Source organism: Phyllobates terribilis, unplaced genomic scaffold (assembly GCF_046119375.1).
Source record: "Phyllobates terribilis strain yellow unplaced genomic scaffold, ASM4611937v1 Scaffold_1__5_contigs__length_1240528914, whole genome shotgun sequence".
NCBI lineage: Eukaryota > Metazoa > Chordata > Amphibia > Anura > Dendrobatidae > Phyllobates > Phyllobates terribilis.
This window is the reverse complement of record NW_027362761.1, coordinates 113,432,840-113,556,219: the sequence shown is the minus strand read 5'-3', so window position 1 is coordinate 113,556,219 and position 123,380 is coordinate 113,432,840. Positions and strand designations below refer to the sequence as shown.

The window sequence follows — 123,380 nt, the reverse complement described above, 5'->3', positions numbered from 1 at the left end:
CTCTGTGTATTGTGTGTAGCTCTGTGTGTGTCTTGTGAGGTTATGTACATATTGTGTGAGGTGTTTTGTGTGAAGCTGTGTGCGTACTGTATATTGTGTGAGGCTTTATGTTTTGTGTGAGGTTGTGTGTATATTGTGTGAGGCTGTGTTGTGTTTATGCCTTAACCCTTACATGTCAAACCCTGGCTCGTGGGCCAAATCTAGCCTGCAGGGTAGTTATATTTAGCCCGTGACACCAGAACAGCCACCCCTATGGGGCCATTATACTGTATAGAGAACTATGTGGGGCCATTATACTGTATGGAGGACTATGTGGTGCCATTATTCTGTATGGAGGACTATGTGGAGCCCATTATACTGTATAGAGAACTATGTGGGGCCATTATACTGTATGGAGGACTATGTGGGGCCATTATACTGTATGGAGGACTATGTGGGGCCATTATACTGTATGGAGGACTATGTGGGGCCCATTATTCTGTATGGAGGACTATGTGGGGCCATTATACTGTATGGAGGGCTATGTGGGGCCATTATACTGTATGGAGGACTATGTGGGGTCATTATACTGTATGGAGGACTATGTGGGGCCCATTATTCTGTATGGAGGACTATGTGGGGCCATTATACTGTATGGAGGGCTATGTGGGGCCATTATACTGTATGGAGGACTATGTGGGGCCATTATACTGTATGGAGGACTATGTGGGGCCCATTATTCTGTATGGAGGACTATGTGGGGCCATTATACTGTATGGAGGACTATGTGGGGCCATTATACTGTATGGAGGACTATGTGGGGCCATTATACTGTATGGAGGACTATGTGGGGCCATTATTCTGTATGGAAGACTATGTGGGGCCATTATACTGTATGGAGGGCTATGTGGGGCCATTATACTGTATGGAGGACTATGTGGGGCCCATTATTCTGTATGGAGGACTATGTGCTCCCATTATTCTGTATGGAGGACTATGTCAAGCCCATTATACTGTATGGAGGACTATGTGGTCCCATTATTCTGTATGGAGGACTATGTCAAGCCCATTATACTGTATGGAGGACTATGTGGGGCCCATTATACTGTATGGAGGACTATGTGGGGCCCATTATTCTGTATGGAGGACTATGTGGTCCCATTCTGTATGGAGGACTATGTCAAGCCCATTATACTGTATGGAGGACTATGTGGGGCCCAATATACTGTATGGAGGACTATGTGGGGCCATTATACTATATGGGGGACTATGTGGTGCCATTATACTGTATGGAGGACTATGTGCGGCCCACTATACTGTATGGAGGACTATGTGGGCCCATTATTCTGTATGGAGGACTATGTGGGCCCATTATTCTGTATGGAGGACTATGTGGGCCCATTATACTGTATGGAGGACTATGTGGGGCCATTATACTGTATGGAGGACTATGTGGGGCCCATTATACTGTATGGAGGACTATGTGGGGCCCATTATACTGTATGGAGGACTATGTGGGGCCCATTATACTGTATGGAGGACTATGTGGGGCCCATTATACTGTATGGAGGACTATGTGGGGCCCATTATACTGTATGGAGGACTATGTGGGGCCCATTATACTGTATGGAGGACTATGTGGTGCCATTATACTGTATGGAGGACTATGTGGGGCCATTATACTGTATGGAGGACTATGTGGGCCCATTATACTGTATGGAGGACTATGTGGTGCCATTATACTGTATGGAGGACTATGTGGTGCCATTATTCTGTATGGAGGACTATGTGGGCCCATTATACTGTATGGAGGACTATGTGGGGCCATTATACTGTATGGAGGACTATGTGGGGCCCATTATACTGTATGGAGGACTATGTGGGGCCCATTATACTGTATGGAGGACTATGTGGGGCCCATTATACTGTATGGAGGACTATGTGGGGCCCATTATACTGTATGGAGGACTATGTGGGGCCCATTATACTGTATGGAGGACTATGTGGGGCCCATTATACTGTATGGAGGACTATGTGGGGCCCATTATACTGTATGGAGGACTATGTGGGGCCATTATACTGTATGGAGGACTATGTGGGGCCATTATACTGTATGGAGGACTATGTGGGCCCATTATACTGTATGGAGGACTATGTGGGGCCATTATTCTGTATGGAAGACTATGTGGGGCCATTATACTGTATGGAGGGCTATGTGGTGCCATTATACTGTATGGAGGACTATGTGGGGCCATTATACTGTATGGAGGACTATGTGGGGCCATTATACTGTATGGAGGACTATGTGGGGCCATTATTCTGTATGGAAGACTATGTGGGGCCATTATACTGTATGGAGGACTATGTGGTGCCATTATACTGTATGGAGGACTATGTGGGGCCCATTATACTGCATGGAGAAGTATGTGGGGCCATTATTCTGTATGGAGGACTATGTGAAGCCCATTATACTGTATGGAGGACTATGTGGGGCCCATTATTCTGTATGGAGAATTATGTGAGGCCCATTATACTGTATAGAGGACTATGTGGTGCCTATTATACTGTATGGAGGACTTTGTGGGGCCATTATTCTATATGAAGGGCTATGTGGGGCCATTATACTGTATGGAGGACTATGTGGGGCCCATTATTCTGTATGGAGGACTATGTCAAGTCCATTATACTGTATGGAGTGTAACATACCTGGCGGCGTCCTTGCATAGTGGTCCATCTCCCACTGTGCAAGAGCGCGCACTTGATTTCCAGTCCAGACTGCCACTCTGGCTTCTTTCCATACTATCTGCTTTGCTCTGCTCTGGCTGTTTAGGGCGACGCCCGCCGAACTTCCTGATTCTTGTAGCTGCTGCAGACACACCCCTAATGCGTCCTCAGCCTATTGCTTTCTGTCACCTGGTATTTAAACCAGCTCCTCCTTGGAATCCATGCCTGAGCATCTTGTTCTGTCAGTTGGCTGCTTGTCACTGATGTGCCAGGTCCTGTCTATGTTTCCTGCCTTGCGGTATCAGTTCCCGTGTCTGAACTGTGTCCTGTCTGTGCACTCTAGCCAGCTGTCTTTCTGCCTTTCCTGGAGGCTGTATTTCCAGGCCCGTGTGAACACGCTCTTAGCCTGTTCGTCCCACCCTCTGTGGGCCGCCTTCCCAGACTCGCTCCTGTTTCTCGCTACAGTAACAGTTCCTGTCTGAATTGTCTCCTAACCTGCTTCCTGTTCTCCTCTATGCCCGTACCTTCCCTTTCTCCTGCATTGTCTGAACCAGCACTTGGCTTTACCTTGGCTAGTACCTGTATTTGTTGTAGTAACAGTTCCTGTCTGAACTGTCTCCTAACCTGTCTCCTGTTTTTCTCTATGTCCGTACCTTCCCTTTTTCTGCAGAGTCTGAACCTGCTCCTAACTCCTACTCGTTGTCGCTGTACTTCCGTTTGTGAGTTTAGAGTCCACTCGCTACTTCATTACAAGTATCTTGTGTGTATCTGGTTCTGCCTTTCTCTTCCAGTCTGTTCCGTGTGAACAGAGCCCTGTCCCCTCTGCTCTGCCTTGCTCGCCGCTCCGGTGGTTCTTGCCTGCTCTGCCTTGCTCGCCGCTCCGGCGGTTTCTGCCCGCTCTGCCTTGTTCGCCGCTCCAGCGGTTCTTGCCCGCTCTGCCTTGCTCGCTGCTCCGGCGGTTCTTGCCTGCTCTGCTTTGCTCGCTGCTCCGGCGGTTCTTGCCTGCTCTGCTTTGCTCACTGCTCCGGCAGTCTCGCTCTGCTCTGACCCTTTGTTCACTGCTCCGGCAGTCTCGCTCTGCTCTGACCCTTTGCTCACTGCTCCGGCAGTCTCGCTCTGCTCTGACCCTTTGCTCGCTGCTTCGGCAGTCTCGCTCTGCTCTGACCCTTTGCTCGCTGCTCCGGCAGTCTTGTCCTGCTCTACTCTCGCTCACCGCTACTGGCGGTCTCGTCTTGCTCTGCTCTTGCTCGCCGCTTCGGGCGGTCTCACTCTGCTGTGTTTGTCCACCGCATCTGCGGTTCTGTTCCTGAGTCCCAGTCTGTACTGGGTCCTATCCACTCTGTGTTCCAACCTGTCGTACCAGCCAGTACCTCCCTGCCTGCATACCAGTCGTGCTCGCCAGCATCCACCCATCCGCATTCCAGCCGTGTCTGCCCATACCCACCAGTCTGTGTGCCAGCCGAACCTGCCTGTTCCTGTATTCCCCGGTGTGGGCCAACAGCCGTGTCCGGGGTCTGACCTGGAGTAGCACCTGGTCCCTCTGCTCGGTTCCTCCCTGGTGCACTGGTGTCGTATGCCATCGTGCGACCTTGGTCGGATCGGGCAGATACTTAGTTATGCCCCTCCAGGCATTCTCCGATTCATGGTCCAGTGGGATCAATAAACACGCACACGCCAGTCAGTCCGGGCGTGTGCATTACAGCGAGGACTATGTGGGGCCCATTATTCTGTATGGAGAACTATGTGAGGCCCATTATACTGTGTAGAGGACTATGTGGTGCCCATTATACTGTGTAGAGGACTATGTGGTGCCCATTATACTGTATGGAGGACTATGTGGTGCCAATATTCTGTATGGAGGACTATGTAGGGCCCATTATTCTGTATGGAGGACTTTGTGGGGCCCATTATTCTGTATGGAGGACTATGTGGGGCCATTATACTGTATGGAGGACTATGTTGGGCCAATATACTGTATGGAGGACTATGTGGGGCCATTATTCTGTATGGAGGACTATGTGGGGCCATTATTCTGTATGGAGGACTATGTGGGGCCATTATACTGTATGGAGGACTATGTGGGGCCATTATACTGTATGGAGGACTATGTGGAGCCATTATACTGTATGGAGGACTATGTGGGGCCCATTATACTGTCTGGAGGACTATGTGGGGCCCATTATTCTGTCTGGAGGACTATGTGGGGCCCATTATTCTGTCTGGAGGACTATGTGGGGCCCATTATTCTGTCTGGAGGACTATGTGGGGCCCATTATTCTGTCTGGAGGACTATGTGGGGCCCATTATTCTGTCTGGAGGACTATGTGGGGCCCATTATTCTGTTTGGAGGACTATGTGGGGCCCATTATTCTGTCTGGAGGACTATGTGGGGCCCATTATTCTGTCTGGAGGACTATGTGGGGCCCATTATTCTGTCTGGAGGACTATGTGGGGCCCATTATTCTGTCTGAAGGACTATGTGGGGCCCATTATTCTGTCTGGAGGACTATGTGGGGCCCATTATTCTGTCTGGAGGACTATGTGGGGCCCATTATTCTGTCTGGAGGAGGCTGTGTATATATTGTGTGAGGCTGTGCTTGTATTGTGTGAGGCTTTATGTGTTATGTCATGCTGTGCATATGTAAAAGGCCCCGACTACTAACGGCGGGGGTAAAATTCCATTTTGATTCAGTGATGCCACTGACAGGACAGATCAGCTTCAAAAGAAAAACAGTGGTAAAACAATAACAAGATTTATTGTAACAAAACTCGCCCCTGTTTGTATGGGGAAGAAAAGTGAATAAAATAAACAGTAAAATTTTTAACCCAACAACTCGTACAAAAGAATTGTGTTTTATTTTTCTTACCAGGAGAACAGCCACATATCCCTGGTCCCAGTAAGGGGATGTCTTCCCTTGGGCCAATAATGCCACTCCTCTCCCCTAAATGTGTCCAGACTTAAACAGGGCTAGTTCCTAAGGGGAAGCTGTAATATGTGTCTTTTCTCCTGGTTCACAATCTTAATACTATTCCCAATCAATAAACTTTCTGGGATCCCAATATGACCAAACTCAGCTGTACAGCTTGGCGTATTGCAACCCAAGTTCACTTAACAAAAATAACATATAAAATAAACAACCATATTCAATTCCCATTTACAAGAACACAGATGATAGCAAATTCATTTGATTAGCATGCTTGTGGGAAATTCAATCCAGACAGGTGGGTGCCTTGGGAGCTTCACCACGGACTGTGGCCTTTCTGAACTTCGCACCGTGCTATCAACAGTCGTTGACAAGATGAACACAGTTCATGCCTCACTGACACTGTCCCAAAGATAGTAGTCATTTACATTGGTCTCAACACCTAGCTGACCCTAGCTAACTCGTTGGACCGGTCAGGGAGAATTTAAAATTCGAAGAACATGAGGTACCTCATCCTTTGTTTAAAACATAGGGTGCTTTACCCTCCGCGGGCTCCGTGTCACACTTCACAAGATGGCCGGCTCTTTTCAATGTTATCCTACTGTTGAACTTTCCCACGCTCTTCACCGAACAGAAATAGAGGATTATTGTCCCAGACATCACCAATCACAGGAGCACGAAACCGCTGCACTCCAAGGGGGAACCAGGTTCGGCTACTCCGGACCTTCTTTTTTTTCTCATCCACCAGGAGCTCCCAGATCACGCACGTCACGTCCCAGCTCCGTCTCCCTGGCAACCTTACCCCTCTCCACCAAGCAAACTTTATCCATCCTCAGCTTGAGTGGCAGAGCAATGATGCAATGAAAGTATTTTGATAACTCAAGCAGAAAAATTGCATTTTCACTACACAGTTTGTCTATTATTTGCATCGCAGCATTCATAAAATTATTCAAGTATTGTTTTGTTAACATGTAATAAAATTGAGATCAACAGTAATGTGTCACTGACATCTAATGGTCAGATTTCATCGTTACAGGTGTGGCCTCCACTCACAGTCATCACCAACACGCATATCTCTATACACCCTTTTTCACTCCACCCCACTTATAATTAGTCGTCCCGACCATCATTATTTGCACAAATTACAGTCAACACATACTGATTAGGATTATACCTCTTGGGGGGAATACCAGCAGTGTCCCTCTTTGATCTCCGCAGATCGACGTCTGAGGAACAAGCGGGTATGTCAGGTGACACCACTACCTCCCGAGGGATTTCCGGACTTTCGGGGATTCTTAATCGGGTTCTCATTTCTATCTCAGGCTCATCAAAACAATCACACCAGATGTCGCCTGGTTGTTTCAGTAATACCCCTGGGTTGGGCGGCCTTGGCATCTTACCCTGCGGTTCGGGAGCAACTGACACACATCGTTTCAACCAATTCCTATGCACCATGCGAAAAGGACCATCACTTCCCTCAGGGATAATCGTATACACACTGCCTTCCGAGGAGACTTTATTCAAAATATGCGGAGTACCAGAACTCGGTCCTCTTGCTGAAATGTCTCCTCGGACACCATCCCCCGGTTGTGATGGGGATGACTTTGTAATCGGTCCTTTGCCAGCTTATGTACCGCCTCCAGTTTACACTTATGGTCCCGCATCCACTCATGCGGAGTTCGATACTCAAACTCTTCCAGCGCTGAAAGGTTCAGTTCTGCGACTTCCCTTCCAGGTCTACCAAACATCATCATGTATGGAGAGAACCCAGTTGCACCGTGCACATGATTATTGTACGCCCACATTAACTCTGGTATCAATTCAGGCCAACAACTCTTTTGGTCGTGTTCTAGGGTTCTCAACATCTGCAACAGAGTTCTATTGAACCTTTCGCAAGCTCCATTTCGAAAGGGGTAGTCCGGGACTGCCGCACACCATACAACTGGAGTAACTCCGTTATAAGTTTACCTTGGAAACAGGCTCCCTGATTAGAGTGTACTCTCTTCGGGCAACCATACACTCCGCAGTTTGATCCTTAGTGGGTACCACCACAGCATATTTTGTGAAATAGTCTGTCATTACTAGACAAGACGTATGTCCACTCTTTGAGCGACCCACAGACAAATAGTCTAATGGGGCGGACATTACAATGGTTTGTACTGGAGCCCTCTCCTCACAGGATTTGTTGACTTCACAGGGATGACACTGGTTGCACACACGGCGAACCACCTCCTCTAAACCAGGAGTATAAACAAACCTATGTAGCCACTTGTAAATTTTGTCCAGCCCAAAATGAGCACCCTGTACATGGGCCTCCCGAGCCACCTCAGGGTCCAGGGACCCTGGAATCATCACTTGCCAGTGATCCCCTAATTCAGCATTAGCATAGATCCAGCAATACAGAACTCCGTCGGCTACAGAAAGCCGATCCCATTGTCGCAGTAATTTCTGCCCCTTGGGCTTTAATTTGTTTCGCTCATCACCCTTAGGCCAAGAGTGATCATTCAGCCACTGCTTGATCAAGGCCAATTCTAAATCTGCATCTTGCACCTGGACCCAATCCTGTCGGGTCCTACTTAGTAAAGTGCCCATCAGAGCATCCACCCCACTTGAGCGGGCTACATCTATGAATACCGGCAACCGTCTAATATCTGGTATTTCTGTATCTTCCAAATCCTCATCCATTGCCATCTCCGGGGTTTTATGGGGTACCCTTGACAATGCATCAGCATTTGCGTTCTCCCTCCCAGAGCGAAACCGGATTTGGTAATTGAATTTCGACATTCTGGCCACCCACCTCTGTTCTAACGCTCCTAGTTTAGCATTACCTAGGTGGGCAAGTGGATTATTGTCAGTCATGACCAGAACTTCTGTGCCAGCAAGGTAACCAGAAAATTTTTCTGTCATGGCCCACACTAATGCCAGCATCTCCAATTTGAAAGAGATATAATTTTCGTAATTTCTTTCTGCGTCTCTTAGAGACCGACTCGCATATGCAATAACTCGCTTGCGTCCATCTTGCTCTTGGGCTAGCACCTCCCCCAATCTGTGTAGGCTGCCATCGGTATAAAACCTGAAAGGACAATCGAAACGCGCATATGCCAACAGGGGTACCCGAGTAAGGGTGTTCCGGATCTGATCAAACGCCTCTTGTCTCTCAGCCCATCGAACAGGCCTAGTTTTAGGGCCCTGACTAGTACCCCTCAATAACTCATTCAAAAGTTCAGCCAGCTTGGCGAAATTCTTCATGAACCGGCAATAATAACCTGCCAATCCCAAGAATTCCCCTTACCTCCATAACAGTCCCGGGGATAGGCCACTTTTAAATGGCTTCAATTTTACTCTCAGCTGGTCTCACTCCCTCAGCTGACACAATATGACCAAGATATTCAATCTGTCTGCGGAACAGACGACACTTCTTGGGCTTAATTTTTAGCCCTGCATCCAGCAACTTTTGGAGAACATGCCGAAGCTTCAGAAGATAATCTTCGAAAGTGTCTCCAAATATAATCACATCGTCAAGTTAAATCAGTACTGACTCAAAATTATATTCACCCAGACAACACTCCATTAGTCGCTGGAAAGTACCAGGGGCATTAGTCAAGCCAAAAGGCATCCGATTGAACTCATATAGGCCCATAGGCAAGATGAATGCCGTCTTTTCCCATCTTTGGCGGCTACTGGGACCTGCCGGTATCCACTGGCAAGATCCAGGGTAGAGAAGTATGTAGCCTTTCCTAACGCCGACAAAGACTCCTCAATGCGAGGCAGAGGATAAGAATCTCTTACTGTGTGTGCATTCAACTTTCTATAATCTACACAGAATCGGAGAGTACCGTCTTTTTTTCGGACCAGTACCACCGGAGCTGCCCAAGGGCTCTGACCCGGACGAACAACCCCATTTTCCAACATTTGAGATAACATGTTTTTCACCTCTTGATACATTGTTGGAGGAATTTGACAGTACCTTTCCCGAACCGGCGGGGTGTCTCCAGTATTGATCTCATGCTCAATCCAGTTAGTACACCCAAAATCCTCATCTCCCCGAGAGAACGCTGATTGGAATTCCCACAAGGTCGCCTCCAGCTGTGTTATCTGCATGGGGACTCCAGGATTTTCCTACCGTTCCTTTCGGGAGTAGGTTTCTCCTTTGCCGCAAGCTGGCGTGCCACCATCCAGGTCATATGCCCGCTTGTATCCAGAGTGAACAAATTTCGGAGAACAATTTTGTCATTACAAATATACACCTCGGCCAACTTTGTCCCAGCCAACATGGTTATCTCATGTTCCCGAAGATTCAGACATTTCACAGGCACATTCCCATCTTTCACTATGGTCACTGTGCGAGCAACAAGCGACCCACTCAGGTTCTCTGCCCTACATACAGGCTCTAGGACAACCTCTATGCCATTTAAGTTCCTGTCTGTTCCCACAGGCATCATCAGTACCTTTTCCTGGCTCGCCGCTGTCTTAGCGTTCGCATCAGGAGGCACATACACTACCTCCACAGCTCTCCCCTTGGCAGCACAGGTACGCACCATCTGCCGTAACACCCGTTGGGTTTTTCTGTGAGGCGTAGCCCTCCTCCAATAACCAGGCCCTTCCCGTTCAAACAACCGGGAATCAAGTTCTCTCAGAACATTCATTCCTAAGACCACCGGAAGGTCCGGTCTGGCCTGGGCTTTCACCAGCACCACCCTCTTGGTGCCCAGTTCCTGCCCACACACTTTCACACTCATCCAGGCAACCCCTTTCACCGGGATCCCCTCATTTTTTGCTGCCAAAAGGTTAATCCGATGCCCAGACTCTGGTTTAACCAGTTGCCCAAAGTGTTCTTCGAAGTACCCCACTGACATAGTGGTCACTTCTGATCTCGTGTCTACCAGGAGTATTACTGCCTTCCCCTCTAGACTTATTTCTAACAGCGGGCTGTCCGCAATAAAGTCGGTTGGGCATTTAGTGAACGGGGGATTTCGCCCTTGCCTCACTGTATGCCCAACTACAGCGAGGGCTTCCCTTTTAACGAATCCGCCGGTGTTTCTTGGGCCCCGCCTTGGACAATTCCATCTCAAATGTCCAGGCTCCTGGCAGTTCCAGCAGCGCCTCATGCCCTTGCTCCGATACTCTAGGCCTCTGACACGGGCCCCTTCATTCCTCACCCGAGGGGGTCTCTCCTACCCCCGTCTCTCCCAAGGCAAACATTCCGAAGGAGGTGAAGGTGCCGACATGCTCGGATAGAACCTAGGGCTGTCAATGGGGTTTTCCCAAGCTGTCATTCGAGTCAGCTTTTCTTCCAACCGCTCAATTGACTTCTGCATTCTGAACATCTCTTCCTGCATCATGTTCTGGGGATCCTGTCCTCTTTCTACCACTTGAACACAGTTATGAGAAGTATCCCCTCTCATTTCCATATTGCGAGCCATTGCCTCTTTCTGTATTTCCTCATAAGTTATATCAGGTTTCTTCCACACTAGTGCGGACACTTCACCCTGCAGGATGTCATTCTGTAATCCCTCCATAAAATGATCTTGCAAAGCATGATCTCCGTCTACAATAGTCTCTACTACCAAGGAAGATTTCTTTCGGACGTCTCGATACAACTCCTCTAGTGCAATAGCATATTGCACCAAACTTTCCCCAGCCCTCTGAACGCGAGTGAACAGCTTAACCCTTAAGTGTCCAGCGGTGGCTAAATGGTCAAAAGAGCCTTCCAGGACCTCTATGATGTCATCCACCGTCTTACGTTTTTGCTCTGGCTTCAATAATACCGCTTTCCTAGCATCCCCCTCCAGAGCATTAAGTGCCACCTCTACCTGTACATCAGCAGCGATTCTGTACAGGGCAATAGCGCTTTTCAACCTCCCTATCCAATATGGCAGCTGCATATTGTAACCATCGAACTTCATAAGATGGTTCAACAAAGCGCCAGGGGGAGCCATAAGGGCCAACACACCATTGTCCCCTTCCATGGCGAACACTGTATCCTGCCGACTACGCCAAAAATGTAAAAAACTCCGAATAATAACAGCGGGGGTAAGATTCCGTTTTGATACAGTGATGCCACTAACAGGACAGATGAGCTTTAAAAGAAAAACAGTGGTAAAACAATAACAAGATTTATTGTAACAAAACTCGCCCCTGTTTGTATGGGGAAGAAAAGTGAATAAAATAAACAGTAAAATTTTTAACCCAACAACTCGTACAAAAGAATTGTGTTTTATTTTTCTTACCAGGAGAACAGCCACATATCCCTGGTCCCAGTAAGGGAATGTCTTCCCTTGGGCCAATAATGCCACCCCTCTCCCCTAAATGTGTCCAGACTTAAACAGGGCTAGTTCCTAAGGGGAAGCCGTAATATGCTCACAGGAGCACGAGACCGCTGCACTCCAAGGGGGAACCAGGTTCGCCTACTCCGGACCTTCCTTTTTTTCTCATCCACCAGGAGCTCCCAGACCAAGCACGTCACGTCCCAGCTCCGTCTCCCTGGAAACCCAACCCCTCTCCACCAAACCAACTCTATCCATCCTCAGCTTCAGTGGCAGAGCAATGATGCAATGAAAGTATTTTATAACTCAAGGAGCAAAATTGCATTTCCACTGCACAGTTTGTCTATTATTTGCATCGCAGCATTCATAAAATTATTCAAGTATTATTTTGTTAACACTAGTGTTGAGCGAGCACTAAAATGCTCGGGTGCTCGAAGATCGGGCCGAGCTCACCGTGATACTCGGGTGCTCGACCCAAGCAACGAGCCCAATGTTAGTCTATGGGAGACCCGAGCATTTTTGCGGCGGCACCCCCGGCGGTCTGTAGAAAGCCTAAAAAGTGCCCAAAATGATAGTGACAGTTCTAAAAAGACATGGGGACAGCATGGGCATCGCCCCAGGAAGCATTTCTGACCCCCAGGTCACTGCTGTCAACAACGTGGTCAGAGGTATTAAGCCACTTTTACGGGCTGTAATGCAGCAGCTTGTGGCATTACTGTAATGGTCCAGGGTGTGTTTTGGCTGACCATGTACCTTCCCCCAGGTGACTGGTCACATGACTGTGACATCGCACAGGTCCTGTGCACACAGAAGGTCTGATCACATGACTGTGACATCAGCACAGGTCCTGTGTGTGCACTAGAGGATATATAAACCCTGGTAGATTTTAAACTGGTGTGTAAGGCGTGAGGCCTGTTCCCGTGTATGGGACACCGTTAGCCTGGAGAGGCTTAGTGAGGCCTAGAGAGGCCTGGTGAAGCCTGAAAGGCAGAGGCTGGATCTGTATGTGTAAGGGATACCAGTAGCCTTGGAGGGCCAGAGGCTTGGAAGGCAAGAGTCCTGGAAGGCAGAGGCTGGATGTTAGGTGAGACAACACACCAGTTGCCTTTGATGGAACGAGGGCTGGAGACCCCCATCTGGGAAGCCGTAAAGCCACAGTGGTGGTAGAACAAAACTGACTGAAGCAGCTAAAACCCGGCAAAGGTAAAACACTGCATTATATGGACGTTGCTATAAGTGACTTTGCTGGAGGCTGTAACTGGAGCCAAGTGGGCCTGTCTGCCACTTGAAAGGCTCCTGGACATTATATGGGTATGTCGGCGAGCCACTGAGTTGGACTCAGTAATAAGCAGTAGTGAAGTATAATAAACTGCTGCATTGTGAAATACTGGAAAACGTGGCTGGTGTGCTTTAATTGACCCAGTGCAGCGAGTGTCCCCCAACATGATGACTAGCGCTGCCTTACAGGGCTCACAATAAAACGTTCAAAAACTAAACTGAAACGGTTTTCCTGTGAAATATGTTGAGGAACTTCCTTTCCAGGGTAAAGACTTGTGTATAAGGTCAAATAAATAACCAAAAACAAAAATAGTCCTCCACACCTTGGGCTATGTTCACAAGTAGCATTTTTTATTCGTTTTGCACTTTTGTATTGCTTTCAACCGTGACAAATGCATTCACCGGGAAATGTCATTTTAACATTTTACAATCTTATCTGGCAATGTGCTGTGTGACACATGCATACAGTGCTGAAAAGACATGGGAACAGCATGGGGAAGACCCCTGGAAGCATCTCTGACACCCAGGTCACTGCCTGAAAGTGTGCCCATCAGAAGTGATCCTTGCCGCATCAGAAGATGCAGACTTGCAACTATCCCCGTGCAAGTCCTTGTCCTAGGGCAGTGTTCAATTATACCTCCCCCATTCCTTGCAATGCAAGCGTAAGTATGCAGCCTGCCACCCACCCACCCCCAGGCTGCAATACCATACTGCTAGCGTGCACTTAAAATGGGGCCTTTTAGTTTGGAGGAGGCCGAAGCTGGCCACTACCTCATGGCTGCTTTGGCAGCGAGGTTTCCATACTCAATCCCCAGCCGCCCGGCGGCCGAGTGTCCACGCTCGGTCCCCAGCCGCCAGGGGGCAGCCGGGTGTCCATACACGGTCCCCAGCCGCCACATGGTCGGGTGTCCACACACGGTCCCCAGCCGCCTGGGGGCGGCCGGGTGTCCATAAACGGTCCCCAGCGGCCACTATTTCTCCTTGGAAGTTCCCCCACACTTTTCTTAGCCTGGCCTGCTTTAGGGCAGCATTGGACGAGCCCACCAGAGAACCAGACTCCTCCGGTGGGCCCCGGCTTCTCCATCAGGGGAGTTGAGAGTGCCAAGGTGAGGAGCATGATGATGATGATAGAAGTTAGCGTCTGCTTTGTTTTCTTGGAATGCAAGCGTAAGTGTGCAACCTGCCACCCACCCACCCCCAGGCTGCAATTCCATACTGCTAGCTTGCACTTGAAATGGGGCCTTTTAGTTTGGAGGAGGCCGAAGCTGGCCACTACCTCATGGCTGCTTTGGCAGCGAGGTATCCATACTCAGTCCCCAGCCGCCCGGCGGCCGGGTGTCCACGCTCGGTCCTCATCCGCCCGGCGGCCGAGTGTCCACGCTCGGTACCCAGCTGCCAGGGGGCAGCCGGGTGTCCATACTCGGTCCCCGGCCTCGTTCCCCCACACTTTTCTTAGCCTGGCCTGCTTTAGGGCAGCATTGGACGAGCCCACCAGAGAACCAGACTCCTCCGGTGGGCCCTGGCTTCTCCATCAGGGGAGTTGAGAGTGCCAAGGTGAGGAGCATGATGATGATGATAGAAGTTAGCGTCTGCTTTGTTTTCTTGGAATGCAAGCGCATGTATGTAGTAGCGGCTAGGCCTGAGGTGGTCAGCGTTTTGGCGCATATCCTACCTCCTCCGAGGATTGCTGGATGTTTTCCTGCTACTATCCCAGTTCTATGACTCCCGTTAAAACAAAGCTTCAGGTGATGAATGATGGATGAGGTGGTGGCAAAGGAGAAACAGCAGGAGGAACAGGGACCATTCACATCAATATCAGGCCAGTCAACCACACATGTCTTGTAGGATATGTTTCTGTACCAAAAGGAGCGGTTCGGCTACACAGTTATAGGGCATGCAGTGAGTGCAATGCCTACCAAAAATTTCGAGGCACTCCAATGCCACTTGGAAGTGACATAGAGGTCAGAGGGCTTTAACTAAACCGTTTTATCCATTTATAGCAACTGGGTCTCCTGTACACTGTTGGCCTAAGCAGTGAATGGAAGGCTTTCCAAAAATTATGAGGAACTGCAAAGCCCCTTGAAACAGACGTGGATTACAGCATACTAAAAACCTTCTACCCATTATTGGGGAGTGGGTCTCCCTTAGTGTTCGCCTATGCATTGAAAAGCAAAAGCTGACTAAAATTAGGAGGAAATGCAAAGCCCGTTGGAAGAATGGTGGAGGTCGCAGTGGAATAAAAATACAATATCAATGCCCCTTGGAAAAGTGGTGGAGGTCGCAGTAGCTTAACAAGCCGGTTTTAATGCCCCTTGGAAGAATGGTGGAGGTCGCAGTGGAATAAAAAGACAATATCAATGCCCCTTGAAAAAGTGGTGGAGGTCGCAGTAGCTTAACAAGACGGTTTTAATGCCCCTTGGAAGAGACGTGGAGGTCGCACTAGCTTAACAAGACGGTTTTAATGCCCCTTGGAAGAGACATGGAGGTCGCAGTAGCTTAACAAGATGGTTTTAATGCCCCTTGGAAGAGACGTGGAGGTCGCATTGGAATAAAAAGACAATATCAGTGCCCCTGGGAAAAGTGGTAGAGGTCGCAGTAGCTTAACAAGACGGTTTTAATGCCCCTGGGAAAAGTGGTGGAGGTCGCAGTAGCTTAACAAGATGGTTTTAATGCCCCTTGGAAGAATGGTGGAGGTCGCAATGGAATGAAAAGTCAATATCAATGCCCCTTGAAAAAGTGGTGGAGGTCGCAGTAGCTTAACAAGACGGTTTTAATGTCCCTTGGAACAATGGTGGAGGTCGCAGTGGAATAAAAAGACAATATCAATGCCCCTGGGAAAAGTGGTGGAGGTCGCAGTAGCTTAACAAGACGGTTTTAATGCCCCTTGGAAGAATGGTGGAGGTCGCAGTAGCTTAACAAGACTGTTTTAATGCCCCTGGGAAAAGTGGTGGAGGTCGCAGTAGCTTAACAAGACGGTTTTAATGCCCCTTGGAAGAATGGTGGAGGTCGCAGTGGAATGAAAAGTCAATATCAATGCCCCTTGAAAAAGTGGTGGAGGTCGCAGTAGCTTAACAAGACGGTTTTAATGTCCCTTGGAAGAATGGTGGAGGTTGCAGTAGAATAAAAAGACAATATCAATGCCCATTGAAAAAGTGGTGGAGGTCGCAGTAGCTTAACAAGACGGTTTTAATGCCCCTTGGAAGAGACGTGGAGGTCGCAGTAGCTTAACAAGATGATTTTAATGCCCCTGGGAAAAGTGGTGGAGGTCGCAGTAGCTTAACAAGACAGTTTTAATGCCCCTTGGAAGAATGGTGGAGGTCACAGTAGAATAAAAAGACAATATCAATGCCCCTTGAAAAGGTGGTGGAGGTTGCAGTAGCTTAACAAGACGGTTTTAATGCCCCTTGGAAGAATGGTGGAGGTCGCAGTGGAATAAAAAGACAATATCAATGCCCCTGAGAAAAGTGGTGGAGGTCGTAGTAGCTTAACAAGACGGTTTTAATGCCCCTTGGAAGAATGATGGAGATCGCAGTAGCTTAACAAGACGGTTTTAATGCCCCTTGGAAGAGACGTGGAGGTCGCAGTAGCTTAACAAGACGGTTTTAATGCCCCTTGGAAGAGACGTGGAGGTCGCAGTAGCTTAACAAGATGGTTTTAATGCCCCTTGGAAGAGAAGTGGAGGTCGCAGTGGACTAAAAAGACGGTTTTAATGCCCCTTGGAAGAGACGTGGACGTCGCAGTGGAATAAAAAGACAATATCAATGCCCCTTGGAAAAGTGGTGGAGGTTGCAGTAGCTTAACAAGATGGTTTTAATGCCCCTTGGAAGAGACGTGGAGGTCGCAGTGGAATAAAAAGATGGTTTTAATGCCCCTTGGAAGAGACGTGGAGATCGCAGTGGAATAAAAAGACAATATCAATGCCCCTGGGAAAAGTGGTGGAGGTCACAGTAGCTTAACAAGACGGTTTTAATGCCCCTTACAAGAGCCATGCAGTACAGCATATTAAAAACATTATTCCCATTATGCCAAAAATTAGGACGGAGGAACTTGCAATGCTGGCAACACGGACCACAGTCACCCTGGTGGTATAGTGGTGGTGGAGGCTGAGGATCAGGAGAAGAGCAAAATACAGCCAGAATGAGGAAGCGTATACCCATGTGTGGGTGTGAAGCGGTGCATGGGAATACACCTCCCGAAATAACACAGTGGATTTGACTTATGTTACTCTGCTGTCATTTGGTGGTAATGAGAAGTCTGGCCCAATCCAGCCCTTGTTCATTTTGATAAGGGTCAGCATTGTCAGTTGACAGGCGAAAACACGCTAGCAGCAGAGCAGGCCAGGACCTCCAAGGCGTACTGAGCGAGTTCATTCCAAGTGTCCAGCTTGGATACCCAATAATTAAAAGGCACAGAGGAATCACGGAGGACGCTGGTATGGTCGGCAAGGTACTCCTTTCCACTTCTTGTGAGAGTACCCCACGCCTCAGGGCCTGTAAGCTGGGCGGGTCTCAGAAAACTGTCCCAGAATGTTGACAGTGTTCCCCTGCCTCTTCTGGATTGGAGTTGCATCTCTCTCGCCTGTACGCCTTGGTTGGTCAACGAACTGTGACCTTCTGCTAGCGTGTTCAGATGGGAATTTTTTTAACAGTTCTGCAGCAAGGGCCTTCTGGTACTGCCCCATTTTTGTAGACCTCTCCACCTCAGGAATAAGAGAGTGAAAGTTCTCCTTGTAGCGGGGGTCTAAAAGTGTCACCAACCAGTAATGACTGTCACCCAACATTTTGACAACGCGAGGGTCACGGTTAAGGGAGCGTAACATAAAGTCAGCCATGCGTGCCAGACTGGTAACGGGCAAGACTTCCGTGTCCTCACCAAGATGACGACTGACCATGCTCTCCTCCTCCTCCTCCCCCCTGTCCTCAGGCCACCCACGCTGAACTGACTGTATGACAGTTGTACAGATACTACCATCTACAGCACATGATACCAGCTCCTGTTCTTCCTCCTCCTCCTCCTCTCCCTCATTGTCCCCCAATGCACGTTGGATTGAGATGAGGCTGGGCTGTGTGTAATCGCCCATTACGGGTTCTTGATCCATCTCATCATACTCTGGCTGCAGTGCCTCCTCTTTAATTCTCTGCAGAGAGCGTTGCAAAATACAGACAAGTGGGATGCTGACACTAATGATGGCGTCATCGCCACTCACCATCTTGGTGCACTCCTCAAGGTTTGTCAGGATGTTACATATGTCAGACATCCAGGTTCACTCCTGAGGTCTTATGTGTGGAGTCTGACCTGAATATCAACAGCCTTGTTGCAGCTGGTACTCCACAACTGCTCTCTTCTGCTCACAAATCCTTTGCAACATGTGGAGGGTAGAGTTCCAACGCGTGGGGACATCACACATCAGTCGGTGTGCCGGAAGCTGCAAACGCTGCTGCAACACAGCAAGGGCGGCGGAAGCTGTAGCCGACTTGCGAAAAGGAGCTGACAGGCAGCGTACTTTGACGAGCAGATCTGACAACTCGGGGTACGATTTAAGAAACCACTGAACCACGAGGTTAAGCACATGAGCCAGGCATGGTACGTGTGTGATCTCGCCTCGCCTCAGAGCCGCCACCAGGTTACGGCCATTGTCACACACGACCATGCCTGGATGTAGGTTCAGCGGTCTCAGCCACAGATCTGCCTGCTCTTTCACAGCTGTCCACAACTCAAAAGCAGTGTGAGGTTTATCACCTAAGCTTATGAGTTTCAGCACAGCCTGTTGCTGCTTGGCTGAGGCAGTACTGCAGTGCTTCCAGCTTGTAACTGATATGGTGATATTTGAAATGGAGGCTGAACATGAGGAGGAGGGTGATGCGCAGGAGCTGTACACTGTGGGGGCCACTCTGACTGACATAGGGCCCGCAATTCTTGGTGTGGGGAGGATGTGTTCCGCCACAAGGTCCGACTGGGTCCCGGATTCCACTATGTTTACCCAGTGTGCCATCAGGGAGATGTACCGTCCCTGGCCACAAGCACTTGTCCACGTGTCCATTGTCAGGTAGACTCTCCCAGTAACTGCGTTGTTGAGGGCACGGCAGATGTTTTGGGACACGTGCTTGTGTAGTGCGGGGATGGCACACCGGGCAAAATAGTGTCGACTGGGGACCGAGTACCGAGGGACGGCCACCACCATAATGTTGCGGAAGGATTCCGTCTCCACCAGCCTAAAAGGCAGCATTTCCAATGCAAGCAGTCGTGAAATGTGCGAATTTAGGACTGTGGCCTGTGGGGCGTTGGCTGCAAATTTGCGCTTTCGTTCAAAGCTCTGGGATATGGACAATTGAACGCTGCGGTGGGACGTGGACGTTGATGCTGTTTCTTGAGAAACTGCCATAACAAGTGAAGACTGAGAGGAGGGGGCATCTTTGCATGCAGTATAGACAGGGGATTGCCTTTCACGCACAACAGGGGGTTCTCTTACACGCACAACAGCGGAAGAAGCAGTGGTGACACCTGCTGACACTGGTCGTGGACCCTGGGGTTCGCCCCACAAAGTCGGGTGCTTTGCTGCCATGTGCCTGATCATGCTGGTGGTGGTCAGGCTGGTAGTTTTGTCACCCCTGCTGATGCTGGCATGGCAGGTGGTACAAATGGCCTTTTTGGGGTTATCAGCAGAGTCTGGCAACATTGGCAACATCCCTCGTGTTAGTGTTACGGGGAACTGTTGCCCGCCTTCTGTGTGCGGCCACCACACTGCTTCTTCCTGCCTGTTGGGGTACTCTGCCTCTCTCCCCGTGTGCTGCTGGCCTCGCTCTGCGTGTCCTCCTGCCACGTTGGGTCAGTTACTAGATCATCCACCACCTCCTCCTCTTCCACTTGCGCACCATGATCCTCCTCCTCACTTCGTGGCAATTGTGTCTCGTCATCGTCCACCTCTTGTGACAAATTGCCAGCATTGTCTTCCTGTGGCCATGACTGTTCAAATATTTGGACATCGCTACATGGGATCTCCTCTTCCACCACTTCAAGTGGAGCAGGCGAGGGGCACAAATATGGAAATGGACCAGTGACCAGCTCTTCAGAGTGTCCAACTGTGGGATCAGTTGCTGTCTGATGACACTCGGCATGGTGGGAGGAAGGAGCATCAGGGTGAGGAGGAGTATGCGGTCGAAACTCACGGCTACTAAAACTTGACCGTGTGGAATACAGACCGGAGGTGGTGGTGCCCAGGTAACTGAAAGTATTATCTGCTATCCAATTAATAACCTGTTCACACTGATCAGTTTGCAATACTGGTGTTGTAGTGTGCTTCCCTAGTAATTCGGTCAAGAAGTGGGAGCGAGAAAATGTGGCTGTTGGTTGTGGCTCATTTTCACCTTGGCCACGGCCCCATCCTCTACACGCACCATCACCAGAACGTCCAGTTCCACGTCCCTTGCCACACTCCTTGCCCATTGTAAATGAAGTAAAATCGCTTACACTTGCACTGTCAATGGAAAAAGGGTAATAAAAAGGAGATTAGAACCATGGAAACCACAGTTCTAGTTATCTGGCCTACACCAGAATCTTTTAAACAGATATATTAGTGTCTGACCAGTCAGGGAGACACTATTACAGGTTTTTTTTATGGCAAAAAATGCCAAAACCAGGATAATACAGAGATTTGACCATTGGAACTGCAAAACCACAGTTCTATTTTTCTGGCCGACAACAGACTCTTTTAAACAGATATATTGGTGTCTGAACAGTCACAGACACACTCAATTTTTTTTGGGGGGGGAGGGAAATACCAAAAGGTTAATAAGACGCGTATTTGTACAGTCTGACTGCGGGGGAAAAAAAAAAAAAAGGATTTTTCCTGGCCCCTGAGACCAGGGGATAAGTCTAGCAATTTGACCAACAGGAGCACATAGGACTGTAATGCAGCGTTTGCTGGTATAACCACTGCGTCTCTTATACAGCCTGCCTGCCTGATATCTAGGATGGATATTAGTCCTCAGAAGGACTGTTTGTTTGATTTGGCAGGCTTTAGAGACCCTACACTAACTATTTCGGAGTATAAATCTCTCCCTAGCTCAGCAGCACTGACCCTACACTGTCTGATCCGGAGCGACTGTGTCCAAGATGGCGGCGCCCGGTTTTAAATACTCGAGGTGACGCTGTGCGGCCAGCCAATCACTGTAATGCCCACAAACAACATGGCTGCGGCATTACAGTGACTGGCTGGCAATCCCTGCATGTTCATTGGCTCTGTAAAGAGCGCCAAACGTGCAGGGCGGATACCCGAGCTCCCGCCCGAGTAACCCGGAAATGCTCGGTGCTCGCCGAACATCCCGAGTAGTGAGATGCTCGGGCGAGTAACGAGCAGTGTCGAGCATGCTCGCTCAACACTAGTTAACATTTAATAAAATTTAGATCAACAGTGAGTGTCACTGACATCTAGTGGTCAGATGCCATCGTTACAGGTGTGGCCTCCACTCACAGTCATCACCAACACACATACCTCTCTATACACCCTCTTACACGTATATTGTGTAAGTCTGTGCATGTATTATGTAAGGCTTTATGTGTTATATGAGGCTCTGTGTATTGTGTGTAGCTCTGTGTGTGTCTTGTGAGGTTATGTACATATTGTGTGAGGTGTTTTGTGTAAAGCTGTGTGCGTACTGTATATTGTGTGAGGCTTTATGTTTTGTGTGAGGTTGTGTGTATATTGTGTGAGGCTGTGTTGTGTTTATGCCTTAACCCTTACATGTCAAACTCTGGCCCGTGGGTTAAATCTGGCTCGCAGTGTGGTTTTATTTGGCCCTTGACACCAGAATCACCACCCCTATGTAGGGACATAATTTTGTATGGAGGACTATGTGGGGCCGTTATTTTGTATGGAGAACTATATGGGGCCATTATTTAGTATGGAGGACTATGCGGTGCCCATAATACTGTAAGGAGGACTATGTGGGCCCCTTATTCTGTATGGAGGACTATGTGGGGTCCATTATACTGTATGGAGGACTCTGTGGGGCCATTATTCTGTATGGAGGACTATGGGGTGCCCATAATACTGTATGGAGGACTATGTGGGGCCCATTATTCTGTATGGAGGACTATGTGGGGCCATTATTCTGTATGGAGGACTATGCGGTGCCCATAATACTGTATGGAGGACTATATGGGGCCATTATTCTGTATGGAGGACTATGTGGAGCACATTATACTGTATGGAGGACTATGTGGTGCCCATTATTCTGTATGGAGGACTATGTGGGGCCCATTATTCTGTATGGAAGACTATGTGGGGCCCATTATTCTGTCTTGAGGACTATATGGGACCCATTATTCAGTATGGAGGACCATGTAGGGCTCATTATGCTGTTTGGTGGACTATTTGGGGTCATTATACTGTATGGAGTACTATGTGGGGCCCATTTATCTGTCTGAAGGGCTATGTGGGGCCAATTATACTGTGTAATAGTTGGCCCACAACTTTGTCCAAGTTTTTAATTTTGGCCCGCTGTGTGTTTCAGTTTGACATACCTGCCTTAACCCCTTCGCTCTGCAATTTTTCCATTATTACGCTTTTGTTTTTTTTCCTCCTCTTCCAAGACCCATAACTTTCATTTTTTCCATCCAAATAGACATATGAAGGCTAGTTTTTTACAGAATGAGTTGTAGTTTTTAACATACAATATACTGAAAAACTATAGAAATATTCAAAGTGCTATAAAATGGTGAAACATATGCAATTCCACTATTTTTGGATTTTGATTTTACTGCATTTATTTTGACCTTATAAAATGATTCTCCAGGTCGGTTACATTTTAGCGATGCCAAATTTGTATAGTTTTGTTTTGGCTTTTTTTTATTATGAAGGGAACTTGCTGCCTCTTCTCAGCACCAACGCAGGTGATTGATGGGTCTCTCCATTTGACAGGTCTCTCTGGCTTGTACAATCACCTGCAGAAGCTCTTTTCTCCAGCTATGGTTCACAGCCAGATCCTAAAAGTATATTTTCTCTGAAATGCTGCAGCCATTTTTATGGTGTTTTCAAAAAGTTAAATGACTTTGAGCCACTGATGTCTCATATTCAACCCAGATAGGGATGCCCCACATCAAATTCAACTGAGGCCAAGCTATTGTAAAGTGATTCTGAGTTTACAAAGTGAGCAGATGGCATAAATTTACTAATTTGAAAAAGCAAAAAATGTGTACAAAGCGTTAAATACAGTAACTTTGGATGACTAATCTCACACTGCTAACATACAGATATGGGGTTCTTTAAATTAAAGCGCACCTGCCAGCAGGATTGTGCTCAGTAAACTACATACACTGTCAGGTGGGTAACATTACACTGATTAAAATGATACCTTGGTTGATGAAATCCGTCCTGTTGTTTTTGTGTAATCTTTACTTTCAATTTGGAGATAATGATATGCTCGTGCTCTGGCACGGTCTGTGGGGGGCACTCTATCTGGTTCTTTGCTTACATATTCATCTGTATGCTCTTATGACCGCTCACTGTGCCTTCACTGACCTGTCTCCTATTTTACATAATGCATCTAGTAGTGCGGGGCTAGGTAAAATAGGAGGCAGGGCAGTGAAGGCATAGTGAGCTGTCATAAGAGCATACAGATGAATACGTAAGCAGAGAACCAGATAGAGCCCCCCCCCCCCCGGGCAGGATTCCCCAGAGCACGGGCATATCATTGTCTCCAAACTGAAAGTAAAGATTAAACAAGAACCACGGGACAGATTTCATCAACCAAGGTATCATTTTAATCAGTGTAATGTCGTCCACCCGACAGTGAATGTTGTTTACTGAGCAAAATCCTGCTGACAGGTGCGCTTTAAGTTCAACTGAATACAGGCTGGGCCAGAGGAGTTTCTAGAGTCAAAGTGGATAAATTGCCACTTTCTACAGATTTGAAGAATTAACAGATGCTTTCAAACAGTTAAATTAATTTAGTTTCATAGTTTTTAAGGTTGAAATTAGATGTACAGTACAGACCAAAAGTTTGGGCACACCTTCTCATTTAAAGTTTATTCTGTATTTTCATGACTATGAAAATTGTACATTCACACTGAAGACATCAAAACTGTGAATTAACACATGTGGAATTATATACTTAACAAAAAAGTGTGAAACAACTGAAAATATGTCTTATATTCTAGGTTCTTCAAAGTAGCCACCTTTTGCTTTGATGACTGCTTTGCACACTCTTGGCATTCTCTTGATGAGCTTCAAGAGGTAGTCACCGGAAATGGTCTTCCAACAATCTTGAAGGAGTTCTCAGAGATGCTTAGCACTTGTTGGCCCTTTTGCCTTCACTCTGCGGTCCAGCTCATCCGAAAACCATCTCGATTGGGTTCAGGTCTGGTGACTGTGGAGGCCAGGTCATCTGGCGTAGCACCTCATCACTCTCCTTCTTGGTCAAATAGCCCTTACACAGCCTGGAGGTGTGTTTGGGGTCATTGTCCTGTTGAAAAATAAATGATGGTCCAACTAAACGCAAACTGGATGGAATAGCATGCCGCTGCAAGATGCTGTGGTAGCCATGCTGGTTCAGTATGCCTTCAATTTTGAATAAATCCCCAACAGTGTCACCAGCAAAGCACCCCCACACCATCACACCTCCTCCTCCATGCTTCACGGTGGGAACCAGGCATGTAGAGTCTATCCGTTCACCTTTTCTGCGTCGCACAAAGACACGGTGGTTGGAACCAAAGATCTCAAATTTGGACTCATCAGACCAAAGCACAGATTTCCACTGGTCTAATGTCCATTCCGTGTGTTCTTTAGCCCAAACAAGTCTCTTCTGCTTGTTGTCTGTCCTTAGCAGTGGTTTCCTAGCAGCTATTTTACCATGAAGGCCTGCTGCACAAAGTCTCCTCTTAACAGTTGTTGAAGAGATGTGTCTGCTACTAGAACTCTGTGTGGCATTGACCTGGTCTCTAATCTGAGCTGCTGTTAACCTGCGATTTCTGAGGCTGGTGACTCGGATAAACTTATCCTCAGAAGCAGAGGTGACTCTTGGTCTTCCTTTCCTGGGGCGGTCCTCATGTAAGCCAGTTTCTTTGTAGCGCTTGATGGTTTTTGCAACTACACTTGAGGACACTTTCAAACTTTTCCCAATTTTTCGCACTGACTGACCTTCATTTCTTAAAGTAATGATGGCCACTTGTTTTTCTTTACTTAGAATTTGTATTATGGCAAGAAAAAAAGCAGCTAACAGTCTATTCAGTAGGACTATCAGCTGTGTATCCACCAGACTTCTGCACAACACAACTGATGGTCCCAACCCCATTTATAAGTCAAGAAATCCCACTTATTAAACCTGACAGGGAACACCTGTGAAGAGAAAACCATTTCTGGTGACTACCTCTTGAAGCTCATCAAGAGAATGCCAAGAGTGTGCAAAGCAGTCATCAAAGCAAAAGGTGGCTACTTTGAAGAACCTAGAATATAAGACATATTTTCAGTTGTTTCACACTTTTTGGTTAAGTATATAATTCCACATGTGTTAATTCATAGTTTTGATGCCTTCAGTGTGAATGTACAATTTTCATAGTCATGAAAATACAGAAAAATCTTTAAATGAGGTGTGTCCAAACTTTTGGTCTGTACTGCAAGTCCATCTGATTCAACCTACTGGATACATAGGAAAAAAATGTATTCAATTGGAATATTAAATAACTTCTTCAATATGATTGCCATCATTTTCGATACAAAGTTTGATGCACTTTGCAAAATTCACGTGAACTCGATTTAATAAATCCACATTGCTAATAATTTTAGCACATTCACTCTTTATGTGTTCAATCAAGTGTGTTACATCTGTGATTTTCATGGAGTACACATTCTCCTTTAGCAGACCCCAGAAAAAACTTAGCTAGCTCATCTAATTTTGTCTTTCTTCTTTAACATTACCTGTTGTATTTACTCCTGATGAATCGCATAGAGAGGAGAAACGCATTGAGTTTCTAACAGGTTGTGTGGTTCTAATATATCTCATGACTAGAGATGTGTGATTTTGACACCCTAGTAAAGTTGACTAACTTTTGTCAGTTTTGATAAGTTGTTTAACGAAGCCTTGTTTTTGTAATTGATATCTACAGGGTGGGCCATTTATATGGATACACATAAATTAAATGGGAATGGTTGGTGATATCAACTTCCTGTTTGTGGCACATTAATATATGGGAGGGGAAAAACTTTTCCAGATGGGTGGTGACCATGGCGGCCATTTTGAAGTCAGCCATTTTGGATCTAACTTTATTTTTTTCAATTGGAAGAGGGTCGTGTGACACATCAAACTTATTGAGAATTTCTTAAGAAAAACAATGGTGTGCTTGGTTTTAACGTAACTTCATTATTTCATGAGTTTTTTACAAGTTTATGACCACTTATAAAATGTGTTCAAAGTGCTGCCCATTGTGCAGGATTGTCAATGCAACCCTCTTCTTCCACTCTTGACACACTGATAGCAACACCGCAGAAGAAATGCTAGCACAGGCTTCCAGATTCCGTTGTTTCAGATGCTGCATATCTCGTATCTTGATGGTATGGTGTGGTATATGGGTACAAAGATAGTGGGGCCATTCTTCATCAATGGAAACCTCAATGCCACTAGATATCTGAAATTGCTACATGATGATGTGTTGCCCTCTTTATGCACTGAAGATGGCACGTTCCCTGAGTTTTTCCAACAAGATGGTGCACCACCACATTATGGGTGTCAGTTCTGAGCATTCCTACATAAACAGTTTCCTGGAAAGTGGATTGGTCATCGTGGGCCAGTTGAATGGCCACCAAGTTTTCCCGATATGACCCCCTTAGACTTTTATCTTTGGCGTCATCTGAAGGCAATTGTCTATGCTGTGAAGATATGAGATGTGCAGAATCTGAAACAACGAATACAAATCTATCTTGTCCGCTAAAGGTTTTCAAAAGGAACCTTTTATGGTTCAAGCTGTTAAGGAGTGGGTGCAAGCCAAATCTCTGAAGGCCTTGCAACATTTCCTTGGGTTTGCCAACTACTATCATAAATTTATTTAAAAAATTTGCCAAACCACTAACTGATTTGACCAAGGGGCAGATATAGCTACGTGGACGTCTGGGGCCATCCGTGCCTTCATAAGAGTTAAAAGAGCGTTTCTCATCTGACCGTGTATTGGTTCAGCCTTATTTAGAGCGTCCTTTTATAGTGCAGGTCGATGCTTCAGAGTTTGGTGTTGGAGCGGTGCTTTGCAAAGTACCCAGTTTCTCACTGACTTTCGTCCATGCACCTCATTTCACAAAAAAAATTATCTGCTGAGAATTATGACATCGGTAATTGTGAATCATTGTCAATCAAGCGGGAAGGTGCCAAACAAAGTCTGGTTATTACTGAACGCAAAACTTTTATTTATCTTGAATCTGCCAAAAAAAACCTGAATTTAAGACAAACTAAATGGGCTCTCTTTTTTTCCAGGTTTAATTTTGTGGTATCATTTATACCTGCTACTAAATTTGTTAAACCTGATGCTCTTTCCCAAAGCTTTTGTCCATCTCAAGCCGAGGACTCTGAACAGGTTTCCCTAGATCTTATTGAGGAGATCCGTAGATTTCAAGCACTAGCTTCATACAATAGATCCACCCAAAAATTGTTTGCCCCCCACCCAGTTTAGACTTCAAATTCTTTAAGAGTCCCATGATTCAGTGCTCGCAGGTCACCCTATAAATAACAAGACAATCCAACTGGTAGCCAGGAATTTTGGGTGTCCAACCTTGTTCGAGATTTTAACGAATGTCATTGCTTGTGAAATCTGTGCCTGAGTTAAAGCACACCGAACTTGTCCTGCTGTCCAAGTTTATGAACACATTTTATAAGTGGTCATAAACTTGTAAAAAACTTATGAAATAATGAAGTTACATTAAAACCAAGCACACCTTTGTTTTTCTTAAGAAATTCTCAATAAGTTTGATGTGTCACATGACCCTCTTCCCATTGAAAAAAATAAAGTTGGATCCAAAATGGCCACCATGGTCACCACCCATCTGGAAAAGTTTTTCCCCTCCCATATACTAATGTGCCACAAACAGGAAGTTGATATCTCCAACCATTCCGATTTAATTTAGTTGTATCCATATAAATGGCCCACCCTGTAGCTAGGATGAGTCCTAAAGGCCCTTGGACTCATCTCTGGATGGACTTCATTATTGACCTGCCATCTTCTGAGGGAGAGACTGTTATCTGGGTAGTGGTTGATAAGAAACCCAAGCAGAGAGATAAAATGACACTGTTTACTAAACCTAACTCTCAAACCTTAAGTAAATTATTCATTTTGTGTGTTTACATAGTATTCCAGAGAATATAGTTTCTGATGTGTGGACTCCGTTTTTGTTAAAAAATGTCCTTTAGAATTTTGAAAGAAACAATTTTGAATTGTCTTTCTCATCTGCTTACCACCCAGAGACCAATGGTCAACTAAACATGCCAACCAGACACTCAAACAATTTCATTTGGTGTTGTTATGTCTCTGACCATCAGTGTGAATGGATAAAATATCTGCCGCTTGCCAAATTCAGCATAAACAATCAGTATCAATAAGTTCTTAGCACAATCCTGCTGACAGGTTCGCTTTAAGTAAACTACAGGCATTGTCAGATTGGCGCTGTTACACTGATTAAAATGATACCTTGGTTCATGAAATCCATCCTGTGGTTGTTGTTTAATCTTTATTTGCAGTTTGGAGATAATTCGATTCTCGTGTATTGGGGCGGGCCTGTGGCTGGGTCTTTCTTTGGTGCTCATCAGTGCTGCTTAAATTACAGGTCACTGAACCTTCAGTGACCTGCCTCCTATTTTAAATACTGCTCTTGCGCAGTTCATATTGTTGTCTTTGAAAGAAAATTTTTACCTCTGGCAAAATGGCACCCGCGCATGCGCAGTAGCAAATATCCCTTGCCAATAGATGCCACTGCGCATGCGCCACGGCCATTTTGTTGGCGCAAAATCAAATGGCTCAAGCAAAATGGCCACGGCGCGTGCGCAGTAGCATCTATCGGCAAGCGATAGTAGCTACGGCACGGGCACCATTTTGCTACAGTTAAAAAATGTTTTTTCAAAGACAACAATATGAACTGCACAAGATCAGTATTTAAAATAGGAGGCAGGTCACTGAAGTTTCAGTGACCTGTCATTTAAGCCTCAATGATGAATATGAGAACAGAGAACCAATGAAAGCCCAGTCCACGGCCCAACCCAAAGTAACAACATATCATTATCTCCAAACTGCAATCAAAGATTAAACTACAACCACAGGACGCATTTTTTCAACCCAAGTATCATTTTAATCAGTGTAACGGCGCCAACCTGATACTGCCTGTAGTTTACTTAAAGCAAACCTGTCAGCAGGATTGTGCTAAGACCTCCATTTTTCTGTAACCTTGAGTATCTCCCTCACTTTGGTTCATTTTCAGGCCTCCGAATTGGACACCCCTTAGGCCAGTATGTTCATAGACAAATTAAAGATCATCTGGTCTGAGATCAGTGAAAACTTGAGAAGGGTACATGACAGTCATCTTTGACTAATAAGAAACTTAGATTGACCAACCTTTAGGGTTGGGGAAAAGGTGTGGTAATCCACAAAAAATATTAAACTTAAGGTCCCCTCCACTAAGCTATGATCCAAATTTATTGGTCCATTGGAAATAATGGAGGTTATCAATTCTGTGGCCTTCCATATAAAGCTTCCCCTTTCTTCTGGATACTCAATGTGTTCCATAAATCCCTGCTTAAAGTACACTGCTAGAATGTTCATCCTGTTAGAAATCCTCCTCCTCCTGCTGTTTTGGTTAAAGGCAACCTGGAACATGAAGTTAAAAAAATTCTTTCAATTGGTTGATTAGAATGGTTATGGGTAAGAGGAGGGATCTTAGGTCCATCTTGGACATCAATACAAACACTTCAGTCAAACGGTTTCATCAGTCTTTCCCTGAAAAACCTGGCCCTAAGGGTCTGGAGGCCCCTCCTAAAAGGTGGGGTATTGTTACATCCGTGTCTGAACATACTGCTGCAACCTCTGCCCTGGTCCCTAGGCAGTGCCACACGAATACCATGGTCACTGCTGGACAACATCAGCATGAGGCAGTTTAGCTTTTAGATTGCTGAGACTAGTTGTCCCTTCCTGTCCACCTGTTTTGCTGCAGTGAACAGGTAGGTAATTAGCTCTCTGCTGGGAGCCATGGGTTGAGCTCCCTTTTATATAAATCCTAGCAGACAGTCTCTGACAGTCTCTATCGGACAGTTATTTAGCATATTTTTCGGATTATAAGACACACCTAGGTTTTAAAGGAGGAAAATAGAAAAAAAAATTTGAAGCAAAAAATGTGGTCATGATGAACTGTTATGGGTGGGAAGGGAGTCTGCTTCTGACACTGTTTATAGGGGGTAATGTCCCCCAATTCTGAACTAATATCCTCCATCCTGGTATACATGGCCCCCTCTACCCCCCCATCCCAATCCTGGTATTCATGACACCCTCACGCAGCACGCCTAAAAATAATAAAGGATTCTACTCACCTCCCCTCTGCTCCAGCACTGCGTCCTGTTCTGCTGTCAGCAGCTGACGACAGAATGCGAGCATTGCATGATGTCTCAGACATGCGCCCTCACACACTCAGGTCAGCTCCCGAAGATTTACAGTGAATATTCATGCTTTTTAACCCCTTTAGAGACCATGCCGTATGAGTACGCACATCTGCGTACCCCCCGTTCAGTGAGGGCTGCTGCGCTGAGCCCTCACTGAACGGAGCACATGTCAGCTGATTCTTACAGCTGACATGTGCCCGCAACAGCCGCGGGTGGAATCGCGATCCACCCGCGGCTGTTAACATGTTAAATGCCGCTGTCAATCTCCGACAGCGGCATTTAACGCGCGCTTCCGGGTTGCGCGTCATAAGCCCCGCCCATCGGCGACCCCGTCACGTGATCGCGGGTCACCGATGGGTGGGCATGACAACCCAGGGTCTGCAGCAGACGCCTGTGGTTGTCATGATCTGGTCGCTACGAGCGCCACCTAGTGGTCGGCGCTCATAGCACAGGACCATTTCTGCTGCATGCAGGGGATCTGCTGCGGGCACAGTGTAAGCTGCAGCAGGTGGCTTCTGCGTCTGTGACCCACTGCCAACCCCCCACTTAACCATCAACAAATGAATATCCGGACTATAAGACGCACCCCCACACTTTCCTCCAAAATATGCGGTAGTTATTTTCAGCCAGACCTATAGAGTCTCTAATACTTTGCTCCTATGTGGTAGTTTGTATATCCTGTTGTCTGACCTCGGCTAGTATTTTGACTGCTCTCTTGCTCTACACATCTCACTATGATAACACCCCTTTCGGATCTGTGTCCAGCCCATAGATTACATAGCCCAGAAATTAAGAAGTGTATTCTCTGGAATAAATAGCACCTATAAAATGTGTTACATATCGAAGAAGTGTCTGATGATGTAATGGAATTTCATCAAAGTCAAAACTGCTTTTTGTAATCTTCCTGCAGTACACTTTGGTCCTATAAGAAATTATTTCTTCAACCAAACTGCTATTAAATCCATTCATGTGGGTATTCTTCAGAACAGTTTCTGAATGAGAAGATTAGGTACAGGACTAGAACATAGCACTTGATGTCTGTAATCTGTGCATATGTACAAGTTAAAATAATGACAATCTTTAAAATAATATTTGTTCTACAGAACACGGCATCCCGCCCAAAAAGTACAGAGGTGGGTATATGTGGAGATCAAAAATCAAGTCATTTAATATTCCTAAAGTGAGTTACACAGGCTGCATCCAAGCAACCTACTAGTATGGCATGACTTGTATTTGCACGTCCATGAAACTGGAGAAAAATGGACATGTCTCTTGGTTTTGCACGGGCCCACTGTACTTGAAAAAACACAGACATGTGAACAGCCACAGACTATAACAGGTAAGTGTTGTATCTGTGAAATAAACAGATAGAACATGTAGGTGTGAATGAGGCTTTAGACAGGAGAACGCATTAGAATTCCAATAAGCACTGTATTATTTTCCCAGTAGTATAGTAGAGCTGCAGGAAAACTGAATGCTTGAGGCCACATCCAACCCGCAAGTCATCCTGTGATTAGCTTCTTAAAAAAAAAAATTAACCTTTATAGTAAAGTGGACAGCACCACTCATACTATCAATGAAAAAAATCTCTGACATAACAGCGAAGAATTGATGGTGACACAGTCTTGTGGATTCTTACACTGGATCTCAAAGGCATTGACTGCTTATACCATTGTTACAAGGAGTATGACTGAACTCTATTCAATGTAATGCGTGATAAAGGCTGATGAAATTTTTCTTTAACCAGGTTTGGATTGTGTTTGGATCTACTATTTGCTTTGCTTTTAAGGGTGAGTTGGACCCCTGCACCACCACTATATTCACAAAACAGCAGTGCTTATGTGCTATTTCACCTCTATCCTCAGAACATTGATTTTGGCAGGATTTCAGACATAGAAGGAAAAAATTATGCAAATGTCATTTATTTGCAGTGTGTACCTAAATTGGTATGTTACAGTATAAATATTGGATGGAATACATTGAGCTGGTGAAATAATACAGTTTTCCAATACACTTTTGCCCTATGACCTTTTCACTTCTTTCTGAGTTTAGTGTTAAAGGGAATCTGGCAGTAGGATCAACCCTCCTAAGCCGTCTATATGGGTATGTAGGTTATAGGATGCTGAATAAAAAGATACCCTCAGATCTGCAATATGATGTCTTATTTCAGAGAAATCCACAATCTTCTTAATATGTTAATAAGCTGGTTCAGATCTGACTGAAAATTTGCCTCCAAGGCTTATATTAAATGGAAGGGGGCGTTACCAATGTGAGACATGTAAAGCCTGTCATAATCGCACATAACTCTGCAGTGAGATCAAAACTAACAAAGTGCAGCAGAACTGAGCCTTGCCTCATTACAAACACATTTCATTTACACATTTGCAGCTGCACTTATCCTTTCATAGTGCTTTAGCTTAAATCTCACAAGCAGTCAGTGTGGGGGGAGGGCAGTAGAGCAGACCTGACAGCACTGTGAGAGGACAACTGCAAATGTGTTTGTAATGAGACAAAATTAAACTCTCCTGTACTGCGTTGGATTATAATCAGGCACAAATCTGCAGCAGAGCTGGCAGCACTTTGAGAGTACAACTGCTGATGCAAATGTGTTTGTAATGAGACAAAGTCGAGTTCTAATGTACTGTATAAGTTCTGATTTCACTGCAGAGATGTGTGTGATTATGAGCGCTAAGTGTCAGTCATTACATGTCTCACAGTGGCAACGACCCCTTTCATTTAAAATAAGCTCTGGTAGCAGATTCTCCGGGAGATCTGTGTCCAGCCCATAGCTCGTAACAGCTCACTTACATAATAAGACATAATAAGAGAAACGTGAATTTCTCTGGAATAATTAATCACAGATATTAAGATGTCATTTTATTCAAATTTCTATTAGATGGATGTCCACATAGACAACTTAGGAGGGTTGATCCTAATAACAGATTCCCTTTAAAAGGTAATTTTGGTTTTACTTGAAAACATATGAATAAGATAAATGTCACTAATTTGTGATTCTCCGATTGGCATCGTGAATACTCTCACATTTTGAACATAATACTTGCTTATTCTATAAAAAAGGATGGGTAGCAACCATAAAATACAAACACGAGGGAAAAACAAAATAGGATGTCAAATGGATATAAATAAACAAGACAGACAATGAGATTAAAAACAAGAAATAAGTACATTGAGGTCTGTATTTTTTGAATATTTACAGTACATGTCTTTTCTTCTTGGGATTACCACATTACATTAGGAAGAATTTTCAAATTAAGTACATTTTGTATACAGGTCATAGGAGATGCATACATATACAGTGAACACATTCTATATACAGTAACTGAAGCCTAGATTCTGGAGATTCTAGGTTTTATGTGACCATTGTTTCACCCTGTTACAGTACATGACAATGTACTGTAACTTAAAGCAACTTAAAATGCATCTAAATGTTGGTGAAACTCAAATAATTCACGTCTGTGTCCCATTAAGAAAGCCTTGTGGTCAGCAAAAGGACAGGTTCTCTGTATCTTAGGTCATCTGGACATTGTTCTATAAAAGCTGAACTACTGCACAACTACAAAGTGAGCAGTCTGCAGTGGAGTCCGTCCATGACCCCTTTCAGCCTGCACAGTTGCTGGGGGTTTATAACTTGGAAGTGTCAAGCTACAGTACAGACCAAAAGTTTGGACACACCTTCTCATTTAAAGATTTTTCTGTATTTTCATGACTATGAAAATTGTACATTCACACTGAAGGCATCAAAACTATGAATTAACACATGTGGAATTATATACTTAACAAAAAAGTGTGAAACAACTGAAAATATGTCTTATATTCTAGGTTCTTCAAAGGAGCCACCTTTTGCTTTGATGACTGCTTTGCACACTCTTGATGAGCTTCAAGAGGTAGTCACCGGAAATGGTCTTCCAATAATCTTGAAGGAGTTCCCAGAGATGCTTAGCACTTGTTGGCCCTTTTACCTTCACTCTGCGGTCCAGCTCACCCCAAACCATCTCGATTGGGTTCAGGTCTGGTGACTGTGGAGGCCAGGTCATCTGGCGTAGCACCCCATCACTCTCCTTCTTGGTCAAATAGCCCTTACACAGCCTGGAGGTGTGTTTGGGGTCATTGTCCTGTTGAAAAATGATGGTCCAACTAAACGCAAACCAGATGAAATAGCATGCCGCTGCAAAATGCTGTTGTAGCCATGCTGGTTCAGTATGACTTCAATTTTGAATAAATCCCCAACAGTGTCACCAGCAAAGCACCCCCACACCATCACACCTCCTCATCCATGCTTCACGGTGGGAACCAGGCATGTAGAGTCCATCCGTTCACCTTTTCTGCGTCGCACAAAGACACGGTGGTTGGAACCAAAGATCTCAAATTTGGACTCATCAGACCCAAGCACAGATTTCCACTGGTCTAATGTCCATTCCGTGTGTTCTTTAGCCCAAACAAGTCTCTTCTGCTTGTTGACTGTCCTTAGCAGTGGTTTCCTAGCAGCTATTTTACCATGAAGGCCTGCTGCACAAAGTCTCCTCTTAACAGTTGTTGAAGAGATGTGTCTGCTGCTAGAACTCTGTGTGGCATTGACCTGGTCTCTAATCTGAGCTGCTGTTAACCTGCGATTTCTGAGGCTGGTGACTCGGATAAACTTATCCTCAGAAGAAGAGGTGACTCTTGGTCTTCCTTTCCTGGGGCGGTCCTCATGTGAGCCAGTGTCTTTGTAGCGCTTGATGGTTTTTGCGACTGCACTTGGGGACACTTTCAAACTTTTCCCAATTTTTCGCACTGACTGACCTTCATTTCTTAAAGTAATGATGGCCACTCGTTTTTCTTTACTTAGAATTTGTATTATGGCAAGAAAAAAGCAGCTAACAGTCTATTCAGTAGGACTATCAGCTGTGTATCCACCAGACTTCTGCACAACACAACTGATGGTCCCAACCCCATTTATAAGGCAAGAAATCCCACTTATTAAACCTGACAGGGCACACCTGTGAAGTGAAAACCATTTCCGGTGACTACATCTTGAAGCTCATCAAGAGAATGCCAAGAGTGTGCAAAGCAGTCATCAAAGCAAAAGGTGGCTACTTTGAAGAACCTAGAATATAAGACATATTTTCAGTTGTTTCACACTTTTTTGTTAAGTATATAATTCCACATGTGTTAATTCATAGTTTTGATGCCTTCAGTGTGAATGTACAATTTTCATAGTCATGAAAACACAGAAAAATCTTTAAATGAGAAGGTGTGTCCAAACTTTTGGTCTGTACTGTATTACAAAGCCCTCTGCTTAGCATTGCTAGAGGTTGTTTATTGGATACAATTGCACTTAAATCTTTATGTATTATTAGGTGCCTCTTACAGTTGTAGTAATAAATCAATATAACTTTGTTCTTATGCTTACTTTAGGAGATGCATATAAAAATGCATTGTTCTGTATTTTGGACCAAACATTCCAAGTACACCTTCCATGAAAAAGCCACTGTGCTGTAGACATTTCCTTATTCCGAACTCACATATAAAAAGTTGCTAATTATTGTCTCTAGCGCCATGCCTAGACACCAGGTCTACACACTTACATCCCTAAATGCTTGAGTCAGTGCAGAGGCTGCTGTAATCACAGGACTTTACTAGCCATAAACGTCTCTCTACAAACACACAACACAAATACAGTCGTAATTCCTTGTTTGTATGTGTAAAATATTTAAGGTATTTTAGATACATCATCTGGAAACTATTATTTCCTCCCTAACTGACATCAGGAAGCAAAGGGCTGCAGTAATTCAAGTCTCCACCAACTCCGCCTCATATTCCAATTAATATCGTGTGCAGCCTAGAATTTAACGAGAAAACCACACAAATAACTGGATTTTTTAAAATGAAACTATGAAGTTGAATTTATACACAGAGGAATCACAGTAGGTATGCTTGAAGAATAATTTAATAGTTTTCATTATGGGAGAGTTATTTTCTTCATACACATTGCATTATGTTACTCCTACATTTCGTCTGCATATCTTAGCTAAAGTGGATGCCAACAAATATTCATCAGGGAAGAGTATATAATTAATAGCCTCACATGCCCTGCTGAATAACTGGGCAGGGAACTGGTTAAAACCCTGCCTGATCAAGTCTAGAAGATGCACCAGACACTTTAGGAAATCTCAGTGTAATCACAAAGGGTTTCCAACCGACTGGAAATACTTGGGAGATTTTGTAAAAAAAAAAAAAAAAAATACTATCAGTAAAAACAATTTGATGTATCCATGATTTTTTGTCTTTATTTTGAAGCTTGAGAAAAATTTATTATAATACGATTACAGTAATTTCTGCAGTGGTGTTGCACTATGGTCATACTTTTTATCATGTATGATCTGTATGCTTTATTACACTTTTCCAATGTGTCCATAAGAGATGTTTGCTACTGAGATATTTAGATACGTCGTCCAGAAAAAAAAAAAAAAAAAAAAAAAAAAAGGTTGGCAACCCGGATTGAATCTATTGATGGATTCTAACAAAAAAAACACAAATTAAAAAGTGTATTCTCTGGAATTAAAAGCACCTATAAAATGTGTTACATATCGAAGAAGCGTCTGATGATGTAATGGAATTTCATCAAAGTCAAAACTGCTTTTTGTAATCTTCCTGCAGTACACTTTGGTCCTATAAGAAATGATTTCTTCAACCAAACTGCTATTAAATCCATTCATGTGGGTATTCTTCAGAACAGTTTCTGAATGAGAAGATTACGTACAGGACTAGAACATAGAACAGAAACACTTCATGTCGGTAATCTGAGCTTCTGTACAACAAATTAAAATAATGACAATCTTTAAAATAATATTTGTTCTGCAGAACACGGCATCCCGCCCAAAAAGTACAGAGGTGGGTATATGTGGAGATCAAAAATCAAGTCATTTAATATGCCTAAAGTGAGTTACCCAGGCTGCATCCAAGGTAGTGACAAGCAACCTACTAGTATGGCATGATTTTTGTCGGCCTAGTCGCTATCAACTCAGTCACTTGTTAAATCATTCGCAGCAGATACTAACAACGGATCTGAGCAGCATAGTCAGGCACCAAGGACACTGCAAGCTTCAGAGCAGCAGCGGGCAAATTACCCCATAATGATCAGTTTGCTTCTGCTTTTGGTGAACAGCAACCATGATGTTACTAAATTAAATAAGAGATAACTAGCAATCCACTCAGATCAGAGCAAACTTTCCATTATATCATCTCAAAGGGTTATGTTATTGGGCAAGGCTGGTCAAGCTGTTGGATGAACCGCTCATTCCATTTTCAGTCTTCTGAAGGGTCTTGACAGCGCTTGGAACCTGTAGTCCTGTGCATAATGTGATCCCTCCACACCACACCTATAAGCAAGAATTTACAAAACGCATTAGGATTGGCATGTCGTTTTCCTATTCTCATTGCATATATACAATACAACTGTACACAGATTACCATCAATCACATCAGCTCGTCAGTGGAGCTCACAATGTCATTTTTCAATCTCACATACAGTAAATACATTAAGACTTGAGATGAGCAGATCTGATGAGATTTGAATATGCCAAATCGTGTTTATTTATTAGGAAATTTGATTTCCATCAAAGTGCAATATCCATCATTATGCTTTGGGGGTCTTTCCAAAGCATAATAAACGTAAGATGCAAAAAATAAATAAGATGTATGACAAATAAGATGTAAAAAAACACAACTCACCTGGTCTCTATCCCCCATACAGTGCTCAGCACGCTGAAACCCTGGGCTAGGGCCTTCCGTCTACGAACAGGCCCGGGACGTCCCTGCACATACACAGGGACCTGCTGGGCCTAGTTTCGTCTGGAAGTCCTGGCCTAGAGTACACGTCGCAAGAACGAGGCGTATGTTGTGAAGTCACAATTTTGCAACCTTTAGATGCGCATATGCAGAAATATCTCAATCCTGGCTGGAAGTCCTGGCCTAGAGGCGTCAGGATTAAGTGTGCTGCCACAGTGATAACAAGAGGTGTTGAGGACCGGATGGGAGACATTAAGCAGTGGAGGTGGCCAGAGAGCTGACCTTTTGCCGGCTCTCTACATGTCAGCAAAAATGGTGACTAACTGTCCGCCATTTTACTGAGCTATCACAAAGCAAATGACAAAAAATTATCCATATTCTGAAAAATACGGATTTTTGTGGAAAATTTGAGTGGAATTGAATTTTACTCCAATAAATTTGCCCATCTCTACCTAGAACCATATATTACAGTACAGAAGGCCATGTAATCTTTCAGAAGCCAAAGTACCCAAAGGAAACCTACAGCTCTGGCAAAAATTAAGTGACCACTGCAAAATTTTCATTTTCTCTGATTTTTCTCTTTATAGGTATATTTTTGAGTAAAATGTACATTGTTGTTTTATACTATAAACTGACATGTCTCCGAAATTCAAAGCTAAAAATGTTGTATTTATTTGCAGCAAATGAGAAATCGTCAAAATAATAAAAGAGAAACCGTGCTTTCAGACCTCAAATAATGCAAAGAAAACAAGTTCTTATTCATTTAGAAACAACAATACTCATGTTTTAACTCAGGAAGAGTTCAGAAATCAATATTTGGTGGAACACCATGATTTTTAATCACAGCTATCATGCGTCTTGGCATGCTTTCCACCAGTCTTTCACACTGCTTTTAGGTGACCTTATGCCACTCCTGGCACAAACATTTAAGCATAAGATGTAATTTTAATAGTTACATAGTTTATAAGGCCGAAAAAAGACAAGCGTCCATCCAGTTCAGCCTATTTCTTGTGCACTGCAGCTATTCCGCTATTCCTATACCATGCGGTATAGGCCAATTTACATCATTGAGGAAACATTCACTTCCCGACACCAATCTGGCAGTCAGATTAAATCCCTGGATTAATTAACTAAGCATTAATTAATTAACAAAGATTAATTAACTAAGTAGTTCTTCTTTGTTTGATGGCTTGTGACTATCCATCTTCCTCTTGATTACATTCTATAGGTTTTCAATGGGGTTCAGGGTCTGGAGATTGGGCTGGCCATGACAGGGTCTTGATGTGGTGCTCCTTCATCCACACATTGACCTAGTTGTGTGGCACGGGGCATTGTCCCGCTGGAAAAACCAGTCCGCAGAGTTGGGGAACATTGCCTGAGCAGAAGGAAGCAAGTGTTTTTCAACGATAACCTTGTATGCGGCTTGATTCACACATCCTTCGAAAAGATTAACCTGCCTAATTCCAGCCTTGCTGAAGCATCCCCAGATCATCACCGATCCTCCACCAAATTTCACAGTGGGTGCAAGACACTGTGGCTTGTATACCTCTCCAGGTCTCCATCTAACCATTAGACGACCAGGTGTTGGGCAAAGCTGAAGATTAGACTCATGAGAAGATTACCTTACTCCAGTCCTCTATGGTCCAATCCTTATGGTCTCTGGCAAACTTCAGCCTGGCTCTCCTTTGCTTCTCATTGATGAAAGGCTTTTTTCTAGCTTTACATGACTTGAGGCCTCCCTCTAGGAGCCTGTTACGAACGGTTCTTGCCGTGCTCTTCACCCCAGCTGCCATTTGCCATTCCTTTAGTAGGTCACTTGATGTTATCCTGCGGATGCTGAGTGAAATTCGAATAAGATGATGGTCATCCCAGTCAGTGGAGCGTCGCTTTAGCCCTCTGTCGGTCTGTAGCTTTGTTGTCCCCAATGTCTGCTGCTTGAGCTTGTTGTAATGGACTGCCGTCTTCAAAATTTTAAGGATGGAGGCAACATGACACTCACTGTATCCCTCTGCTAGTAAAGCCAGAATTGAGCCCTTCTTTTCATCACTCAAGACTTTTCTTTTCAACTGCTCTGGCATGATTAAAAGTTACTTTTTCATTCAAATTACGTTTGGGCTATTCCTAGCACTTGTTTTGCCATCCAGCTTGTCCTATTGCAAGAGGATTGTGAAGACCACAGCAGTGTTTTTTATACTTTCCCTCGTTACATAAGATTTGGTTCAGTTGATCACCTAATCAGAAGCACATTAAGTAGAAGGAGTTGGACTTTGGTTGGAATTCAACTGACACTGGAATGGAATGGCTGTCAGACATGTAGAGATGGTGATTTTTAGAAAACTGTGCTGTGGTCTCCTAATTTTTGCTGTATGTACACTGAAGAACATACAATCTACATGCAGAGGTTGGCCCAGTTCAAATAGAAAACAGAAGCCCAGGACTTCAAGGTAATAGTGCAATAAACCCCCATGCTATAAAAATTCATACATCTGCAAATACCCCAGAATGACAGCAAGGGTAAAAACAGATAATTCTATTGAGAAATTACAGCTTATTCCAGGATATAAAACTAATTACAGTTCTTCTCTTTGGAACACAAGGTTTGTCATGATATTTGCTGGGAACATAATGGCAGTTTTTATACTAACCATAAATGCAGGGACAACCGGTTGCGTAAACTTTGTTTTAAAGCTATACAATAATTGCTTTGTGTCGGTGTTGTAAAATGAAAGTTGACCTGCAAAAAAACAGAGAAAGAAAATGTATTGTTGATTTTTTCAAGAGTTTTGGAAAATCTGAGATAGTCATATATAATTTTTATTCACAATAGAGTTTGTAAAATGAATGTCTCATCTTGATCACCCTTTTCAAAATTCTATACTAGAGCATATGGATGATCTAGATCAGAGGTCCCCAACCGCCGGTCCGCGGACCAGGACCGGGCCGTTGGGGTTTTTCAGCCGGTCCGCGGGGAGAGGGGGCCCCTCCAGCCTCCAGCAGGGCCGCCATCAGGGCATGACTGCCCTGACTCCAGTATGGGGCCCGGCCGGTAGGAGCCCCCTCGGAGCCCCCCTCTTGTGCGTCTCTCTCCTCATGGGGCCCCCGGCCGCATGCTAAGCGCCGGGTCCGGGACATCTTAGCGCTGCACTGCTGCGGCAGCACCTTCATGATTCCCCTGACTTCCGGTCATGTGACGGCGCCGTCACATGGCCGGAAGTCAGGAGAACCTGGTGTCAGCGATTTGGACGAGCGCCAGGATTCTGCAGGGATCGCATGGGGGTAAGTATAACAAGTTTTATTTTTTTTTAAATACAATTAACTAGGAGTGGGGGGAATGGGAGATGCACATGGGGGGAGGGGAGAGATGAGAGATGCACATGGGGGAGGGGAGAGATGAGAGATCCACATGGGGGGGGAGGGGAGAGATGAGAGATGCACATGGGGGAGGGGAGAGATGCACATGGGGGAGGGGAGAGATGAGAGATGCACGGGGGGGATGAGAGATGCACGAGGGGTGGATGAGAGATGCACGAGGGGTGGATGAGAGATGCACGGAGGGGGATGAGAGATGCACGGAGGGGGATGAGAGATGCACGGGGGTGAGCTGCACATGGGGGGGTGAGAGATGCACATGGGGGGGTTATGTTTACATAACTTTGTTGCCTTATGAAGGGCGGGGGGGGCCCCCAAAAATTTCTTGCACAGGGGCCCACTACAGTCTGTGTCCGCCCCTGGGATGAAGTAAATGCAGCTGAACAGCAGCTGTCAGGACAGCTGCCCTGTCCTGCTGCAGGGCGTGATGGGGCCTCAGTGATGCGGCTCCTGGCACAGCACATTATGTGGGGCTCCTGGCATAGCTCCTGGCGGGGACCTGGTCTACACTATATGATAAGTATGCACTAAACTCCAAATCCCTCCATTACCCCGCCCCCATATGACCAAAGCCCCGCCCACCCCACCCCCTCCTTGCTGGGCCATGGAAAAATGATCTTGCTTCAAGCCGGTCCCTGGTGCAAAAAAGGTTGGGGACCACTGATCTAGATCACACAAGTCAAGTCAAACTGTGACCCGTGGGACAAATCTGGCCCGCGGGGTGATTATGTTTGGCTCGCGACACCAGAACCACCACCCCTATGTGGTAGAAGGCAATGTGGGGCCCATTATACTGTATGGAAAGCTATGTGGAATCATTATACTGTATGGAGGACTATATGGAGCCATTATACTGTATGGAGGACTATGTGGGGGCTATTATACTGTATACTGGTTGGCTTAGGACTTTGTCCAAGTTTTTCATTTTGGCCCGCTGTGTGTTTTGATATCCCTGGCCTAGCTGATCTTGCACTTTCATGTTGCTCATTCATATGAATAGATAATACTACAACCCCTGGCAAAAATTATGGAATCGCCGGGCTCGGAGGATGTTCATTCAGTTGTTTAATGTTGTTGAAAAAAATCAGATCACAGACATGGCACAAAACTAAAGTCAATTCAAATGGCAACTTTATGGCTTTAAGAAACACTAAAAGAAATAAAAAAAAAATGTGGTACTCAGTGAGGGTAATTTTTTTCAGACCAAGCAGAGGGAAAAAATTATGGAATCACTCAATTCTGAGGAAAAAATTATGGATTCACCCGGTAAATTTTCATTTCCAAAACTAACACCTGCATCAAATTAGATCTGCTCGTTAGTCTGCATCTAAAAAGGAGTGATCACACCTTGGAGAGCTTTTGCATCAAGTGGACTGACATGAAACATGGCTCCAACACGAGAGATGTCAATTGAAACAAAGGAGAGGATTATCAAACTCTTAAAAGAAGGTAAATCATCACTCAATGTTGCAAAAGATGTTGCTTGTTCACAGTCAGCTGTGTCTAAAATCTGGACCAAATACAAACAACATGGGAAGGCTGTTAAAGGCAAACATACTGGTAGACCAAGGAAGACATCAAAGCGTTGTATACTTGTCCAGTAGTGGTCACTGCAGGGTAAATGTATAGTCAGACACTTCCACTTCTAAACCTCTCTCTTTTTGAGATTCCAATAGACTGAATTCTCAAACATAAATCAAAAAGTAATTTATTTCTCAAATTCGGTTCAGACATGCAAATGAATGAGGGTCATTTTACTGTATTTTAAAGGGTTTGTGTTATCTTCTCTCTATCTCCAGCCTTTCTGGTTGCAGGGCGCAACGTGCTCCTGAAGATTGACAGCTTGGAACAGTGGCGAATCCATCAATCCGGCTAGGTACAGAGCAATATGAGCAGACATAAAACTTTTAAGGGTTGCGCACTCCTTACCTAGGTAACCAGACATTTTACGATTGCAGGGTTATTAACCTTGGCAATGAGCTATAAAACTATAAAAAATCTCAGTTTTCAAGAAAGGATTTTTAATAAGAGGTAAATTGTAAAGCTGCTTATTTTTACAAGCACGTTGCAATTTTACCCAATTAAAGGGCATAGCTTTGGAATTTTGTGGAAAAACAAAAAGTGGGCCTAAGCACTAACAGGCAGGTAGTCGCTTCGCCGGCACAGACCGCTCCCGCCAGAGATTCAGCTGCCTCTGCTGATGACACGTCAACAGAGCGGCAGCTTCTTTTCCTCCGTCGATGGGGCGTGACTTTGGACGTCATTCTGAATGACAGTCGGCTGTCCCAGTTAGGCAGCGGGAATCCAGACTGTCAATCAGAATGACATTGGAAGTTCCTCCTTGTGAACATAGCGGAGCGGAAAAGCTGTCACTCTGTCAAAGTGACATCAGCAAAGGCAGCTATATCGCTGGCAGGAGCAGTCTGCGACCGCTCTGTGGCATCGAAAAACGGTGCTAGGCACAACAAGCATATAAGTAGCAACTACCTGTCAGTTAGTGCTTAGGCATATTTTGTTTTTCACAAAGTCCCGGATACCCCCTTTAAGAACTTGAGAAACAATTTCAAAGTTTAGCACAATACGATATACATGTACATCAGTGCTAGAGTCGACATGTGGAGGGGCTCAGGAGCCAAGCTCCCTCCAGACGTGGTAGGTGCCACCTATGTCACACAGCCAAAATCTGTCTCTAACAGCAGCAAGTGGAGACAAGCTTCGATCACTGCCGTATCTATTTAGATGCAGCTTTAAATCTCTGACAGTGGCATTTAAATGGAGCATCACTTCCATCAGCTCCTGACATTGTTATTCCTTACTATGGCACCTGCTGAAGGCACCCGTCACTCACTGACATCACTTTTCTCCCCCATTAAAAGTGAAATGTCAGAATTGTTTTTCAGTCATCACATCTCATTGAAAAATGCAATAAAACTAGACATTGCATGTACCCCAAAGTGGTATCAATAAAAACATCATGAAAAAAACAAGCAGTCACACAACTCCATCGCCAAAAAAAAAAAAAATGTTCTTAGGCTCAGAAAATAGCCACACATACCAAAATAAAAATAACGTGGGCAAATTTGGTACCGTGGTAATAGTACCGACCTGGAGAATGTTTGCAGGTAATTTTTACAATAAAATGAACACCATAAAAACAAAAGCCAAAAAACTGTGGTGGAATTGCACTTTTTTTTACCATTTCATCCCATTTGGATTTTTTTCCCCCCATTTTTCAGTACATTGCAAGGTAAAAATGGATGTTATTTAAAACTACAATTCGTCCAACAACAAAAAAGCAGGCCATCATAAGACTATATTGACAACAAAATAAAGAGAGTTATGGCTCATGGAAAAAAAAGGGAGGTGGGGGAGAAATGCAAGTGCAAAACAATACATTGGCTGCAGAGACCAGGGGTTAATAATGCTAACGTTTTTGTCTATTTAAAGCATCCAGATCTGCCTTTATTAATCTATTCTTCCTAATATTTCATTGTTCATGCCTATTTAATAATATAAAAAGGGAAAACAATAACGTACCTCCATCAAAGTCGCAGTATACACCTATTCTATCCGGTACTGCTACTTCCAGTCCTTTGGCTTTGTTGTTATGCTTTGCAGCAAATGTCGCCTGTAACCAGTTGTTCACATGTAAGCACCAGCTTGTATTGGTCTTTCCTAGCTGGTCAAACTTGCCAATTGTCTTATAGGAGACACCCACACTGTATGATTTGCAGTCCTTCTGAGCTTTAACTTCCCAGTAATATTGCCCACTTTCAATTGCTGTGTCACCTGTTTGAAGAACCATCCAATAGTCATTAAAAGACAATTCTGCTGAATCATCATTAATCATTTTGGTGGCCAGATTTATACAATACTTAAGAAAAATATATGAGCATTTTATATCTCAAAAAAGGTCTTTATAGGGAATTCCTTTCATAGCTATTTGTGCAGAAATGATCTATTATTATTATTATTTATTTATATAGCACCATTGATTCCATAGTATTATACATAAGAAGGGGTTACATACCAAATACAGATATCATTTACATTAAATGAACTAACAATGATAGACTGGTACAGAGGGGAGGGGACCCTGCCCTTGAGGACTTACATTCTACTGGATTATGAGGAAGGAGACAGTAGGTTGGGGAGCTGCAGAAACTCTGGTGGTGGTGAGGCGGCAGCGTGGTCATTGCAGGTTGTAAGCTTTCTTGAAGTGATGGGTTTTCAGATTCCATCTGAAGGCTCCGAATGTGGCGGATAATCGGACGTGTTGAGACACAATTCCAGAGGATGGGTGATATTCGGGAGAAGTCTTGGAGGCAATTGGGTGAGGAACGACTAAGTGTGGAGGAGAGGAGGGGGTCTTGGGAGGACCGGAGATTACGTAAGGGAATATATCCAGAGATTAGTTCAGAGATGTATGGAGGAGAAAGGTTATGGATGGCTTTGTAGGTCAGTGTTAGTAGTTTGAACTGGATACGTTGGGCAATTGGGAGCCAGTGAAGGGTATTGCAAAGGGGGAGTAGCAGAGGAGTAGCGAGGAGATAGATGAACTAGTACAGGGGAAAGCGTGGTGTCATTTATTGTGATCGATCGATCAGATGGGAAAGATAGTCGCGAGATGAAGGAAAGATGAGGAGTTCCGATTTGTCCACATTGAGTTTGAGGAAGTGAGAGGAGAAGAAGGAGGATATGGCCGATAGACACGCTGGGATTCTGGACAGCAGAGAGAGGACGTCTGGGCCAGAGAGGTAGATCTGAGTGTCATCAGCGTACAAGTGGTACTGGAAGCCATGGGACTTCATGAACTGTCCCAAGCCAAGAGTATAGATGGAGAAGGGTAGGGGCAGGATGAGGAGGTAGTGTGGGAGTGGGAGACGCTAAATGTGTGGTTGGAAAGGTATGAGGAGATCCAGGATAGAGAAAGGTCTTTGACACGACAGAAAGAGAGAACCTGTAGTAGGAGGCAGTGGTCAACTGTGTCGAAGGCAGAGGACAGGTCTAGAAGGAGGAGTATAGAGAATCGTCTGGTGGCTTTGGCTGTAAGTAAGTCATTAGTAATTTTGGTCAGGGAAGTTTCAGTGGAATGGTAGGGACTAGTGCTGAGCGAGTATGTTCTGTTCAGAGTATGCTCGGGCCGAGCTCCGAGTATTTACAGCTGCTCGGTGTTATGTTTGAATCACTCCCGTGTGCATCATTTGCAACTGTTTGACAACTTTATTACATGTGAGGAATGTGTAAGAAATAGACATTCCTCACATGTAATAAAACTGTCAAACAGTTGCAAATCATGCACACGGGAGTAATTCAAACAGATCACCGAGCAGCTGTAAATACTCGGAGCTCGGCCCGAGCATACTCGGCGAAAGGGTTAATAGAACATACTCGCTCAACACTAGTAGGGACGGAAGCCAGATTGTTGGTTGTCGAAGAGAGAGTTAGATGAGAGGTGAGAGGAAAGTTCAGAGTGAACATGTTGCTCAAGGAGTTTGGAGGCAAATGGGAGCAGCGATATGGGGCGATAGCTGGACAAAGCAGTTGGGTCGAGGGATGGCTTTTTGAGGATGGGCGTGATTGTGGCATGTTTGAAAGCAGAGGGGAAGGTACCAGAAGTTAGTAATAGGTTGAAGAGATGAGTTACAGATGGGATGAGTGTGAGGGTGAGGTTGGGGAGGAGGTGGGATGAGTGTGGGGGTGAGGTTGGGGAGAAGGTGGGATGGGGTCGAGTGCACAACTGGTGAGGTGTGATTTGGAGAGGAGGTGAGTAAGCTCTCCTTCAGTGATGTTGGAGAGAAAGGTTATGGGGGAAGGGCAATTGTCTGGAAAACAAAGGGGTTGTGGTGGTCGAACAATAAAGACTTGCCTTGGCAAAGTCCTCAGCAGCGATGTTGGAGGTCAGATGGGGCAGTGGAGGGCGGAGGAGGGAGTTAAAAGTGTTAAATAGTTGTTTGGGGTTGTATGATAAGGAAAATATGAGGGTTGTGAAGTAGGCCTGTTTAACAGAGATGAGGGCTGATTTGAATGTGAGTGTTGCTTGTTTGAATGCAGTGACATAATCTTGCAAATGTATTTTCTTCCAACGCCGCTCCGCAACCCTGGACGCTTGCCAAAGCTTTTTAGTGAGGTTATTGTGCCAGGGTTGTCTATTGATTCGTCACAATCTGCCATGCATAAGAGGGGCGACAGAGTCAATGGCTGATGCGAGAGTGGCATTGTAGAATGCAGTGGCGCTGTCTATGTCGTGGAGTGAAGACATGGATGTCAGTGGTAGAATAGAGTCAGAGTGTGTGAGTGTCTGGGTGTGCTAGCGTGGATGTGCTAGTTGTTGGACATGGGTGACAGGTGAGGAGGACAGGAATGAGAAAGTGAGTAGATGGTGGTCAGATAGGGGGAGGGGGGAGATTGAGAGGTTAGATAGGGAGCAGAATCGGGTGAAGATAAGGTCCAATGTATGTCACCGTCTGTGTGGGTGGCTGTGGAGGACCACTGAATAAGTCCAAAAGATGCAGTTAAGCGACAGGAGTTTGGATGCTGCTGACTGGCAGGTGTCAGTGGGGATGTTGAAATCGCCCATGATGATGGTGGAAATGTCAGGAGAGAGAAAGTGAAGAAGACAGGTGGAGAATTGGTCAATAAAGGGAGTGACCAGGCCTGTAGGTCGGTATATGACGACCACTTGAAGGTTGGAGGGAGAGTAGATGCCGACAGAGTGGACTTCAAAAGAAGGGAGGATGACAGAGTGTAGAGGTAGGATTGGGTTAAAGGTGCGGTTGGTAGAAAGGAGAATCCATAGGATATATCAAGTGTCTGACCCTCAAGTTCAGCTTTGTAAATTTTTGCTTAACTGATGGAGGACGCTGTCCTCCACATGAAGCAGAGAAGGAGGACAGCGATCGCAAGAAAAGAGGAGGCGCCTGACCTAGACCAGCGAGAAGTGCGCCTGCACAGGAGCGCGATGCGGATCACTGTGTGGATGACATGGGAAGCGTCATCCTCACAAAGCAGAGGAGGACTGAAAGGTGGTGGCTGTAGGGTAAAGTTTTGTAAATTATTGCTTATTTGTAATAGATCAATGTATAGGTTTTGGATGTGCAGTCCATGTCTTTCTCTACAGCTATGATACATAAACGTCTGATAGACTGGGTCCAAGAGGTGAGATCCAATCTAGTTCCAGTCGGACCCCTGTGCCAGCTAGTGAGGTGGTCATGCATGTATAGCTCTACAAATTCACTAGGCTTACTTGGTTGTTTTTAAAGCACATAAAATGTGAACAGAATGTAGGCACAGCCATTTCTCCTTTTATATCAGCGACCTCACCATGGCCTATTCTCAGAAACTGTTTCACCTCTACCTTTCAATCACACTTGGTCAGTGGTTCCCCAGTGGTTTTACCATGAGTAAAAATAATGAAATTGTTCCTCCTGTCCAAGGGTCACTTCCATTCCTACTTCAAAGAAACAGTGTTGAAGTGGGTAAAGCTGAAGTTAAATGGAAAAGGTCAGAAAAAAAAACAAAAAAACTTTACCTATAACCATAGTGTAATCTGCAAATAAATACAGTTTTAAATGTATGGCAGCCTTCTTGGAGAACAAAGTTATATTGTCCCTACAGCCACTGGCATCCAGTCATTGGGGAGCCCCCGGGCCAGTGAACAGTGGTCTAATCACACCCCTTGATCCTTGACTGACCACCTGCTCTACCGTATGTGTGCGCAGAGCAAAATGTCAGGGGAGTGATACAGCCCTGACTGTTCCCAGGTTGCAGTATTTGTACAGAGAGCTGGGAGCGAGGTGACTAAGCAGACTAGCCAAGGGAGGGAGTGCTGACTTTTCTTGCCTGGTCTCCTTCCATCTGTATATGGAGAAACTTGTCAGTTAAGCAGATTCCAGGAGGAGAAAATAAAATAGGTCCTGGCTCCCATGGCTTGTCCACTTTGTCACCTATTCTCCGCCTGCCTTTCATTCATGCTGTCTGTGGTTCAAGCAGTATGAATAACCTGGCAAGTTCCCTTTAAGGAGCACTGGCTGGTAAACACTGCTTTAGGTATTAGTGGTAGACCTTGAAACTCCACTGCAAAGATGAAGTGATACGAAGTCTAATAAACCAAAAAGATCATTTTACACATAACATTCTCCCTCATTCAAATCCATAAACCGCAGTAAACAAAATGAAGATCATATCAATGAGGACATTATGGAAATAGACTACATATTTCCTGCATGTAAAGGGTAGCACTTACCCAACACTGTATACGATTCTCCTGTGAATCGATCCCTGCTGCCCCTCCCCATCGAAGGCCTAGAAGTGACAGATGTCCTCTTCGGTGATGGAGTTGCACTTCTATAAAAAAAATTAAAAAAAAGAAAAAAATCAGGACAAATGAGATTTGCGAGGAAATAAATGTATATACTTTTCCGTCACCTGGACATAGCACTATCAACTAGTCTACAACTGAAGATCTGATCCTAAACAAATCGCCGGTTTTGTGGCATGGAATCTTTGCCATACACACATATATATATATACACAAACACACATATATATTTCTCGGACTCAGTGCAAGTAAAGGCATGGCCTCCCTTTCTTTGAGCTGGGATTACGTTTATATAGCTGGGTGTCCATAGTCGGGCCTGGTCCTGCTCAGCCCTTATTCCCATTGAGGTCATTTTTGACACAGGGTAAGGGTTTTAATACTAGAGGTTAGGACCGTCCCGACTGGGTGCACCTTAGCGCTGGTGGGATGGGGCTTTTACGCTTTTTTTTTTTACATCAAAAACAGAGTTTACCAAGTACCCCGTTATTTATATGCACTATTGCTTTTTACTTACAGCAGGGTATATGCTAATTTAAAGAGAAAAAAAAAACTATTTTAGGAAGAGTATCTGCCGCCCTAAGGCTAAGTAAAAAAAAACAAAAACACAAACCCTCATGCAGAGTACATAGCTGTGATTGCTTGTTCTAAGTGACTTGTGGCTACGTGTACATGGACAATCCTGTGCCTTACATCCAAACATGGTTGCTTTGTTACTTTCAATACATATTCAAATATTGGCTTATGTCTGCCCAGAAATTAAACAATTTGGGTGATTTGTGCAATACTACAGTGCTATTTCATGTTACCTTTGACAACATGAAGAACAAAATTTTACAAGCAAAAACCAAAGCTATTATTGCAATATCATTTGGATAGGATTGTCATTTTACTTGTTATAATTCTAAAGATAAACAATTTAAAATATACAATTAAAAATGCGGTTAACTTCTATTATATGTTCGATTTATGTTCGCAAAACTCACATACAAAATGTTTAATAAATAGATATAAAACAAGGTTTTATTCATTCCAATATAAATAGCATAAAAGCAATTATAATTCCAAGCTACACGCGATAACAGTGGAATGATTCCATCTAATGGTCACATATCTGTAGAGTCCAAGATGGTTACTTTGTACCTACACTCCTGAGTGTATATAAATGCTATAAAAGAGAAAGCCAGAGTAAGTGGACTTCAAGTGTGCTGCTGATTCAGAAACAAATCATAGAATAAAGTAAAAGGTGGTTTATTTGTCAACGCATTTCAGAGTCAAATCCGACTCCTTCCTCAGGACAACCACATGTGAAAGGGATACCTTACATTGCAGACAATAATTAGTCTTAATTAGTGTTGAGCATTCAGATACTGAAATATCGGGTATCGACCGATATTCGCGGTATCGGAGTTCCGATACTTTTAGAATATCGAATACCAGAATCGGAAGTTCCCATAATGCCTGCGCTGTGCAGTGTCTCTGAAGGATGACAATGACAAGCTGGATGGCAGCGCTCAGCTTACTGTACTTGTCATTTAGTGTTAAAGGATTTATTAAAAAAATAAGTGTTTTCATGCACCGTCTCTTTAAAAAAGCCGGCCGGCAATTCAGCAGCGGTACCCGACAATTTAGAAAAGAAAGAATAGAGCATCACACATAGATTAGATAGATAGAAACATGCCAGTCACATATATAAGAAGTACAGTGATAGTGTTGATTACTGTACTTGTCATTTAGTGTTAAAATAAAGGATTTATTAAAAAAAAAAAAATTGGCGTGGGGTTCCTCGTAATTTTAGTGTCTAGCGGAGGTTAAGCAGACGGCTGGGGCAGATGTTTGAAACCTGGGAAGGGGGTAATACCCACGGAGCTTCCCAATCTACTAATATCAGCCCCCAGCTGAATATCTAGTCTTTACTAGCTACTAAAATGGGGGACCCCAAAAAAAATGACGTGGGGCTCCCCCTATTTTAATAGCTAGCAAAGGCTAGGCAGACAGCTGGGGGCTGATATTAATAGCCCAGGAAGGGTGCCATGAATATTGGCCCCCTCCCAGGCTAGAAACACCAGCAGTCAGTAGCCCCAGAAATGGCGCATCCATACGATGCGCCAATTCTGGCACTTAGCCTCGCTCTTCTCACTGCCCTGTAGCGGTGACAGTGGGGTAATAGGGCTGGGGTTGATGTCAGCTTATAATGCCAGCTGACATCAAGCCCAGGTTAGTAATGGAGAGGCGTCTATAAGACACCCCCATTACTAACCCCATAGTCAAAGTTAAAAAAACACAACACCCAGAATAAAGTCCTTTAATTGAAATAAACATACAATTCTTTAATGTTCTAAATTAAACCATACTAACCATCACGCCCATTCCAGCTGAAGCCAACGATCTCCTGCAATAAAAATAAAATAATAAAGCAACATCATCCTTACCTTTCCATGGTTCCCACGACAGCTTCAGCTCTGCTACATTTACACGACAGGCTGGATCGCAGGCGAAAGCTGCCATCCAGCTTGCCATGCCGCAGACACTGAGAAGCACAGGCATGCTTGCGCTCCTCAGTGTCTTGCTGTGACGGCATAAAGATGAGCCGAGGTCATGTACAATGAACTCGACTCACCTCATGCACGTCACTGACAGCGTGGGAGAATTCTCCTGCCCTCAGCGCTTGAGCAGGAGAATTCTCCCACGCTGGGATGGCATTGAGATGACAGGCTGGATGGCAGCTGAGCGCTGCCATCCAGCATGCCATCCTTCATAGACACTGCAGATACTGGTAAGTATGGTTTAATTTAGAACAATAAAGAATTGTGTGCTTATTAAAGGACTTTATTCTGGGTGTTTGTGTTTTTTTTTTAACTTTGACTATGGGGTTAGTAATGGGGGTGTCTTATAGACGCCTCTCCATTACTAACCTGGGCTTGATGTCAGCTGGCATTATAAGCTGACATCAACCCCAGCCCTATTACCCCACTGCCACCGCTACAGGGCAGTGGGAAGAGCGAGGCTAAGGGCCAGAATTGGCGCATCGTATGGATGCGCCATTTCTGGGGCGGCTGACGGCTGGTGTTTCTAGCCTGGGAGGGGGCCAATAATAGCTAGTAAAGGCTAGGTATTCAGCTGGGGGCTGATATTAGTAGCCTGGGAAGCTCCGTGGGTATTACCCCCTTCCCAGGCTTCAAACATCTGCCCCAGCCGTCTGCTTAACCTCCGCTAGAGACTAAAATTAAGGGGAACCCCACGCCAATTTTTTTTTTTAATAAATCCTTTATTTTAACACTAAATGACAAGTACAGTAATCAACACTATCACTGTACTTCTTATATATGTGACTGACATGTTTCTATGTATCTAATCTATGTGTGATGCTCTATTCTTTCTGTTATAAATTGTTGGGTACCGATGCTGAATTGCCGGCCGGCTTTTTTAAATAGAAGGTGCATGAAAACACTATTATTTTTTTTAATAAATCCTTTAACACTAAATGACAAGTACAGTAAGCAACACTGTCACTGTACTTCTTATATATGTGACTGACATGTTTCTATCTATCTAATCTATGTGTGATGCTTTATTCTTTCTGTTGTAAATTGTCGGGTACCGGTGTATGCCGCTGCTGAATTGCCGGCTTTTCACGTAATACATTCTACATTATTCTTAGTTGTTTTCCTTCATGTAGAATTAACCTACAAGGAAAGAAAGGGTTTATTTTCATTCCGATATTTGTGTCCCATTGACTTGCATTGGTTTCCGGTATCGGAATCGGCGATATCCGATATTTTTTGGGTATCGGTCCGATCTGATATTTCCCGATATCAAAAGGTATCGCTCAACACTAGTCTTAATTAATTTATCCTGTGCTGAATGCTGATCACCTGCGTTGCGTTGGGATTAAGACATGAACTTCTGACAGAGCCATTCCGAATAATGGGCCAGATGTTGTCACTTTGAACTACATAGTAAACTACGCTTATGTGAATGTCTAAAAAAAGAAAAGAAACACCACCACAGGACTGAAGGAGACCAAAGTGTTTTCAACTGCCTCATTATACAAAATGGCTCCATCGAGTTTCTGTCCAAATTCTATTTTCTGGGATTTCCATGGAAACCTCAACAAAAGTGCTGAAAATAGGGCAAAAGATAAGTGTGAACTAAGCCTTACTTGTAGTTGTGATATATTGTATTTTGGCCATGCTAAGGGAAATCTGACTTCTGAATTATAGTGTACTGTAAAATAGCTATTCCCTAAAACATTTTGTACACTTTTGGATTTTAATAAGTATTAAAGGGATTGTTCAGGTTTAATCACAAAAGTCTGCAGTCACTCTTTGTGATTGCAGTGTTGGGGAGTCCTCACATCGTGAACTGTGAGGATTCTCCAGTACCAGCAGCGAGACCAAGCAGTCAAGTGACCACAAAGTATAAGATGTGCATGCTTCAGACCACATTCCGACTAGACATGCACGGCCTTGCCCAATACAAGTGAATTGAGTGAGGCTGCACACGTCTAGTTGGAATGTGGCTGGAAGTATGGATATTGCATAATTGCGGTCTCATGACTGCTTGGTCTCATCAATGGCACTGGAGAATCCTCACAGTGAAAGATGTGAGGATTCACAAGTCTGCAGTCCTCTATTCCTTTAGTGCCCAGACTCAGACATCTATTTTAGATCTATAATGTTCATTCATATATGGCCTACTATAAATTGTATTCAAAATAATGTTAAATCCCATGGACAAAACATGTAAGAAGAAATCCAAAAAAACACAATATTTCTGAAGTAGCTGTTTTGATCTCAAGTATAGCTATTAGTCATTTGTTGAACATAGAAGAACCAGCATTTGTAAGGTTTAGATTATTAAATCTGTGTTCATAGCTGGGTGGGGTCAGTCAAACATATAAAGCAGCTAATGGCGCACACATTGTATTTCATAATAACCATAGGTGAGGCTCAGCTACATTATCATTTAATGGGAACCTGTCACTTAATTCATGCTGCCCACACAACGGGAAGCATAAATCAGAACCTGGCTATATGATTTTTTTTCTGAATCTCTCCCGTGTTTTAGAGAAAAAGAGTGTGAAGAACCATCCGGGGACCATAGCCAGAGAAGAGACTAGTCTACGCTTCCCGCAGCTGGTGTCACCCCGCACTCCTCCAGGGGATTGACAAGTCTGTAGATATGGAAAAGACCTCTCAGTCACCTGAAGCAGTGCTGGGAGAAGCCAGAGAGTGGCAGATTTGGACTAGTCTTTTCTTGGGCTATGGTCCCCAACTGGTTTTTCACACTGCATTCCTCAGAAACATCAGAGCGTTCCAGAGGAAAATATGCCTGGCAGCAATTGTGAAAATGAACAAATCTACATAATTTTACAATTTTACCACTAATATGCTATCATAGAATTTTAACAGTGTATTACTTTTAGTTGGCGACATTCTTGGAAAAAAGCAACATTCAAAGAAAACTGCAAAATAATAAAATAAAAAAAACATTCAACAATTCAACAGGCACATTCAAAATGCAAAGAAAAATTGGTAACAAAGACTAGAACACAAAGTTTTGGCAGGATTTACTTACCAAATTAAAGGGTAGCATACGAAAGCATGAAAAAGAAATAAAGATACAAGCCAGGCTAAGAACCAAAACATAACACAAACCGGAGTACTTTTGGGGTTTATGGATAGCCCTCTTCAGGGGAGTCCTGCCTCCCTGGACTTAAAGGTGAAGGCAGAGACTCCAGAGCATTTCCCTAGTACAGGAAATTATCATTTATAGGCAACAAAGTTACATTGTTTCTGTTATTGCTTATGGCTGGTGATGATGAATACATATTAATTATAATTTACAAAGCCAACTAAGTATTTGCCCATAAATGATGAATGCATACAGAAAAAAAAAAAGTTACATTTCCAGCAACAAAAATCCAGCAGCCTGCCCGAGATAAAAGAAAGTGCATATATTTTTCCAATTAGCAAAGTAATGTGCAAGGCTTATGTACTTATTTAAAAAAAAAGCTGCAAGTAAGCTCGTAAACAAGACCAGGCTTAAGGACTGTAGATATCTGCAGATTTTGGATTTGTCAAATGGGATATTCTAGTCCTATGAAACGTAGCATTCATGCACGTACCATCATTTTAGGCATCCCCAAAAGATTAAAGCACTAAAACACTAATTCTGATATGGCGCCATCCTCTCCTATGCCAATTAGGCTTGAATGGGAATTGCCACCTCCCTACTTGGTCTGGACGCCGCTGCCTCACTTCATTGAGATCATTTATGTTCGCTTTCAGGAAGACCCTTAATAGGGGTATGTCAGACTCATTCTTTCTTAAGCACACGAGTGCTGCTAGGAGGAGTTGAATGCAGCAACTAGCCGCACATTCACTCTGCCAGTCCACTTAAAGTGAATGCACTGAGAAAGGTAGCTGAGCGCAGTATCACAACTTCGCCATCTTGGTATTTTCAACGACGGAGACTTAGAATAGAGTGGCAGGGTGCATGCATGACTAGCCACTCCAATCAACTCATCCAGGTCGCCGCCTTGCTGCCAGGTGAGAATGGTGGACATAGGTCACAGCAATTGGACCCACACCCATCCAATAATTGCCAGTTTTCTAGTGGATAGGAGACCATTTTAAACTTTTAAATTACATAGCCTTTTAGCTCCTCATAATGTTCACACTCTCTTTTTGTTGTTATAGAGTATAAATATAAATGGGAATCTGTCATCAGATTCATGCTGCTCGAACTACGGACAGCATGCAGCAGAGCCTGGCTGCGCGACTGCTGCCAGATACAGTGGGTACGGAAAGTATTCAGATCCCCTTACATTTTTCACTTTTTGTTTTAGAATTTAACAAATGGCTGCAATGAAACACTTCATTTTTTTTCCTCATTAAAGTACACTCTGCACCTCATCTTTACTGAAAAAAACAGAAATGTAGAAATTTTTGCAAATTTATTAAAAAAGAAAAACTGAAATATCACATGGTTATAAGTATTCAGACTCTTTGCTCAGACTCATATTTAAGTCACATGCTGTCCATTTCCTTGTGATCCTCCTTGAGATGGTTCTACTTCTTCATTGGAGTCCAGCTGTGTTTAATTAAACTGATAGGACTTGATTTGGAAAGGCACACACCTGTCTATATAAGACCTCACAGCTCACAGTGCATGTCAGACCAAATGAGAATCATGAGCTCAAAAGGAACTGCCCAAGGAGCTCAGATACAAAATTGTGGCAAGGCACAGATCTGGCCAAGGTTACAAAAGAATTTCTGCAGTACTCAAGGTTCCTAAGAGCACAGTGGCCTCCATAATCCTTAAATGGAAGAAGTTTGGGACCACCAGAAGTCTTCCTAGACCTGGCCGTCCAGCCAAACTGAGCAATCGTGGGAGAAGGGCCTTGGTGAGAAAGGTAAAGGAGAACCCCAAGATCACTGTGGCTGAGCTCCAGAGATGCAGTAGGGAGATGGGAGGAAGTTCCACAAAGTCAACTATCACTGCAGCCCTCCACCAGTCGGGCCTTTATGGCAGAGTGGCCCGACGGAAGCCTCTCCTCAGTGCAAGACATATGAAAGCCCGCATATAGTTTGCTCAAAAACACATGAAGGACTCCCAGACTATGAGAAATACGATTCTCTGGTCTGATGAGACAAAGATAGAACTTTTTGGTGATAATTCTAAGTGGTATGTGTGGAGAAAACCAGGCACTGCTCATCACCTGCCCAATAAAATCCCAACAGTGAAACATGGTGGTGGCAGCATCATGTTATGGGGGTATTTTTCAGCTGCAGGGACAGGACGACTGATTGCAATTGAAGGAAACATGAATGAGGCCAAGTACAGAGATATCCTGGATGAAAACCTGTTCCAGAGTGCTCTGGACCTCAGACTTTGCCGAAGATTCATCTTCCAACAAGACAGTGACCCTAAACACATAGCTAAAAATAACAAAGGAGTGGCTTCAGAACAACTCTGTGACCATTCTTGACTGGTCCAGCCAGAGCCCTGACCTAAACCCAATTGAGCATCTCTGGAGAGACCTGAAAATGGCTGTCCACCAATGTTCACCATCCAGCCTGACGGAACTGGAGAGGATCTGCAAGGAAGAATGGCAGAGGATCCCCAAATCCAGGTGTGAAAAACTTGTTGCATCATTCCCAAGAAGACTCATGGTTGTACTTGCTCAAAGGGTGCTTCTACTCAATACTGAGCAAAAGGGTCTGAATACCTAAGACCATGTGATATTTCAGTTTTCCTTTAATAAATTTGGAAAAAATTCTACATTTCTGTTTTTTTTCAGTCAAGATGGGGTGCAGAGTGTACATTAATGAGAAAAAAATGAACTTTGTTTCATTGCAGCCATTTGGTAAATTCTAAAAACAGTGAAAAATTTAAAGGGGTCTGAATACTTTCTGTACCCACTGTATGTTACACTCAGAAAATGCTGTAGTGTTTCAGAAAAACAGTTTGAAAAGCTGGGGACCACAGCCAGCTTCTCCCTGCCCCGCCCCAGCACTCCGATTGCTGATACTGCAGCGCATCTGTGCAGAGTGAGCGGTTAAATGCCGGAGGATGTGACTGTAACCGCTCCAAGCACGCCTCCATGACTGAAAGCCGACAGCTATCGGGAGAAAATAAGATCATTCTCTTCCAGTAGCCACACTTTCAGTAAGGTGACCGGGCAGCATTGTAAAGCTATTTATCTGCAGATTAAAGGGGTTGTCCACTACTTGGACAACCCCTTCTTGATGTAAATGTTTGGCCCCGATAAAATAAAAAAAGCTTATACTCCCCTCCTGTGCTGGCGGAGTTCCAGCAGTGTCCGCACTCGCGGTCCCGAGGCTGCCGGTTGTTATGACATGTGACCCCAGCGCCCAATCAGCACCGGCATCACTGTCTCTGCCTTTGGACAAATTGAACAAGAAGAGGAAGTCTGGGTTGTGGCTGCTCTTTGACTTCCCCTTCATGTTCAATTCGACAGGAGGCGGGGACAGGGAAGCCAGCAGGGATTGGGTTCCGAGGTCACAACACCGCACAACAGCCCCGGGACCGTGAGTTCCGCGACAACGCTGGAACGGCACCGGTACAGGAGGGGAGTATAAGCTTTTTTATTTTATTGGGGCCAAGCGCGGGGTATGAAAATTAGTTGTCCAAGTAGTGGACAACTTCTTTAAGTAGGTAACTTGCATTTTCTAAGGTGACTTAATTTGGCACATTTTACTCCAGCACCCCCTGGATCAAAACTGGTATACAAAAAGCTAGTCTTGACAAATCAGCTTCAAATTGTTTATAGTCAGAGGCTTATTACATGCTGCAAACCTGTCCGCAGCGCTAAACCTAAGCCTTGTGAACTTAACCTTACATTCCACTTTCGTTGGAAATTAAAAAAAATATATATTTCACTGAGTAAATCAAAGACAAATGCTTTCTGTGATCTAAGGAAGGCTGGCTAGACTGTTTGCATGGAGAATTAAAAGGAGACTAGTGTTAGAAACAGTTTAATGCTAGAAATTTCCAGGCAAGCCAGAAGATAGGTCCTAGTGCTATTCAGATCTACATTTTCTTCACCTGGGACTGTTCTTCAAGGTAACATGGCCACTGTCAGACAACAGAAACAAGCACAATGGTGAGTCATTTGGTTTTCAGAGTACATGAGCAGAATGATGAAAGAAATGGAGATGTGTCAGTCTGCATCCCAGAAAAATTGTATATTTATTGGTCTTAAGTTACTAATGTAGTAATAATTTACATTGAGAATCCATAGGTAAACAATTTCAACATTTCCTTTGATATGAAAGTAGGGTAGGAGTAAAAATGCATCATATAATCCTGACAATACCAAATACCTTTAAGATTTCTGAATGCAACATCAAAGTTGTAATTTTAATGTGAAGATCTGCCACTGAACATCATATAGAGGAGATGATAATGGGCAGCACCGTGGCTCAGTGGTTAGCACTGTTGCTTTGCAGTGCTGGGGTCCTGGGTTCAAATCCCACTAAGGACAACATCTACAAGGAGTTTGCATGTTTTCCCCATGTTTGCCTGGGTTTCCCCCGGGTTCTCGGGTTTCCGCCAACACTCCAAAGACATACTGATAGGAAATTTAGATTGTGAGCACCAATGGGGACAGTGATGATGTAATATGTAAAACGCTGTGGAATATGATAGCGCTGTATAAGCAATGCAAAATAATAAATAATAACATAGATTATGGTTTAAAATAAATACTCACATACCAGTGCCTAACCGCTGCTTGGGTGCCATGACAGTCTCCAAGTTTCCTCCTCTGGCAGGCATGTGGCCACTGCAGCCAGTTACAGGTCACATCAGTGATAAGTTATTCACCACTCAGTAATTGTCTGCAGCAGTCATATGCCTGACCCCACCAAGAGAGGAAGTCTTGCTGGGAACCTGGGAAGAACTATGAAGCAGTGGTGGGGAATCGGTAGGAGAGTATACAGTAGGTTTTATTTGTAGACCATGCTGGATGATCAGTGGACAATCATAACATTTTTGTTGTCTACAGTCACCAGTAGAGAGCGCTCATTGAACTGAATTATAAAACAGTTTTCAATTTGCACCCCCTAATGGAGGCCGTAGGCAGCCAGAATTTTAGCAATGAATTCATTGCCAAAGCTTAGAATTTAGAAAGCTTTGTAAAAAATATTGAACTCCAACTATTAAAATATATATGAGGAATTGAAGCATAGGGACAAAACTGCCCATCAACTAGAGGATGATGGGGGAGCCAGCCACTGATTTTACCAAAACTGCTTCAAGATATTCAATCTGGAGTACAATTGAATGAAAAGATATTGGTCATGCTTTGGCCTCTCCATCAGCATATCCTCAAGAAAGATTTTACTGTAGATTTTTTTTAAACTGGCAATCAATTTCTGAAATGTTATGCTTGTTAATGACATGTAGTATTGCAAGTAATATTAAGTAAACTGACTTATGTCCTTATACAGAAAGAATGTATGTGGTGAACCATCTAAATCCATTTCTGCTTACCTGCCTTTGTTCTCTTTTCCCTTTACTTTACTTTCTTGACTTTTTCCTCCCATTGGATCCCATTCTACATAGGAGTCTTCAACTTTCAGGTTAAGGTGGGATGATGTGTTGTCCAGACCAAACGTCAGTGCTAAAAGTAGAAGAAACACACTGAATGAATGAATAGAATTTTTAGATAGGATTATTTGGGACACCTCAGAAAAAAACACCTTAAAAAACGATTATGTCCCATTTACATTAATGGTATAACTTAAAGGGATTATCCAGGAATGTAGTAAAATGGCCTCGGTCACATAATTCAAACACATTGGTCACGTGTCAGGATGGGCTGCAGTCTGAATAAACAGAGCTCCCAAGAACACATACCTCTGCGAGCCCCGGAGGAGGATAAGTGTGTGACAGAAGAAGAAATATATTTTCTCCTCAGCTGACTGAGCATGGAAGAATGAGGCTGGATAAAAAAAAATCCATTGTGCTCAGTCAACTGAAAAAATGTATTTCTTCTTGTGTCACACACTTCTCGGCTACAGAGGTATGTGTGCTGTTCATACAGCCCCTGACACACAGGTCTCAGGAGCAGTGTTTATTCAGACTACAGCCTGTTCTGCGTTTGAATTATGTGACAGGGGACATTTTATTACATTCCTGGAGAACCCCTTTCAGTCTAGGTTTCCATTAGACTCTGGTAAAAAAAAAAAAAAAAAAAAGCCCAGCACATCTATAGAATAAAATTAATACATTGATGCATGTATTCTGAGGACGATATACAAATATGTATTCAAGCACTAAACACCAGCACTCCATAATTGATGAATATATAAACTCTACTAAAGCTATATGTTAAAAAAATTGTGATGCACTTAGTTAACCGTTTTGATCAAAACTGCATAAGCTCATGTACCAGCAACAAAGTGACCTCATCTCAGATAGGACCCTAAATTCTATAAGCGCCATGTGCCTAGATCTCAATGAACTAGGGAAGAACATGAGCCAGCTGTATTTTGTGCTAATTAAAAACAGTTTGGCAAAGATGAAAGGATAATAGGGTGCACTAGAACTGCAAAATATACCAAAACCCCTAATGGAAAGCACATAACGCTTTTTAACAGCCTCTGTCTAGCAACTGTTTAATTTCATCACATAAAGCCAGGGTATGAAAAGAGAATACATACATATTAGAAAAGCAACGTTTCCTAAAAGTGACATTTTTCATTTGCATTAAGACCCAAAACACCATCTGTAAGAAAAGGGTTAAACAACTGTGCTCATCACTGATACCCAGAAGATGGGAGAAAAATGGGCAAACAGAAAAGCAACTCAGGTCTGGTCTCTAAGGCTTTAGAGCGCTCACCAAGAGTCAGCTCAAGTTGCAGCCTGGCTCCTACTAATGTGAAGTGACTCTTTGGCGTGAAAGCCTGAAAACAAGTTGACATGTTTCAGCCACTTTAGTTCTCTATCTTGACCTTATTACCATAGTTTAGAAATTCTTCAGGGTAAATTAGTTTCTACTAGAAAAAATATCTTTAATCCAAGATCACAGAAGGCCTTGTTCAATTCATCCTACTAATGTTACCAGTACTGGAGCGTCACAAGGGAAATAAAGAACTCCTCAAACAGAAACCTTCTATTATAAAGACATTTCTAAATTATCCATGAGACACGAAAAAACAAGGTTATCATGAAGCCAAGTGGGGATCTTCTGGATTAGATCTTGAAAGGGGCAATCGGGTCAAAATGATCTTTGAGATGTTATTGATGTACATGGGTAGAACACCTTAGTAAAGTATGAATGGGTCACAGCTTAGAGATTTCATGAATGTTGTTGAAAAGCCAACATCATAGGACTCTTTTCTGGGGTGAGGAGTTTCTACAGTTCTATACTCCCAGTACAGTTTCATCTGTCTGGGAAGGACCACTAGTCCGGTTCATGGTGGTTCTGCTGGTCAAAACACAAGAGTATAGTAGAAAACAGGCCTCCTTAAACCACATAGACACTCACACAAGTCATATAGTAGTAGAGGGAGAAAGGTCAGGAAAGGAAAGTAGAGCGGCTTCTTCTATGGGCACTAAAGTGAATGCACTTATTGGTTGTCACCTATAGAAACTAAACATCTGATAAACCGGCAATGGCTAAAAACAATACGATGGGATAGATTTCACAGATTTTAGGATAGGGAAAGTAATAGGGAGGAGTAGCTCTTTAGCACATAGCTGTGGCGAGTGAGGAGGAAGACAGAAGCCAGCTTAATGGATAGTTAGCCATTTACCAATTCAGGCAGCATCATTTATTACCTTTGGTTTCCAGTGTGACTGGATCGGAGTACTCCCCTGCTACAGCTTTGTTACAAGCACGTATTCTGAAATTCATAAATTTGGAGTCAAACTTCAAACCTGCAGGTGAAAACAATAAGAATGAATCCCATAAAATGCGATCTGTAGTTTAATTTCTGAAAGAAATTTTAATATTGATGTTAGGAAATGGGTAAAGTAACGAAGAATAAATAACATTATAGGTTTCCCAACTAGGATTAAAAAATCTGGAAGGAACACATTATAAAAAGTCACTATGCTTCAAGCGACCCTTTAGCCTGGCAGCAAATAAATAACTGTACATTTCTCATGTGGAGTTACTTCCTTGTGCCCTCTGTTCGGCTCCTCCTCTAAAGTCAGAATTATTCTCCTCATGCATCTAAAATGGGCACAGGGGAGTACAGCAAGTCTAAACCATGCCTCCGAACCGGTCCTGTGACTTGAGCTTGGGAAAGCAGAGCATGGTAGAGACTTACTACCCCTCGCTCCCCATATCACTGCAGCAGTCATCTTGGATACAGGAAGAATGGAGTACCGATTTGGGAGAAGATGGCAGCAAAGGGCAAGCGGAGGAACCTGGTAAGGTGACTGTACATGAAAAATGGAAAGACATTTTTCAGTACCAGGACGGAGAGTTACTTTGAGCAGTAAATTTTAAAAAAAAAGTGCAAGAACTTTTGTAAACTTTAAAGGGAACCTGTCACCAGATGTGTCATATATCAACTAAAAACTAGCACCTTATGCAGCGGTGCTGCATTCCATAAATGGTTATATAACCACCTGACTACCCCTGTATACCCTCCAAAAATCTTTTGAAGTTTTCCTGCGCTGCATGTTAATCCTGCTAGTCGGGTTCAATAGGCGCCCATTCTGTGCTCTCTATCCCTACTCCCGACTGCTGCTCGCCGTCCTCCTGCTTTGATTGATATGTATGATGCCTCCTGCGTCATCCACATAGCCAAGCGGAATCTCGCGCCTGCACAGAGAAATCGCAGCTCATGCCTGCGCCCATGCTTAGCCCCAGGGCAGAATGGTGACTCAGTGGTAAGCACTACAGCTTTGCAGAGCTGGGCTTCTGTGTTCAAATCCCACCAAGAAAACATCTGCAAGGAGTTTGTATGTTCTCTCCATGTTTGTGTGGGTTTCCTCTGGGTTCTCTGCTTTCCTCCCCCACTCCAAAGACATACTGATAGGGAAGTTAGATTGTGAGCTCCAATGGGGACAGTGATCATGTCTGTAAAACACAGTGGAATTAATGGTGCTATATAAGTGAGTAAAATAAATAATGTATCTTATGCGGCAGAGGGATGGACTTTTTTCCCCCTCTGACATCATGGTCGGGGTGCGGCTGCTTCCACCCAATCCGTAGGCTATGTACTAAAGTGGAGTAATCATAAAAAAAAAAAAACTTACCAGAAAGTGTGTACTCCATTCCCTTTATATTATCAATCATCTCCCAGCACCTCTCATCTTTAACCCTTGGAAGTCCATCATAGTTTGTCTTTCTGTATTCCAGAACATAATGATCAATCTTGTTATCTTCTTCGGACATTCTCCATACTACTGTCACACAGTTATCAGCGACCATACAATCTGCTGGATCTATTTCTGGAGCTTTGGGCACTGTAAAAGAAAAAGAAAGAAGATCATTCATCTTTCATTTCATGAAACTCTACTTGGATAACTTGTCAGTCTACTCCAGATTAGGAGGTTGCCAGAGAAAAAAACACTGCTGGCTCTACAAAAGACCAACTTGGGCAGCAGTGGACTCTATTCACTCAAGCTGGCATGAAGTCCATCAATGAAACAATAAGGGCACCATGTCTGTGCAAGTAATAGAGCAAAGATATAGAAAAAAACACTAGTTCTTTAGTTTTGGAAAGATTCAGCTTTTTGGCTTCTGATTCCCTTTTGCTTTAATGAGTGATGGAAGTAAAAGGACAGAGTCAGCATACTGTTATAGAATTAGCATAGTTTACCATGAAGAATATGAGTAATCCGATCATCAGGGTCAAAAAGAACATCATAATGAATTATGTAACAGCGGATAGCTGGCTGATTTAATGACTGCTTGGGAAAGTGATGCACAAAACACCAGACACCTACATTGGAACATGCAATTCTGAAGTTGGACTATAAAGTGTACTGTGTATTGACATTAAAGAAGGTTTCCCACTATAAATGTTTATGGCACATTGATTTAACACACGGATCTCCAACATGTAGCTCATGGGTCCTCGCGGTGTAGCTCGCTGCTACCTTGGCACATTAGCCTGGGTATAGCAGACAGAAAGGAGCAGGATGAAGTAGAGTTAGAGGACCAGCCATATAAAGGCTGTAGATTAGCGGAGTCGCAACTGCCTCCTCCTCCTTACTGGCGACATAATGCCCCTCAGCATGCGGCTGACTCCAACTGTTCTGCGAGGTCTTCCTTAGAATTGCAGATCCCATGGCCATCTCCAGGCTGCCTGCTCTAAACTGCATATTGAGTTTATTGTAAGTACTGTGCCACTTGGACAGCTTTAAAAAGATTATCATGCTCCACTTACTTCTGTATCTGCAAGTCTGAGGTACCGGTGATTATTTTACAGGACCTGGGGTGATCTGGGGGGAGGGTATGCATGCTTATAAGGGGATAGAGTAGACAGAGAGTGGGACAGCAGGGGTTATAGAGGATCTAAGGGGGTCTGGGATACACAAGGAAAGTAGGGTGCTGAGTAGGAGTAACAAGTGTGCTAATGGTATTAAATGTCTGCTAGCAAATGCAGGAAGTCTCGCAAACAAAATGGCTGAACTGGACACTCTTATGGTCGGTCACAGAATATGATGTGGTGGGCATTACGGAAACCTGGCTAGATAAAAGCCATGACTGGGTGACAGACAGAGGGATACACTACATTTAGAAAGGACAAGAAAGACCAAAAAGGTGGAGGGGTGTGTATAAATCGTAAGATCCAACTTAAAACCTGTGCTCAGTGACAACATTGGGGGGAGCTGCGACAATGTAGAGTCAGTCTGGGTTAATGTACATGGAGATGTCCATATTGGAAAGCTTTTAATTGGAGTTTGTTACAAGCCTCCAAAACAAATATAGCTGAACTGGTAGAGGACGAAATGCTGCAACAAATTAAAAATGCAGCAAACAATAACAAGGTCCTTATTATGGGGGATTTTAACTATCCAGGTATTCAATGGGACATAGAATCATCCAGTTGTGCTAAAAGCTGCAAGTTCTTATCTACAGTTCAGGACAATTACCTCTCTCAGCTGGTAGATGAACCAACCAAGGGAGGTAATCGGCTGGATCTGGTGCTGTCAAATAGACCAGATACAATTTCAGATCTACAGGTCCGGGAGCATTTGGGAAGCAGTGACCATAATATGGTAAGTTTCAATGTAATATTCAATAAAACATTTCAAAAAGGAAATGCAAAAACCTGGAACTTTAGGGAAGCTGATTTCAACAAATTAAGGGAAGAGCTTAATCGTGTAGACTGGGACCATGTCATGTTAACTGGGGATACCGAACATAAGTAGGGCATATTTAAGGAAATACTACTAGAATCCTGTAGAAAATTTATAGCCTCTTGTAATAAAATGTCCAGGAATAAAAAGAAACCATTATGGATAAATAAGATAGTACAAAGTTTAATAAGACAAAAACAAAGGGCATTCAAAATCTTGAAGGCTGAGAATACAGAAATAGCATTTCAGGAGTATAAAGACCTAAATAAGAAATGTAAAAAAGAAATCAAGCTAGCAAAACAATCTACAGAGCAACATATCGCCAGTGACATTAAAATAAATCCCAAAATTTTTTAGCATACATCAATGCCAAAAAGAGAAAATCAGATGGTATCGGCCCCTTAAAAAACGATAACAAAAAGATAATTATAGAGGACAAAGAAAAGGCTGAGATATTAAACAGGCACTTTTCATCCATGTTCACCAACAGGGATCTTTCAATAGGGCAAAAATCAAAGTTCACCACCTAATATAACTAGTTTAACACAAAAAGAAGTATGACTGTGTCTGAGCAAATTAAAGAAGTCGGCCACAACTTATTATGTTCCCAATGTATCCCCCCGAGGCCCATAAGTGTCTTTGTAATTACCTTCTGTTGCAGGTTCTGCCTGTGAGCGGCGCTATCGCTGGCCGCTCACAGGCATCACGTGACCCCGCGCTGATGTCACGACAAGTGGCTGCTGGGTTGTGGGTGGGGTTTCCCCGCGCGTCACACCCAGCATCCACCGCATGCTTTCCCGATGAATGAGGAGAGGGAGAGCACGCGGTGGATGCTGGGTATGACGTGCAAAGGGAAAGTACCGATATTTAAGAAAGGTAAAAAAAAAAAAGTGGATCCAGGTAACTACCGTCCGGTAAGTCTGACATCAGTAGTGTGCAAGGTTTTTGAGGGCATCATAAGAGATGACCTGCAGAGTTATATCGCAGAGAATATATAATATACTTACCTTGTAATGTCTTCACATCCTGTTCCGTCCAGATGTGCCAGATCCCTGAATTCCAAGCGGCGGAAGTTCATCGACCGCCATATTGGGACACCCAAGTGATGGGTGTCTCAATATGTAAACCGCTTGTGGTACCAGCCTCTTGCGCGGTACCACCAGCGGAACACCGTTGCAAACACGCCGCCAGGATCGGCCAAATTATTCACTGACCGCCGCCATCTTTGTACAGGAGGAGCGCATGCGCAGTTTTAATGAGACCGCCGCTATCTGCCTGCACAAAGATGGCGGCGGTCTGATTTACTGCGCAGGGAGACAGCTCAAACGAGAGAACACATGAGGGAAGAAGACAGCACAGGGGTGGAGAGAGAGGACCGACAAGGGGTAGAGCACATGGCGTACACAGGTCAAAGAAGAGATCACATGAGATGAGAAGACAGCAGATGGGGGAGAGAGAAAGAGCACAGTGGGGAGACAGCTCAAACGGGACAGCACATGAGGGGAAACACAGCACAGGAAGAAGAGAGCACATGGAGTAGAGCACATGGGGTAGACAGGTCAAAGAAGAGAGCACAGATGGGAGAAGTCAACACATGCGGGAAAGAGAGAGTGGATAGGTGGGTGAGCACATGGGGGGGGGGGGGGGGGGGGAGAGATTCTCAAGGCTGCAAACCCTGCCCCCATCGTGACATTACCGCGATAGCATCGGGCCTCCATCTAGTAATATAATAAATGATAACCATAGATTGTGTCCAACCAACATGTTGGGTTTCTATGAGGAGGTAAGTGCAAATCTGGATGTTGGTAATGCAGCTGATGCTGATACTGTACCACATTAGCAGCATTATACTGAAGCTACAGAAGTAAGAGGGACTTGGGGGAACTATATGTAGATGGGTAAGGAATTGGCTAAATGATAGGAAACAAAGAGTCGTCATAAATGGTACGTTCTCTAAATGGGATATAGTCAGCAGTGGGGTGCCACATGGATCTGTGCTAGGACCGATTCTTTTTAACCTCTTTATTAATGACCTTGGGGACGAGATTGAGAGTAAAGTGTCAGTTTTGGCTGACGACACCAAACTATGTAGGATATTAAAATCTGATCTTGACATTACGATTGTTATGCACACGCCCGGGCTAAGCGGCGTGTGCGTGTGATTGGTAGTGATTCCACTGGACCGTGCCGGAGAGTGAATGCCTGGAGGGGCGTGACTAAGTATTCACCCGATCCGACCAGGGTCGCACGACGGCATACGACGCCAGTGCACCAAGGAGGAACCGAGCAGAGGGACCAGGTGCTACTCCAGGACAGACCCCGGACACGGCTGTTGACCCACACAGGGGAATACAGGAACAGGCTGGTAGGCTGGCACACAGACTGGTGGGTATAGGCAGGCACGACTGGTATGCAGGCAGGCGGGTATGCAGGCAGGGGGGTAAAGGCAAGCACAGCTAGAGTGCAGACAGGGAGGCACTAGCAGGTAGGAACACAGGCGGGATAGGACCCAGTACACACCGGGACTCAGGAACAATACAGGCAGAGGGTTACAGGCAAGCACAGCTAGAGTGCAGACAAGGCTGAGCAGGGAGGACAGGGCTCTGTTAACACGGAACAGACAGGAAGGGAAAGACAGAGCCAGATACTCACACAGTACTTGCAGAGACAACAAGCAGGAGTTAGGTACGAGTTCAGACTCTGCAGAAAAAGGAAGGGAACGGACATAGAGGCAAAACAGGTAAAGGACAGGAGAGAGTTCAGACTGGAACTGAGTGTACGGAGGAGACCGACACTGCAGAGGGATACAGGAGCGGGTCTGGGAATACGGCCCCCAGAGAGGCGGAACGAACAGGCAAGGAGCGTGTTCAGACAGGACAGACCAGACGCAGGAGCGGGTCTAGGAAATCGGCCACTAGAAGGCGGAACGAGCAGGCAAGGAGCGTGTTCAGACAGGACAGACCAGACACAGGAGCGGGTCTAGGAAATCGGCCACTAGAAGGCGAGAGGAACAGGCTAGGAGCGTGTTCAGACAGGACAGACAAGAGAACACAGAAAGGACTCAGTTCAGACACGGGAGCTGATACCGCAAAGCAGGAGACATACAGGACTCAGTTCAGACACGGGAGCTGATACCGCAAAGCAGGAGACATACAGGACTCAGTTCAGACACGGGAGCTGATACCGCAAAGCAGGAGACATACAGGACTCAGTTCAGACACGGGAACTGATACAAAAAGCAGGAGACAAGAGACGGGACCTGGCACCTTCAGAGTGCAAGCACACACTGAAGGAAACACTATGCTCAGGCAGGGATAGAAGGGAGCTGCTGAGCTATATACCAAGTGACAGACAGCAATAGGCTGAGGACGCACAAGGGGTGTGACCCACAGCAGGTACAAAAGGCAGGAAGTGATCGGGCGCCGCCCTTAAGCAGCAGAAACAGACACAAACAGACAGCATGGAGGGAAGCCAGAGAGACATTCTGGACAGGAGATCAAGTGCGCCCTCTTGCACAGTGGGAGATGGACCACCATGCAAGGACGCCGCCAGGTATGTTACAACGATATTGCAGAACGATCTGGATAAGATGACTGAATGGGCAAACACTTGGCAGATGAGGTTTAATGTAGATAAATGTGGAGTAATGCACCTAGGACAGAGTAATCCTATTGCTACATATACATTAAATGGGAGTTTACTCTGGACTACAGAACAGAAGAAGGACTTGGGCATTCTGGTTACAAGTAAGCTGAGCAGCGGTACTCAATGTCAAGCATCAGCCGCAAAAGCAAACAAGATTTTAGGATGTATAAAAAGAGAAATAAAATCCCGAGATCCCAACGTATTGTTACCCCTTTATAAATCACTGGTGAGGCCACATCTGGAATATGGGATCCAGTTTTGGGGTCCACATTTTAAAAAGGATATTCAGAAGTTAGAGTCAGTTCAAAGGTGGTCAACTAGATTATTACAAGGGGTGGAACGTCTCTCATATGATGAGAGGTTGGAAAGGTTGAGTTTGTTTAGCTCAGAAAGGCGATGCCTCAGGGGGGATCTCATTTACATGTATAAATATATGTGTGGTCAGTACAAAGGACTGGCACATGACTTATTCCTTCCAGAGACAATACGAAGGACCAGGGGGCACTCTTTAAGGGTGGAAGGCGATTTTGGCACCTAAACAGGAAGTTGTTCTTTACAGGCAGAGCAGTCAGGCTGTGGAATGCCCTGCCACAAAAGGTAGTGATGGCCGACACTATAACAGCTTTCAAAAAAGGGCTGGATGATTTCCTTGATACACATAACATTGTGGGCTACAGGTAAATATTACGCCTATAGTAGTACATTTAATTCGGTAATAGTAATTACATAACTAGTATCATAATTAGGTTTGATCCAGGGTTCTAGGACTGATCACCTTTTCTCGGGGTCAAGAAGGAATTTTCCCCATGATGCAAATTGGCTGAATTTGTCCTGGGTTTTTTGCCTTCTTCTGGATCAACAGATTTAGGCATAGGGATTTTAGTAATACCATTACTAGAATCACAAGAGTAATACTAATATAAAACTAATGAAAAAATTATCAACTGGTTCCTTTTTAATTGTAAAAGAGCTGTAATAATAAAAATGGTAATATTACATTTGTGAGGCCTAGTCCCAGTAAGCTAGTGTAGTGTTAGTGTAGGGAGTACAATGGGGGAGAAAGGTGGAACTGACCTAGGTGTTTATTCAACCTACCTTGCTATGTTACATTTGTTTGCTGGTGGTCCGCCTGCTGCCTCAGGAAAAAAAGGGATGCATGCTAGATGCTGTATTTGACAATATATTTACAGGGGACCAGGCACTTTATGCAGTTACATTTGTGCATTGTGTACATTGATGGTGTCATGCACTCTTTAAGTAGCAATTTGGTGGAGTTTCTCAGTTAAAACAGAAGTTGTGATCTTTTACACAACTTTGATAAAGCCTTTCTTGCCACCAAAAACAAGAATATTGCAAATGGATTGCCCCATAACAAAGTGTCCCATAGTTTAAAACATGAAATAACCATTTGAAAAAAAGTATTAGAACACTCTCCAACATTAGTTGCAAGTATACATGTAAATATTGCTATTATGGATCACACTGTACCAATAAGTACTACAAGCCCGAGTGCTTAGTGCCAATGATCAGTGCAGTAGGTCATTATGTTACAACATGGATGGACATCTAAGGACAAGTATAGGATGAAAAGCAACATTTGACATCTTTTCTGATTATCATATTCATCATTCTGTCAAATTAATTACTACAGATGCTAAAACCACTTGAAAGTTTAAGTCCCCAGGATGACTTCAGATAGGTAATTCTCAGGCACAACTGCATTTATGAACCTTTGCGTTTTTTACATTGTGTTTTTAAATTTACCGTATGTTTAGCAAACTCTAAAAGAGTACCTTAAGATTGTCCTTTTGTTAGTTGATTCCATACAGCTGAGAAAAAGCAATTTTTTTTAATACATTTGACACTGGAGAGATTGACATATATGGAACTGTATTGTGCACAGTGGCATAGATACACACACACACACCTGCAGGTTTTCCAAGTGCATGTGCACTTTTTATCTCCTTTGCTGATGAGATTATATATAAAAAAAACCTTTGACGAAACAGGTCCAATATATACAGAATATATTCATCCTGCTACAGAAAACTCCAACATTACATTTGGGATCTAAGGGGCAACATTTCTCCTTGTGGAGAGTAACAAGCCAAGCTTGGCATGTCAGAGTGAGCGGATTTACCTATGCCATGCATGCTCCTCTGGGAAATTAAATATGCAAACTGTCTCTTCAGAGAGGAAGAGGACAAGAACTCTAGCTCCACCTATTGGAAGTAGCAATCCTAAAAGTCAATATCGACGAGCCTTGTCACATGACTTAGGATAAAAGCCAAACCAGAATCCCAATTTGCACTAGAGTCCTAGTCCTCTTCCTCTCTGAAGAGGCAATCTGCATATACAACATTACATTTGTCATTCTATTCATTGCTATTAATCCCATTACCTGGTAAGAATTTTAAGGACTGGAGCATTTGTCTTTCCTGGGAAAAATCCACCATCAAATGTGTCATGTTGTCACTGAGCTTTGGTTTCAGTGAAAGACGGAAGGCAGCAGCCATTGTGACCCTTTTAGAATGAAGAATATGGAGAAAAGACAATCATAAAGTGACTCTCAATATGGTATTAGCACCTGTACCAAAATGAATGGCAATTATCTGTTCTATACCACCAATATCTGGAGTTTATGGTGGATGTGCTAATCACTGGATAGGCACATATACATTTTGCAGAAGAGCTTTGTTGGCTGAGCAAGAGTGAACTGAGCCAAATATGAAGTAATCAATGCCTTTATGGTTGGAAACATTTGCTGTAGCGCCATAGGAATAGGATATTATCATTACCCATCATTATCTAGGTGTGCAGGATTAGTGAATCATTATGTTTACATCCACTTCTATTCAGTTTAGTAAGTCTGCCATAGAAGTCTACATACTTAGCAAATCTGTCACACACAGCACTCCCACTATCACTGAATGGGTTTCTTTCTTAGATTGTTTTTACAAAGAGTTTGACTGGCTAAACATATTACATAAATGACAAATAAAGCCACTTCATGTTATTCTAATGTGTATGCTGAAAGCCCCTATAGCCACCAAAGTCTCCCTTCAAGGCAATGATGGTTTGTCCTATTGGATCTTTAATATGACCAATGCAATGTTCCTTTAGATGAGCTCCAAGGCTGCAGTTATATATACCACTTATTCTCTACTTAAATACACATTAATGATCAAACTGATGTGTTTCAATAGGGACAGACATATGTAGGTCAGGTCTGCCAACAGGATCGGAACCAGAACTTGTTAGGCTACATCTGAAGAACCTACCATATAAAAGTTATCAAACAAATGGCAACAAATGCCTACTCCCTGATTTGAATGAAAATGGAAGATATATATTAAAGGGAAATCTGGGATTGCTTCTGGCAGTCAACTCAATAGGGAAATGGCACCGTTTAGGACAAAGAGAAGACATTTCATTAGAAACATGGCCTTGTTAACAGCAAAAGCTATGAAAATCAAGAGGAAATCCAATGATCTGTTGTTAAAGGGGTTTTCCTATTAACAAAGTACATTTTAATCAACAGATCTTGGAATAAGAAATAAATTCCACAATTGGAAAAAAAAATGTTCCTGTATTGTGTAATGGCTGTGTCTGACCGTACAGGAACATGGTCTGATCATACCACATCTCCTGGACAGGGGAGGAAGCAAAAGACTATACAGACATTACAGTAAGGGATCACAGATGATTATTTCTGTGAGGTAAAGCTTTTGCTGGCTGTTTTTAAACAGGTTTTACCTCACAGAAAACAGTAGCTGTGATCCCATGCTGTACTGTCTGTATACTCTTTTGCGTCCTCCCCTGTCCAGGAGCTGTGGTATAATCAGACCATGTTCCTGTACGGTCAGACACAGCCATTACACAGTACACAGCAGGGACACATTTATAAGATTATCTCAGCACAAACATTATTTTTAACACATTCAATTTTGGAACTTATTTTTAATCCAAGATCTATTGATTTGTGGGAAACCCTCGAGTTGGCACAACATGCTGAGCAAATCATCCTTCACAAATAATGGTGTGTTTAGAGGACAGATTTTCTGTAACTTAAATTTCTGTGCACTGCCAAGGATTATGTGATCTGCTCTATATTAGTTGTGGTAGAAGAATAGCACATAAAATGTTACAAAATACACTGCAATCGCAATACCCAAACACAAACATTTATGGTTAAAAAATAGGGAAAAAAAAGAGGATAATGGTACAGTACCTATCCTTGATCTGTCTGGCAGCCTTGGTGCAAGAAGAAGAGAGAAAGCAAAGTTAGTGTATCCATGCAAGTGAAGGAGGGCAGCAAACTCCATGCAGGATTTTAGGGCAAGAAGAGAGAAAAAAACAAAACAAAAATCACACTCAGGTCCTCTGCACATGTAAGTAGTCATTGTGTAATTCAGAAAGACAAGAAACAGCAATGTTAATTAGAAGAGTTAATCATCAGGCATCAAAGAAAAGAGAGTACAACAAACACTTGTTTTCTTGAACTGGGAAAAGAAGCTGAATGTACCATCCTCCATTATCTCTTCTTAAAGGGAATCTATCAGATCAATGGAACCTCCAAACTATTTAGATCAGTGTTTCCCAAACCCCATCCTCACGGCCCTCCACAGGTCATGTTTTCAGGATCTCTTTAGTATTACACAGGTGATTGAAGTATCATCAGGGCATCAGGAATTCTCTCACCTGTGCAACACTATGGAAATCCTGAAAACATGACCTGTGGGGGGCCGTGAGGATGGGGTTTGGGAAACACTGATTTAGATGATCACGTGGCTCTCTGAAAGATAATGTCTTCCACATCTTTATTGATGAAATGTGTTGCTCACTGACTAGAAAAGTGATTTTTCAATTCATATGCAAATGAGGCTTGTGTATCATGGGAGCATCTCTCCAGCCTCTGCCTCCATTACGCCTTCCTTAGCTGTGTAGTCAATCAGAGGAAGGTGGGACTAGGAGAGGAATAGTCAGGGAGGCAGAGGCTTGGAAAGTGCTTTGACACGCCCAGAACAAGTAACCTTATGAACTAAAATGAGCAAGTAAAGGCCCCCAAACATATTAGAATAATGTCGGCCGAGTTCTCAGATATCGACGCGTTCAGCAGACAGTAAGGGGTCTATGGGCCCTCCACATATAGTGTTGGGGAAGAAAAGAATCCAATGTCAGATTTCAAACTGCCGATCCTTTGTTCTTTAACAGACAAGCCGCTACTAGAGGAGCCTGGCAGAGGCTCCATGTATAGAGAATTACTTTTAAAGGTGCAGCATGCACGGTCCTCCCTCCCCCATTGCATCTATCTCACTCTCTGTCTTTGAACCAGTCACGGAAGAAGTGATCAGGCTCCTTGCATCTGCTCGCCCTTCTACCTGCACCAGTGACCCTATTCCCTCACATCTCCTTCAGTTCCTTTCCCCGGCTGTCACCCCTGACCTAACTAAAATATTTAACCTCTCTCTCTCATCTGGTATATTTCCCTCCTTATCTAAAAACACTCCAGTATACATCAATTACTTAAAACATCATCCCACGACCAAAACTGTGCTGCTAATTACAGACCTGTGTCTAATCGTCCCTTCCTCTCTAAACTCTTGGAACGCTTGGTCTACTCCAGTCTGATCCGCTATCTCTTAGATAAATCTCTTCTTGACCCTTTACAATCCGGTTGCCACTCTTTACACTCCACTGAAACTGCCCTCACTAAAGTCTCTAATGATCTACCAACAGCTAAATCTAATGGTCACTACTCCCTGCTGATTCTCCTGGCTCTCTCTGCAGCATTCGACAATGTGGATCACCAGCTCCTCCTCACGATGCTCTGCTCTATCGGGCTCAAGGACACTGTTCTCTCCTGGCTCTCCTCCTACCTATCTTTTGATGGCTCCTCTTCCTCCCCTTTTCCCCTTACTGTCGGGGTTCCCCAAGGATCGGTCCTAGGCCCCCTCCACTTTTCCTTATACACCACCCCTATTGGACAAACAATCAGTAGATTTGGTTTTCAGTACCATCTCTATGCTGATGACACCCAATTATACACTTAAGTCTCCTGACCTCACCCCTGAATTATTACCAAACACCAGTGATTGTCTTTCCATCGTCTCTAACATTATGTCTTCTTTCTATCTGAAACTGAACCTGTCAAAAACTGAACTTCTTGTGTTTCCTCAATCCACTACTCCCCAGCAACAAGCCCGCTGTCTTGGGGTCATACTTGATTCAGATCTTTTCTTCTCCGCCCACATCCAATCACTTGACCGCTCATGTCATCTACACCTCAAAAACATTTTTATAATTCGACCTTTTCTTACCTTTGACTCTGCAAAAACTCTTACTGTCGCTCTGATTCGTTCTCGTCTGGACTACTGCAACTCTCTACTAATCAGCCTCCCTCTTACTAAACTCTCCACTCTCCAATCTGTCCTGAATGCAGCAGCCACGATCATATTCCTCGCCAACCGCTACACCGATGCCTCCACCCTGTGCCAGTCGATGCACTGGTTACCCATCCACTGCAGAGTTCAATATAAACTCATCACCCTCACCCACAAAGCGCTCCATGCTTCAGCACCGCCCTACATCTCCACCCTACCCGTGCCCTCCGTTCTGCTAATGACCCAAGATTAACATCCTCAATAATCCGAACCGCTCACTCCCGTCTCCAAAAATTCTCACGTGTGGCACCAATTCTTTGGAATGCACTACCCAGGACTCTTCGATTAATCCCCAATACCCACAGTTTTAAGCGTGCCCTAAAAATGCATTTCTTTAGACTGGCCTATCGCCTCATCTATCTAGCTATTCCCCTTTTTTTTTCTCCCCATAAAAAATTTCCTTCCAAATCAGGAACCTCGTATCATCTGTTTTCACACTCCCATGTACTTAAATAGACTTCTGTGTCTGTACTTGTTCACATACTGGTTGGTGACTGGTTCATTTAGCATTATGTGATTACCCTATTTATTACATTGATGGTTGACCATACAATACGAGCAATTGTTACCATCCACCTTTCGTGTCTCCCCCATTTCCTCATAGATTGTAAGCTTGTGAGCAGGGCCCTCTCTCCTCCTGGTATCTGTTCATTTATGTGATTATTGTTATTCTGTAATGTATTTTATTGTCTGTACAAGTCCCCTGTAAAATGTAAAGTGCTGCGGAATATGTTGGCACTATAGAAATGAAAATTATTAAAGGTGTGGATGACATTACCTTTCAGAAAGCAACTTGACCACAAACAGTTTGGAAGGGTGAAGTGGATTGTTTTGACAGATTCCATTTAATTTTGGATTACAATTTACATAACAAGTTTAATACAACATATAGAAATTCTAAAAATACCCTCGTCAGGCTGTAATTCTCATCATAACTACTGTGTTACAAACATAAGCAAATAAATTGTATTTATTTTGTGACAGGTATCAGGGTCGCCAAATTCAAGAGCACTTTTTTGCTCGGTCTGTAAAAAAAAAAAAAAAAAAATGAAGGGAGTCTGTAATTTTTTTTACTGTAATCATTTTACAGTCAACGCAGCAGATTTCTTCATATCAGAATAATGGGCTGTAGACATGTATCATTTATAATCACAATGATTTACTGTGGTTTTCCAATGTGTCCGTATAAATATTAACGGTCTGATTTTTTTTAATAGGCTGTGCAGAAAAGAGATAGTCAAAATCAATAAAAAGCTGGTTACATGGTTCAACACAGCATAAGATATGTTCAGCAAAGGTAATGAAGGACATCTGCAAAGTCCATACTCAACAATATCTGTAGCCTCCGATCCTCACAAGATCTCCTGCTCTACTCCCCTCTTATCTCCTCCTCCCACAATCGCATACAAGATTTCTCCGGTGCATCCCCCCTACTCTGGAACTCTCTACCCCAACACATCAGGCTCTCGCCTACCGTGGAAACCTTCAAAAGGAACCTAAAGACCCACCTCTTCCAACAAGCCTACAACCTGCAGTAACCACCGCTCCACGATACCGCTGCACGACCAGCTCTACCCTCACCTACTGTATCCTCACCTATCCCTTGTAGACTGTGAGCCCTCGCGGGCAGGGTCCTCGCTCCTCCTGTACCAGTCGCTGTCACATTGTGTTCAAGATTATTGTAATTGTTCTTGTATTATACCCCTTTTTCACATGTAAAGCGCCATGGAAAAAATGGCACTATAATAATAAATAATAATAATAATAATAATAATTGTATTATTGGAGCTAAAAGGAGAATAACTGTGTAGATAGGAGGAGGAGCTCTGTCTCTGGCTCCTCCTTCCTTCCATCTACATAGAATCCCATCAGTAGCAGCTGCCATCTCCCATCTCAGTAATGGGAAAGTCTTCACTGAATACAGATTTATCTCAGAATTGAGAATTTTGATAATGACTGATCAATTCTGGCAGAGAAACAAGCCGATTCCTCTGATAAGATATATTACACAGTTGCTTATTTTCATGTGTACTATGGATTTATAAAATACAAATTAAAACGATGGTTACTCTTTAAGGAGTCCGTGATTTTTTTTGAAGCAGAAGAAACTTATTCAGATTATTCTGAATGTAATTATTTTGCAGATTACAGTATTGCTGCTGATTTCTTGATATCAGAATTATGGGCTATAGACATGCATCACTTATAACCATAATGATTTATCATGGTTTTCCAATGTCTGTCCATGGTTTTTCGATGAGCTGTCCGGAAAAAATAAAAAGTCAAGTTCTCAACCCTTGTCCGCCCCTGCTGCATTTTTTGATTCAGCTCACCAGTTTTGCGGTAGAAACTGGTAACAAAAAGCAGAACAACAATGGATGCCGTTTTGACACCAGTTAACAGCTGAGGCCCAAAAATAAAAAAACTGACCTTGTTGCCACGGATAAATGGACAGTCAGCATTGGAAAGACAGCCGAGCTGGTTACCAATGAATACAACTATAGTAAAGTATTTCAAATTTCATGAAAAACTAAAGAGACTGGAATTTTGTTGATTGTTGTTGATTTTGTGGTATACTATGCCTGATGAAGAGACCTGAGTAGTCTCGAAAGCTTGCAATTTGTTACCATCTTTTCAGTTAGCCATTAAAAGGTATCAACCACTGAGGACTCTCAAATCTTAATATTGTTGAAAACGTGAAATTTCCCCTTCCGTTTCCAGTGGCCGTGAGTAGAATTGAGACGCACTATAAACAATTCTTCCCACGTCTGGAAGGCTTGTGTTTGATTAGTGATGCCATCCCTACGCTCCACTGCTTCCCAATGCCGCCTACTAAGCTATTCACTGTGCACTTTGAAACAAGGCTGGCTGTTAAGAATCCTACAGATGGGAAACAAAGAACATGCGGACTAAAGTTATAACTTGCCTCTATCTGTTCCCAAATTAAAAGTTTCTCATATGAAGTGGAGAATTTTTTTCCCCTTACAGTATTGTATATTTGTCATAAAATTATTGTTTTTGATCTTGAAAGGTGGCAGAAATTCACTGGACAGCTTTTTATATTGGAGCTCATCTCAGACTAGCAGGACCTGGCTTGCAGTTCATCATAGAAGGCATGTTTGCTATGTTGCTTTATATTTAGCTAGTGTACTAGAGGAGACGTTAAGCAGGACAAATGCTACTTTTGTACTCAGAACAAGCTAAAATTTACTATAGGCACTAAAAATACAGCGGTGTGTATCACGGTAAAAAATAAGTATACTTTACTAAGTAAAGTCTTTCAGCACAAAAAGACTGTTCAAACCAAGCACAGGTGCTCAGTGCACCCTTGGTGTTGTCATAAGGTTCAACGCACTTTAACAGCGACTTGTTTTCTCATTTATCCTACAGAGATAGATGGAAAGCAAATATGTGGAAAGGCATGCTTAACTATTCAGCCATGGTTCAGCCATGGTAAAAAGGTCCAACCAAGCGACTGAGCTTGGTTTTAACAGTCTTTTTGCGCCCCCTTTCAAGTTGGGTTAACATTTGCACTAGTATTTTCATTACCTGTTCTATATAAAACAATGGACACCAACGTCTCCCAACACTAACTATAAAATACGGTCCGTCATTTTACCAAAAATTTCATTTGTTTGCTGACTAATTTCTTCAGGTATTTTTGACAACTGCAACAGGGCTTCAAATTCTGTCAAAAAAGGAGCAGTCACTTTTCCACATGTGTGATACAGGTGGATCTCTGTTATTTAAAGAAGCACTCCTCCTCCCTTCAAAGTTTTTATCCTCTTAATATATTGCAATCATCATATTATATAGCACTGTGTACTTACAATTGCTCATTTTGCCTTTATACCTATCCAATTCTTCTTTTCTCTGCTCCATGTAGAAACAGGAAGTCTCTTGCCCCTTCATTTCTTATTCCCCTCTTGAATTCCTGACCCAGCTACTCCCTCCTCCCCCCCCCCCCCCTGCCAGGGACTTTTGCAGTGACTCATGACTCATGCAGAGAAAATTAACATCCTCTTTGTACATAGAGCTCAGAAGGATTCAGCTAGTCAGTTTTTAATCATGTGATGTCATAATAGACCTAATGGAAAAGAGAAGAATTAGCTTGGTAGAAATACAAAATGAACAATTGTAAGTACACAGTGCCATATAATATGATGACTGCAATATATTAAGAGGATAACAATTTTGATGGGCGTGCTTCTTTAAGATGGCTATGCACTTTAGAAAGTTGTCAGCTAGCTATTTAAAAGGGGAGTAAAGGCGACCATAAACATTAGTCTAAACTGAACATAGCAAGACAATATCAGAGGCATCAAATGACGTCTAATGTGTATGGAGACCTACCGAAAAATACATCCTTGTTGGATCTACAATAGCCTATCATTTGTTCTACTGGAAAAAAGCCGCTGCCACTTGAGTCTGGCAGTGGCTCTCTCAGAGAGAACACTGGAGCGCTTGGCTGAAATGAGCATGTCTGTGTATGGGGGAGATGGGAGAGAGAGCTGTCGGCCGACAGCTATCTAATGTGTATGGAGGCCTTAAAGCACCACTCCCATGGTCAAATAAAAATAAAAATGCTGGACTGTTACTGCTAATCGAAGTTCCCTACCCTTAATATTATACCAGTCAGCCGTTGTCTTCATCTGTCATCTCAAATTGGTCTTCTGCAGATTGTGACCTGCCAGTTCACTCCATTGTTTGCTGGGTGACCGGAAGTCACAACTCAATGTAAGTCTATGACAGCCTGAACAAGGCACTCCTAGACACACAGAGCTTGTGACTGTTACCTCTAACCTCCGGTCAGTCAGACGTTTCAGTCACAAGATTTTGGATCAGGACCGGAGCTGGGAAGAGCTGAAGACAGCAGCTGGTGAGTATAAAACCTTCGGGGCAGGGAACTTACATTAGTGGCACCACTAAAATAAAAATATGCTGGAGTGGTGCTTTAAAGTGATGCAGCCCTTCTCTCGTGAGAACTCATGGACCAAGTAGGCTAAAATCCAACAACTCGATCCTTCTGAACCTACCTTAGTCATTGAGGAAACTTCAGGAAACCCTCATGCACATTAAATGCTCAGTCCCACTGGTTTCAGCCAACATTAAATCTAATGTGTATAGTCAGCTTTGTTAAAGCAGTGATTAGTCAAATACTACTCTACTCAACGTGACTAATAAGCAATAAAGACATTTTGGTATCTACCAGCCCATGCTGACCTAGTAGCCGCTTAATAGAGCTATATCACTTTATAAAGGAGAAATTGTGGTTATGTCAGAAGTAAACAGAATCTGACGGCAGGACATCTGTATGATGATCAAACAATGTTGGAAGCAATGGAGCCACACCAATGAGAATTTCACCAGTCTTAAGATGGTACCATCGATATGATGCCAAGTCAAAACTAACAGATATACAAAAGGAACCTTTCAAATTTCAGGATCAGAAGAAACTATCAATTATGGGATACTTACAAACAAGTCATTTCATTTTCCTTAGGCTTTATTCACACATCAGTAATTTTGAACAGTATTTGTATGCGAAAACCAGGAGTGTCTCCAAAACACAGAACAGGTGTCAAGCTTTCAATTATAGGTTTTCTCTGTCAGTACCAATCCTGGTTTTGGCATATAAAAATAAGCCCACTAAGCCCTTACAAAACTTGCTGGTTGAGTATTATGTCGTGTGATACCTTTTAGTTCTTCTGGAACTGACAGAGGATAGGGCAGGAAGTTCTGAAAAAGGTCACTAGTGCCTTAGAAATATTAAATGCTTTGTTTATAGGTTTTACAGAATTAGTAATTCATATTTATTTGGGTTGTGACATTTCAAAGGAACCTTAATTTTGTCCAGGCTTAGGACAATAATCTGAGGTCACTCTGTGCGACTGCAAATTGCTGAATCGTGACAGTGTGCTGGTTATGCAGTAAAATAACAAACCATGCAGTACTTAGCTACCGTTATCTTTGCCCCTTGATATTCTGACTTTCCACTGTTCCTTGCTGGAGATTGTTGATAGGACTGCAGTGATGTGATGTATACAGCATGTGACCACTGCAGCCAATCACTGGATTCAGCAGTCATGCCCAGGTAGAATAAGACTGCTGATCCAGTGACTGACCGAAGAGGTCAAGTGCTGCAGACCTAACTTCACTACTGCAGCCAGTCACCGTAACGCTGGTGGGGCAAGGGTAGGCAACTAGCCCTTAGTTCACCATTTTACAAGGTCAGCACCCGGCCACATTTTTTAATGACAATCTTTTTAGGTAACGTTTGGTTGGTGCTTAACTAAAGTACTGACCAGTACGGAGCATAGTTATGGCCGATCTGACTATAGTAAAACAAGAACATCATGAAACCAGTGAAGGTGCCTAGCTATGCACCTATATATGCTCATGCAGAGGCAGGTCTTGCTCCTGTAAGTAGCATCATCTAAGTATATATGTAAAGAACGTATGAAGAAACATGTCTTTAAAGGTTTCTCTTCAATGTCACATTTCTGTACCTTGGTAAACTCCTCAGGCTCCTTTATGTCCATCGACCGTGAAGCAAACTCTAATAGCTCCTCTGAACTCTCCAAGGCATTTGTACATTGGGACAGCTGATTCTAGAACAGAATGGAGATATCAGAGGGCAATGTTAAGTGTGATTTTAGAGTGACATTATGTGATGGAAGAGCCAAGAAGCTAACAATCAAAATCCTTAATGCTGCTTATTCAAAATACTCAGATCTGAAAGGGAAGCTATCATAAGAAAATGAACTGATGTATAAATAAGGTTTCAAGTACTTTAAAAAAGGCAATTTTGGGGATATTTTATCTTACACATTTTAAATAAAAGGGAAAAAAAATAGTAATCTTGCAGTTTTCACACTGGCCACTAGGATTTTTTTAGACTCTTACTTCCTGTTCTTCCAGGAAGAGTCTACAGTAATTTCTTTATCAGAGGCAGGATTACAATGACAGGTAACACCTGTAGCTGATAACACAAGATCCAACAATCACAATAGGCGATGTCACAGTTGACCTTGCCCCCGTCCCTGATCTTCACACATGCTCATTAAGACACTTCAATACAAAACATAGGGTCAAAATCTAACCATTGTGGCTATGTACAGGTGTTGTTTCCTGATACAAAAATTAGAGTCTAATAAAGCCCAAATGGTCAGAATGAAAATTGCTGCATTTCTACCATTTATTTTTAATACAGATTGTGCTATGAACAAAAACACATTGCCAAAATTTTTTTGAAAATTCATTTAACACAAAAACAGGATTTAATCAATGGGTCATTTTCTGAGGATAGCTTCCCTTCAATCTTTGCTTCAGTACAATTTAATAAAAAGCCAATTTACCAATCAGTTTGAGTGTCAGAGTAAACCAGAAACCCAAGCAAGGCATAGCAAAATTGAAGGTGTTGCTCCTGGTCTAATTTATTCCCAGGACCCAAATAAAAGTAAAGGCCTGTTTATACATTGCAATGATTTAAACCACCATAGAAAAGAAAGTTAAATATTTGATGGGTTATTTTTTTAACCACTAAATTCCTTATACAAATGCAGCCATAATAAAATTTAGGTTTGACATACATCACTTATTGACTACGTTGGTAGCATGGAGCCCTAGGGAAAGGTTTGGCAGATTCGGCAATGGGCTCACATGAAGACGTGAAAATAAAACAAATGTTCATTTGATGTACATGCAAACCTTAAGGCTGTGTGCCCACAATGCGGATTTAATGCATTTCCACGGCGCCATTTCCGCCGCGAAAAAGCATTAAAAACGCATTTTAAGTTGTCTGCCATGTTCCCCAATGATAATCCGCATGTACTGTGCACATACTGCAGAAATTTCCGCTGCGGATCATCATTGCGGGAAAAATCTACAGCACAACCATTTCTTGGGAGTAAACGCCGCAAAATCGCCGCCATTGACTTGCATTAAACCGCATAGTATAAGCATGTACACATGCGGATGTTATGCGATTCAATGCGTGGATGGTACCCGGGTCTGGAAAAGAGGAGACTCTCCTCCAGAGCCCGGGTACCATTAGGAAAAAAACAAAAAAAAACCAAAACATTATACTTACCTCTCCAGTGGCATCCTCTGTCCTCAGCATCCCATGGCGTTCTCAAAGGACCTGCGGTGATGTCATTTAGTCATGTGATGGTCACGTGACCGCTGACGTCGGCGGTCGCGTGACCTGTCCGCTGACTAAATGATGTTAACGCAGGTCCTTTCAGAACACCGCGGGACGCAGAGGACGCCACCGGAGAAGGAGACCGGGGGCCACCGGAGAGGTAAGTATGATAGGGGTTTTTTTTTGTTTGTTTTTTTACTATTGATGCTGCATTTAAAGCAGCATAAGTTGGTCACACAATTTAAATCCATGCTTGAAAAAGAGCATGCAGAAATGCATGAAAAAAAGCTTAAAAAACACTTCTCCCTGGCAGAAAAACACATGTAAAATCCACATGCGTTTTTTCTGCCAGAAATGCTCGCTCAGGAAAATTTCTGCTTCATTTCTGCATCGTGGGCATATAGCCTAATTCCGTAAAAAGGAGTCATTTTTCAGCATCCAGTTCTAGACATAAAAGTACCATTAAGTGTACTCTCACCTGTAACTCCTGGGTTTTGTGGGCTTGTTCTTGCTTTATATTGTTAGTCATGCTCTCTTTCATCTCATCCAGCACTGAGTAAAGGCTATCAAACTCTTCATCCAAGTCTGACAGCACTTTGGTAGAGTTGGCCTTCAAAACAAAGCCAAGAAAGATATCACCAATCCCCCCGTAAATAAAACGTATCCAAGGTCTCTAAAACGAATTATATTAAATTTAACTACATTTTACGACCAGTGGATGGGCTGATTTTTTTTTCCAGGGCTCAAACAACTATTTGTACACTCTTTTATTGTTCACAGATGTCTATCCTAAATGAACATTCCTCTGGGAAAAGAGGTCATTAACAAACAGCAGAAGGCATTCAGCTCTCTCCTTAGTTAACAGCGCCAGACGGCTACTTGTGCAATGGACTCATTAGTCACCACCATACAAGTGACTGTCTGATGCCTATTAGTCCATAGAACACCAGATGCAGTGTTCCTGTTCTGAATGATGACTTCTAAGACGGCTCCTAGGAATTCAAGCAGGTTGTAGAAAAGGCAAGCTGTCAGAAAATGTAAAGGGAGTCTGTCAACACAGAATGACTGTTCAAACCAAGCATAGCACCTTGTGAGACATAGGCCTAATAAAAATCATACTTTAGTGTGCAAATCTGTTCTAGTGTTTGACCAAAACACTACTTTATTAAAATATACTAATGAGGCGCTCTGTGCACCCCTGGCATGGCCAATCAGTTCAATGTACCTTCCCACATACTTGTTTTCCCTTCGATCTCTGACCTCTCCTGTGTTCTGTGAAGGATGAAGAGGGTGGGGATGGAAAACAAGAAGGTGGGAAGGTGCACTGAACTGCTTGGCCGCACCAAGGATGCACTAAACACCTCATTAGTATGTATGCATAAAGAACTATTTCTAACAAATACAGCAACAGATTTGGACACTAAAGTTTGATTTTTATCAAGACTATATTCTCTACAAGACACCGTGCATGGTTTGGACAGTCATTTTGTGCCAACACACTCAGAGGGGTTCTCCAGGAATAGAAAATAAAAATAACTAAATGTCATCATAAATAATACATTTAATTAGCAAATCTCAATTGTTTTGTCTAGAGAGGTAATCACTATAGAAATAAAATGTCCGTCACCTTATTACACTGCCAGAAACCTGTCCTAGGTAGTAATTACAGGCGCCTGTGAGCGTGTGCAGTAGGAAGCTCCTCTGCTGTGACCTGGAGATACTTCTGTTATTCATATAGACAGGGCACACAGCAGTGTGAGCAGCCTCCTCTTACCTCAGCACCTCTGGTATCTCCGGTAGTATTAGTGAGGCACATCTCTCTATATATGAGGGAGGCCGGAGCTTCCCCTACTGCACATGCTCACTGGCACCTCTCCTAGAACGTTACTACAGGCGCCTGTGAGCGTGTGCAGTAGGAAGCTCCTCTGCTGTGACCTGGAGATACTTCTGTTATTCATATAGACAGGGCACACAGCAGTGTGAGCAGCCTCCTCTTACCTCAGCATCTCTGCTATCTCCAGCAGTATTAGTGAGGCACATCTCTCTATATATGAGGGAGGCCGGAGCTTCCCCTACTGCACAAGCTCACTGGCACCTCTCCTAGAACGTTACTACAGATGACTATGAGCGTGTGCAGTAGGAAGCTCCTCTGCTGTGACCTGGAGATACTTCTGTTATTCATATAGACAGGGCACACAGCAGTGTGAGCGGCCTCCTCTTACCTCAGCATCTCTGCTATCTCCGGTAGTATTAGTGAGGCACATCTCTCTATATATGAGGGAGGCCGGAGCTTCCCCTACTGCACAAGCTCACTGGCACCTCTCCTAGAACGTTACTACAGATGACTATGAGCGTGTGCAGTAGGAAGCTCCTCTGCTGTGACCTGGAGATACTTCTGTTATTCATATAGACAGGGCACACAGCAGTGTGAGCGGCCTCCTCTTACCTCAGCACCTCTGCTATCTCCGGTAGTATTAGTGGGGCACATCTCTCTATATATGAGGGAGGCCGGAGCTTCCCCTACTGCACATGCTCACTGGCACCTCTCCTAGAACGTTACTACAGGCGCCTGTGAGCGTGTGCAGTAGGAAGCTCCTCTGCTGTGACCTGGAGATACTTCTGTTATTCATATAGACAGGGCACACAGCAGTGTGAGCAGCCTCCTCTTACCTCAGCATCTCTGCTATCTCCAGCAGTATTAGTGAGGCACATCTCTCTATATATGAGGGAGGCCGGAGATTCCCCTACTGCACAAGCTCACTGGCACCTCTCCTAGAACGTTACTACAGATGACTATGAGCGTGTGCAGTAGGAAGCTCCTCTGCTGTGACCTGGAGATACTTCTGTTATTCATATAGACAGGGCACACAGCAGTGTGAGCGGCCTCCTCTTACCTCAGCACCTCTGCTATCTCCGGTAGTATTAGTGAGGCACATCTCCCTATACATGAGGGAGGCCGGAGCTTCCCCTACTGCACATGCTCACTGGCACCTCTCCTAGAACGTTACTACAGATGACTGAGCGTGTGCAGTAGGAAGCTCCTCTGCTGTGACCTGGAGATACTTCTGTTATTCATATAGACAGGGCACACAGCAGTGTGAGCGGCCTCCTCTTACCTCAGCACCTCTGCTATCTCCAGCAGTATTAGTGAGGCACATCTCTCTATATATGAGGGAGGCCAGAGCTTCCCCTACTGCACAAGCTCACTGGCACCTCTCCTAGAACGTTACTACAGATGACTATGAGCGTGTGCAGTAGGAAGCTCCTCTGCTGTGACCTGGAGATACTTCTGTTATTCATATAGACAGGGCACACAGCAGTGTGAGCGGCCTCCTCTTACCTCAGCATCTCTGCTATCTCCGTTAGTATTAGTGGGGCACATCTCCCTATATATGAGGGAGGCCGGAGCTTCCTACTGCACATGCTCACTGGCACCTCTCCTAGAACGTTACTACAGATGACTATGAGCGTGTGCAGTAGGAAGCTCCTCTGCTGTGACCTGGAGATACTTCTGTTATTCATATAGACAGAGCACACAGCAGTGTGAGCAGCCTCCTCTTACCTCAGCATCTCTGCTATCTCCGGTAGTATTAGTGGGGCACATCTCTCTATATATATGAGGGAGGCCGGAGCTTCCCCTACTGCACATGCTCACTGGCACCTCTCCTAGAATGTTACTACAGATGACTATGAGCGTGTGCAGTAGGAAGCTCCTCTGCTGTGACCTGGAGATACTTCTGTTATTCATATAGACAGGGCACACAGCAGTGTGAGCGGCCTCCTCTTACCTCAGCACCTCTGCTATCTCCAGCAGTATTAGTGGAGCACATCTCTCTATATATGAGGGAGGCTGGAGCTTCCTACTGCACAAGCTCACTGGCTTGTTTTATCCTGCTTAAAAGGGGTTGTCCAGCTCTATGAAGATCCTCTCTAACCATTAATACAGCCAGAACGCTTAAATTAACCGAGGTGTCCCAGTTGTGTAAATTAGCCACAGGTCACTTTACTGTTCTGTATGGATCTGTTGGCACTTACATTGAAGTCAGGTTCAAATGGCCAAGGAGTCTTTGAGGGAACGATGAAAGCTGCCTGGGCTCCCTTCTCAAACTGAGAACATGCCAAGTAACCTGTCCGTGGCATACTCAGTTACAAAGAAGGAGAGCCCAGCACAGACAGCAGACGGCACTGTTAACGTTGTGTTCAGATGCAGACACTCATTGGGCCTACAAATGTGATGTCATTGATGTGATGAGAGATCCAAATAGTCACACGATCAGTGGCTAATTTAGACAAATGAGACACTGAAGGTGAACAATAGATATTAGTAAGATACACATCTTGACTAAATTGATGTTTTAAAAGGCCCTTGGTGCTGGAGAATCCTTTAAAGTCTCTTTATCTGCCTTGAAGGAAGGGACACTCTAAATCAGGGGTCTCAAACTCAGCTGGGCATATGGGCCGCACACGGAAAAACATTTAATTTGGGGGGGCCGCATTATTTGCATGACAAAGTGACATTTTTAGTGATACCATTTTATTTTCTATACACCTTTAGAACTGGTCCCCCATATTTGCAGACATGGTCTCCCCTCCAGGTCCCCCATATTTGCAGACATGGTCTCCCCTCCAGGTCCCCCATATTTGCAGACATGGTCTCCCCTCCAGGTCCCCCATATTTGCAGACATGGTCCCCCAATCCAGGTCCCCGTCCCCCCCAATACTGCGCACAGGGTCCCAGCCCCCCCCCCCAATACTGCGCACAGGGTCCCAGCCCCCCCCCCCCAATACTGCGCACAGGGTCCCCGTGCCCCCCCCCCAATACTGCGCACAGGGTCCCCCCCCCCCCAATACTGCGCACAGGGTCCCCGTGCCCCCCCCCAATACTGCGCACAGGGTCCCCCCCCCCCCCAATACTGCGCACAGGGTCCCCGTGCCCCCCCCCAAAATACTGCGCACAGGGTCCCCGTGCCCCCCCCCAATACTGCGCACAGGGTCCCCCCCCCCCCAATACTGCGCACAGGGTCCCCGTGCCCCCCCCCAATACTGCGCACAGGGTCCCCCCCCCCCCAATACTGCGCACAGGGTCCCCGCCCCCCCCCCAATACTGCGCACAGGGTCCCCGCCCCCCCCCCAATACTGCGCACAGGGTCCCCGTCCCCCCCCCCAATACTGCGCACAGGGTCCCCGTCCCCCCCCCCAATACTGCGCACAGGGTCCCCGCCCCCCCCCCCAATACTGCGCACAGGGTCCCCGTCCCCCCCCAATACTGCGCACAGGGTCCCCGCCCCCCCCCAATACTGCGCACAGGGTCCCCGTCCCCCCCCAATACTGCGCACAGGGTCCCCGTCCCCCCCCAATACTGCGCACAGGGTCCCCGACCCCCCCCAATACTGCGCACAGGGTCCCCGTCCCCCCCCAATACTGCGCACAGGGTCCCCGTCCCCCCCCCAATACTGCGCACAGGGTCCCCGTCCCCCCCCCAATACTGCGCACAGGGTCCCCGTCCCCCCCCCCAATACTGCGCACAGGGTCCCCGCCCCCCCCCCAATACTGCGCACAGGGTCCCCGCCCCCCCCCCCCAATACTGCGCACAGGGTCCCCTGTGCTGTATTTCACATGACAGAGGAAAAAAAAAGATTCTCACCTGTCCTCCGTTCCCTCGGTGTCCTTTCTGCACCTGTGGCCCGCAGGCATAGACCCCATAACGATCGCGGCTCTCTCCAGCAGCCGCCATCAGCGCTGTAATGCAGTGTATTGCCGCGCAGAGACCGGCTCTCTGCAAAGCAATACCAGTGTCAGCCGCCGGCCTATCAGAGGCCAGCAGCTGACATCTGCGCATGGCAGTGACGTCACATGCCGCTGCGCTGCGATGCAGATGTCAGCTGCTGGCCTCTGATAGGCCGGCGGCTGGCACTGCTATTGCTGTGCAGAGAGCCGGTCTCTGCACAGTAATACACTGCATTACAGCTCTGATGTCGGCGGCTGCTGGAGAGAGCCGCGATCGTTATGGGGTCTGTGCCTGCGGGCCACAAGAAGCAGCCGGAGGGGCCGCATGCGGCCCGCGTGTTTGAGACCCCTGCTCTAAATCAATATTCTAGACATCTACACTTATCTGTGGATTAATCTGCATAATTTAGGCAAATATTAAAGTTATTTCTCTTGGCACTTACCTGCACACCTTTCAGTACATGGCTTAAAGTGTCAATAAAATTCTGAATTTCATCATTTTTATTAGCAAGTGTGGTGATGATCCTCTGCAATGCTTCCTAAAGACAAAACAGTGAAGATATTAAAAATAAATAATCTGAATAATTTCTGTTCACCATCTTTTCATGCAAAATATAAAACAGAAAAAAAAAGCAGCATAGAAATATGGGCAGTAGTAACTACTGATAGCTTCTGTGAAAGTCGACACTATGAGGGATGCATTGCAACAGTCAGATTCTGCAGATAGCGTGAAGTCACAGATTACAGAGCAAATCTTATTATTCGGCCGTATAAGCAATAATCCCTCCCAGGACAGTTTAATCTACAAACAGTGCTGGTGCCAGGAGAGCCCTCTACTGAGGCTTCAGGTCAACTAAGGTTTTACCTAATGAGCATTTTACTTAATACAGTTATTAGCAATACTGAATTATGTATCTTCAAGTTTAGAACTAGTTAAAGGGCATCGCATCCGGTTTATTTTGCACCCTCCCTTAAAACAAATGTTTTCCTTAGAATAATGTTTGATTTGGTGGATTCACACAGCGGCAGATGGTAGTAAAATGCGATCTGTGCAAACTACATGGACACAGTCAAATACAAAGTCAGAGCCCAGTAAGTAAATACTAGTAACCAGTATTATCATATAGGAAGAGTGTGAAACTATAGAGCAGTGTTCCCCAACTCCAGTCTTCATGGCCCCCATCAGATGATATTTTCAGCATTTCCTTAGTATTGCACAGGTGATGGAATTATAAACAGTGTAATACTAAGGAAATGCTGAAAATATGATCTGATGAGGGCCTTGAAGACTGGAGTTGAGACCTGCAAAAATCTAGTATATCAGTAGAAAGAAAAGTTGTACAAGATGTGCTAACAGAGAGGGAGCTTTTACACATACAGATAACTGACCAATTTCTATCCAATCGGACCAACAACAATCTTTGTAAACTGGAGTGTAAACTACCATCTGATTGAAATCTGTCATCTGATGCGTGTATGTGTTTATCTGCCAATTACAATGAATGCAGCTTGTAAATAGCATCTGCGAGATATCTAAAAGACAACTCCACTATAAGGCCTCATTCACACATCCGTGTTTAAACACGTATATGAAAATATGGTACCAGTGTCAGTGTTGTGGATCAGTGCATCATCTGTGTACGGTCAGTGTTTTTCACGGATAAAGTACAAAACTTCTCCCATCATTTGCAATGTTATATACAGTGGCATGTAAAAGTTTGGGCATCCACTGGTCAAAATTACTGTTATTGTGAATAGTTAAGTGAGATGATGATGAAATGATCTCTAAAAGGCCTAAAGTTAAAGATGACACATTTCCTTTGTATTTTATGCAATAAAACATTTTTGAAATTTTTTCCATTTTAAAAATTACAAAAAGGAAAATGGGCAGATGCAAACGTTTGGGCACCCTTGGAGATGTGTGTCCAGAGAACTTTAGCCAAGGTTTCAGACCTTAATTAGCCTGTTAGGGTTATGGCTTGTTCACCATCATCGTTAGGTGATGCAAATTTCCCTGCTTTATAAAAACTCAGCCTCCTCTAATCTTGTATGAAAAAACCGTAGCCATGGGTTCTTCTAAGCAGCTGCCCAGCACTCTGAAAATGAAAATGGTGGAGGTCCACAAAGCAGGAGAAGGCTATAAGAAGATATATCGTTTTCAATTAGCCCTTTCCTCAGTTCGAAATGTAATTAAGAAATGGCAGTTAACAGGAACAGTGGAGGTCAAGATAAGGTATGGAAGACCAAGCTAAATTTCAGTGAGAACTGCTTGCAGGATTGCTAGAGAGGCAAATCAGAACCCCCGCTTGAGAAAAGACCTTCAAGAAGATTTAGCAGACTCTGGAGTTGTGGTACATTGTTCTACCGTTCAGAGACATCTGCACAAACATGGCCTTCATGGAAGAGTCCATCAGAAGAAAACCTCTCCTGTGTTCTCTTCATAAAATTCAGCGTCAGAAGTATGCCAAAGAACATCTAAACAAGCCTCATGCATTTTGAAAACAAGTCCTGTGGGCCGATGAGGTCAAAATAGAACTCTTTGGCCACAATGATCAAAAGGTATGTGTGGAGAAAAAAGGGCACAGAATTTCAGGAAAAGAACATCTCACTAATTATTAAGCATGGGGATGTATTAATCATGCTTTGGGGTTGTGTTGCAGCCAATGGCATAGGGAACATTTCATGGGTAGAGGGAAGAATGGATTAAATGAAATTTCAACAAATTCTGGATGCAAATATAACACCATTTGTAATAAAGCTGAAGTTGAAAAGAAGATATCTTCTACAAATGAATAATGATCCTAAACACATGTCAAAATTCACAATAGACTACCTCAAAAGGCGCAAGCTGAAGGTTTTACAATGGCCCTCACAGTCCCCTGATCTGAACCAGGGCTGTGGAGTCGGAGTCGTAGCCCATTTTGGTGGAGTCGGAATAAAATGGACCAACTCCGACTTCTAAAATATATAATAAATTGGGTACAGTAGTTCAATGCAGTTTGTGGGGGAATATTTTTTCATAAGAATTTGGGAAAGATATGAAGTGTCCTATAAATGTCTGTCCTATTCCTGATCTAAGGGTCTAGACTTTTAGCAGAGATGAATCTGTGCTACAGTAAATTTATCACTTAAACATGAGCCATGTATGAGGGAGACTAAGTCATGGAGTTGGTGGCATGGAAATTGAGGAGTCGGAGGTTTAGCTTACCGACTCCACAGCCCTGATCGGAACATCATAGAAAATCAGTGGCTACAACTCAAAACAGCAGTGCATGCAAGACTACCCAGGAATCTCACAGAACTGGAAGCATTTTCCAAAGGAAGAATGGATGAAAATCCCTCAAACAAAAATTGAAAGGCTCTTGCCATGTTTTTCATAGACCCATAGACTTGTATTGGCACTTTACATCTGTGATACAGGAGAAAAACGGACATCTCTCTGAGTCTTGAAAGTACACCTGGTCTGTGAAAAAACATGGATATGTGAAATGCACAGTAGATTATCATGGGTACGTGCTGCATCTGTGAAAAACAGGGATCGAACATACAACACTGACGTCTGAATGAGGCCTTAGAAATAGCAAAGTTTTATTCGAAGAGGATGATAACACATAACAAAGACCGTTTGTTTTTTTCTGCTTACTAGATCCAGCATCTGTATTATCCATCTAATTCAACTGTCCAATGTGTATGGAGGCCAGGGCAACTGATTGTGCATATTGCACAGTGACAAGAATCTGCTGAGCATCCGTTGGAATTGACAACTGACTCAAGCTCAGTAGGTTAGGTGCTAGCCCAGCACCTGAAACGGATGTCACTGATGACGCTTCATTTCAGGTTGGGGGCAGAGGCTGCGGAATTTCAGAAGTGGGCAGAATGAGTAGGAAGCGGTTTGTGCACTAGATCTGACTTGCTAATTCCTCTCTGGGCAATATGTACATGTCGATTCCATCCGTGATCCTCCTGCTTTCTAGGATAAGTAAATGCCCAGGACACCGGAGGCCAGTTTCTGGTTTCCCTGCATCAGAAATAAACGACTTGGCTCTGTCACCGTTGGAGCAGTGAATCTATAAATAACCAAGTAGATCAGTCCAAGAAAGTGCACAGAAGTCTGTGTGTCAATGTGACATGGCTTTTATAGGTAGTTCTGTTATGTTCATTCTAACCCATCGGTGTGTAATAAAGACTGACTAAACATCGAGCTCACAGTATTAATAAAGAGAGCGTATACTTGTGCTATCGTGATTATATTTGCATACTAGGAATTCAGGTACATTCATAATATATATTCAGTACAGACCAAAAGTTTGGACACACCTTCTCATTTAAAGATTTTTCTGTATTTTCATGACTATGAAAATTGTACATTCACACTGAAGGCATCAAAACTATGAATTAACACATGTGAAATTATATACTTAACAAAAAAGTGTGAAACAACTGAAAATATGTCTTATATTCTAGGTTTTTCAAAGTAGCCTCAGAAGCAGAGGTGACTCTTGGTCTTCCTGTCCTGGGGCGGTCCTCATGTGAGCCAGTTTCTTTGTAGCACTTGATGGGTTTTGCAAACCCATCAAGTGCTACAAAGAAACTGGCTCACATGAGGACCGCCCCAGGACAGGAAGACCAAGAGTCACCTCTGCTTCTGAGGCTACTTTGAAGAACCTAGAATATAAGACATATTTTCAGTTGTTTCACACTTTTTTGTTAAGTATATAATTCCACATGTGTTAATTCATAGTTTTGATGCCTTCAGTGTGAATGTACAATTTTCATAGTCATGAAAATACAGAAAAATCTTATGAAGGGGGAGATTTATCAAACATGGTGTAAAGTGAAACTGGCTCAGTTGCACTTAGCAACCAATCAGATTCCACTTTTCATTCCTCACAGACTCTTTGGAAAACGAAAGGTGGAATCTGATTGGTTGCTAATGGCAACTGAGCCAGTTTCACAGATCTAGTTTTCACAAATAGATTTCCCCCAAATCTATTTTCTTTTCAGATAATTCAGCAAATTGGGTTGAAACATTTGGTACTCAAGCCCCAAAGAGACAAACCATTTACCGCATTCGTGACAAATTCAATGCCACTGGCTCAATCCTTAATGCTTCAAAAACTCATCGACCCAAAACAGTCTGTACAGAAGATAATAAACAACTTGTTGCTGAAACATTTGTTCAGAGTCCAAAAAAGTCCACCAGAAGAGCCTCTTTGGAATTGGGAATTTCAAGAGCTTCTATCATGCGAATCCTGAAATCTATTGGGTGGAAAGCTTATCGTCCACGTCTAATTCATGGTTTATTGGAGGATGATCCAGACAGACGGCTGCAATTTAGTATGAACTCCTCCTTCATAACCTTATTACACTTTCTGTCCACCTACTTTTGGACCACCCTGTGTATATATATATATATATATATATATATATATATATATATATATATATATATATATATATCATACACACACCCACACAGTGGCTTTTCTATTCACTCCCCTTGGCATTTTCCATGTTTTGCTACCTCACAACCTAGAATTTCCTACATGCCTACAACTGTGAACATTTGGTTTTCTTTTTATTGGGAAGTAAACAAATAGGACAAAGTAACTGAAACTTCAGTGTGCATAACTATTCACCCCCCTAAGGTCAGTACTTTGTGGAGCCTCCTTTTGTGGCAATTACAGCTGCAAGTCGCTTTGGATAAGTCTCTAGCTTTCCACATCTTGCCACTGGGATTTTTGTCCATTCCTCAAGGCAAAACTGCTCCAGCTCCTTCAAGTGAGATGGTTTCCTCTGGTGACCAGCAATCTTCAAGTCTGACCACAGATTCTCAATTGAATTAAGGTCTGGGTTTTGACTAGGCCACTCCAAAACATTTACACGTTTTCCCTTAAACCACTGGAGTGTTCCTTTAGCAGTTTGCTTTGGGTCATTGTCTTGTTGGAAGGTGAACCTCCGTCCCAGTCTGAAATCACTGACAAACTGAAACAGGTTTTGCTGAAGAATATCCGTGTATTTCACATCATCCAGCTTCCCCTCGATTTGGACCATTTTCCTTGTCCCTGCTGCCGAAAAACATCCCCACAGTATGATGCTGCCACCACCATGTTTCACTGTGGGAATGGTGTTCTTGGGGTGTTGCACTATTTGATTTGACGCCATTTGATCATAATGGATTTGATGGTGCTCCAGGGGGATCATCAAAGATTGGGATATTTTTTTTTTTTTTCTTTTTTATAACTCAACCCTGACTTATACTTCTCAACAACTTTGTCCCTGACTTGCTGTTTGGAGATATCTTTGGTCTTCATGGTGTTTGGTTAGTGGTGCCTCTTGCTTAATGGTGTTGCAGCCACTGTGGACTTTCAGAAAATGTGTGTATATATCAGGGCTGTGGAGTCAGTAAGCCAAACTTCCGACTCCTAAATTTCCATGACACAGACTCCCAACTCAGACTCCATGACTCCCTCATACATGGCTCATGTTTAAGTGATAAATTTACTGTAGCACAGATTCACGTCAGCTAAAAGTCTAGACCCTTAGATCAGGAATAGGACAGACATTTATAGGACATTTCATACCTTTCCCAAATTCTTATGAAAAAATATTCCCCACAAACTGCATTGAACTACTACCGACTCCGATTCCGACTCCAAAGTCAACGCCCTGGTATATACCATGTGACACTTAGATTGTACACAGGTGGACTTCCTTTCACTAAGCATGTGACTTATAAAAGGTAATTGCTTGCACCAGAAATTTTAAGGGGCTTCATTGCAAAAGGAGAGAATGCATATGTACATGCCAATTTTTAGTTATTTGATAAATTTAATTTATGCCTATATTTTGTTCGCTTCACTTAGACTATTTAGTGCTGATGCATCACACTCAAATCTGATTATTATTTTCGCAAGCCAGTGTGTGTTATATATACAGAAATATTTATTTTTATTTTTTTTAATAGTTTATATAGCACCATTAAAGGGAAGCTGTCGCTGGGTTTTTTATTTTATCTGCGATGTGCCACTTACTGGGCTGCTTGCTGTCATTTTGATAAAATCACTGTTTTATCTGCTGCTGACCTAACATTTCTCCGAATGTTGAGCTCTGTATAACCCTGCTCACACAACTGTCAAGCAGTGGTGGGGGCTGGGTTATACAGAGCTCGTGAATATGGAGGACTACTAGTTCTGTAGTGATAAAAATCACTTTCATCAGCAAGAGATTATCAAAACCACACTAAGCAACCCAGTAAGGGGTACATCACTGGAATCAGGGTCTCTGTCTCTACATTATGCTGCTCTGAGATTAAATGGCAAAAACTGGGTGACAGATTCCCTTTAATTCCACATCACTATACTAAGACACGGAGAGAATATACAAACTCCTTGCAGGTGCTGTCTTTGGTGGGAATTGTCCTAGGTCCGCAGCAGTGCTAACCACTGAGCCACTCTATTGCCTATATATGCAAAGTCTTCCTCATGATTGTGGAGCCTACTGAAACAGACTAAGGGACCTTTTTAAAAGCGTAGAAAGGCTTTGCAGGTGTTTTTTTGTTAATTACTCTAATTTACTGAGATAATGACCTTTGTGTTTTCATTGGTTGTAAGCCATAATCATCAACATTAACAGAAATAAACACTTGAAATAGATCACTCTGTTTGTAATGACTATATAATATAGGAGTTTCACTTTTTGTATTGAAGAACTGAAATAAATTAACTTTTTGATGATATTCTAATTTAGTGAGATGCACTTGTAGTCATCAATTCTTTACAGGGGTGTTTTTTTATTCCCTACTGCTAACTTTGCTATTTAGTATTTTTTTGGGGTTGTTGTAGTACATCCAGTCACATTGAGATAGGAAATTGAAGAACAGCAAATGACTAACACATACTGGTTTTAAGAGACCCCTATTTAATGCAAGCGAGATTAAAATGGATTTATTCCCTATGGCAGATGAGCATGTTAATTGAATTACTCCAAGCGCCCCTTACATCTCCAGTCACAATGACTAATCTGGTCAGTTTGGCAAATCTAGGATAATTTCTTGTGTTATTTGCCAACTGGCTTTTCTGATAACATAATGCAAATGTGACATTTCTTGTCTGAAGGAAGAATAAGTGAAGCTATTTTAGAGAATTTGGAAGTAGGAATGGTCTCGGTCAAAAGTTATTGGTAAAGAATGGATTCACAACTGCTTCATTTCACATTCAGCATAACTATGGATAACAAACAAGCAAGGTTGCCAACAGATTGCCCCTGTTAAAGGGAATCTGTCAGCAGGTTTTTACTATCCCCTCTAAAAGCAGCATGAGGTAGGGGCAGATACTCCGATTCCAGCAAAGAATGACTTTCTTTACTATTTTATGTAATACAGATGAACCAGCTCTGCTGATTCTGTACAACCCCGCCCATACCCCTTATTGACAGCTTTCTGCCTATGCACAGTGTACATTGAAATCTGCCAATCAGTGTTTTGGGAGAGGTTAGAAAGAGCTCATGAATATGGAGGACTACATGGTACCAGGTTTACTAGTCCTCTAGTGATGATCTCCTGCCAGTAAAACAGTGATTTTATCAAAACTACAGTACGATGCCCAGTAAGTGGTACATCGCTGGAATCAGGCTATTTCTCTACATTATGCTGCTTGCAGATTGGGTAGTAAAAACTTTGTGACAGATTCTCTTTAAGAACATCCTGCTTAAAGAGTTATTCCCAACTTGAATAGTTGTCGCCTATCCAAACAACATGCCATAAATCTGTGCTAAAGTAGGCCTGTCACTGGACATGCTATATCAACTTCCTAAAATTATTCCCAAGTGGTTTATGATAATGCTGCTCAATTATCTGAAACAGTTTTGGAGAGTGACATTATTATTACATTAAGTTGTTACTAATTTCCTTCAAAAAGCATTATTCCACAAATTGAAAATAAAAAAATAGACATCTCCCAATCATTAGTTCATCCATATCAATACAAGAAAACTCCACTTTGCAGGGTAAATTTCAATTCTTCCAGCCTTTTTAATCACTCATCTGAAATTTTGGTCTCTTCATTTCCTGTTGTCAGGAAATAGCCAGGAAGTAATGGACGTCCACTACTGGGGGTGGACCTACTCTCCAGCCACAGGAGAATCAACATGGGTGCTATTACAGATGAAAGTGTAATGTGTCTACAAAACTGTGCACTATATATAATTCATGTACAGGCAGTCCCTGTACAACTCATAGTTACAAACGTAAGATGTAAATTATAAGAATAAAAAATACTCACTTGTTCACCTCTCCAGCCGACCATCGGGTCCTCTTCTTTCCACCATTGCAACTCTGGCTTCTTCAACTTTAGGCCAGAACTTCCAGTCGCAGCCAGGCCTCGGAGATCACTGCTTGTTGTCAGGTCGTGATGTCATGATGTGCGCTGTGAACTTATGACATGCAGTCACCTCTGAGACCTGGACGTGGCAAGCTTCCAAAAGGTGACGATGGAGAGAAGAGGACCAGATGACGATCAGCGAGCCGGCAAGAGAGGTTGGGGCACAAGACTTGACGTCACAACCTTACAACACCTCCGGGGCCTGTACGTGGCCAGAAGTCCTGACTTATAGTGAAGAGATACAACATGCTACAGTGCAAAGACAAGGACCGGACAGTGGGTAGCAAACAGTGTCGTGGACTTAGAAGTATTAGTTGGTTTTCTTCTGGCCCTGTTCCAACTTATATACAAATTCATGCTACGACCAAATCTACAGAACCTAACTGAAAAACAAGGGACTGCCTGTATATTGCAAATCCACTTCTGTCAATCAGGACTGGACAAATGACTGTAGACTTCACAAGCCAGTTTGCCTTCTCAACAAAAAATAATACAAAGTGTAGGTGGCAGCAACAAGTTTCTAGTTGCATGGGCTGCTTGTCATATGAAGTAGGTCCAGCCCTAGTGTTTGCTATATACACACAGGTTCTAACAAGCTCTCCCACCATATTTTAACATCCTGTAGATACAGCACAAGTCAGAATTGACAGAATATAGGAAATTAAGGTTTACTTAGCTCACATTTTATATGTAATGGAGCTTGCATAGCCCGAGTCACACACAGAAAGACAGTGTAAGGAGTCTGCCAAGCTCCTATAGATTATGAGACACAAGGGAACAGAGTAGATTAAGCCATGAGTTCAGGTAAAAGGTAATCTTTTGGGGCTGCTCACACTGCGTATATCAGTGCCTTCATCACTCCATCTGAGCGATTCTGTCTGAACACCTCAAAAAGGAAAACCAGAATTCAGACATGCCGCCAATGGCACCATTACGTTTAATGAGGCAGACGGAACCTTAAACTTGGACCCAGTTTGCATTCCCTTTCAGGGGGTACCCATCTTTCTATACGGGCACAATAATGTGAACTGCGCATTGTATCTGTGCACTTAGCTTACAGTGTTCCCCAGACCTAAAAACAAGAGCTTTCACGCGCTGGTTTTACCCTGGCGAGTTACAGCTGGCCACACACTTGGCTATGGTCAACCATGGATGGGGCAGTTTGAGTTGTGTCCTTTGTTGTGGCTCTATTCCGGCTAGTAGCAACAAGATGTTCACGTGCCAAAATAAGGAACATGGAAAGTGGTTGACCTAAGCAATATTTTCATTTACATCTGGAAGGTCTTAAAATTCAGTTATTTAGTTCTCCACTGTTCATGTCAAATGTATCAATAGTGCCCCAGTCACTAATGCCCAAAAATGTTCAATTTCAAACTGACTATCCTTTTATTCTCTTGGAGTTAAGCCACTGCCAGAGAAGTCTGGCAGCAGCTTTCTCATACAGAACAGAGTGGCACTCAGCAAAGCGAGCGCTCCTTTGTATGGGAGATCCAGCCAAGATAGCTGCCGGCTGAACAATTGGCTGAACCATCGTTTGGCCAACAACCATCTGATGGTTATGGTGGCCTTAAGAGAAAGCTCAATCTGAGATTGTCCGACCACATTAGGTAGTAAAAACAAAATCAATACTAGGTTTAGAGTGAACTGGGGCTTCCATTACAAGCAATGGTATGTATAATTGAGTAGTCTGGAAATACTGTGATCCAGGGAATTCAACCAACTGTATCTGAAGGGTCAAGAATTAATATTTCCCCCCACCCTCCTGCCATAAGCTAAATGAGCCAAAGTTGGCCAGGGAATAAGAAGCAGAATGAACCTTATGAACATTTGTCTTTTTTCAGCCCAGTTATTGGACATTTTATAATGATGTTTGACTGTATTTTACAATGATCAATGACCATACACTGACTCTACCCAATTTATTTTCTTTAGAATTTGAAATTGTGACAGCAACCAACATATTTATATATCATATACTAATGCAAGTCTTGTTTCCCCTTTTTGACTATTTTCTGTAAGGCTGCGTGCCCACTATGCGTTTTTCAAGCATTTTTGTTGTGGAATTTCCACAGCGAAAATGCTTAAAAGACACTTGGTAATACATGCCCCATGGTCCCCAATGATAATCCGCATGTGCTGTTTCCGCTGCAGATTATCATTGCGGAAAAATCCGCACCATGTCCATTATTTTTGCGGACACGCGGCGTAATTGCCGCCATTGATTTACATTGAATCGCATGACTACATGTGAACATGCGGATATTAAGCTATTCAATGTGCGGATGGTACCCGGGTCTGGAGAAGAGGAGACTCTCATCTAGACCCAGGTACCATAGAACCTGTTAAAAAAAAAAATAATTAAAAATATACATTATACTCACCTTCTGATGGCCCCCGGTCTCCTGTACAGTGTGTCCTGGCTCCCCGGAGGCTCGTGATGGTGTAAAAGGACCTTCCATTACGTCATTTAGTCATGTGACAGGTCACGCGATCGCTGATGTCGGCGTTCGCGTGACCTGTCACATGACTAAATGACGTCATGGAAGGTCCTTTTACACCACCGCGAGCCGTACAAGAGACCGGACGCACCAGAGAGAAGACCACGGGCCATCAGAAGGCGAGTATAATGCTTTTTTTGTTGCTTTTTTTTACTATTTTTTTTATTTTTTACCATTTTTATTATTTTTTTAACTATTACTTGGTCACACTATATAAATCCATGCCGGTTGCATGGATTTATATAGTGTGACCAAGTTGTCAAGCACTTTCCAAGTGATGCTAAAATCAGTTGGAAAAGTGCTTGATAACCCGCATGCAGAAATGCATGCAAAAACGCTTGACAAACGCTTCTACCTGGCAGGAAAAACGCATGTAAAATTCGCATGCGTTTTTTCTGCCAGGGAGATGCGGAAAAAATATGCAGCATTTCTGCATCGTGGGCACTTTGAATTCTGGACAACACCTTTATTCTAAGACCATAGCTGTTTTTTTTGTCTCCCAAAAACAGATCCACAGCTGTCTATGAGCTGCAGCGGATATTGCAACTGCTCCGTGGCAATGCCACAGGCAACGCATACACAGGTGGGAGACTGTTTCGGGGGAAAAAAGCAGCCATGATCTTGCTCAGTGCTAGTTGCTTGATACATAGAGTGGTATGAAAAAGTGTTAGCCTCATTCCTGATTTCTTATTCTTTTGCATGTTTGTCACACTTAAATGTTTCAGATCACAAAACACAATTTATATATTAGACGAAGATAACACAAAGTGCAGTTTTTAACCCCTTTCCGACGTGGTACGTAATAGTACGCACCACGTTGGTACCCCCTGATCAGCGCCGGAGCCCGCAATGAATCGGGCACATGTCAGCTGATTTATACAGCTGACATGTGCCCGCAACAGCCGTGGGTGGAATCGCGATCCACCCGCGGCAGTTAACTAGTTAAATGCCGCTGTAAATCTCTGACACTGGCATTTAACAGCGCCGGAAGCGCGTCACTAACTCCGCCCATCGGTGACCCGGGTCACCGATGGGTTGGCATGACAACATGGGGGCTACAGCAGACCCCTGTGTTTGTCATGTCCAGATTGCTATGAGTGCCGCCCAGTGGTTGGCGCTCATAGCAAGTGAACAAATCTGCTACATACAGGCGATCTGCTCATCACCTGTATGTAGCAGAGCCAATCAGGCAACTGTAGCTTCTAGTCTCCTATGGAGCCTATTGAAGCATGTAAAAAGTTTTAAACAAATGTTTTTAAAAATCTAAAACAGATTAAAATCACCCACCTTTCACCCGATTTAAAATAAAACATAAAAAAAAAAAAAACACATACACATATTTGGTATCGCCGCATTCAGAATCGCCCGATCTATCAACATAAAAAAATAATTAATCCGATTGGTTAGCGGCGTAACGAGAAAAAAATTCTAAACGCTAGAATTACGTTTTTTTGGTCGCTGCAAAATTGCAGTAAAATGCAATAACAGGCGATCAAAACATCGGATCTACCCCAAAATGGTATCTATAAAAACGTCAGCTCAGTGCGCAAAAAATAAGCCCTTACCAAGTCCCAGATCCCGAAAAATTGAGCCGCTAAGGGTCTCGGAAAATGGCGCTGTTTTCCAGTACACAAAAAACTGCAAAAAATAAGCCCTCACATGGCCATATTGACCAAAAAATAAAAAGTTATGGCTCTGGGAAAAAATTTCCGCTGTGGATTATCATTGTGGAAAAAAACACAGCACTACCAATTATTTTGCGGAAGTGCTGCATTTTCACCGCCATTGACTTGCATTGGAACGCTTGGATTACGCATCACTGCATCTGTAGATGAAAATTGCATGCGTTTCAATGTGCGGATGGTACCCGGGTTTGGAGAAGACGAGACTCTCCTCCGGACCCGGGTACCATAGTACCTGTAAAAAAAAAAAAAATAAAATAAAAAATAAACATTATACTTACCTTCTGATGGCCCCCGGTGTGCTTGTCTTCGCTTGCCGGCAGATCACGGTGGACCGCGAGCTGCCAGCAAGCCGAGACGCATCAAATCAAGACTCCGGGGGGCCAAAGAGGTAAGTATAGATTTATTTTTTATTTTTTTACCATTCTTTACGGTCACACTATATAAATCCATGAAGATTTCATGGATTTATATAGTGTGACCAAGTTGTCAAGCACTTTCCAAGTGATGCTAAAATCGCTTGGAAAGCGCTTGTCAACCCGCATGTGGAAATGCATGTGAAGAAAGCTTCACTTCCACATGTCCCTGGCAGGAAAAACGCATGTACAATCCGCATGTTCAATCCGCATGTTCAATCCGCATGTTCAATCCGCATGTTCAATCCGCATGTTCAATCCGCATGCGTTTTTTCTGCCAGGGAGATGTAGAAAAGCTCAGGAAAAATCCGGAGCATTTCTGCATCGTGGGCACATAGCCTTAGAGGGGACTTTTACAGACAATAAAAAGACATTACAGAATAACAATAATCACCTAAATCAACAGAAACCAGGAGGAGAGAGGGCCCTGCTCACAAGCTTACAATCTATGAGGAAATGGGGGAGACACGAAAGGTGGATGGTAACAATTGCTTGTATTGTATGGTCAAGCATCAATGTAATAAATAGGGTAATCACATAATGCTAAATGAACCAGTCACCAATCAGTACGTGAACAAGTATAGACACAGAAGTCTATTAAGTACATGGGGGTGTGTACTTACAATTGCTCATTTAGCCTTTCTACCCAGTTAATTCTTCTGTTTCCATTATGTCCATAACATTACGTGACTAAAAACGGACTAGCTGATTCCTCTAAGCTCTATGTAGAAACAGGAGGTTCATTTTCTGTGCACAAGTCATGTGTCACTGCAAGGGTATGTTCACACAGGGAGCTTTTGGTGGGGGGGTTTTCTGCAGCAAAATCTGCTCTCTAGGCAGGAAAGAAGCAGTGTCAAAAACTCAGGTTTTGGTCTGTTTCTGGTGCATTTTTTGTGGCGGTTTTTGGGGTGTCTCTTAGGATCCCAAAGTTCAGCTTTGCTTCTATCACAGAATAATGAACACAGGTCAGCAATGCAAGACATATTCATGAAAAAAAGACATTACAAATGTAAGCGTGGCGGTAAATTGTTCAGGGATAATTTACCTAAGACACTGGCAGTGCACTGTGTTTGTAGGACACTATTTACTTTCACACTGTGGTCTGCCATGGAGTTGCTCATGCATTGTTCAATTTCACACAAGTACTGTTCATCTTAGGTGACCAAGACATGATGGTAAACTTGGGAGAAAAAAAAAAAATAAATAAATAACGGGTTTCACATACTGCTGTACTTGCTTTTTTTTCCAATAAAAATGCAGCAAAACGCTCACACTAGGCATTTTTTCAGTGGTTTTTGCACCACTCATTGCTTTCAATGGGTGAAAAACGCAGAAAGAAGTGACATGCTCTATTGTTCAAAAAAAGCACGCAAAGCACAAAATACCAAGGAGAAAAAAACCCAAGCTGTGTGCATGAGATTTCTGAAATCTCAGACTTTGCTGGTACTGTAAAAAGCAGCTGAAAATGTGCATAAAACGCAAAAAAAAATGCTTAGTGTGAACATAGCCCTAAAGTCTATGGTAGGGGGAGGAGCGGAGAAGCTGGGTCAGGGGTTGAAGAGAGGGATGATAAATGCAGGGACAAGAAACTTCTTGTTTCTACATAGAGCAGAGAAAAGAGAATAACTGACTGGGTAGAAAGGCAAAATGAGCAATTGTAAGTACACTGTGCCATATAATATGATGATTGCAATATACCGTATTAAGGAGGATAAAAACTTGAATGGGAGTGCTTCTTTAACATATATTCTTTTCTGAGGGCATTTACTTTTTCCCATTATGTTGTTGCCCAATCCTAAGAAGGCAGTATCATAGAGGAAAAAAAAACAAAAAAAAAACACCCTAGGGGAGGTAAGTACAGTTTTTTTCAATGTGATCTGCTGAACAATTAGGGATGAGAGGACCTGTTGAACTTCAGGTTCTGGTACCTGACCCAAACTTTATTCCAAAGTTCAGACCCGACCAAACTGAAAACAATGGAGACCCAAACCGTGAGTCTGGGTAAGGAGAAAAAAAACCCTCTCTCCGGAACTCCAAACATTGCAACGGACTTCCTGGGAAAGTCGGTGTTCGGTGTTTAGCACCGCTCACTAACTGTCCGGTGCAAACGCCAGCCTTTTAAAATCGGGTTCGCTCATCTTTAGTAACAATGACATGTCTAAACCTGATCACACAAGATATCCTCACTGCACTCGACAGCACTAGGAGAAGAGGAGAGTTAAGCTATATTTCAAACGTTCTGGATCATTCTCTGGTATCCGTAAATAATGTCCCAATGCCTGGGGATAGATTAAGAGTTTTGTACAGAACCAACGCTGCTCGCACGATCATCTTCATCACTGTTCTCTGTTGCAGATCTACGCTCCCGGCACTGTAATGTCATTACATCACAGGGAAAGGAGAGCTGCAGCGTGCAAGCAGTAATTAATATAATGGCACGTGCAGCGTTTGTCCCGTACAATACATTATTCCGATACCTGGGATAGATGTAAAGTCTTGTATGTAATGACATTACAGAGCAGCTCTCCTCTCTCAGCACTTGTAATGACAGTAAGTGCAGTGAGTGAGGAAATCTTAGTGTGATGAGATAAGACACCAGTCTCACCAGAACACACTGAAAAAGCTTTTCCCAACCTTCTCTGGGGGTGTTGGCTTTTCCTTTCCCTGTATGATGATGTCTTCGTATGAAGGGGCAAGGTCTTACAAGTTGAGCTGAGCAGATCGATTTACAGGACTCCAGGTCAGTGGTACTTGGCGGCTAAATGGGAGACCTTTGAATCTCTTAACCCCTTTACACCCGAGGGTGGTTTGCACGTTAATGACCAGGCCAATTTTTACAATTCTGACCACTGTCACTTTATGAGGTAATTACTCTGGAACGCTTCAACGGATCCCCCTGATTCTGACAATGTTTTTTCGTGACATATTGTACTTCATGATTGTGGTAAAAATTTCTTCGATATCACTTGCGTTTATTTGTGAACAAAACGGAAATTAGGCGAAAATTTAGCAATTTTCAAACTTTGAATTTTCATGCCCTTAAATCAGAGAGATATGTCACACAAAAGAGTTAATAAATAACATTTCCCACATGTCTACTTTACATCAGAACAATTTTGGAACCAAAATTTTTTTTTGTTAGGGAGCTATAAGGGTTAAAAGTTGACCAGCGATTTCTAATTTTTCCAACAAAATTTACAAAACCATTTTTTTTTAGGGACCACATCATATTTGAAGTCATTTTGAGGGGCCTTTATGACAGAAAATACCCAAAAGTGACACCATTCTCAAAAATTGCACCCCTCAAGAACTTTATTAACCCTTCAGGTGCGTCAAAGGAATTTTTGGAATGTGGGAGAAAAAAAAATTAACAATTAACATTATTTTAAACCCAATTTTTTTTTATTTTCGCAGGGGTAACAGGGAAAAAAATGGACCCCAAAATTTGTTGTGCAATTTCCCCTGAGCACGCAGATACCCCATATGTGGGGAAAAAACACTGTTTGGGCGTAAGGCAGGGTTCGGAAAGGGAAGGAGCGCCATTTGACTTTTTAAATGTAAAATTTGCTTGAATAATTAGCAGACGCCATGTTGCGTTTGGAGAGCCCCTGATGTGCCTAAACAGTGGAAACCCCCCACAAGTGACACCATTTTGGAAACTAGACCCCTCAGGGAACTTATCTAGATGTGTGGTGAGCACCTTGAACCCCCAAGTCCTTTACAGAAGTTTATAACATGGAGCCGTAAAAATAAAATTTTCACACTTTTCCCACAAAAATGTTTTTCAGCCCCCAATTTTGCATTTTCATAAGGGTAACAGGAGAAATTGCACCATGCCGTTTGTTGTGCAATTTCTCCTAAGTACGCCGATACCCCATATGTGGGGGAAAACCACTGTTTGGGCGCACGGCGGGGTTCGGAAGGGAAGGAATGCCATTTGACTTTTTGAATGTAAAATTTGCTTGAATAATTAGCGGATGTGCCCCTGATGTGCCTAAACAGTAGAAAACCCCCACAAGTAATACCATTTTGGAAACTAGACCCCTCAGGGAACTTATCTAGATGTGTGGTGAGCACCCTGAACCCCTAAGTCCTTTACAGAAGTTTATAACATGGAGCCGTGAAAATAAAAAAATCTAACTTTTTCCACAAAAATGATGTTTTAGCCCCAATTTTTTTATTTTCACAAGGGTAAGAAGAGAAAATGGACCCCAAAAACTTTTGTGCAATGTCTCCTGAGTACGCCAATACCCCATATGTGGGGAAAATACAGTGTTTGGGCGCACGGCAGGGTTCAGGAGTGAAGGAGCACTGTGTGACTTTTTGAACGCCAAATTGGCTGGAATCGAGAGCGGACGCCATGTCGCGTTTGGAGAGCCCCTGATGTGCCTAAATAGTGGAAACCCCCCACAAGTGACTCCATTTTGGAAACTAAAAGGATTTTAGTTTAAGATTTTAAACTCAAGGATTTTATCAAGGGGTATAGTGAACATTTTGAACCCAGAGGTACGACACAGAATTTTATAACATTAGGTCATCATATTGAATAAGTTGTCATTAGTCTTGAGCGCAAGTGCTCGCTACTTGAGTTTGCATCGGGTACTCAGGTATGCACCATGCATCACGGGTGCTCGAGTGACATGCTCGAGTCCCCACCCACATGTTTCACGGTTATTAGACACCAACAAAAAAAAACATCGGGGATCGCTCGTGCATGGCAGGCAATCCCCGCGAGGATTTTTTGGCCGCGAAGCACATGGGGCGGAGACTCGAGCACCCGCGATACTCAGTGCATACCCAAGTACCCGAAGCAAACTCAAGTAGCGAGCACTTGTGCTCAACATTAGTCGCCATATCGTCATTTTTTTTTTTTTTTGAAAAAAATCCCAACCCTAACCCTAAACCTAGCTCAACCCAAACGCTAACCCTAGCACAACCCTAACCCGAGAGTTTATTTTTTACGCCGTTCCTCGTGTGGTATAAGTGATTAGACGACTTTATTCTTCGGGTCGGTGCGATTACAGTGATACCAGAATCATATCGAGTTTTTATGATTGACATCTGTCACACACTAAAAGACACATTTTTTCTAAAATCTAGTTTTTGCATCACCATATTTTGAGAGCTATAATTTTTCCATATTTTGGCCGACAAAGTCATGTGATGGCTTGTTTTTTGCGGGATGAGTTGACGTTTTTATTGGTGCCATTTTCAGGCACGTGACATTTTTTGATCACTTTCTATTCCGATTTTTGGGAGGCAGAATAAACAAAAACCAACAATTCAGGAATTGTTTTTTTTTTTTTTTAAATTTATGCTGTTCCACGTGTGGTAAAATTAATAAGGTAGCTTTATTCTTCGGGTCAGTACGTTTACAGCGGTACCACATTTATATCATTTTTCTGTGTTTTGGCGCTTTTACACAATAAAAGCTATTTTATAGAAAAAAATATTTTTTTGCATCGCTTTATTCTGAGAGCTATAACTTTTTTATTTTTCGGCTGATGAAGCTGTATGGAGCTGTATGGCGGCTTGTTTTTTGCGGGACAACATGACGTTTTCAGCGGTACCATTTTCATTTACATTCGTCTTTTTGATCGCGTGTTATTCCATTTTTTGTTTGGCGGTATGGTGATAAAGCATTGTTTTTTTGCTTCTTTTTATTTATTTTTTTTACCGTGTTCACTGAAGTGGCTAACTAGTGGGACAGTTTTATAGGTCAGGTGGTTCCAGACGCGGCGATACCAAGTCTGTGTACTTTTATTGTTTTGTTTTTTTTCATAATATTTATTGATCGGTACATTATATTTTTATTTTTGATGGATTATATTTTTTTATATTTTTACAATTTATTTATTTATTTTTTTTTACTTTTATACTTTGTCCCACTATGGGACTTTCACTTTTTTTATTCTGATCACCTGCATAGCACAGGAATGGAGCACCATACCTGTGCTATGCAGGCTGTCAGCGCTGCACAGGGAGAAGATCGTTTGGTCATGCACAGCGCATGACCAAACTATCTTACTGCTGTTTGGTGACCCGGATGTTGTCATGACGACATCGGGTCGTCATGGCAACATCCGGGAAGCCGCGGCAGACAGTGCTGGAGGCCGGAAGAGGAGGTGAGTACTGCGATCACCTCCCCTTGCCACCGCAATGCTGCTCTCAGCAACCAAGAGATGCTACTGTGCATGCGCGGGCGGTGGCCATTTTGGTGCATGTAAATTTCACTTTCGCAGAGAAATTACAAAGGCAGTATTTAAAATAGTAGGCAGGTCACTGAAAGCACAGTGATCTGTCAGAGGCCAGAGATAGAAAAACATAATGAGAGCACCAGATAGAGCCCCTCTCTAAAGGCCGCCCCAAAGCAAGAGCATATCATTATGTCAGAAACTAAAATAAAGATTATAAAAAAAAACACTGGAGGGACCTCATCAACAAAGGTATCATTTTACTCAGTGTAACGGCGCCCACCTGACAGTGTATGTCGTTTACTAAGGACAATCCTGCTGACAGGTGCGCTTTAAATTCCAGAGTCACCAGAGCAGCACTTGATTTGTCATGATCTTTAAGTCGCCCATATCTCCACAACAGAGAAGAGAAATATTAAAAAAGAAAACATTTTATTCAGCTCTTCAGCCACTTTATCATAAGATAGGCAGTCTAACATGCAAAAAGTAGTAAAAGGTCCTCTTAAAACGCACCACTTGTCTTTTCAGAGGATCACATTGTTACTTTGCAACACCTCCATGCTTTATATTGCAGCTTTGCTTATTTTAATTGGATGCTATTTTTACTTAAAGGGATATTTTCAAATTTAAAAGCTATCCCCTATTAAATAGATAGGGAATAAGTTCCCAACCGCTAAGGTTCGGACTGCTGGGACCCTTACTGATCTTGAGAACCGGAGCTCTGAAGAACCCATGTGAATGGAGATGAGGTCGATCATCCGCACAAAAGCTCCATTCCTTCTTAATGGAACCACTGGAGATAGCCAAGTGCAGCGCTCGTCCGGTCTTCGGCACTAGTAGAAGAATAAATGGAACAGCAGTGCGCATTATTGACTTGCATTCCATTCACACAGCGTTCTTGAGATCGGTGGGGGTACCAACTATCGAGAAGTTATCCCCAATCCCATTGATAGGGGATACTTTTCAAACTTGAGAAGCACAAGCCCACTAGAATTTCAACATCTGTAGCCCAGTTAAAGCAGCACTCCAGCAGGTTTTAGTGCATGGCTAAATGCAAGTCCCCTGCCCCCTGTCTCATACTCACCTGCCACTGCTTTCATCCATTTTTGCAGCAGCTCAAGTCCATCTTAGGTGAAAAGTGACCTGTCTGCAGCTCCAGTGTTTCATGGAGCTGTGCGGAGGTCACTTTACAATACAAGTCTATGAGAGCCCCGTTCTGGCCTCGTTCTGCCTCTCAGACTTGTATTGAGAGCGTGTGACTTCCGGCCAGTCAGAAGCTGCGCTCACAAGATGGCGTCGCAGGACTGGAGCAGTGCTGAAAATCGGTGAAGATGCCGGTATCCAAATGAAACTTTAATCTAAATGTAAATACTTTTTATAATTTTATTTTTTTCGTTGCTGTTTTTTTTCCCACACGTTCAGCAATATTTTAAATTCTTGCTTGCGTTTCAAGTGCTTTTCTTAACATTTGTTACCAGCATGTTATATAACATTCTGCACATGCATTTTTTTTTCTGGTGTTTTATCAAGTCTGTAGGGAAGCCTATGGAGAAAACATCTGATACCCAAAGCATTGATCAGAAAAACACCTGACCCATCATTCTGCAGAAGACGGATTTTACAGCAAATTTTGGGCAACCCAATAGGACGATTTATCCAGCGCTCAGACCATTTCATTAGAAAACATTTCTCAGTCTTATTGCTAAACACGGAAAAAAAACAGATCCATAAAAAACTGCAGCGGTGGTTTTTATATGAGTAATAATATAGTTGAGAACCTTTTTCTACTGAAATGATCAGAGAGTTGGATAATCTATCCTAAACTCTGCTGCTCGACTAATCCACCTGTCCCCCCCGCTATTCCCCGGCCTCTCCTCTCTGTCGATCTCTTCACTGGCTCTCCATTGCCCAGTGACTCCAGTTCAAAACCCTAACCATGGCATACAAAGCCATCCACAACCTGTCTCCTCCATACACCTGTGACCTAGTCTCCCGGTACTTACCTACACGCATCCTCCAATCCTCACAAGATCTCCTTCTCTACTCCCCTCTTATCTCCTCCTCCCACAACCGTATACAAGATTTCTCCCGTGCTTCCGCCCTACTGTGGAACTCTCTACCCCAACGTATCAGACTCTCGCCTACCATGGAAACCTTCAAAAGGAACCTGAAGACCCACCTCTTCCAACAAGCCTACAAGCTGCAGTAACCACCGCTCCACCATCCAGCTGCACGAACAGCTCTGCCCCCACCTACTGTATCCTCACCCATCCCTCGTAGATTGTGAGCCCTCGCGGGCAGGGTCCTCGCTCCTCCTGTACCAGTCGCTGTCAAATTGTGTTCAAGATTATTGTAATTGTTCTTGTATTATACCCCTTTTTCACATGTAAAGCGCCATGGAATAAATGGCGCAATAATAATAATAGTCGTCCTCTATATGGTCAATCTGATGTAGCTCAGGGTCGTGGATCCCGGGCAATGACCAAGCAGGCTGCATTTCCTGTGAGTGCTGGTGAGCTGGACTTGTACGCGCGTTTGTGGACCCACATCACCCTAAATCAAAATGTTTAGCATCTCTCAGGACAGATTGCATGTCCAAAGTGTCTACCTTCACAGTAAAGTCAATTGATACAAACCAGGTGTAAACAGGTTAGTATTTTACTACAAAGCTAATATTTTGAAACCCAACCCAAACATTATTATACATGTATTTATTAGCAGAGGTAGAGGGCTAACCCTAAAGTAACAAACACACAAAAGACACAATTTTGTATTTCCAAATGTTACAGTCTTGCATAATTGGATAGTGCAGCAAGTTTCCAGGACTGTTCATGGTAAGAGTGATGGGCAGTATACCATTGCCTGGATATATATAGCAGAGCACATGAAACTATTCTGTATCAGCTATAATGAGCATGCGTGACAGGCAGAGTTTACGTCAGTCAGTGTCTAGAATGCTCCTTTTCTCAATCATTAGGAAACCTGTTCTACTACTGCTAAATGTGCAGCGTTTAAAGGGAATCTGTCACCAGGTTTTTGCTACCTATTCTGAGAGCAGCATAGTGTATGGTCAGAGACTCAGATTTCAGTCATTTCCTAGGCTACATGTTGTAGTTTTGATAAAATCACTGTCTTATCTGCTACAGATCTACTAGTTTTCTGAATACCGAGCCCTGTATAACCCCACCGACATCACTTATTAACAGCTTTCTGTATACACCATGCATAGGCAGAAAGCTGACAATCAGTGGTGGGTGTAGGGTTATACAGAGCTCAGAAATATGGAGGACTACATGACAGCAGGTTTACTTGCCCTCTAGTGATAAAATCACTTTTATCAGCAGGAGATTATCAAAACTTCAGGAAGCAGCCCAGTAAGTGACATCACTGGAATCAGGATCTCTGCCTCTACATATGCCGCTTTCAGATTAGATGGTAAAAATCTGGTAACAGATTCCTATAATAAATATAATGTCAGTATGAAATTATAAGAATTAGCAAACTTTTTACAAAAGCTTTCTCGAGGATATCCTGCGTTTCTCATTCACAGTGATAGGCCTCATTCAGACGTCAGCTTTTCATGTACAAGTTCTAGCCATGTTTTTCACGGGTAGCAATAATACATATTAGGCCTCATTCAGACGTCCATTTTTCTCACGTAGGAGAAAAACTGACTGATTATTCTTATCAGTTTCTCGGACGTGGAGAAAAGAAAAAAAAAGTTTCTCCACCTTCTATGTGATAGTCGGAAAATCGGACTGTACTTCGATGGCAACCAAGTGAGGTTTGATTTTTTCACAGATCCATAGCCTTGCATTACCAATTTTGATCCGACCCTCAGATCAAAATTGAACATATCCCTGCGATTCTCAGCGAAAATTGGACGTCTGAATGAGCCCTAATAGTGTATGAGGCTGTTCACATGTGATTTTTTTTCACTGACTGAGCTGTCTGCTCAAAATCATGGACACATTTGATATTGTATAATTGTATTAGATCCTTATAATACACTGCTCAAAAAAATAAAGGGAACACTTAAACAACAGAATATAACTCCAAGTAAATCAAACTTCTGTGAAATCAAACTGTCCACTTAGGAAGCAACACTGATTGACAATCAATTTCACATGCTGTTGTGCAAATGGAATAGACAATAGATGGAAATTATTGGCAATTATCAAGACACCCTCAATAAACGAGTGGTTCTGCAGGTGGGGACCACAGACCACATCTCAGTACCAATGCTTTCTGGCTGATGTTTTGGTCACTTTTGAATGTTGGTTGTGCTTTCACACTCGTGGTAGCATGAGACAGACTCTACAACCCACAGAAGTTGCTCAGGTAGTGCTGCTCATCCAGGACGGCACATCAATGCGAGACGTGGCAAGAAGGTTTGCTGTGTCTGTCAGCATAGTGTCCAGAGGCTGGAGGCGCTGCCAGGAGACAGGCCAGTACACCAGGAGACATGGAGGGGACCATAGGAGGGCAACAACCCAGCAGCAGGACCTCTACCTCCGCCTTTGTGCAAGGAGGAACAGGAGGAGCACTGCCAGAGCCCTGCAAAATGACCTCCAGCAGGCCACAAATGTGCATGTGTCAAACGGTTAGAAACCGACTCTATGAGGGTGGTATGAGGGCCCGATGTCCACAAATGGGGGTTGTGCTCACAGCCCAACACTGTGCAGGATGCTTGGCATTTGCCACAGAACACCAGGATTGGCAAAGACGCCACTGGCGCCCTGTGCTCTTCACAGATGAAAGCAGGTTCACACTGAGCATATGTGACAGACGTGACAGAGTCTGTGGAGAGCGAGCTGCTGCCTGCAACATCCTTCAGCATGACCGATTTGGCAGTGGGTCAGTAATGGTGTGGGGTGGCATTTCTTTGGAGGGCCGCACAGCCCTCCATGTGCTCGCCAGAGGTAGCCTGACTGCCATTAGGTACCGAGATGAGATCCTCAGACCCCTTGTGAGACCATATGCTGGTGCGGTTGGCCCTGGGTTCCTCCTAATGCAGGACAATGCGAGACCTCATGTGGCTGGAGTGTGTCAGCAGTTCCTGCAAGATGAAGGCATTGAAGCTATGGACTTGCCCGCCCGTTCCCCAGACCTGAATCCGATTGAGCATATCTGGGACATCATGTCTCGCTCCATCCACCAACGTCACGTTGCACCACAGACTGTTCAGGAGTTGGCGGATGCCTTAGTCCAGGTCTGGGAGGAGATCCCACAGGAGACCATCCGCAACCTCATCAGGAGCATGCCCAGGCGTTGTAGGGAGGTCATACAGGCACGTGGAGGCCACACACAAGACTGAGCCTCATTTTGACATGTTTTAAGGACATTACATCAAAGTTGGATCAGCCTGTAGTGTGTTTTTCCACTTTAATTTTGGGGGTGACTCCAAATCCAGGCCTCCATTGGTTAATAAATTTGATTTCCATTGATGATTTTTGTGTGATTTTGTTATCAGCGCATTCAACTTTGTACAGAAGAAAGTATTCAATGAGAAGATTTCATTCATTCAGATCTAGGATGTGTTATTTGAGTGTTCCCTTTATTTTTTTGAGCAGTGTACATTGTTCCCTTTTGAATTTGATATATAGGCTCATAACATTTTAGATTGATATTGAGTGTAAGATCAAAATCGGCAATGCAAGTGTATGGGTCCGTGAAAATAAATAAATAAAAATTTAAAATCAGGCAGATCTCTGATGCCATTCATGTGCAGTTAGTTTTTCACTGACTGTTAGGGCTCTTTCACATGTCAGTATCTCCAATACGAGTGGTGACAGTTTCCACATGTACCGGAGACACTGACAGAGGCAGACCCATTGAAATGAATGTGTCGGTGCACATGTCAGCATGTTTTCACAGACCATGTGTTCTACACAGAGACAAGTCCTTTTTTTTGCGGATACACTGTCCGTAAAAAGTACCACACGGATGACATCCATGTGTCATCCGAGTGACATGTACCAACACCTGGGAATCTGCGCTACAGTTAGCGCTGCTCCCAAGCGCCGGGTGCTGAACACTGCCCTCATCATGGTTCCCTGCCGGCGCAGCCATCAACTCCAGCAGGGACTATGACCGTGATGGCGAACCTATAACATGAATTTCAGCACTGACACGCGTAGCCATTTTCAACGACATGAGGCCGCATACAGAGAAGTATGGGGCCGCATGCAGAGAAGGACGTTTCATCCTCGGCTCCTGCAGTGTAGACACTCTGTGCCAAAGGTCTGTAGGCCAAAACAACAGAACTCCGGCACAGAGCGTCTAGTTCTGGGACTTGCGGTTAGGTCGGGCCGTTAGGGGATCTTTGACCTCACTTCCAGCCGGCGGAGCAGGGAGCAGCGGAATGCCATGGGATACGCATCTATGGGGGCCCTGTGATCGCCATTACCAACAACCACATAACCGCAGCAACCATCATCCAATCTACTGTTCTGGGGTGTCCTGGATTTCTAATTGACCATCATTACTGAGATAAGTGAGGGGGAGGCTGGGAGAGGAGAGGGACTGTGATATGGGTGCCATTTCCCGCCATTAGAAATAGCGCCAGCCATCTTAATTTACATAAGTAATGCCATCTTGCAGCATAGTGCAGACTCCTTTTCAGCACAATTACTGTTGTGCATCCTTAATAACCCCTATTTCTGCTTATTAACCCTGCCCTTTCCTAAAAGACAGTTACATGTGCCATCTTGTGGTCAGTTAGGCTAGTTAACCCCTAATTGCCTGCAGGGCTAACAGGCTATCTATAATTCTATCTTCTGTCAATTATGTTTTTCTTCTCGAAGTGACACACCACCCGAGTTATGCTCGGTTTTTTGGCGAATTTTGACACACCAAGCTCAAAAGGTTGCCCATCACTAGTCTATGATGAGGGTAGTGGTAGTCGTCTCCCGGTGTCCACCTGTGTAAAAATAAGAATAAAATCCATGTACTCCCCTCTCCTAGGTGTCCCCTGCTGTAATCCATGTGACTGCTGCTGCAGAGGAGCCAGGGAGAATGAGCGGCTCTGGAGCGGTATTCCTGTCACTCACTGAGCTCCGGAGCCGCTCATTCTCCCCGGCTCCTCTGCAGCAGCAGTCACATGGATTACAGCAGGGGACACCTAGGAGAGGGGAGTACATGGATTTTATTATTTTATTCCTATTTTTACAGGCGGGGACACTGCGGGAGCAGACTACTACTACCACCCTCATCATTGTCCCTGCTGGTGCTGATGGCAGCGCTCAGCACCCGGCGCTTGGGAATAACGCTAACTGTACACTGATTCCCAGGTGCCGTCCGTGTGATCCCGATGCAGCATACGGTTGCCACACGGGACACGGATATCTTTGGTACTGGTTGTTCTGGTACCGGAGATTTGCGGATGTGTGAAACCGGCCTTGGAAGGTGGAGAATCTTTTTTTTTTTTACAAAACTGATGACATGATGATGAAAATTACATGAAACTTGGTCCGTTTTTCTCACACGTGAAAAAAAACTGATGTCTGAATAAGGCTTTATAAATAAAATGATATATTTGACTGTCTCAAGTAGACAAATCCCAACTTCATATACAAGTACCCCCAGTGAGCGCCAGACTAACAAATACCAACATTTATCCTACCAGTGACGTAGTGTTGAGTTTGATGTAGAGACCTTCCACTCCTCATGGAGTGCCCTATCTCACACACCATCTTATAAGATTGCGCTGCTTTCAATAACGGCGTGTTCACTATGAGGTGTTGAGATGTGTCACAGTCTACAGAGAAACTGTTCACCATTAGGCTACGGTCACACTATCAGTTTTTATCTAAGTATAAGCCAAAAGCAGGATGGAACAATCAGAGGAAAAGTATAATAGAAACACGTCACCACTTCTGCATTTATACCCACTCCTGGTTATGGCTTATAAATACGGAGGTAAAAAAACTCACCAAATACTGATAATGTGATCGTAGTCTAAGGTTCTTACTCTAGTGTTAAATCACAAATAGGTTACAGTGATTGGCGACCCTCATCACATCGCGGACATATCAATAGCCTCAGGTAACAAGGTGGTCTCCCATAGCGTCACCCTGCTATGGCTGTAATACCCGAGTACAACCGTCATGTTTAATACAATTCAGATTCATTCAACCACATGGATTGTTTGCTTTAGAGGGTCCACCTGCTATAAATCACTGCAGAAGCCCATGGCACCTGCACAGTTTGCATTCAAATGAATGGGCTTCCTTGTACCGCCTGATAGTCGGTAAGGGCATACTCCGATACCAGCCTTGCCATCACCAGTGTATGGTATCGTTCCCCTCCATGACCCGGCTGTCAGATCCATAAGCAATATCAGGCTTTGCACCTACTTTCCTGTAGCAGGGCACTCTGATCTCTCCTAAACGTGCCCTATCCTACACAATGCTGTGCCATGCCCATGCCACACCCCTACCATGCCCATTGTGAAGGAGAAATCTCAAAAGGTATTATTAAGGCTCCCACGGCACGTCAGTGGCATGCGAGCGCCATACACCAGATCGAGTATACCCATCCAGTAATGGCTCATTACATAAGCTGCAGGACGCTCTTGGTAAATAATTAAGCCGCCTGCACTATCCACCTGCTCCTGGTACATAATGACACAGCCACCATGACACCCACCCCACACCCCACCTAGACAATGGATGGCTAGGCAGTGGTAAGGGCATCAGCACCAGGGGGCACTGCTACTACCACTGCAGGGGGCGCTGTACTGATTCCTAGGGAGAAGTCAGACATGATCCACGCCCATGATGTGCCAGCATCCTCTCTCCATTGCAGCATGCATCTGCAGGCGATTGCATCTATTGTCCCTGCAGAGCAGCACTCCCAGACAGCAATGAATGAACAGGCTGCGCGCCCACTACTAGTGATAAAGAGTGCAGGGGTTAAGCAGCAGCCCCCAATACAAGTCCCGCTTACTTTCTGAGTGTCCATTGCCAGGCCCGGGCTCGTCCAGGCTTTGTAGCAGAGGATGCGTGCAGTGGATAGAGGAGAAATGACTTGTGCCGATGAGCGAGCAGCAGCAGCTCCGCCCCCTCAGGCTCCGCACACAGGACCAGCCGGAGAGGCGAGCCACCATCGAGCCAGCTTGGAGGACCGAGACAGAGCGCCGCCTGCCTGCACCATCGAGCACAGCGAGAGCGAACGCAGACAACGCCCCTAGGTCAGACAACAAGCAGCCATTTTGGTTGAGGGCAATTTCTTTTTTTTAATTTCAGGGACCCTCAAATAAATCACTATTTAACCACATACGATTATGCTGCGCAGATCAGATGTGTTTGCTCCATTTTCTGCAGAACCTCCTCCTAGGATAGAAACATCAGACTGAATTACATGCAGGCAAAAAAATAATCAGCCAAAAATATATTTTTTGTGCATCCGTGTAGCTGGCACCTGACTTGTAGATTCCTTACCAAATGGTGCAGATTTTGTTGCAGGAATTTGCTTTAGTTTTTCCCCTAGGTGCTACAAAGGTGGAATTGATGACCACAAGTCAGTGGCATGGTTTGGGTTGTGGGCAGCTGGGGCTATGCAGGCGTATTACGCCCCCTAATTCCTAAGCCATCAGCACCTCTTACCCACACTCACATGTGTAGGTAAGATGTAATTATACTTTCAACTTCTATTTTCTCAGCTAGAATAAAAAAAAATTGCTCTGACCCTCAAGGGGTTAAAAGCGGACCTGAGATCTGCAGAGCTGCGCAGTTGGCCACACACTCGCCATTGTGGCAAATATTTTAGCCTCACTATACCAAGTGAAAGGGTCACCCTACAACCGTTCGGGCACTCACATTTTCGGGATGTTGCCTAGCAACTCGGTAGAAGCTATGTTACATTATCATGTGCTAAAGTATCATGTAACACGTCATGTGGCTTTCCTCCAAGAGCACCACAGATGACCGTCTATGTATAGACTAGGTTTATGGCACTCCATAGTGCTTCAGCAGCGTCAGGGAAGACAAAGGGGACAAGTGATGAAGAAACCGGGATCTGCACAACTAAATCATTATTACGCTACTGTTCATACCTGCTAGTATTCATTTCTAGATATTAGAATTAAGTTGTGATTTGTGCTGGATTAAGGCCAAGCAGAGCTCTTAGTATAAATAAAATGTATACATTTTATTAAATTATTAGTAAAATCTGACAAGCGGTGATTAAAAGGATATTAAAATAGATATCATAAATATTGATAAAAATTAGTAATTGGTTCATAGAAGGTGCAGTCCCATAGAGGATAGGAGTGGCAGGACTGCTGCGGCAAAGTTGTACTCCTGCGCTAGGGTATAGTTCTCCAGATTAAGTGGATTTTTCGTGGTGTATTCTTCCCTTAATTAAAAAAATTTAATTTTAAGTTTTAAAGGTAAAGATGTAGAGAGGGTAGGTCTTAGTACAGGTGCACTACTCTTACCTGATCGTGAGGAAAGATGGAAGGCGAGAAATGGTCCAGTGGGTTGGTTCAATGAAGTTGTTCCTCGTTGGTCATAGAGGGAGGCTAGAAAAGATGTTAAATAGGGTAAAGTGTTTTTTTTTGTTTACCTAATGAAGGAAACCGCCTATGTTTCCAAAACGCGTAGGTCCTGGTCCAGTTAGGCCACCATAATATCGCTAATCACATGCCAGTCACGTGTAGTGACGTCACACAGGTCCTCCTGACCTGCTTCCAGCGTGCGCAGTAAGAGAGAGCAGCGGGGTGATCAGAATCACGGGCCGGGACTCCACACCTGCCCTCTCTCCCTGCATCTTCCTCACCGCTACCATCACCATCAAGAGGATCCACACTACAGCTTTTCAACCTCACAGACCGCGATCCCTCTGACCCGACTTCCAGGCAGGCGCCGACAGCATCCTTATATATCAGAACCTGTATCCCTCAGACCCAGGAGTGGGTACCAAAACAGAAGATATCTGGCTTGTGAAGCGTGCCGTTCATCAAATCAGAGTACAGTGTGTGTCCACTGTCTAAGATGTGGTGAGGAAGGACATTATGACAAGGAATGCCAATGGTCATGGTCGTTTGGGTTAAAAGACAGGAGGTTGCCAGTGCGGGGCCACTGGTAACCGCGACACGGAGGAGGCCCCAGAAGCAAATCCAAATCTCACCAAACCCCTGAACGGCACAAACGGTAAAACGGCTGTGTCAGTACTATCCCCAAGTGTGTTCCCATCTACAACAGCTGCAAGAGAGACAGGGGCATGAGTTACTTAATGCCCAGTGTGGAGGTCAAACGATGTACTCCTGGGAGGAGGATTCCTCGGTCAGTAAAGATAGCCTCATCAGCCTAATCGGTGAAAGGTGCTTTATACAGTGCCAGCTAGATGGACTCCTAGTAAAAGCACTGTGGGACACAGGAGCCCAAGCGAGCCTTTTAAATGAAGAATGGAGAAGGCGCTACCTGCCACATACCTGCTTTCGGTCGCTAAAAGAACACTTAGGACCAGTGGAACTCCACGGCAAAGCTGTCAACCAGACCAAAATCCCTTCATAGACTAGGTGGAAGTGACTTTCCAACTGAGGGCTACGAAGAACAACAATGCCATTGAGCTTTTGGTACCTTTTCTCGTGACCAGTGATCAGAACGTGGCAGAGGATCCTATCCTGGGTTATAATGTAATCAGTGAGGTCATCACGAAACACAAGTCAAGGATGCTGGTGGTGGATGCAATTTCCACATCACTTGCCATTCCCAACGCCGTGGCGGAAAATGTGATTCATAGAGTAAAGAAAGCACAGAATACAATGGACCTAAAAGAAGTCAAGGTAGGCTGTCGCCCAACCATCATCCCTGTAAGCCAAATGGTGGGGTGAGGTGTGGAGTCCGGGTAGAACTGGGAAGAAAAGTCCAGAAAAGACTGTTCGTGCCAAAAGACTCTTCAGAACTTCCGTAAGGCCTAGTTCAAGGTGAGACTGCTTACGGTTTCTACTGGTGGGTTTGCTCGAGTGACAGTACCGGTGATGAATACTACGAAACATGAAATTAGACTGGATCCAAAGACTGTGTTAGGTTATATTGAAACCGTTAAAACGGTATATCCAGCCAGTGTGGGACCCACACAGGGGTCTACCGTGAATTCAGTCTCCCCACCAAGGAACAGGAATTGCCCAGGGGAGGAAATTGCACGACCCACGTCAGTGTCCTGGGATCCCCCAGGATC

The 123,380-nt window shown here is 43.8% G+C and overlaps 1 protein-coding gene across 4 annotated transcripts; it reads right to left on the bottom strand.

Moving 5' to 3' along the window:
* Nucleotides 1-36,721: 36,721 nt before the first annotated feature.
* On the bottom strand, nucleotides 36,722-120,314 carry FSD1L (fibronectin type III and SPRY domain containing 1 like). 4 transcript variants are annotated; one of them, XM_073666625.1, is made up of 14 exons: nucleotides 120,144-120,314; nucleotides 91,468-91,563; nucleotides 85,776-85,907; nucleotides 83,664-83,765; nucleotides 74,943-74,965; nucleotides 73,113-73,234; nucleotides 65,015-65,224; nucleotides 63,584-63,682; nucleotides 61,292-61,421; nucleotides 59,843-59,872; nucleotides 50,195-50,295; nucleotides 45,487-45,738; nucleotides 41,226-41,314; nucleotides 36,722-38,171 (listed from the first exon to the last, which is right to left on the bottom strand). In XM_073666625.1, the coding sequence occupies exons 1-14, from the start codon at nucleotides 120,156-120,158 to the stop codon at nucleotides 38,049-38,051; spliced, it is 1,524 nt and encodes a 507-aa protein (XP_073522726.1). In that variant the 5' UTR covers nucleotides 120,159-120,314; the 3' UTR covers nucleotides 36,722-38,048. The 4 variants fall into 4 exon arrangements, with proteins under 4 accessions (XP_073522726.1, XP_073522750.1, XP_073522769.1 ...); XM_073666649.1 differs by having other exon boundaries at nucleotides 50,195-50,292; XM_073666668.1 differs by lacking the exon at nucleotides 59,843-59,872 and having other exon boundaries at nucleotides 120,144-120,313.
* Between the last annotated feature and the right edge of the window lie 3,066 nt (nucleotides 120,315-123,380).

Coding starts and splice junctions, on each gene's coding strand:
- FSD1L (XM_073666625.1), bottom strand. Junction 83,766..85,775: donor ACAAAACCCAGGAGTTACAG/GTGAGAGTACAC, acceptor ATTCTGTTCTAG/AATCAGCTGTCCCAATGTAC. Junction 73,235..74,942: donor GCCAGACAGATCAAGGATAG/GTACTGTACCAT, acceptor TCATTCTAAAAG/GGTCACAATGGCTGCTGCCT.